General features: G+C 39.6%; 1 protein-coding gene across 1 annotated transcript in view; it reads left to right on the forward strand.

Moving 5' to 3' along the window:
* LOC148036286 (uncharacterized) overlaps positions 1-1,018 on the forward strand; it is a 2,176-nt gene extending 1,158 nt beyond the window's left edge. The window contains exon 2 of the mRNA XM_087679125.1: positions 775-1,018. Within this exon, the coding sequence (XP_087535251.1) occupies positions 775-806 (32 nt within the window). The 3' untranslated portion in view covers positions 807-1,018. The remainder of the gene's footprint in view (positions 1-774) is intronic.
* Positions 1,019-144,179: the final 143,161 nt, after the last annotated feature.

A 144,179-nucleotide genomic window follows, 5' to 3' on the forward strand; every position in this document is an offset into this window, starting at 1 on the left:
TATAAATTATATTCTGTTAATTTGTGATGATTAAATGTTATGTGAATGTAACAGATATGATCTAATAATATATCAATTATTATCTCTTAACTATAGTTTAAGTTGATTTAAAATACTGCTAGAGTCAATTTAAAATACGATTTGTCAGAATCATGGTTAGATTCAAATCTATAGCTACTATTAGTTTTTTGAGAATATTTTGTCCTTGTTGGGTACCTCAACCTACATTTGACAATAGTTTGTGTGTCAGTGTATTTGTCTTCGAGTACCTAAATTGGAAGTTTTGAAGTATTGGTTGTATAGATATTGTGTGATCAAATGCAAACCTTGTTGTATAGATACTGTGTGATCGAATGTAGATCTGGACCTAATATATAGTGCTACAAAACATGTCCGCTAGCTTGAATCGAACTTGTTGATCATTCAACATAATATTACTGCTATATTGTCAGTGAGCTTGAATTGAACTGTTTGATCCAATGCAAGTATAACCTAATATATATTGAATGCAAGTTTAATCGAATGTATATATTGCTACTAAATATAATATTATTGTTATATTGTCAGCTAGCTTGTTATATATCTTTGGGATTGTTGAAGTCCTACAACATCATGTCATGCAATATCATATGGTCAAAATGCAAATTAGGTTGCATACCATTGAAATCCAATGTGAAACCTAACCTTCGTATACTGTGATTTTATCTTCGAGTTATATTTTGGGCAATATGTTGGATTACTAATTCTTAATGCACTGCTTGTATTTGTTCCCAGAAGTGCTGATGGACAATTCTTATTGGTGGTAGAGAGAAGTGGGCCACCTTTGTGGTAGAGAGAAGTGGGCCACCTTTGTCGCAACATGCGCAACTAGGATCATTGCCGCTACTTAGTGCTCTCCCATTGATCGGTCGGTGTGCCATCCTAGACGAATAAACACCCCATGTAGGGTGTACTTTTGTCCCATAAGAAAAATGTATGGATGAAGAGGGGTTTGTGTGTGTGTATATAGGTTATACCAAACATGCGTAAATATACAAGAAAGGATTTTGCTAAAAGGTTGTTAAAAGGTTTTTGTTATTTTTATCAACAGCTTCTTTTATCTGCAACTTCTACTCTCTATAGACTTTATAATATAAAGTTGTATCAATCGTGTTTGTGTCTAGTAATATTGGCTCTCCTGTCTGCAGTTCAATGCATAAACATAATGAGGATGAGTTCTAATTGCAATGACCAACGTTTTGTTATATCCAAGTCTCATTACATTAAGCCAGCTCAAGTTGCATGACCGATGTGCTTTTTTAAGGGCGTCCTAAAGCACAAATTTTTTCAGGTGCTATGACAATCTAAAATTTTCTGTCATTGTGTTGGCTATATTATTCAAAGCCCATATGCATTTTGTGTGATTATGACCAACTCAGCAAATTTTCATAATCACGTTGTGAGTTATAAATTTTCATAACTGTGTGGTTGAGTTTGTTGACTCAACAAATTCATAACCCCATGATTGAGACTGATGTATACCATCATGACAAACGATACTGCCCATCACAAACCCACAAAAATTCTTGAATAAACTAAGCTTGCAACATGGACCTTATTGTGTGCCACCTAATTACAAACATGCAAAAATGCTTGAATAAACTAAGCTTGCAACATGGACCCTATTGTGTGCCACCTAGTAATTAATTCATTTATTCGGGGATGAATGTTTGATGTGTGGAGTGGTTTTTAAATTGTTGGAATGTATGGAGAGACCTATTGAACCCTCCACTCCGCTAGCCTATGAACCCTCTTTATTCTCAAGTCCTAAGTGTGTGTTTTATGTTCTTATCAACAATGGAGGGGTTTGATCACTTGATTTACTCTAGCGGAGGGAAATAGTTTAAATATTCAGAGGACGATTTTCAAGGGGCCGTGTGAATCATCCGAAGCATAGAAGACAATAGTCTCTCTCTCTCTTAGTTGGAAGAAAAAAGTCAATATTAGACCTCAAAAATCTTTTTGTAGTTTTGGCCATTTTTGTGGTGGTTTGGAAAAATTGTCGCTGCATAATGAGCCTCTCCATTATGGGGAAGGGAAAGAAGAGTGATATTGTAGGTAGTGATGTGTTGGTTTTGAAAAATTCTTGAAGCATAATGAGCCTCTCCATTATGGGGGAGGCAAAGAAGAGTACCATTCTAGGTAGTGATACAAAGGGGGTTTGGAGCTACTTCTACATGAATCCCTAGAGAATCACTCACGCTTGAGTTTCATCCCACCCCTAGGATACAAAGGGGGTTTGTAGCTACTTCTACATGAGTCCCGAGAGAATCACTCACGCTTGAGTTTCATCCCACCCCTAGAAAACCAGTCACACTTTGTTAAGAAGCATGTCCATTGGCCAAGGCCAATGAACTGACCCAAAGGAGTAGTGGCACATGTATAGGGCAACTAAATGCTTGAATCTCTCATTGGCTACTTCGTGAACCCCTAGAGAATCACTCATGCATGCTAAATTTGGAAAGTACTTGATCATCCCATTTTTAAGAAGCATGTCCGTTCACCAAGGCCAATGAATTGAACCCAAGAAGTAGTGGCACATGTATAGGGAACTTAGTGCTTGAAGATCTCACTAGATCTCACTTCTCGAGGATGTGCTAAATGCCAAGGCTAATAGTGGCACACGAGTGTTACATATAGGGTTGCTTCTTCAAGCTCTCACTTCTTGAGGATGTGCTAAACTTACAATTCATGAGGATGTGCTAAACCTACAATGACACTTCTATGTGAACCCCTAGAGAATCACTCGCACTCAAATTTCAGAAAGTAGTAGTTGATTATCCCATTGTTAAGAAGCATATCCCCTTTGTTAAGGCCAATGAATTGACCCAAGGAGTAGTGGCACACGAATGTCATATATAGGGCAACTCAAATTCTCACTTCTCAAGGATGTGCTAAAGCTACTGGATGGACTATCTTAGGTAAAAAGATCTCGGTGCTTGAAGCTCTCAATATTAAGCTCTCCCTTTTCTCACGGATGTGTTGAAGCTATTGGATGGACTTTATCTCAAGCGTGTGCTTAAGGCTAGATGTAGATGGAGTTTGGTTAAATTTTGGTGATTTGATAACATCTCATTGTAATGTGTGCCAAAGATGATTGTTAAGTCTTTCTCTTAAACCGTCAAAGTTGTTATGCTAAGTCACATCTAGGGGAAGTGGGTGGAGTGGAATAGCGCACTAGATGTAGATGGAATTTGATAAATAGTGCATTCTAATGTGTCCCAAAGATGATTGTTAGTCAACTCTTTGGAGTTGTCAAATTTGTTACGGTGAAGCCACATTTAGGAGAAGTGGATGGAATGGAACAATTCCACTCCATTGGTAGTCACAGCAAGATCCTTTTTAGGGTTGGGTCACACCATGAGTGGATGGGAAGGTAGACTTATAGTTTGATCACACACCAGCAATAGAGGTTTAGGGAAAGGATTTGATCACACACTAGTAGCAGAGGTTTAGGGAAATAATGTCTTATGTGTAAGCATGTCAAAGCTGTGTCAAAATATTTGATGTCTTATGTGTGAGCCATGTTAGAGCCTTGTGTGCTCGATTGGATTAGACTTCTTTGTCAGATGAGATGGAAGATCTTGTTCATTAGCGAATGGGAATCCTTAACCTTGCTAAAACAATCTTAGAACCCCCTTTTGAAGAGGTTCTTGTAAGGGTTTTTCAGGATTTATGATGCCCCTACTCAACCCACCCCTTATAGTGCAACCATGTAGTTACACAGGGTGAGAGGGATGAGCTTTCTCCCACTAGTGCCAAGCAAGCATGACCTGGTCCATATTGTAGGGATAGTGGGGGATCTCAAAAATTTGGATCTCCACTAGCCGCCCCTGCCCCTCCCCCCCCCCCCCCCCCCAATCCAAATATGTATTTAGCATGAAAAGGCTTATACTTCAATATGCTCTTCTTTGATAAACACTATAAAGCTTAAGAACTTACTTCAGAGTGGTGAGTATTGCTATGGAGACGGCAAGAAGCATGCGTGTAACAAATTGTCTTTTTTATTCCAGATTTGTATTCCAATGTGGAAAAGCATGTATTTCATCATACTCTTCTTTGATAGAATGCTACAAGGCTTCAAGACCTGTTAGGGCTACTGCTACAAAATTGTGAGTATCACTATGAAAACTATGGGGTTGGAGCAACAAACTCTCACTTTTAATTCTAGAACTGTATCCCAATACAAGAATGCATATATTTCAATATATTTTTCCCTAATACAGCACCAAAAGCTTCATAATCTTGCTTCAAGAGCTACACATTTTTTGACTATGCAAGTATTCAACAAGGCTATGCAAGAAAAGACTTTCCATTCCCAAATAAATGTGTAATTTTATTACATCGCCATGAATTATTCATTGACTTGAGTATCATATTTAGCCTTTATTAATAGTACCTAGCCTTTGTAATACAAAAATCCCTCAAACACTGAAATTGTAGTTTCCCTTTTCTCACTAATGAGAGACCTCTAACATGTGGCACACACCATCATCAACATAGACAGAAGTAGCCTTCCTGTTGTCCCTCTCGCCAACAATAACATGTCGAATAACAGACCACACTCACCATACTTCCTATAGTAGGAGAAAGGAAAAGAGAAGTTGAAACCAAACCTTGTTGTCGTAGTTAGAGAATAGAGCAATTATAGTAGCAAATTGTATTCGACGACTCCATTCTTCAACAAATTTCCAACAAGATTCAAATTCATGAAATCTTCAATCACTTATTGTAGGTCTTGTTAAAATGTGTGTGTAGTGCTAGAGGCACATGTAACTGAATCCCATAAGCAAAGTGTGAGGCATGTATCAAAGCTAAAAAGTTATTAAAGAATGTACTTTTCACAACTATCAATCAAGCATGTCTCTTTCATACTATCACCTACTTGTTCTTCTTCTTTCCCCTATAATTTACTCTTCCACTCTTGCTCAATCATATTTTCTAACATGGAATCAGAGCCTCTTTCCTTGACATTGTGAGATAGAGAGGCATTCATTGTCACACACAATGGTGTGAAGAAGCTCAAGTGAAAGAGATGCTACTCAAGAGGTTGAAGCCTTGAGATTGAAGGATTGCAAGCTTGTGAAACTCAATATGTTTTTGTGAAGAGGATGTTGTTCAAATAAGATATTAAGGTATATCTTATCTATCTATCAATTCTTCTATTTTGATTCAATTAAGGGGTGGCCATTGCCCAAAGTATAGGTTAAGTCAACAATAGAGAAGAGAGAGTTATTTGAGCCTTCTTTGAAGAGCTTGAACCTCATCACTTGCTGCTTAAAAGGCCATCTTGAAGGATAGGATTTCAACATAAGTTGGGGGGCTACGCTCTTTGTTGTAGTCAAAGAAACAAAAGAAAAGAAGAATAAAGAGAGATTGGAAGAACATAAAGCCACATAGAATTCATTGTCTAGTAACTCTCGTTATGTCCAAATCAAAGACAACAAACACACCTTGAAGACATGACCACATTCACCGATTTGAAATGGCCACAACAATATGTGGAGAATAAGTCATCATTGTCCTCTCTATCAAGGTTGTTAAACCTTAATACTTCAATCACTTTCACACTTAATCCTCCTGCAAACTAGTTTTTCTAAGCCCTTGCTCACATTTGTTCTCATCAAAGTGGTTTGAAACTAAGCGCTATTCACACTAAGAATCCATAAAGTGGTTCTATTTAGACTTGATTTAGATTGAATACTTCAAATTTTTGCATTCACACTACTTGGTGTCATGAATTAGTAAGGAATTAGTCTATGCAAGCATTCTAAAAGGCAATTCATAATGTAAGAAATCAAACATTGATATTGTATGCGAAATCTCTTCTTTTCCCAAGAATTGCCATTAAAAAAATGCAACTCATCATTAAAATCTTATAAAATTCCTTCTAACTCTCACATAAATATCTTGTGGTAAATTGGAGTTAAGGCATTGCCATATGAGTGACCTATAAGACTTCTCCATCCACAAAATGTTTGAAATCAAAGTTGTGGAAAAGTTCAATGGCAAGGGTTTTCACCCTTGGAAAATGGAAACCATGTATCACCTAATGCGAAAATACCTTTGGAAAAACTTCTCCATCCACAAAATATTTGAAATCAAAGTTGTGGAAAAGTTCAATGGCAAGGGTTTTCACCCTTGGAAAATGGAAACCATGTATCACCTAATGCGAAAAGACCTTTGGAAAATATTCGAGAAACCTGAGGAGCTTGACGATCCGAATTAAAAAAGAAAAAGAAAGTAAAAGCACTCAAGATAATAGCATGGGACTTGTCGCGCGATGTTCTTCATCACATATCAGTTATCACTAAAGCAAAAGAAGCCTAGAAAGAATTGAATAAAACCTTTGTGTCACAAGCAAAGAACTCAAAAATAAATCTTCTAATAGAAATTTTAAGGCTAGATTTGAACATATATGACTCCCTAACTTCAATGATTAACAAATTCAAAAGCTTGAAAGTGCAAATATCTTCCATTGCTAAAGATATTAAAGAAAATGAAGCCATTTCGGTGCTACTCAATAGTGTGGATAAACCTAACAAAGGATTTGAGCAGGTGGTGGTAACCTTGAGGAATGTGCTAAATAGAAAACTCAACTCAATGGAAGCTTATTTTTATGAGCAAGAGAGGAAAATCAAAGAGACGACCTAAGAGACTACACCAAACTTCATAATCTCTACACTTTACAAGTTCCTCTTCAAGAATTATTTGTAGAATCTGTGGGAAAAATGGACATAAGGAGCAAGAATATTGGAAAAAAGGAAAGTCAAAGTGTAAGAACTGCAAAAAAAGTAAATTCTATCAAGGAAAAAAATTTGAAGAATTTCCTAAAACTCTCTTCTAAATAGTAAATTGTCTACACTTTATTTGACACTACATGAGCTAGAGGCCTTGCAAGCATTAGGGGGGAGGGGGGAATGTACATCCTTAGGTGTAGTTATCTAGAAGATAAGCTAGCACCAAGGGAGGGGGTGTTAAAATGTGTTGGTGCTGTGCTATATACACATGTAACTAAATCTCATAAGCAAAGTGTGAGGTGTGTATCCAAGCTAGAAATCTATAAAAAAATGTACTTGGTACAACTCTGAATTAAGTCTCTTTCATGTTATCATGATTGCCTACTTATTACTCTTCGTTCCCCCATAATTTACTCTTCCACTCTTGCTCACCATATTTTCCAACAAGTCTTTCTCTCCTCACATTGTTTTTTTCTCCCCTTTTAATATCTCTCGCATTTTTCCTTTTTACTAAGGTTTTTGTCCGTAGCAAACATGCTCCTAAACGCTTAAAAATTCCACTTGGGGTTGTGTCACTTAATGAGAGAAGTACTTAATGATCATGCTAAAATGCTAAATGGTATTCATATCTTTGACTTAACATTCAAATTCTAATTATCATTAGCAAGCAATGATTGAGAAATGTAGCATTAGTGTTTACAAGCACTCATCTTATAGTTTATGCCTCACTTGAGATGTGAAATGTCGGGGTCTTTTGATGGACTTAATAATGTCCACCAAGTGTTTTTAGCCCTAAGATGGAGCTTCCAAATCTAGAATAAAATCAAGAGAAGAGTAATTAGTCATTGCAGGCAGGGTTTCACTTAGTGTGAGCAACAGAGAAGGAATTTTTGCAAACCCTTTTAGATAAGGATAGGTCACAAATACCCTGTGATAGCGGATAAGATTGCACCTTTTATAGCCTCTGAGCAATAGAGAAGGAACATGCTATTTCAGATTGTGCCAGATCAGCAATTCTCACAATGACAGGCTCCTGCATGGCCAATGTCAAGGTTTTAAGTGATAGGATGTTGTGTCTTGAGGTGAGGAAGAAATCTCCAAAATAAACCATGAGAGCCGAAATGCCCTTCTTTGGCCACACCAACTCCTCCAAGGTCAGCAAGTCCAGAACTAATCATGGAGGTTGACAGGATAAGATGATAAATGAAACTTTCTTATGCATTCAATTGAGATAGGATTAGCAAAAGCTTAATAGATCAAATCTGGCTCTAATACCATGTTGCAATATCAGAGTTGTAGCATGGAAGAGTGTGCACAAGAGGGAGAAGAGAGCACACAAAGTACAAGAAAAAGATCTTGCTTAGTCAATTGCTCATGAAAGTACAACTGGTACTCTCTCTCATCTGCTAAGAATTACCTTTGGCCATGTTTATATAGCCTTTGAGTGAGCTAGGGTTAGGGTTTCTCTTGTCCTCTAGTTTATTCACACCACACTTCCCTCATGCACCCTTACATAGGGTTCTCATGCTATATTTCTAACAGTAAAGGAGTAACAAACCTATACTTCAAATCTAACTTCCTTGTGAATTTCCAAACTAGCTTATTCTTGAAATTGAGACCCTAGTTTGTCACTATTTTCAATGGTATCCCAAACCTATAGTATATATACTCCATAAAAAATTAGGTTACATCCTCTTTCTTACATTTTCGAGTGGCTTTTGCTTCAAGCCATTTGGTCATGTAATCAACTGCAATAAGGATATAAAACTTTCCTATCTTAGTATCAAGAAAAGGTCTAATGAAATCAAAAACCCATTCTAAAAATGGCCTATAGGTAACAATAGCTTAAGCAAGTTTTGGAATCAATACCCTCTTAGTGAATGACTGATAGGCATGGAAACTTTTACACCACTGAGTAACCTCATTACTCAAACTAGGCCAAGCAAGTCTTGCTAACAAGATTTTTCTTTTGGTAAGCTTAAATCCAAAGTGACCTCCACATCCTTCTTTATGACAAGAAGATGAACAAGTAGGAATTTCAAAATTATCCAATACTCTTCTGAGTACATTATCAATCCCTGCCATATACAACTGGTCATCTATGAGTATGCATGACTTGGACTTCTTAACAATTGCATACCTTTTACACTTATTAGCTGACCATTTCAGCTCGCTAGTTCTTAGGAATCCTTCAATCAAATCAAGGCTTTCCTTGCCTTCATATATAGGATTGTCTATTCTCATGGTAGCAACATAATTTGAAGCAACATTTTCAACCAACTCATGAGTTTTAATGTTAGTTTCCCTCCCAATATGCCAAATTTCAAATTTGTGCAGCTACTTAACCAACCCCTTTATCTTCAACAATCAATTCCTTAAGACTTATTTGTTAGCTTTCCAAACATTTTGAACTTGCATGACAACTAATATAGCATCCCCCTCTGCCATTAGCTTTCTATATCCCAATTGAGTACATTGTTTTGAACTAGCATGTAAGCTTGTATATTCATCCTCATTATTGCTTTGTATATCCTTTCTTTCTTGACTTCTTGACCTTCACCACTCAAAATGGCAAATCCCAAATTTCCATTTTTCAACATTCTTCTATAGTTGCCATACAAAAAACAAAGTGGCATCTTTATCCTTGATTTTCTCATGAGTTCAAGGATCTTTATTTCATAACAACTGCACTTTTAACAATATCTTTATAAATCCATATGCTAGCTAAATGAGCTCTTATAGTATCCTCTTTCGGATAAGTAAATTCAAAATATTCTCAAACCCAGAGGAATTTTGAGAAAATGGAAAAACTTGTGGTAGTAATTGGAAACTAGTAAATACTATGAATGGCTTTTGAATTAGATCTGATTTTCATATTTTAACTACATAAACCAGTCCCCATAGTTAGAGCTCTTCTTTCATCCAAGTGTTTTTGGTTGCTTCAATAGGTCTATGTAGTAAAACACAAGTTGCATATAAGACATTCCCTTCCCTTTTTGCATCAAAATATCTCAGATAGAATATGAAAAGATCTTGACAAATACCTTAGTTTCTGAATAAAGTTCATTAACTCTTTTATAGTCTATAGAGAATCCATAAGAAGAAAAGCCTCAACTTAACCAGGTGCAGGTGAAATGCCATCAACAGATACTTTGTTATCCAAGAGTATCACTTTACCCCTTGCTAACTTGTAGTGATTAGGATCTAGCTATCCCCCATCTTTATTTGGTTTGCAAAAAACCTCATCTAGCTTCTCAGCATGAAAATCTCTAGAGTTGTATATGTAAAAGTCATCCATAAACACTCACAAGGATTTTCCAAATGAATGGAGAAGATACTCAAATAACCCATCTTTGAAAGCTAGCATATGAATTCATCAAACTAAAAGGCACTACCCTATAATAGAAACATCCCCAAGGAGTAATGAATCCTATATTTTTCTAATCCTTCTCTTTGAAAGTATGCATAATACCCATCACATACACTGTAAAGCTCATGACTTGCTATTTGATCCAAAATCTCATCTTGAAATGGAAGAGGATAGTAATTCCTTTTGGTCACAACATTAAGAGGCTTAAAATCTATTCATACTCTCCATTTTTCATTGTTCTTTTGGTTTGATTACAATAGGATATATCCATTCTATATCATGAGTGGGGTAAATAAACTCTACATCCAATAGTTTTTGAACTTTAGCTCCACACAATGGTATTGGTAACCCTCAGCTGATAATATTCAATAGTAAATAGCTTTGGATATATTTGAAAGATTGCTAAATATTTAGCCCTTTAACAATTGCCCAAGTTATTTCCCAGTGTGTTCATCACACCATAGGAAACCCAACATTCATTTCATGCTTTTGGTTATGCATTTTCTATTCTAGGTTGTGCATTTTTTGCTGTAGGTTATGCATTTCCTACATAGGATTTATAGTTTTGTGCTCTTCTTTTGGACCCTGAATTAACAACCCAAAAATGTCAATGTCCCTAGAAAGTAAACTAGCTTCCCGTCCTCTATCTCCTTCTCATCAATGATAGAACTTCCTAAATTACTTCTCATCTTTTTTAGCATCACTTTCATATCCACTTTGAATAATAGACCCTATTTTTAGATTTAAAAATCACCCTCTTGTGGGTAGGCTTGTCCAAATAAACTTCCAATTAGCCTCTATACCAACCCTGTTCGGATCTCATACCAATTAGCCATGGTCACCCCAAAATGAGAGAACATGTCCCTCGCTTTGTAGGCATAACATGAAAGTCCAAGCATGCCCTCTGGCCTCTAATATTAATCTCCAAATTTCAATAACTCCCAAACACTTTAACTTTGATTTGTTAGCCATTTTAACTTTCATGTCATTTTAAGATGCATTTGGAGTATTGTCTCTTCTATGATTACATAAACTTGTGCACTGCCATCTACATAAACTTGATCAACTTTCCTTCCATATATCCATGCATCTGTAACATTTATAATGCCCTTCACACTTGATAGGCATACAACCCCCACATGCTGAGTACCTATTATATGCCTTTCTCTCATGCTTTTTTTTTCTCCCCTCCTAACATCTCTCACATTTTTTATTTTTTATTTCCCAGCATAGAGGTGCTATTTAATTACATAAACAATCTAAATATCATATTGGAAATGCTAGTTAGTGTACTAAATATGTTACATATCATTAGAGATATGTTATAGCTAACATGCTAGATATGTTTGTTAGCCTACAACAAATGCTAGTTAACAAAGTGGATAGCTAGCTAGTATACTCGATATGTTGGCGAGCAAATTAGATATGCTACTGAGCACTTTGGATAGGCTAGTTGACATCAATGATTGAATATTTACATAATTACTTAAAATGTTCTATAATTAGGCTGCTTGATTACTATGTTAACATATTTACATTGAGCTTTGATCAATTTTGAGCAAGTAAAAGCTAACTTGGAAATCAGCCAAAAACCTTGAGAAGCTTTTTTATTTTCTAGATGGGCTTGTTGGCACTTTAACATAGGTGGGAGAGCCCCAAAAAATCTTGAGGAGCTTCAAAATCTATAGAAACAAAGCTCCATGAGGGACCCACAAGGCTTCATTCTACTCTTTCTCTCCGAGTAATCTACGTGTGTGTACAAAATCATGTCTCTATAGGAAGCTTTAGCATGCATGATATCCGAGCCTTGTGCATGTCAACAGAACTTGGCTTCTCTTAAGAACAAACTTGACAATTCTCTTGCAATCACCAACAATGTTAGCAAACCAAGATGTATCCTCTTTTTCATACTAGTATTTCAATATTAAATTAAGTGAGTGTGTGTTGCAACCATTACATGTAATCTTTGGATATTGCTCTTATACAAGCCTAACTACATTTTTACAATTCTTTGCATTATTCATAATAACTTGCACCACATGATGATACGCTATCTCTTCAATATTCTTGCATAAAATGTCCATGATGTACTCGCCTAACTTTTTTTTTTCGTGTGCTATCTATGGCATTTAAGAATGTGTCACCCCTTGGTGAATGGGTATCATTGAACATTGGACCAACCATATGATAGAATGGTGTACCCAATAAGTCCCAAGTTGCATAAAATGACCCTTTCAGCCTACTCCTTCCCCTCTAAGTGGCATTTATCAAGACCATCATGCCATATTGAGTCATAAGATGGTGGGGAAAAGCCAACCCCAAACTCCCCAATTCCTCCATGCATGTTTCTAGTGATCGTTGTCCACAATTGTATGGCTAGAAAAGAAAATAGCCCTAGCCAAGGCCATTTGCACTTCATTTAATTGTGTCATGCAAAAACTCTCATGGCGAGAGGCTTGAGGGACACTTGCTTTGTTCTTGGACTGATAACTTCTCCCACCAAGTCATCATGATTGAAGCTCTCCACAGTTAGAAGCATGGGGTGTTCCAGATTGAGATATGTTTAATTAATTGACAAAGTCAGTGTTGAATGGCCTTAGCCTACTTGTTTGGTAGCTAGTGTTGAGAGAGAGAGAGTACGAGAGAGATACACAAGACATGCTCCCAAAGAATGATTCATATCGATGTAGAGTTAGTATATATAGGTGAGACCCAAGTCAAGTGAGAGATGATATATATAGTTGTAACATCCCCACTCAAACAAAGGTCTTTGGGTGGCTGCGAGTGAAAAAACCCTTGGGGAGAACAAGGGAAAAACCCGAGCCCCTACACATACCTATGATACAAAAATGATTTACTATAATGTTGAGAGAGAGAAAGTACGAGAGAGATACACAAGAACATCATATACCAATTATTAAGCACAATTATCCCTACAATATTTAATTTATAATACACCATAATTATTATGCTATGAAGCATAAAGTAGCTCTTTAACATTCTCAGAATGCCTATATAGCTTATCTAGACTATAACGAGCATATGCACCATACCAAGAGCATATTTAGTGTTCTAATTAGCATACTAATACATCTAATTAGCAGGCCAACAAGAATTTCTAGTTGTTGCTAGCTAGCATATCCAAGTTTCTAGCTAACATTTCTAGTTTGATAACTAGGTACCTAGTATTCTAGCATTTCCAATAGGCTAACTAATATACCTAGTATATGCAAGTTGGCATATCTTGTATGCCAATTGGCACTTCTAGCATGCCAATTAGCATATCCAATTGCTATCAAGTTATATTGTCAATTGCATCATTATGCCTTTAAGGAGTACAATCAGATCCAAAGTATGCACTGGCACTCTAGTTTTAGGTGATCATTTTTGTACACATAGTGTACTACCACAAAGTGGGGTAGGTAGTTAAAACAATCCACTTCTTTATATTCAATGATAAAAGGCATGACACATTGTTTGTCCAACATTTCTTCATGTTGCATTGTTATTGGTTACAAAAAGAGGGTGTTGCTCCAACATAACATTGGGTCTATTCAAATGGTGTGGCCTCAGAATTCAAGGCATCCATGCCTTTCTATTATGTGTGACATGCAAGGTTGATAGGAATGTAGATTAGCCGGTTCTTATTTGGAATAGGGAATGACAAGGGAGAGCATGATGATGCTGATGTAGTTGTAAAGAGGACATTGGCATTTGAGAAATTGAAACACTTCAAGGTTTGTAGAAGCTGTGGTTACTTACCACCAAACTAACTTGTCAAGGGGAACAATTGCAGCATATCCTTCAAAGGAAAGGGAATGTACTAGTTTGTTCAAGGAAGTTCTATGAATAGGGAGGTTGAATGGAATTGTGATCCTATCCAAAAATCTTATTTCTTGCATGCATTTTGAGCTTGCATTATTCCCATTGGAGCCCATGTGCTACCTTGGGATTATCATCACTTGGTGTCATTGTTGCTTAATGATGTTGAGGATGAAGCTAAGTTTGTAGAAGATAATGTCCTTGTAGTTGAATTAAGTGGCTATGACAAGGTTGTGTATAAAGGGTATCATGACGCACTAAGTAGTGCTCTATGCGTAAGTGATACCTTTGCAATAAATATAGATTCTAAACCAATGTGGAGGATGAATATTTTTACTTAGTCAAATGCATTGCAACATAAAAAGGAAGGTTGGAAAAAGGGGTACATCAATGAATGGGGCAATGTGATTGACCAAGGTTCTTATATTCTGGAACAATTGTATATAAGTAGGAAGATGCATGTAGCTTTAAACAAGATAACAAGTGGCCCCCTATCCATGTACCCTCACATCCTCTATGTTGTATTGAAATACCTATGGTGCTCGTCCCAAAAAAAGTTGAATGTACACAATTACCCCAAAGAGTCATGAGGAAATCTACAAGAACATGCCCTATGGCATTTGAAATGTCACCATGTGGGATGGTGTCTCTGCCTTGAACTTTGAATCAATCACATGGGATTGAAGACATTCCAAATTGAGGTCTCTTGCTTTGATTTCATAATTGAAACTTAGTTCTATTTCAATTCACTTTGAAAGATATAAATTAAGACTTCTTGCAATCTCTACTTTTTCCCTCCAAGTTTCTATATGACCTTCACGCTTGGTAATTTATTCCATGTCTCTTGTCAACCTCATTTTACAGGTCTATTTCATTCCATCTTAAAGTTTGAATGTATTTGGTGGAAACACGTTGTTCTTTTTCTTCCCATTCAACCAACTAAAAATGGGATGCTTCCTTTTTCTTAATCTACCTCCTTTTTTTTTAGATCAATTCAAAAAGCCTCTAGTAGGTCAACTTAGGATATCAAGATAGAAGCAAACATGGTTTATCAAGGTACAGGAACACCAACTAAGGTGAGATGTTATATATGTACTCTACCACATATTTATCATATTGTACAAAATGCATTTTAAAATACTTAAATTCCAACTATGATTTAGACATTGGCTTGGATCATACATTGCCCCAATTAAAGGTCGTATCTATACTCTAAAAGCTACACCAAATTACCATGTATTTGTATGAAATGAATTTAACAATACCTTAATTACCAACTATGATTCAAAATTCCTTGGGGTTGGATCATACATTGCCCTAAGTTTTTATTCTAAATATTAAGGAATCTGTAAGTAAATGTAGTCATCCATACAAGACTAAGCACTTTGATCAACAACCCAAGTAAACTACTTAATTCAACTTTTTCTAAATAAAAATTATCTAAACTGTTCACGTTCCATAATAAAAAAATCACCATCATTAACATGTCAACTATTCAACTTTTTAAGATTTAAAGACTCACATATCCAAACCAATAAGACTACAGTGATTTCCTCAAATCCAAAAAGCAAAACATGTTATCTTTTGACCCAAAAAAGATCAAGCATGAAATATTTTTCCATGTGTTTTTCATAGGAGTATGAATGCAACAACTTTGTACCATATCGTATTGTTTGGAATTCCAATCATATGAATATGAATGCAACTTGTTGTGTTGTACAATAAATTATCATACGTGTTTGCCGTAACAACTATGATTTCAATCAAATACCAATTGAAGAATCATAGAGAGTTCTGAGACTGCAATAATGCTAAACAATAACATCCCCATTAGAAGAGGACTTCTTTCATCACAAAGGATTTAGCCTTCCAAAAGATCTTCCACCAAAAAAGTGTGGATGCATGAAGTTTTACATATTTTCTTTACTAATGAGCAATAAAGAGCTTTATAAACTTCTTTGTTGTTACAAATACTGTACTATCATCAGCAAAATGTGTAATTTATGTTATCAACAAAAAAGTGTATTCTCAAATGAGCAACCACGGTTTTTGTTTCAAAATGCTTTCAGCTAGATCTGTATTCTCTAATCAACTCACCACATTGCTTATTTATCCCTAAACCTACTAAATATTTTCCATGTGCTCCTTGTATATATTGTTCATATGTTGATATACCTACAGCATAAGGAAACTATGCTAATTGACTTTGCGAAGCATGTTTGTGCTCCATACGTTGTCGTGCCACTATGTGGACATTGTGTGAAAAACTCTAGAGTACATTGTCATCTAACTTTCTTATTGATCTAGAGAGTCAATGCCATATTATTCATTAGTTCCGGTGTCCATATTAGTCATTAGTGCCAGAGAAGAAGCTACTGTTTTGATGCACATTTTTGGTCTACAAGGGATCTCTAGGAGATCTAATGCTTGGAGATTGTTTCTGAGTAGTGCCAGAAAAGGAATTTGTTTATCTTCTCAGGTTCTATCAATACATTGTGCTTTAATTCATTGTGCTTTTTCTTTATCTTGTGTACTTCTTGTCTATTCTTTTTCTTCTTTTATGTCTCTCTCCTATTCTCTACTTCCTTCTATCTCTAATCCCCACTGGATATGACCTTTTGACTAAAACCCCTCTGATATTGGTAAACTCAACGTGGAAGGTCGTCAAAAGGAAAAATAGGATGGGAGAGGGTCCTGTGGCTATACAGAGTTATTAAGAGAATTTGAAAGTCGTTTTTTTGAACAATGAGATTTTGCAGAACAACAAGCTCTTGCAAGTTAGAAGATTGAATTGTTTCTACAAGTAGTAGATCCTGAGCTTCAAGAGAAACTTGATGATTTGCTTGAGGATTAGACTATAGAGACATGGCTTAAAATAGAGTTGAGGCATGTTAAGGAAGATGTGATTGCACTAGTGAAAAAGCATAGAAGAAGATAAAGATTACATGTATCTAGCTTGCCCACTGTTATAGGCCAAATAGTTGATATATCTAGTAAGCCACCTACTTCTGTGGTTAACCATATGGTTGCACCTGTTGTTCCTATTTATTAGAGAAGATGTATTAGATGAATTGGTCAAAGGCATGTGGGATCTTTAGTTGAAGGTCACAAAATTGGATGAGAAAGGACAAGAGGAAAGGGGATGGGCAGTAGACCCTAAACTAGAGAAAAGATATATGTGGTGTGATATCATGAAAGGAAGGATTCTGCTGCTTATCAAGAGGCCTTGGCATGATAGTCCATCTTTTGGAAAGATGGAAAGATCCATGCAAAAGAAATGGGATGGCCTCTTGCTTTGAATTTTGGAAAGGGATGTATGCAAAAGTTATTGGAAGACTTGGCTATCTGAAATGCTTATGCAACTGTACATGCTTCTACTTTTGGTCTATAGTTGGATAGAATACCTGGCCAAGTGATCTCCAAAGGCTGCAATATGGACACATGCCTCACATCAGCTAATCAGAGAAAGTTATTGATAGTGAAATGTCTCATGCAGGGCAAGGCATTCATGACATAACTAGTTGGGAATCATTGATAGATGCATATTCAGTGTATGCATATTTAGCAAAGGTGCAAAACATGACTGTACTTGTGGAAGAGAAATGAAGATAATGCACGAACATCTAAAAGAGTGACAAGAAGAAGTGTGGATCAACCTAAGGCTACAAATTAGCCATCTACTGAGCATGTTATGGAAGAGGCTAGTTAGGAGCAAAAACATGATAGCAAAATAAGAGGGTAAAAAGAAGGGCAAGCACCACGATATAAGTTGTACTCTGATATTGAGACATCCACTAATCTTAAGAAGGTTCTTGAAGGACAGAGTTAAAACAATCAAGTGGAATTCACCTTGGGAGAGGTGCTTGGCATTGCCAAGCGGGAATTTCATGATGAAATCATTGACATAATTAAGAGGAAGCATCAGTTTCTTGGTGATACCACTAGTGCATTGCTGCAATTGGAAGAGGAAACTGGTTTGTTGGCTATTTCGGCTGAATATGAGCATGCTGTAAGTATTGGTTTATCTGTACAAGATGCTACTAATCAGTGAACAACATGTGGAAAAGAGAAGAAAGTGCATAAAAATGAATTGTCTTTGTAGCAATATGCATGATGGAGTAAGGTAGATGCAACAAAATGGGGAAGAGACTCCAAGATTTATTTCTCAAACTTATCACATAAGAAATCATGAGGCCAGGGCTACGACTGAAACGATAGTGAAAATAGGGGAGTCTAAAACTCCTTAAGTTGTTTTGCTTGACCACGGGTTTGAGATTAATGTCATTGATCGTGGATCATATGAGAATGGTGCATGGCCCGTGGAAAGTGATCATGGTTGGCGTATGAGGGTTGCAGATAATTCTTCCGGGGAGCTATATGCTGCATGTCCTAATGTAAAAGTGACAATTGGTGATGTACAAGAAGAGTAACACTTCTTTTTTCAAGATAATTCTTCATATGCAGTGATTTTGGGATAGCCCTATATTATAGGAGTGCATATGGAAACAAAGGTTCTTGATGATGGTTCTACTTATACACAAGTTTAAAGAAATGATGGGAGGAAAGCAATCCAATTTCTTATTGTTTGTGTTAATCATCTTAGGAATTGAGAGTGTTGTCAGTATGTTTTTTGGACATATATGATGTTATAGCATTGTTTGCTCAGCAGTAAGGATTAGAATGGGCTGGAGCAGTTGTGGAGACAAAGTATAAGATGGTTGACAAAAAGGTGAAACTAGTTGCTTTGCTACTTCCACAAAAAAATATGGGTCTATATGAAAAAGTGTCAAGGCAGCCAAGCTTACGGGATCCTAAAGATATAGATTATCGATTTACATCTAAAACATTATAAGAATTGAAAGTTGGTGCAGAAGGGTTTCTTTTGCCTACTGAAAGAGTCTGTCTTATGCAAATGTTGGCTAGGCATGGAAAAGCATTTGCATTTCAGCCAACTGAAATAGGTTGTGTGGATCTGAATGTTGTCTCTCCTATGGAAGTATTTATTGTGCCACATGTACCATGGAACTTGAGTCCTATTCCAGTGCCCTAAATCTTACTTGTCAAATCTAATGGATTTGCTAAATGAAAAGTTTTTCATGAAGATCTTGGATCCCTCTTCAACCCTATACTCAAATCGTTGGTTTACTGTACCCAAAGAGAATGGGGCTTTGAGATTTATTCAAGACATGCAGCAGGTCAATAAAGTGACCATAAGAAATGTGGGTGTAGGTCCTATGGTTGATGAAATTGTGGAGTCTTTTGTAGGCAAAGCGATCTATTCTTTGGGTGATCTTTACTCAGGGTATGATTAGTTTTATCTTGCAAAATTGAGAGCAAGGATATCACAACCATGAAGATTCCCTTAGGGTTAGTACGGATGTATACTCTCTTACAAGGTGCAACAAACCCAATGGCACACATGACAAATGCTATGAATAGGGTACTCAGGGATTTTATACCACAATTGACAATGCCCTTCTTGGATGATGTTCCAATCAAAGGGTGTCCAGTGGATGAAAAGAATGAAGAGATCGATGCTCATGGGTGTAGATAGTTTGTTGTAGACCATATTGTGGATTGTGAAAGGATTTTGATGGATCTAGAAGAGGTGAATTTAACTATTTTTGGACAAAATTTTGGCAGACATGTTATCTCGGGCACGCTATGAGAATGAAGATGGGATGATGGATGAGGAGAAAGAAGATGACTTTCTTGCAGTTGAAATTGATGTTGTAAGAGTGAATTTAGCAATGCAAGGAGTTGCTATAGCACTAACAAAAGCTTGGATAACAAAGAGAAGACACTTTAGATGTTATGTATCTTGTGTAGAAGTGTTTCTAGAAGAGAAATTCCATAAAAGCCATCCTTTTTTCTCTTTTCCTCCCTCATAAGCATGTAAGTATGCATTGAAGACTTGTTTTACTCCTTCCCTTTCTTCTTCTCCAAGTTAAGCATCATTCATCAATTAAGCATATTTTAGCAATGGTTAACATCCTTTTCCATGTTATCATTCACCACACTTATAGCCACTAAGCTTACATCCATTGGATCATGCATTGAAAAATATAACTTTTAAGTATTATTCATTTTGTCTTTGTTTTTTTAATTACAAAGGTTTATTTTATGCCTTTTTTATGAATGTTATTTACTTTTGTAATTTTTAAAATTTCCACTAACTTTAAAAATCATGCCATCATCCATGAAGACGGAGAGGAGAAGGAAGGAACTCGTGAAGGACAAGAAAAAGTAGGGAAGTAGAAAGGGATTCTTCTTTGAGCTTTGAGGAAAGTGCATTATCTCTTCTCTTTGTTTTTCTCTTTTCTTTACTTCTCTCTTTTTTTTCTTGATGAAGAGATGTATAGAGACAAGAAGGGAGAGAGATCAAAGCAGGGGAGATTGAGAGAGAGGTCGTTACCATCGCCATTCGTTGACAAGAAAAAGTAGGAAAGTACAAATGGATTCTTCTTCGAGCTTTGAGGAAAGTGAATTATCTCTTCTCTCTTTGTTTTTCTCTTTTCTTTAATTCTCTCTTTTTTTGTTGATGAAGAGATGTATAGAGAGAAGAAAGGAGAGAGACCAAAGCAAGGGAGATTGAGAGAGAGGCTGCTGCCATCGCCATCCACCATGAAAAGAGAGGGGACAACTACAAAGGAGAAGGAGGGAACTCGTGAAGGAGACGAAGAAGAAGGAGAGAAATGCAAAAGGATTCTTGTTCAAGCTTTGAGGTAAGTGCATTATCTCTTCTCTCTTTTCTTTGCTTCTCTCTCTCTTATTATTTATGAAGAGATTCACAAAGAGAGAGAGAGAGAGACAAATAAAAACAATAAGAGAAAAAAGAGGGAGAGATAGAGAGAGAGAACATACATACATACATACATACATACATACATACATACATACATATATATATATATATATATATATATGAGGGTGGAAGGGGGAGGGAGGGAAGGAGAGAAATAAAGAAAAGAGGAGAAAATAGAGAGAGAGAGAAAGGCTATGGCAAGTGAAGATGGCTTGAGACCTCGATATGGGTCTACAAGAAGAAATCATATTGAGGTGGACCTAGGAGACTGCCTCTAGATCTGAAGAAGCCACAAAGCAGACTGAATCATAGTTGAAGCAATTGAGAGCCAAAAGAGTCTAAGAGATGAATAATAAAGTGAAGCTAACAAAAAAAGAACTAAGGAGCCAAGAAAAGAAGAAACATGTAAAAAAAGATGAAGAATTCTAGAAAGATGAAGATGATGAAGAAGAAAAGCAAGAGGATAAGCTCAACCCAGATCTTGGAACACCTCCTCCCCAAGAAGGAGTTGATTGCTACTACCTCGACTACTAACCTAAAGACTGCTACCAAGAAGGCCACCCTGAAGACCAATACCTCTATAAAAAGTATCCTGAATATTTTTCCATCAACTATCACACCTAGAAGGAGAATACCTCTAAACCGACCACCCCTATCTCAAAGAATGCCAACCTGATGGAGTCCAAGAAGAGGAAGAAATGATGGAGTATTATGTGAAGGGAGAAGGATGGAGAATGGATGTGTTTTCAAAGGTAGAAAGTATTATGATGGAGGTAGGATACAACAAAGAAGACAAATATATGTGGATATGTTAGAAGGATGAACCCTTGTACCACAAGTTGCAGCTCAAGAAATGGAGTTTGAGAAGGGGGAGGATGAGCTTGACTCTTTTGATCTTGAAACACCTCCATCCATTGAGATTGAGGGTGAGGTCAGGTCGAGGCCCTCTTGTGAGGCACTGATGCCTTTGATGAAGGATGAGGCCAAGAAAGAAGAGATAGAAGATGACTTAGATGTAGGTAAAAACAAGAAGGAAGAAGTAGAGCTTAGAGACGCTACCACTCCCTATATGAGTGTTTTTGGATCCAAGGCCATGGTATAACTCTTACAAATGCCTAAATGCTCCCCCGAAAATAACCTAATAAGCTTGGAATAGCTGGAGTGAGCAGAAGATCAATGGGACTTATTCATACCTTAGGGTCTTGACTACAATGAAAGCTTGAAGTAAAGCTCTTCTTCTTGGGCCTAAGCAAGTAATGAAAAAGCTCCTTGCATAATACCTTTTTAAATTGATTATTTCTATTTTGGAATCAAAGGATTCCTTATTTTTAGAAAATCTGATGCACAATTTTTAGACATTAGGTGTACATGAAATTGGTAAATGAATTATACAAGAATATTTAGTGCATAGAGCTAGAAGGTAGCCCTACCACCTAATTGTTTTCCCCTTTGTAACCGTCACTATTTGTGTCAAAAATTTACTCTACAACTGTCGCTATTAGCATCGCAAAACTAGTTAGCGATGCTAATAGTGATGCATTTACTAATAAATTTATCGTGTCAAAAATAGCAATGCGAATAGTGATGATGAGCAAATTTTTCCATGAATAATTTGTCCCTTTAAACATCACTATTGGGTCTATTTGTTGTAGTGCATGTTGATGAACACCATAGTACTTAACCTTGATGATTTGCCTTGATAACAAACCTTCAATGATCCCCAAAATTTGATGCTATGTCCTTCAACGTCCTTCAAAACAATGCCATCCTTTATTGATATCTCCTCCAACAACAAAAGCTAGCGCCTCTCAGTTATATTGGTCCTTCTTAAATGTCTTGGAGCAACTCTCCTCACTTTTTTTTCCTTCCACAAAATGTTCAATTAGCCCCTCAAGATCGACAACCATCCTACTCTAAATATCTATCCTCAAACACAATTGCTTTCCAAATTTCTTTTAGATTTCAAACGTTTTTTAAAGCCTAAAAACCTGAACAAGTTTCTCATATTAGTCTTTAGCTTTTTCCATGTATTGCATTTTACAATTCTTAAGGTTTGAGTATACACCCATCTCAGTCATCTTTAACATATCCAAGAATGTCTTTATCTTGAAAACAATAAGGATTTTCAACATTCAACATAGACCAAGTAATACCACCACACTATAGAATCAATGTCAAGACTGCTAAAATTCTTCAATAAAGCTGAAAAAATCATTTACCTCCAAATAGTTGGAAAAATGAGTTCCTTGTGTCTGACTTACAAGCTAAATGGTGCTTGCTTCACTTCACTGAGATAACATTTTGAACTTCTTGTCTAAGGTAGATCCAATTTTCATAAGAATTATTGACATATTCATCCCACCCCCTAGTCTGCAAACATTTATGTGTAGCAATCCACCTGGATCAAAGACATAAATAATCTGACCCTCATCATGATAGCCAACAAAGAAGTTTTCTCAAGTACCTTGATCAAAAACAAAGGTAATTCTGCTCTTATCAATTTGATCTATAAAGAAAACTTTTGGAACTCTTGGATCAAACACATAGATAACATCCTCTTCATCCCATGCAAGATTCTCTTGTAGGCCTGAAGATAAAATAGGAACTCCATATAACTCACATGCATAAAATATCTGTAGTCTGGTATCTTGAGCAATATTCTTTATCCAAAACAAATCCATAATAATAACCTCATCATCTCATAAAATCAAATCCTTGCCTCCAAATATCATATTCACTTCCTTAAAACTTGCAAGCTTTACCAACAACCATACATCCAAATAAGAAATCCAAGAAATTCTGAATAATCTTTTGCATCCTTAAAGCCTAAATATAAACCAATCAACACAATCTCTTTCTTTGACTTGGACTCCTCAATGCAATAGGGATGTTTCCTCCTCATATTCCATATAACTTCCTTTACAAGAGGTAATTCCAAAGGCTTGATCAAGTATTCTTCCTTGATACCCTGTAGACCACACATTGCTACATACATCCAGCAATTTCTTTGCCAAAGGCTAGTATTAGCCTCCTCTGTCCACAAACCTTGGTATTCTTTAATAGATACATCTTGCATTGCTTTATCCAATAATAATATTGTACCATCATCTTCATACTCATAAGCATACTTTAGTAGATGACAATCGGAGCTCCACTAGAAATATCCATAGCAAGTTCCTTCCTAGAACTATCATTAGCTCAAAACATACCCTGCAAATACAAGTAATAAAATATATCTACATCTAAAGTAGAGGAAAAGATAACAAGTGGAAATTCTACTCCATGCATATCACTTTTCATCAACTCTTGACATACAACAAACTCATCATCATCATCACTTCCCAAACTATCCAAGAATATCTTCTCAATACTAGAAGCATCAACCAACTCCAAGGAGTACTCTTCAAGACTCCCCTCATCCTCTAGCATACAAGACAAATACCCTTGTCTACTTCCTTCAACAACCAACTCTACACCCAACTCATCCCCTACAATACCAGAAACACCACCACAATCATCATGAAACATCTCAACACGATGACTCTCAACATCACTCAACACTTCACCAAATCCCAAAGAAAAACCATGATCCTCCTTGCAAAAAAAAGAGTCCAAACCAATATCAGTAGACAAAACACCTCTTATATCACCACAAGATGTAGGAGACTCTTGGAAGCCCTCCTCTCCTTCTCTATCACTATCATAAATTGTCACTCTAGCAAAAAAGTGAGCTTTCTCCAAAGTTAAAGAATAATCCACTGATGTGGATCTTTCCCTCTTATCTACACATACAAATGCCTTCTCTTCAACATACTCATCACTACTTTGTGGATATACTCCAAATGCCAAATCCTATACCTTTTGCCAAAGCGGATCCAATACATCCATATAGTCATCATAATAGCATTCCATGTCTCTAATGTCATTAAGTTGAAGCTGGTAAAATCCTTAAAACTTTATATATGATTGGTCACTCATGCTAGAACTTGTAGGATGAATAAAGAAGAAGCTTTGTATAGACCAAACTCGGGTAAGTTACTCATGAATATATGTGTGCATCACTTGGGTTCAAAATAAGGTATTTTTAAAATACAATTTTTATACATTTTTTACATACATAAGGGTGTAATATAAAGGGGTTATTTATAGATTGAATAGAAAAGGGTTATGTTTTATTTAGGAAAAGTTCACGGATAAGGATATTTATAAATAGGCCTTGAACGCACGTGATGTAGAGGATATACATATAGGAACTTCCCCGAGAAACCAAGAGAGACTTTCCCACAATTGCTGAGAATATCATCTAGAACACAACTGATGACTTCCAAGGCATAATCCTTGAATAATTTAAATGAAAAATTCACCTTATCTTCATCACCCACAATATCAAACATACACATACTCTGCTCAACATAATCCACCCAAGCATAAACACCTTTGTCCAATCTCTTGTGAAATGTCGCCATGTCTATAACCAATGACTACAAATAAATAGCACCAAACCACTTTCGGTGCTCCTCAGGGGTGTGGGGGCATAAAAAATATTGTATCATGAGCAATAAGTGAGAATAAGTCTCTCACACAACCCAACATATGCAAGAAAAAGGAGTGTCAGTATAAGTTATAGCTTAGTGGAATGCCTTTAAAACTCTGAAAATTCAATTGCTTCTATCCAAACAACTATTTCTAGAATGCATGAAACTCAATGTTTTGATGTGCATCCCCCTAACTCCTCCACCCATTCAATCAAATAAAATATCACCTCGCAATTAGAGACCTAGTATAATACATGTATCCCATTAAAAAGTGCTAGATGAAAAAAAAGAGATCCTTTTGCTCACATCCTGAAAGTTTTGAATACAACGTGTGCAAGGCAATAAAATCACACATAAAAAAGGTTCCAAGAATATAAGACTTGATAACAAGCACCTCATGTAGCCCCTTGTGAAGTAACTCATAGCATTCCCTTAGGTGTCTAAAGAGGCCTTAAGAAATTGAGCTATGAAACAAGGTCTTTGCAAATGTTTCCACCCTTGTTGGACTCTTCTAATAATTCATCTTTGAAAATTAGAAAATATTGAGCTTAAGCCATTGAGCTACCAAAAAAGGTCTTCACAAATGTTGCCACCCTTGTTGGACTCTTCTAATCCAGCACTTCCACATTGACAACCACCATAGTACTTAACCTTGATGATTTGCATTTATAATGAACCTTCAATACTTCCCCAAAAGCCAACTCCTCTTAGTTATACCGGTTGTTCTTGAACGCCCTTTGATAGCCCTCCTCGTGATTTTTCCTTCGACTAAATATTCAATTAGCCCCTTAGAAATTGACAACCTTTTAGCTTTCAAACATTTTTTAAAGCTTAAAAACCTCAATGAGTTTCTCTTATTAGTTTTTATCTTTTTCCATGTATTGCTCTCTACAGTTCTTAAGGTTTGAGTATACATCCATCTTGGTCACCTTCAACATATCCAAGTATGTCTTTATCTTGAAAAAAATAAGGATTTCCAACATTCAATATAGACCAAGTAATACCACCAAATTATAGAATCACTATCAAGAGTGCTAAATTTCTTCAATCAAGCTGAAAAAATCCTTCACCTCCAAATAGTTGAAAAAAATGAGTTCCTTGTGTATCTGACTTACAAGCTATATGGTGCTTGCTTCACCTCATTGAGATAAATAACATTTCAAACTTGTTTGAGGTAGATCCAGTTTTCACAAAAATGCATGCTAATATTCTTAAGACCTCTAAAACATAAACCATAACTGTAATTATAAAGAAGTGTATCAAAATATTAAATCTCAATCAATGCAAGGTAAAAAGAAATTAAAATTGACTTGTCATATTTTCTATAGCAAACTAGTAATTGTACTAAATAAAATTTTCTATAATTAACAATGTTAACTAGCACACTTGATGGATGCTCGATGGAGATATCAATGTTCAATGTTTTCTACTTCGGTTGCCTCTACACATAAGAAGTTGCCTCCACTTGTATATGCCTTACTAGATAATTTATATCTAGGTTTAAAAGACCTCACACTTGTCTCTTTATTAATCTTTTTCTATCTCCCTTGATTTCTTCTCTATTTAATCTTTTTTTGCCCTAATCTCCTTATCTCTCTCTCTTTCTCTTCTAAAGAAAAAAAAAAGTCAAGAAAGTGATCAAACTATAAGCTTTCATCTCTTTCTCTCTTTTTCTAAAGCAACCAAACCATAATATTATATGTCTTTCTTTTTCTATCTCTTGCTTACGTACAAATTTCATGATAAAGGAACTAAAATTGACAATAACAAAGTACATTGGTATTTTCTTTACTTCTCTTGAGTTCACACACACATTTAAACTCTCTCACTCAAATGTATCACAACAAAGAATAAAATCTGGGTTTTTCGTGTATATATATGCAAAAACAAGAAACTTCATCTTGAAGCCATGGCTTTTCTCAATGATTGTGTGGATAAGAGAAAGTGCTTAGAAATGAAGCAAATAAAGAAACCAAAAAATTGAGAATTATGGAGAGGATGAGCTCTTACCATTGTGTTTTTGGTCAACTTCACTCTAGCTCGCTCTTGGTACATGTACCCTTGTAAATTATAGATATAAAAGAAAAGTTTTGCTTGAAGGGTAAATTTAAAGTGCATTGGTAATTATGTCAGAATGCATGCTACAATATGCGCTAATACTTATGCTAGCATATGTGATGATATCCTCAATTGAATATGTGTCACAATATTCAACCATGTATTATTGATGCATATATTGAGACAATTATTATGGTAATTTTAACATAGGAAATACTAACAGTATCGAGCGTAGTCCTTTTTTTTTTTGCAATTTCGTTAGAAACTCTTGTCAGTATAATTGCGATTTGATGTAGTCCAATAGTTTGCTAGAGTCTACCAATCCTCTTCTCAATGTTTGGAGAGTTGCGATGTGCTTGCAGTGCATTAATTGTAGAGATAAAAGATGTTGTCAAACCCACTCCTTGATTTGTTGGATTCTTGTTATTCTTAAGATTGGATGTCATTAACTAGAGCCTTTTGAGGAGATTGTCATTGTGGTTATTTTACCCAAGCTAGATGGATTGCCAATCTCTCTCTACTCTCTCTACTCTCTCCACTCTCTCTCTCTCACTCTTTCGACTTTTTTCTCTCTCCCCTCTCTACTCTCTACTCTAGCTTTCTACTCTCTCTTTCTCCAAATCACTTTACAATTGATTTACTATTTCTAAAATTATAACTAATTAATTTTATAGTTTTTATTTCATAATTAATCACTATTTTTCACCAAATTATAAATCAACTTTTTCAAATAACGAAGTATCAATTTTCAAGCATGCTTGTACCTAGCATATGTCGAATGAAGAGTGACCATGTTGCCTGATTGCGACACAATCACCCTTATTCCAATGATATTACCAAATTATATGCCCTACACATGCACCCATCCACCCACCCACACATCCATTGACCCCATAAGAACACACAAAAAATGGAAACTTTTTACTTTCTACAATATACAATACACTTAAGTGAGTTAATCTATCTTAAATGACACAAAAAAGAGGAAAACTAAAACAAAAACTGCAATTGGGTTTATGGACTTACCTTTAAGCTTGATCGTATCATCAAAAATAAAGAAAGGAAACCCATGGTTGTAAGTATTTTCTACTAGCGTTGGAATATGTTTTGTCATTTTGGTTAGGCAATATTTTAAATGGGATCAGTATAAGCACTTGTATTTACATGTGGAAATATTGGTGATTATAACGTGCACACCTTTTTCAAAGCTCATATTGGTGCTTCTAGCCACGTCCCTTTTTTTTTTGGAAATGCTTGAGAAACTAGTCTCAAAATTCTCCTCATCTCTTATAATGTTCATTGTCACTAAAAACATTGAATGATATACAAAACTTGGTCTCATAAGTGATACTTGTAGAGTAACACTCTTGTTTGTTGCTTAAATGATGTTGCAATTTTGAATTTGAAATTCATAACAAAATCTACATCAAACATCATGCAAACAACTCCTACACATTTTTCCCAAATTTCAAATGTTGCAACGTGCTTTACAACCTTGTGGTGGACTCCTGATCCATATAGCAAGTGACACCAAGGATGAAGTGGGGACGATTAGCTCATAAGAACCACCATTGTATAGTCACTCATCAAGAGAAGTTACTTCCAACATGGAATAGAAGTGTAAGCCTGTTGTTGCGAAAATGGGGATGATAGTACTATTGATAATATATTTTGGTATAGGAAAGGTACATATATGATATGGGTGTCTAGACAACTAGATTATTATTGCTAAGGGTTCGCATATTAAAGAATTTTGTTTAACTGTTTCTAGACAATGGGAACACTTCTTTAAATAGCTTTGTCCAAGTCTGCATATGAAAGATATCGGGTGTTTATGTGAGAGCATTGCAAGACTGGGATGTTTGGTTGAGTAATGGATGCAGTCTTCACTAATCATTAGCAATGAAGACTTGCATATGTTTGTGGCCTTCTAAACAACAGGACAAGATAGTTGTGTCAAATATTTAGCTAAAATATTTGAATACATATTCTAAGAATTGACTAGGATAGAGGCAAACATATGACTTGACTAACTACGATATTAATAACTCTTTCCTATAGCCCTAAGAAAATCTGCCCTGCCTGGTTTTTCGCCCGTTTAGATTGTATTTACTCGAGTATAGAAGACCATCTTTTAGTAACATTGTCGGATGGGATTTTGCCAATATGGAAGGTGGTGTCAATGACTCTTCTCTATTCACCTCAGAGATTGTCTGGTGTTCTCAAATTTCCACTTGACTACGCTATATTTATTCGATGAAAGAAGCTCATCTTTTAGTAAGATTGGCTGATGGGATCGGGCCAATAAAGGTGCCAATATTGAAGGTGCATGGCAGGAGAGTGGCATGCTTATCGAGAGGGAACGTCGCCCTCGAGGATACTAGGAGACGCGGCGGCAGTGTGGAGTAGAAACGAGAATATCACGCGCGGTCACATCGAGGCCAGGGCAGGGGCCGCTCGCCTTTAAGTATGGTCGAGGCCTCAGGCATTTTGCCAGCATACCGGCTGGTGTGAGGCTTCCCGTACGATAGCTCCTGTTAGCTTGTATGTAGTTGGTGGTGATAATCAATATAGCAGCTCGTGTGTTTTTGTTGGGAGCACTGTTGGTGCTGTTGGTGATAGTGACTGAAGTGTCGGCGACGTCCCGCTATCGAGAGGAGGAGCAACGTCAGGAGGAAGAGGGGAGGGAGAGGGAGAGGAGAAGAGGGGAAGGGTCGAGGGAGGAGTGGCACGCGAGGCTGCAGGCGTGCGACAATTTCTTCAGGCAGCAATGACGAGAGGTGGAGGAGGAAAGAGAGTCGTCGCCGTATTACAATTCGTATTTGTCATGGAGGTCAGTTGAGGGGAAAGGGGTGATGCAGCAGCAGCCGTCCCGCGCGTGGTGCGTCGTTATGAAGAGGAGGACGTCTGGGTGTAACGACGAGAACAGGAGTCGGAGCAGCATCAGAGAACTGCCCAAATGTCCTTGCACCTCCTCCAGCAGTGCAACCTTCGCCCTCGCGAATGCCGTGCGAGGTCGTCCCGATGTATGTCATCTAAATGATGCATTGCCTGCCATTTCATTTTATTTTATATATCAGCCTACTAAAATCTATATCTATTTTAGATGCATTCACCGTCATTTTATATATAAACCTAGTAGATTTTGTCATTTTAATATATATGAAACCTAACATAATCTATACCTATTTTGTCTGTGCCATATGTTCTATCTCATCGGTTGATAATTGTCTATTGTCTCTCTTATAATTGTCTGCATTATTTGCGATGATCGAACGGTACATGAACATAATGGATATGTTTTAATTGATATGCGTCACAGACTCATCGTGGATTCTACCCACCCGCTTCTCTCAATAGGCATTCTTTAGTTATCTAATTAGGTCCTACCACATTTATGTGACATTTAAACCTAGCTTATTTAATTAAGCCTTTTAAGGAACAGGGTTCATTCGCATAACTTATGAAAATGATACAAAAACAGCTCAGACTGGTTCCTTGGGAGTAAACTTTATATTAGCATTTTAACAGAGGTATAAGTCTTGTCCAAAAAGGAGGATTCTTGCAATCCGTGAGGATGCATCTTATTTCCTCCAAGTTTTCACCCTTACACTAGTAACAGGGCCTCGAGAATCCATCTGAGTTACGTAGATCATTTGAGTAGGACTCGGAGACAAGGAATTTATAGCCAAAGCTCCCTTGGTATCCAAGAATCTTTCTACATTCAAACTAACCCACGGAGAGACCTCTTGTGGCAGGTTCCGTCCGTATTCCCATCACCGATTATTTAGAACCCCCTTGGATACGGTTGGCGGCCAATTGGGGGTGGTTTGGTGCGCCCTCCATGAATTTAACCTTTTTCATTACTCCAATTTCTTTTGTGAGTTTGGGATCATACAATCATTTCACAGATGGTGTTTCTAAATTTACAAGCACAAGCAATAATGAAGGTAAGTGCTCGGGACATCTGCTAAGGTGGAGTTCCTATTTTTCAACACTAAGCATTCACCCTTCTTGGGTCTTTCTTGCCTTGGTGCCAATTACCATGTCCTTCCAAGGGATAGAGAATTCTCTCATTCTTATGTGATAGGAGCAAGCAATTACACTATTGGATTTATATCTATTAGTTTTCCGATGGTAGTGTCCTAATTTGCTAGCCTTTAGTCCAGGGTTTGTCTTAGGATCATAGGCCTTAAATAATTCAATCTAGGGTTTTACTTGGTTATTTGGTAATCATTTTTTATCCTTAGAACCTTATCGAGGTTTCTATGTTTACCTTGAGGTTTCACTCCCTTAAGAATTCATGATAAAAACTTTTGTTCATTCCTTCCGCAAGTCAAGCGTAAACTAAGCCCTTTTGCAATCCTTAAAGGCTTGCAAGCATTGAAACTCACGTGGCAAATGGTCGTTCTTTCGTGTGGATACAACATTTGAGTTTCTTGTATTGGCTTCGAGTTGTATTATAATTTAGAATGATATCTCCAAGGGAGTTTTGAACTTATCGCGGCTAGTTGTTAGAATGGAGACCAATGAGCGTGTTTACTTGACTCTAAGTCAACATATGATCTTAACAATAATTTGACTTATTTACAATTCATCCTTCCTAAATGAGTCTAATTAAACCCTAGCCTTACTTATCATATAGGATTTCATTTGCCGAATTTCCTCTTGCAATTAAGTATAGCGATTCACATGTGCATCTTGAATCTATCTTTTAAGATGAATCTCTATTATGTAGTGCAACCGGAACTATCCATGATGCCACGCAAATCTAGATGCAAGTCTTTTCTAAATAATCTAGCAATATCTGAAGCTTTATAGTTTGTCTTGACTAGAATTAAGTGTGCAACCTTGGTGAGCATGTCTACTATAACCATAATTGAATTGTATCCTCCTCGAACTGAGGATAACCCAACAACAAAGTCCATGGTGATAAATTTCCACTTCATTTGGGGAATGCCAAGAGATTGCAATTTCCCATGCATCTTGACATGTTCTACCTTAATGTATTGGCAAGACAAGCATTCCGTGACATATTATAAGTGTGTATTTTATGTTCTAATTGATAGTGAAGGGGTTTGATTGCTTCATTTACTCTAGTCGAGGTAAATAATCAAAATATTCAAAGGATGATTCTCAAGGGGACGTGTGAATCATCTAAAACATAGAAAACAAGAGTTGATCTCTTTGTTAGTTAAAAGAAAAAATTCAATATTAGAAGACCCAAAAAACTCAGGTAAGTTACTCATGAATATATATGTGCATCACGTGGGTTCAAAATAAGGTATTTAGAAAAGGGTTATGTTTTATTTAGAAAAAACTCACAGATAATGATATTTATAAATAGGCCTTGAACGCACGTGATGTAGAGGATATATATATAGTAACTTCTTCAAGCCTAAAAAATATTTCTATAGTTTTGGCCATTTTTGCCAATGGATGTAATTGGTGGTTCTTGATACGCCTTTCAAAGGAATAAAATTTTTTTGAAGCATAATGAGCCTCTCCATTATAGGAAAGGCAAAGAAGAGTGCCATTATAGATAGCAATACGAAGGGGGTTTGCAGCTACTTCTATGTGAATCCCTAGAGAATCACTCACGCTTGAGTTTCATCCCACCCCTAGAGAACCACTCACGATTAAGAGTTTCATCCCATTGTTAAGAAGCATGTCCATTGGCCAATGCCAATGAATTGACCCAACGAGTAGTGGCACATGTATACGGAAACTCAATGCTTGAAGCTCTCATTGGCTACTTCTTGAACCCCTAGAGAGTCACTCATGCTTGAGTTTGGAAATTACTTAGTATTCCCATTGTTAAGAAGATGTCCGTTCACCAAGGCTAATGAATTGAGCCCAAGGAGTAGTGGAACATGTATAGGGCAACTTAGTGCTTGAAGATCTCACTTCTCGAGGATGCACTAAATGCCAAGGCTAATAGTGGCACACGAATATTATATATAGGGCTACTTCTTCAAGGTCTCACTTCTTGAGGATGTGCTAAACTTACCATTCATGAGGATGTGCTAAACCTACAAGGCCACTTCTATATGAACCCCTAGAGAGCCACTCACACTCAGATTTCAGGAAGTACTACTTGATTATCCCATTGTTAAGAAGCATATCCCCTTTGTTAAGGCAAATGAATTGACCCAAGGAGTAGTCGCACACGAATGTCATATATAGGGCAAATCGAACTCTTACTTCTCAAGGATGTGCTAAAGCTACTAGATAGACTATCTTAGGTAAAAAAATCTCAGTCCTTGAAGCTCTCACTTCTAACTCGGTGCTTGAAGGCCTCCCTTTTCTAACGGATGTGTTGAAGCTATTGGATGGACTTTATCTTAAGCGTGTGCTTAAGGCTAGATGTAGATGGATTTTGGTTCAATTTTGGTGATTTGATAACATCTCATTGTAATGTGTGCCAAAGATGATTGTGTTAAATCTCTCTTGAACTATCAAAGTTCTCATGGTGAAGTCAAATCTAGGGGAAGTGGGTGGAGTGGAATAGCACACTAGATGTAGATGGAGTTTGATAAAAAGTGCATTCTAATGTGTGCCAAAGATGATTGTTAGTCAACAACTCTCTAGAGTTGTCAAAGTTGTTACAGTGAAGTCACATTTAGGGAAAGTGGATGGAGTAGAACAATTCCACTCTATTGGCACTTACAACAAGATCTTATTTAGAGTTGGCTCACACCAGCATGAGTGGGTGGGAAGGTAGACTTATAGTTCGCGATCACACACCAGCAAAGGTTTAGGGAAAGGTGAATCAAAATAAATATTTAATGTCTTGTGTATGAGCATGTCAAAGCTTTGTCAAAATATTTTATATCTATTATGTAAGCCATGTTAGAGCCTTGTGTGCTTGATTGGATTAGCCTTCTTTGTTAGAGGATCACTACAATAGAAACGAGGCATAGACGCGCAAAGTCGGGCGCGTCTATCACAGCGTCTATAGGCGCGTCTAAATGTGCGTGTAAATAGATGCGATTTTTGCATCTATATATCCGCGCAAATAGACATGCTTATACACGCAAAAATAGATGCACACGTCAAAATTCAAATCATACTTAAATCATTTCTTTTCAAACTACGACTTTCCTTTCCTACGTTTTTTGCAGTTCTGAAGCTTGAGTTTAGCCGATATGCGGTCTCTTCATGCCTCACCTAGTCTTTTCATGCCTCACCTCCTCATGACTCACCTCTTCTTTCATTTCAAACACACAAAAAGGAAAAAAAGAACGCCAAGGAGAGGAAGAAAGAGAGAACAAGAGAGAGGAGAACAAGAAGAAGTACCAAGCAAGGAAGCAAGCATCAAGGGAGGGTAACTTACCAAGAAGAGAAAGAAGGAGAATGAAGAAGCGCTACCACCCGCCATACCAAACACCCATGGTGAGTCTCTCTCTCTCTCTCTCTCTTTCTTTCTATCTTCCTCTCTCTGCTCTGTCTGTGTATTTAGGATTTGTGATTTAATTATGTATTGCATTTTGTAAATCAATAATGGCGGTCGTTTGTTAAAATCATTCGACCAAGCGCGTCTGATAGCGCATCTACATCCCAGTGTAGATGCAGATATAGACGCGTAAAACGTTTCTCTGAGGATGCATCTTTGAGCGTGTGTACGGGCGTGTGTGCTCTGCAGTGTACACGCGAGGATACACGCGCTGACAGACGCCCACAGAGACGCAGGTATAGGCGCATACAGAGACGGAGGTATAGACGCTGTATGTAATATTTTTTATCTACACAGGGTAATATGATTTTTTTTGTGTAGATGTGGAATCCTGGATCCTCCAGCACCCCATTCAACAAGGAGCAATTCATGGGGGAGATGACCAATTATCTTGGTCGCCCTCCCACTGTAGATGAGGTTTTCAGTGTGATGTCTGGGACACCTATCACATCTTTGCCTACACGGGGATCAGCTGAGGTACATGGATCTACCGAAGCACGTACATCTGCAGAGGCACGTGTATCGAGTGAGGTAGAGGGTAGTGCACGTCAAGGGAGGAGGGAGAGTGGTGCGGGAGGACGAGGAGGTCGAGGGCTTTGTGGGGGTTGCCTAGGTGGTGGCTCTCGATCACCCTCACTGGAAAATGAGAGAGGTGAGCCTCCACAAATATACCACTCTATCACTGATGTTGGTGGTATCTTGCATGACTTCGAGGGGAGGGAAGTGATCGCCTACTTGAGGAGTGTCATGCATGCCACATACAAAGATTGCATGATTCTCTTCAAGCACCAAAAAAATGGTTTGTGGCAAGAGGTGCTGCGGGCAGTACATAAAAGGTACCCTAATCCTGAGAATTCACGATTCTCAGATGATTGGGGACGGTCAAAGGTGAGAGACGCGCTTCATAACAAGAGGTCTCACCTTATGACGCGCGCCAAGAAGTCATTGCGGAGACAAGAGTAGGGGCGCCTTGGATATGGCCAACCACCCAATTGCCACCGCAAGGAGTGGAAAGAGGCCAAGAAGAGAGCAATGGAGAAAATGACAAGTCGCCAGCATGCAGAGGCGCGACGTATCCAGATGGCAACCATGGGATCGTCGCATTATGGATCAGGTGGCAGGGAGTCATGGGAGGCTGAGTTTGTAAGTATTATTTGATTTTTAAAAAAAATTAAATTTTATAATTTGTTTCACTTCATTATGTAGTGTGTTTTAATACGTTGTATGTTCAAATTGTTTTGTAGTTCCATATCATTGGTAGGATGCCTACTCCTAGAGAGGTAGGCTACCATCGAGGTCATAACCGAGCATCCACTTGGTAGCATTTCTACGAGGAGGGACTTATCACGGAGGAGCAATATAATCGCAACATGAGGATTCCACCACCAGAAGAGGTATGTTTTATTTTTTACATGAAAAGTATAGATCAATATGATTTATTGTTTGTAATGGTATTTATATACTTTAATCCTTTGTGTAGGTGAACTCTGATGCAGTTGAGGATAGTGAAGGGGGGACTAGCAGTAGCAGTGGCGGCAACGGCAGCGGCACAGGCAGCGGTGGTGGTAGCGATGATGATGCCTCTTCTGAGGAGATATAGAGGAGCTCCATGCATGCATGCCTCCCTTTGGCTTGTAATTTTCATTTTTGATATATATTACTTTCAGCTAGTGCTTGTGATCATAGCGTCACAAGCACTAGAACTCATAATGTAAAAACGTTTCATCTATATATATAAAATTTTGTGTGCTACATACATTGTTTTGTTTTCAATATCCAATCTTCGAAATAATCTTTCTCTGTTTTCCCTAAGTATACAATTTGATGTTGATGGGGGGAAAAAAACCAGAGAGCATGTGGCTTGCCAGGCCATATGCTCTCTGGTTTTTTTTTCATACCTCCGTTTTGCGCGTCTATCAGCGCGTCTAAATTGCAGGATAAATGTATGTCTATTCTCGTAAAAAACTTTCAGAGTAAGCATGGTTTTAGATGCGTAGATACACGCGTGTATAGACTCACAATATGAATATATCCACTTTTTTATAAATATTATTATATATTTACGTAGCGTGTTTATATGCGCGTCTATAGGCGCATCTAAGTGTGCGTCTACTTCTGACTATAAGCGCGCTTTTAGACGCGATTAGACGAGAAAAAAGATACGTTAATAAACGCGTCCGATGTTTTTTTTCACAATTCAAATATTGCGTCTACAAGCGCGTCTATGGAGCCTTTTTGTTGTAGTGGATATAGAAGATCTTGTTCATTAGTGAGTGGGAATCCTTAACCTTGCTAAAACAATCTTATAACCCCCTTTTGAAGACGTCCTTGTAGGAGTTTTTGAGGATTTGTGATGCCCTTACTCAACGCACCCCTTGTAGTGCAACCATATGTACTTACAATGTGAGAGGGGTGAGCTTTCTCCCACTAGTTCCTGTTGGGGGTAAAGGCGCCTCCACCTAGCCGCCCATGTATTACTACACTAATAGTACCCGCCACTGCATAGTGCAAGTGGTGGGAACCCGTCATAGTCACTTATTTTTTATTATTTTAGTGAGTTTGAATAAAGGAAGGCTCGGCCACACATTGTGGTTGTTGGAGTTCTCACTTTGAGTTTTTCTCTCTCTCTCTCTCTTGCTCTTACTCTCCATTCGCCATAGCTCTCACCACCAAGCTTCTTCCTCTTGGGTTCTACTTTCCTTTCAACTGGTATCAGAGCAAAGGAATTGGAGCTTGCCTAGCATTCTCTTCAGCCCGGATTTGAAGAGCTTCAACTCCAGCTTCAATTGCAGCCATGGCACCTTCATTTGTAGGTATGTTTTGATCTCCTGCCTCCTCCCTGATCTTCCAGCCTTCATTCGGAACCTTGCACGGCTACATTGAAACCCCCTAATCATTGCCAAGTTCTCAATAGCACTACTGAAGACTCCCCAACCTCTAGGAGCAGCCAACAAAAAATGCAACGCATTTTTAGGGGACTGGGCTGATCCACTCCTGGCATATCGAGCTCCTTTCCCGACTTCCCGGCATTGTTTGCAACCTTTCTAATCATCTTCAGACTCCTTGGCATTGGTTCTTGGCTCCCTGTGATCAATACAAGTGCTTCCACCTCCATCCATTGTTGTATACATAGTCCCAGGACTGTCAAAAACGGGGCAGTACGTACTTGAAATTTGATGCTTCCGTGCATTGCTTCTTTGATGCCTATTGATGCCTGGATGTTATGGGATGCTATGTCTATGCTTTGAAACTGATTCGGAGCATATTTGAGCACTAATTGAGCTTCATTTGACAGTGAATATACTGCTATAATACAGTGGGTTGAAGATCATTTACTTGGTGTATACATTGGTTCTTGGATACGGGTGCTTACAAGAGATTTGAATGATCGTATCGATGTATTTGGAGATTGTCAAATGCTTCTTTTTGGTTCCAAAATGCTTTTGAGCTTGGATTAGGCTCTATCTTCATCGTCATTCACTGGCATTTGGATTGAGTTGGCATGCTTTGGACCGGTTTATGCCTATTGTCACTACTTGACATTTAGGCCTCTTGCATTTATGCTTTGGTCAGATATGGCTATCACTTGGTTTGCCCATACATGACAACCACTTGGAGCTTTGTCTTTGGATGTATTTGAGCATTTTGGACCTACTGGACATTACATTTGGTTGGCATTTACATATTATTTGAATTCTTTCAGGCTTATGCTTTACGAGTTTGAGATAGCTCAGGATTTATGCTCCAGATGTACTCTACTGGGATTTGGAATGTCTAATGCTATGTATTCAATGTATTTGAGCATTGCTTACTCTATTTGCATTTGACTTTACTTCCAGTGGGAGCCTTTTGGTATATTCGAATATACACAGTGTTTTACTTACACTTGAGCTTGTGGGACAAATATATGCATTTGCTCTCTTGAGAGCTTTATGTTGGCAGTTAGTTTGTAGTGGGCTGATTTGATACGCCTATTGGGACAGACACCTATCTCTGTCACAGGTTTGTCCGTTTTGTATGCATCTTGGATGGTTATGCATTGAGCTTCTTTCTCTATCAATTATGCTTGTCCTTGGTCTCTTCTCTTACCTCGAGACCCATTACATGCATAACTTCTAGACCTATGAGATGTATCTTGCATGACAGGTTATTGGGTTGACAGTTCTTGGTACCTTCTTGCCCTTTGACACTCATTGTTAAATATATCTTGCTACTTGGCAATTGCAGTGACATATGTATCAATGATTGCTTCACTTTCAGACAGTTTTACATATTTATGTAATTTATTCCAACAAGCTGAAATGTATAGATTTCAAGCACTTGTATGAGGGTAATGCTTACTATTTGATGTTATCTTGGTCATATTTGATGGACCAATGGTTCTCTTGGTAATATCAACTCTTTTAGCCAGTTTTAGCAATGATTTTATTGCATTTTTTGCTAATTACAACAACATGCAATTTTGCATGTTTGCTTTGATTTGGGACAATATGGCTAGTCATCTGAAAGACAGAACTCTCTTTAACATTGCTAAGTTGTATGGTACAAACTATGGGTATTGGAAGACTGAGATATGGCAGGGTTTGGTGCAGAAGTTGCAGATTAAACCATTGTGTTTCAAGGGTGCTAAACCCAAGGATATGGATGATGATGTTTGGATGGAAGTTGATGAGCTATGCAAGTCTACCATTATCTTGTCACTCTCAAAAGAGGTCCATCATAATGTTGTTGAAGATGAGAATCAGAGTGCATGGGACTTATGGGAGAAGATTCAGGAGCTTTATGCGCAGCCACCACTACAAGATATAGGCCTTATACTGACGTTAAAAGTGACGAAAATATAAATAACAAAATTTTTCCACGTCATCGCAGAAAGCATCATTATTGGCGATGCCATAGAACAGTCAGTATCAACGTCATTATTAGTCGCATAACGACGCTGATAACGACGCTCTGCGACGCTAATAACGATGCCAATAACGACACATACATGTAAATTTACGATGCTAATAACAACGGTAACAGGGGAAAAAAATTTGTGGCAGGGCAGCTTATAGCACGATATGCTTTATTTGGGCCATACAAAATATTTTCTACACTGTGTACAATGCTCGTGTAGACAAAAACAAAGTGTACTTAAATCATAATACTGATACATGAAATAAATACATGATTGCATAATGAAAGCGACTGGTACAATCATGACAAGATATCACTACTACATAGAAAATGTCTACACAAATCAAGCGACAAAAAAAGAAGGGTGTGTGAGCTCCAGGGATCCAAGGGCGAGCTATATATCCTCACCATTCGAAAGCTTGTTCCGCTTCAAAGGAGAATTGAACAAACTCTGCAAAAAAAGAAATAACTATACATCAATCCACTATACAATAATTAATTCGAATTAAACATGGTAACTACGGACAAGAAAAATGAGTGACTTACAAGGCCCCCGCATCTATACAATCGGTCGATCAATGCAGTGAGACCGTACCTCTCTACATATCGCGTCTCAAGGCCGGTCAGATCGCGATTTGTAATGGACTGCTGCAAAGAAAATAAAATACTAATTTTTAGAAATATGATTATCAGTAAAAAGGATATTGCAAAAAAAAAGCAAGCAAAACAAAGAAAAACTTACAAAGCCTCGCACTGCTGACTCCAACGTCTTGGAGAATCTGTAGCCTCCTCTCTCAATCGGTGCCAGTCGTCCATGTCTAGCAAGTCGGGCTTTGCAGCCCCACTCTTGAGTGCCTTGCGTTCATCCGATCGTCTCTGTGACATATATGCACGCATGCAATCCATCATCCAGCCCGTAGAAAATCTATTTGTTGTGGCTGGAACCGGAAACTCCTCGTGCAAAGATGCTACTATGTAGTCCTTGCTCCCCTCCCGTATGTTTTTCCAATGATCTAAGGCGTGCCGAAAAACTTGTTGGCACAACTCTCTCATGCAAGCCATCACCCTCCTCCCCTCATCATTCATGATGATAGCTCCTGACCTATCATTGACAAGATAGGCATATCCCTCTAGGGTATGCCTAAGATGGGTCCTCTCCCACCTGCGTCCACGCTCCTCGGGATATCCAGGAGACCCCAGTACATCCAGTGTACCGATCGGGGTAGTATCTATCGGTGTAGCACCCATAGGGGTGCCACCTGTGACGGCTGAGCAAAAGCCAGAGTAACTGGAGTAGACATCCCCATAGGTGTGACAAATCCTGGAGGTGACGCAACTCCAGCAGAACAACAAGACAGAGACACTGCGTTCGTGCCTCCACCACAATAACCACCTGAGCCACGCTCCCTGGAACCACCATAAGAGTGAGGAGTCGCACCTGTATCCCGTGCCGGTCGCGGGCTCACTGCCTCCATATCTCTATAGTATCCCCCTGACCCTGAAGCACTCCCTCTCTTTGGCCCAAGTTTGGAGCATTGACCGCGTCTGCTCGAAGTTGAAGCATCTGATTGTGCCGAAGTAGATGTAATAGAGAGGCCTGACGATGTCCGAGATAGCTCCTGGTCCACCATGTCTCTGAATCTCGCCATCTGATCTAGAGACATGCGTATGAAGATATCCTGCAATTCCTCATCGCTCATCCCTAGACTCATCCTGAAAATGTCATCTGTATAGACAAAAAATGATGTTAGCATAATCAATTTAAATCATTCAAAGCACGGTAATATAAATCCTTAAAAAATGGTTTCACTTAAAATGCATATCTTATGTACCCTTATAAGCAATTAGTCAATGAATTGAGTAAGTGGATGCTCCAAGTATAAAATATCCTATGGTCCCATGTCAATCTCTTGACACAAGTCCGCATATACTGGAAGGTCGATAGACATGTCACCACAAAATAATGAGTCCACTCGTTCTTAAAGAATTCTTAGACTCATGTATTTCCATCATTGTTAGCCAATGTTGGCTCCTCTACATGCTCCAAGCTTTTGGTGGCCCCCACTCCTTGCAATATCGACCCCTCTATTTTCATATTGTCCTCATCTATGCTCGGAACATCGCTTTGATCATATACTCTTGCACTTTGGAGAGTTGAATGTATAACATACTACCATTGAGGTTGTTGGGGGTTTGGATAGAAGATTACATGTTCACAAACACGTACAAGAGATATTAAACGATTGTGACATGTACCATGTCGTAATACAATTAACAAACAAATGAGTTCACACACCTGTTCACAATGGGCCGGCAACACAAAGGTGTCGTGCAAATCCGTTCATTTTTTTTGGAATCTATTTCGAGAAATCCAGATGGACCTCGTCAAACTATTACTCCAGCTCCTTCAAGTACCACTTTGAACCATTGTACATCGAATAGTATCATGGAGAAGCTATGGTAATCCACTGTAACAATACTTTGCAAGTTCCCAAAATACTCCATGTCATCTATATCCATGTTTGGATCCGTTGCTCATCGGGTGGCTCTCCTGCTCGAACCTTGCCATGATACCACAGTCCATTGTGGAACACATTTTGTTAATACACTCCACGCGAAAATGTCATCCGCGTGACCACGCTAAACTATATATTTTGTACTGTACATTGAAACACTAATATTAGTTGTCGCATATAAAATATAGATACGACAAATCCTAAACATGTCATCATCTTTGGACTACATCCCCTCGAGAATTCCCACTACTCAATCGAGACCTCCGCTCCTTCGCGAGACACTGCGATCAAAGCTCCATGCAACCATCGTGTTGACATGAACCGCGGCATCTCCTTCATGCCCTCGGGATATCGAATCGGTCGATGCCATGTACTACGTCGAAATTTTGATCACGCTTCCTCTCGATCTTGCCTAGCAATCTGGTACCTGGCGAGCCACGTCTCCATAGAGGCATGGTGCAACATACAAAAGTGATTCACATTCTCCTCCATTGCAATATCCATTCTTTTTTCTACCCCATTTCCAACTACCACATCTCCAGTCAGTCTATCATCGTCCTTCAGTGACCATAGCATTTTGTTGTCTTTCGATCTACCATTGATAGCCATTGTCAAATATACACTAGCGCCTCAAACACCAACCAACCTTCAGCGCTATCTTCTGGCGGAGCTCATTGTCACACAAACCTTTCAGGGTTTTCATGAAGCGCTCCAAGAAGAACATCCATCGCGTATGGACAGGTTTAGCAATCTCCACTTTATCTACAAGATGCACAAGAAGGTGGATTTGTATCATGAGTATGCTAGTAGGCAGGTATTTCTTAAAGAGACAGACCATCTTCACTGCTCCTCCCTACCTTGCGGATTCAATAGAGGATGTCTTAATCTCCTTCTATGAGATCCATTGTACTAAAGTCGACAACTTGTAAATGGCTCCGCATTATGAACAATGGCTACACTCCAAATAGCAAAATGTGCACACCAATTACAATCCATTCGTAGTACAAACCTGACATATCTTATGCGAGTCATGGGATTTTAGCCCTAATAATTGGTCGTCTTTAGAAAATGCAGACGTGAGAGAACGCATCATACCCGTTGGAGTGCGGATAGACTTGAATTCTTGCTTCACAATGCACTCTTCTTTAGTGGACAAAACCCAATGAGCGCGAGGTAGGTGCACGCGACCATCAGCACTTGACTGTGGCCAAAGCGCCTCCATCTTGTCTACCTCCTTCAAATCCTTTTGTGCTCCTATAATGTCTCTCTTTCTTGTGATGTGGTCCCATAGAAAGCTGCCCACATTCTTGAAGATATACATGGGATCCAACAAGTGGTTGATCTGTAAGTGGGTCCAATATGGCAACTCGTAGAAAACTAAGAACTGTCGCATTCCGTTTGGATGTGACTCTGCGTGGACCATTTTCAGCTCATACCAGCTTGCAGCATTCATACGTGTTGGAGGTCATCCAAGAAAACCTTCCCTGAGTTCATGACCCTCTGGCAAGAATGCGGCGTGTCCTTGATATACCATCTTCTTCATGGTTCATGACCTTCAGGAGTCTAACTATGGCCCACACAATGGATATGCATGATAACTTAAGGTAACCAGACTTATTCCAACACCTTTATCCAATGAATACAAACTTGAACGAGATAAAATATAGATATTACCAATGAGAATAGAAGCCTATTTACTTGAGCACTCTCCGAATCCTAGAAAGTCATGCATCATCCACATGAGAATGGCTCAAATATTGGCAGACCGTCGACCATCGCGCTTGCTCATATCTTGTACGGTGACCCCCTCCTCCCACAAAATCTTAAGCTCATTGACTAATGGACGAAGATACACATCTATATTTTTTACTTTGTAGCGGTCGGGGACGAGTAAGCTAAGAATGAGATGTCCTTTCTTCGTAGAAAGCCATGGAGGAATATTGTAGTTGACAAGGACTATAGGCCACACACTGTAAGAAGTTGAGTGCAGACCAAATGGATTTATGCCATCCATTGCAAGACCGAGCCGAAGATTCCTTGGCTCTTGGAAAAAGCCTGGGAAGGTAGAGTCAATGTGGCTCCATGTCCGTGAATCCGCTGATATTCATTGAACTCCGTTTGTGGACCTATTTTGCGCATGCCACGTTGTCAAGCTCGCCATGCCAGACGTACGAAACATGTGGTTTATGCGGGGGATAAGTGAAAAGTATCTAAGAAATTTTTTAGGGATGGTGTGCCTTTGCAAGTCCTGTCGATACCTGTGAGCATCACACTTTGGACATGTCTCCATAGTCTCGTATTCTCCTCAAAATAGTATGTAATTGTTGATACATGCATGGATGTTGTTGTAGTCCATGCCAAGCTTTCGTAAAACATGTCATGCATCATCATGAGACTCGGGTATGGTATTTGCAGGTGGTAATATATGATATTTCAATAACATGAAATAAATCATAAAAAATCTTGAAAAAGTACAAATGTTTTTAATGATAGTGCCAAATAGAAATCAATGAAGCATATGTACAAGGTACCTAAACAACTCGGTGACGCTCGCATCGCTACACCCATATTTTGCTTGCACACTTAGGAGTGCAAGCAGTGTCTTCAGGCGAGATACTCAACACCCATCATATAATGGTATGGATGCTTCCTCTCTAAGCAGATCAAAAGTCTCGACATCCATGGGAATCAATGCATCGATCATTGTCTCCATCTCAGGCTCCAAGATTGTAGGTAGGTCTGGAAGGCTGTCTGTCTCCTCTGGTATTGATGGCATAGATTGGGTAGTACCTTCCAAGTGGTGGATTGGCTCAGCACTCCATCCATCACACGCCCACAAACTCTTCTAATTGACCACAAAGGGTGCACTCCTCCCTTGGACGAGACGTCACCTCCCTGGATAGAAAATTTTCCAGCCACACCCAATCTTTTTGTATATGGTATTCAATTAGCTTGCAAGTACAATACATGATTGATGTTAACTTTTCTTACCGTTTGTTGAGAATCCAAGATCGCCTGATCAATGATCACGGATTGAAACTCGTCGAAGCGTCATACGTGTTCTATAGAAAATTGACGTTTTCGTCTAATTGCCAGCTTGCATTGAGAGCAAGGACATGGGACATGCTGATTAAGATACGCCTTGCGATCTTGAACAACAAGACCTTCATCGTTTTCCATTTTGTCTACATTACGACAAACAATTTGTTTTTATTATCATTCTTTTTTTCTTTCCTAAATTGTTTGACAAGGGATTTCTTATCTTGTAACTCAACAAAAATTAATGTATGTAAAGTCTCCATCTACCCACCCATATATTAACATATATATGTCGGAGTGTTTTCCCTCTCATAGTGTTGTACTCGACCTCGCCACCACGCTCTCTTTGTTTTTTATCCATTCATTATCTCCTCTCCTTCTATCTCTCTCTCTTTTTCTCTTTCTTTATTATGCTGTATGTTTATTCCCTCTCTCTCATTCCTTCTCCTTTTTTCTCTTCCTCCCCCTCTCTCGTTTTCTTTAACGATCACGGCTACAACTACAATGAAGACCACGACCACGACTACGACTACGACCACCACCACCACCACGACTACAACCATGACCATGACCATGACCATGACCATGACCACGACCATGACCATGACCATGACTACGACTATGACGACACGATCACGACTATGGCTACGACCATGATTATGACTACGACCATGATCAGGACTAGGACCAAGACCATGACCATGACCATGACCATGACCACGAGGACGACCACAACCACAACCAAGACCATGACCATGACCACGATTATGACGACTATGACCACAACTATGACTATGACCACGACCACGACCATGACGCGACTACCACTACCACTACCACTACCACTACCACGACTATGACAACCACATCTACCACTACCATGACTATGACCACTATAATAAACAAGAAAAGAAGAATTAAAAAAACAACAACAACAATAACTACTACTACTACTACTACAATAAATAATAAAAGAAAAAAAACTACTACTACTACGACAACAACAAAAAACAAGAAAACTAAATAACAATAAACAAGAAAAGAAAAGAAAAAACTACTACTACTACAAACAACAACAATTAATTTCCTTTTCTCTCTTCCTCTCCCTCTCTCATTTCCTCTCCCTCCCTCACCCTCACCCTCTCTTTCCCTATCAGGTTTAATGTTTTTTTCTTTCTTTTTCTCTCTCCTCTCTTTCTCATTTTTTCTCTCTCCTCTTTCTCTCTCATTTCCTTTTCCCTCTTTCTCTCCTTCTCTCATTTCCTCTTCCTCCCTCACTCTCTCCCTCTCTTTCTCTATTTTCCTATTATGTTTAGTGTTTTTTCTCTCTCCTCTCCCTCTCTCATTTCCTTTTCTCTCTTCCTCTCCCTCTCTCACTTACTCTCCCTGTCTCACCCTCACCCTCTCTTTCTCTCTTTCCCTATTAGGTTTAATGTTTTTTCTCTCTTTTTCTCTCTCCTCTCCCTCTCTTTTTTTTTCTCTCTTCCCCCTCTCTCATTTCCTTTTCTCTCTTTCTCTCCCCCTCTCTCATTTCCTTTTCTCTCTTTCTCTCCCTCTCTCGTTTCCTCTCCCTCCCTCACACTCACTCTCTCTTTCCCTATTAGGTTTAATGTTTTTTCTCTCTTTTTCTCTCTCCTCTCCCTGTCTCATTTTTTCTCTCTCCTCACCCTCTCTCATTTCCTTTTCTCTCTTTCTCTCCCTCTCTTTTCCTCTCCCTCCCTCACCCTCTCCCTCTCTTTCTCTCTTTCCCTATTAGGTATATGGGTTTTTTCTCTATTTTTCTCTCTCCTCCCTCTCTCATTTTTTTTCTCTCTCCTCTCTCTCTCTCTCTCATTTCCTTTTCTCTCTTTATCTCCCTCTCTCGTATACGCTCCCTTCCTCACCCTCTTCCTCTCTTTCTCTATTTTCCTATCATGTATAATGTTTTTTCTCTCTCATCTCTCTCTCATTTTTTTCTCTCTTTCTCTCATTTTTTATCCCTCTCTCATTTTTTTTGTCTCTTTCTCTCATTTTTTTCTCGCTTTCTCTCCCTCTCTCATTTCCTCCCCCTCTCTCACCCTCTTCCTCTCTTTCTCTCTTTCCCTATTATGTTTAATGTTTTTTCTCTCTACTCTCCCACTCTCATTTCCTTTTCTCTCTTTCTCTCCCTCTCTCATTTCCTCTCTCATTTCCCTATTATGTTTAATGTCTCCCTCCCTCTCCCTCTCCCTCTCCCTCTCTCATTTCCTCTCCCTCCCCCTCCCTCTTCCTCTCCCCCTCCCTCTTTCTCTCCCTCCCTCTCCCTTTCCCTCTCTTCTCTCTCATTTCCTCTCCCTCTCTCAATACACACGAATTATACCAAAAACAAGTAAAAGAGAGAGAGAAAACTCACTCTCCCTCTCTCATTTTCTCTCCTTCTCCCTCTCTTTCTCTCTCCCTCCCTCTCCCTCTCCCTCTCTTTCTCTCTCGTTTTCTTTCCCTATCTCAATACACATGAATTATACCTCATTTTCCTCTCCCTCCCTCTGTCTCTCCCTCTCTTTCTCTCTCGTTTTCTTTCCCTATCTCAATACACACGAATTATACCTCATTTTCCTCTCTCTCCCTCTCCCTCTCCCTCTCTTTCTCTCTCATTTCCTCTCCCTCTCTCAATACACACAAATTATTTCAAAAGCAAGTAAAAGAGAGAGAAAACTCCCTCTCTCATTTTCTCTCCCTCCACCTCTCCCTCTCCCTCTCCCTCTCTTTCTCTCTTCCTCCCTCTCCCTCTCTCTCCCTCTCCCATTTTCTCTCCCTCCCTCTCCCTCTCCCTCTCTTTCTCTCTCATTTCCTCTCCCTCTCTCAATACATATGAATTATACAAAAAACAAGCAATAGAGAGAGAGAAAACACAAAACCAAAGCAAGAATGGACAATGCACGCACCATAAAAACTCAAAGAAGGGTTTGGTGGCTCCTCTTCGTGATGGTGTCAAGTGTTTTTGTGGAAACTGAAAAGACCTAGTCAAATTGTAGTTAGGTTTGATTTTTGCAAGCTTAGTTATTTGCGTGATAGTTTTTTTTGTTGTTTCGTAGTTGGATTTCTTGTATTTGTTTAGCCTACGATTTGCTTCTATCATTTTGTTTGATTTGTTGAGTGTGAAACTTGATAGCCTTGGTCGAGCTTGGTATTTTTTTTAATAGGATGAAGCTTGTGTTTGTCAATAGCTACTGAACATTGAGGAGCAAGGTATGTTTTTTTATCAAGACTTTTGCACATCACGGGGATAATGGGTTCACGAGCACTTCACATTGCACTTGTTGATGCACTGCACTCGGGGGTCGTCTCCTGTTCTTATCAAATACTTCCATGGCATGGGTTGGGATTATGCATGTTTTGCACCATCATTGAGCACTAGCACGGCATGAGGTCCGCTATAGCTAATGCAGTAAATCTTAGATGCAAGCGCACATGAGAGAGCACCTATCATTGAGCACGCACATTTCTTAATCGCACGATATTTGGGATGCTCATCACAAAGTTAGGAACCTCTGGTTGAGTGTGTAAGGAGATTGGGTGAGTTTAGAGGGTCGTGAAGGACGCCGCTAATTGTGAGATGGATTGTTCTTATCTGGTCAGCATCTTGAGGACCATCATTTTCTAGAGTGATTGTGAGATTTTGGATGGGTGGAGCAGAGTATATCATATCTTTTTGAAGAGCGTTGAGAGGTGAGGATAAGGATTTTAAATTAACAAGAAATTTTGTTTGCATTTTGCATGATGCACGATCACATATAGATAGGCTAGGCACAATTCTTTCAGTGCATCCATATTTTTTGTGTGAGCATTGTTTAAAAAGTAACATGTTATGGATTCGATCAATTGCATGTTTTCTCAAATCATGTATGGTTGGGCACATAGTTCATTTCAAAAAACAATATTCCTGCTAGGACACACTACATAAAAAACAGGTTCATATCTAAAGAATATTCATTTTGAAGACTCAAGAATCAAAGAAAAAGATTGTACGTTTCACATCGTCAACGAGTATTTCTTGAAGAAAAGAGGACATTTGTGCTGAAAGTGTATGCAATTACAACAACAATAGTCCAAGGAAGGGAATAAATCGTCCAAGTTAAAAGATGGAGAAAAATTATGCGATTTATGAAAATCAATATTTTTACCCATTTTTTATATATTTTTGTAATTCTGCCCGTGATGGCTTGTCGACGAGATGTATTCCGATCATGTTGAGTAGCGGAACAACTATATTCCGAGTTCAAATGACAAAGTTATGATCCAAACAAGTTGCAAATAGGCATGGAGCAGAAAAACCAAAAATAGAGAAAAGCAGTAGAAAAGCAAAAGCCAAAAGCTGAAAGCAAAAAGCCTAATATTTGTGAGTGTGGATAGAAAACTATATAAGGAGAGGAGATTGAAGAGTTAAGGGGCCTTCCCCCTTGATTACAATTGTATTTTATGTGAGAGAGGAGAGTGGAGGGTCGCATGGTAGAGTGAGCTCTTGTCATGCCAAATTGGAAGTTGGAGCTTTTGGGTGTCAAAGCGCCAAGCATCAGCTCAAGGTTGTTAAGATACAAGAATATATTTCACTTGGTTTATTTTCAAATTGTTGGTATTTTTGTTGTGTTGTGGTTGTGTGATGCTCTACCCGCATACGGGTTTTAAAAATTTTTTGAGTTATAAGAGGCTTTGTTTTGTTTTTGTGTGGCTTGTGGTATATGATCGAATAATTGAATTTTTCAAGTTGTGTTGTACATTAGACAAAGTCAATTACCCCAACTGGCACTCCTTAACGTCTTGTTATCGGGTTGTGAGTGAGGCTTACTCTCGATCACCACTCATATAACATCTCTTTTTTGGTGCCCCCGCTGAGGAGTGCCGAAATTGTTATTGTTGTTATTTTGAATATGAGTTTGTTTTGATTTTTTGTGATTGTTGAAAATGACTAATGATTTGGTTGAGTTCCATGGTACTCATACTGAAGATCCCGAAAGATTTTTAGAAAAAATAGAGATGTGCTATTTGATAGAGAGAGTGACTAATCTTGAGGATAAACTCCAGATTTTTAGATATCAATTGCAGGGAGAAGCACGAAATTGGTTGTTTGACTTTGAGAGAAGCTTTAAATTTAGGAGACAAAATTTGGACTATGAGACCATTAAAAATGCATTTCTATCTAGGTTTAAAAAAAGAGAAAGTCAATGTGAGATATGGGTAAAAATAGAAAGTTGTGTTCAAAAAGATGATCAATGTGTTGAGGATTTTGCGAGGGAGTTTGAAAGATTGTGGAATCGATGGATTTTAGCATTGTTAGAAGGTGAGATAGCCCCAGTTATGTTGAAGATAATGTATTTTGTAAATGGCCGGTTAAAATTAGAAGATTGGAGAGTGAAATTAGAGGTAAAAAACCTTAAGACTTTTGAGGAAGCGGTGAAGATAGCTCAATATCAAGAGAGAAAGACCAAAAGAAAAAAAGAATTAGGGTTTGATGAACGACGGGAAAGGTTGAGTTCAAGGCGAGTTGAGAGAAAAGTTTTTGAGGAGAAGAGAGTTAGTTATGCCTATCCTGAGAGAGGTATACTATATTCTGTATTTAGGAGAGATGAGTTGACTTGTGAGAAATCAATTGAAGTATGTGAGGAGAAACTCCCTAGGGTGATTGAGGAGAAAAATACTTGTTTGATTGATTGGAGTGAAGAGTCTAGGAGTGTGAATCCATACCCATTGACCACGGATACTTCTAGTCCAGTGATTAGAGATTTTACTAAAGAAGAGGGATCGACTGATGATACTTTGGAGCCTAAGGACTTTAGAGATGAGCTAGAGATGGATCTGAGTTGTAAAGAAGAAAATGAGAGACCATATTGTTTTAAGGACCAAGAGTTTTCATGTTCTTTGGAAGAGGATGAGAGTCAAGAAAGTTTTGATATTTCTGATGAGGGAAGGTGTGATGAAAATTCTGATAGTCATGACAGTGTTCAAGAAAGTAAATACAATTTAGAGAGTGAGACTGCTTTCCTTGGCGATAGTATAGATGGATGTAATTGCTTGAAAGATGAAGAGAGATTAGAGTATGAATTTTTGAGTTTGTTAGAAGAGTATGAGGGGAAGGGCTTAGAAACTGTAAGTTTTCAAGATGAAGTTAAGGGTTCAAATTTGTTGCCTAATGAGTTTGTGGAGATTTGTTGTGAGTTTGGTTATGAGTTTGATGATCAAGAGAGTATTGAGGATTTAGATTCTGACTCTTGTGGTGATTTTAGTGTTGGTGTTGCTGACTCTAATGAGTCTTGTCAATTGGTTATTGATGGTTTGAGTAGCCCTGGAGAGGCTTTTGTTTGTGGTGTTGATGATGTTATTTTGAGTAGACCTAATCTCTTACTCCTTGATAGTTGTGTAGATAATTGTTTGGTTGATTTTAGCAACAATATCGAAGAGAAAACTTCATCTGATAGTCTTTTAGTTTCTTTGAGTTCTCTTGAAGGTTTTGATGTTGTTTGTAATGATTCTGATTGGGGTTTTAAGGATCCTAAGAGTGACATTGATGAGGACGTGAGAGAGAATTTGAGTAAGGCTTTAAAAAAGATTGAGAATTTGAGGGAAGAGCGGTTTAAAATCAAGAAAATAGAGTTGGAAGAGGTTTGTGAGGAGGCAATTGGGGATTTGGTAGTTGAGGAGTCTTTGGTTGAGGTTATTGACCCGAAGTTGTTGCATTGTGAAGGTGTTATTTGTAATGATGATGTTTCTTGTGAGGTTGCTTGTAAGGATACTATGGAAGGTGTTTACCACTCTTTGTGTGTGAAAGACTCGATGGAGTCTTGTATTATTGATGAGCTAAGTGATGTGGTTGGGTGTCCTAGAGTGACCCCATTTGTAGATGTTGTTGGTTCTTGTGGTGTTATGAGTTCGGAGTTGACTCCTTTTGATGTTGTGTTTCATTCAGATATTGAGTTGGGAGATCCTTACATAGTATCTTTAGGAGAAGTTGTAGATGAAGCGGTGGATGAATTTGAGATTGGCAACAAAGAAAGGGTCAAAACTTTATTTAGAGACTCTAAAAGTAACATGGTTTTTCCTAGGGAGGATGGATGGGATATGAAGATTTTGGATTATGGTTGGGATTTGAAGAATTTGGAGGATGATGTATTTTTCTTAGATGGAGAGAATTGTCTCAAGGATTTGGATGAGAATTTCATGTATGAGTTTTGTCTACTTATAAAGGAGTCATTTGAGACAAATGTGCCATTTGTGTTTGTTGAGAAGATTGTGGATAGATCATTGGATTTGATTTTTGATTGGCTTATAAATGTTGCATCGTTTTATGAAAACAACTGCTGCACATGAATGTTTGCAGACCAGGGGGAGGGCTAAATATGTCAAGTGTTTTTGTGGAAACTGAAAAGCCCTAGTCAAACTGTAGTTAGGTTTGATTTTTGCAAGCTTAGTTATTTGCGTGACAGTTTTTTTTGTTATTTCGTAGTTGGATTTCTTGTATTTGTTTAGCCTAGGATTTGGTTCTATCATTTTGTTTGATTTGTTCAGTATGAAACTTAATAGCCTTGGTTGAGCTTGGTATTTTTTGAATAAGATGAAGCTTGTTTTTGTTAATAGCTACTGAACATTGAGGAGCAAGGTATGTTTTTTTATCGAGACTTTTGCACATCACGGGGATAATGGGTTCACGAGCACTTCACGTTGCACTTGTTGATGCACTGCACTCGGGGGTCGTCTCTTGTTCTTATCAAATACTTCCATGCCATGGGTTGGGATTATGAACGTTTTGCACCATCATTGAGCACTAGCACGGCATGAGATCCGTTGCAGCTATATGTAGTAAATCTTAGATACGCGCGCACATGAGAGAGCACCTGTCATTGAGCATGCACATTTCTTACACGCACGATATTTGGGATGCTCATCACAAAGTTAGGAACCTCTGGTTGAGTGTGTAAGGAGGTTGGGTTAGTTTAGAGGGTCGTGAAGGACGCCGCCAATTGTGAGATGGATTCTTCTTATCTGGTCAGCATCTTGAAGGCCATCATTTTCTAGAGTGATTGTGAGATTTTGGATGGGTGGAGCGGAGTATATCATATCTTTTTGAAGAGCGTTGAGAGGTGAGGATAAGGATTTTAAATTAACAATGAATTTTTTTTGCATTTTGCATGACGCACGATCACATATAGATAGGCTAGGCACAATTCTTCTAGTGCATCCATATTTTTTGTGTGAGCATTGTTTGAAAAGTAGCATGTTATGGATTCGATCAATTGCATGTTTTCTCAAATCATGTATGGTTGGGCACATAGTTCATTTCAAAAAACCATATTCCTGCTAAGGCACACTGCATAAAAAATAGGTTCATATCCAAAGAATATTCATTTTGAAGACTCAAGGATCAAAGGAAAAGATTGTATATTTTATATCATCAACGAATATTTTTGAAGAAAAAGAGGACATGTGTGCTGAAAGTGTGTGCAATTACAAGAACAATAGGCCAAGGAAGGGAATAAATCATCCAAGTTAAAAGATGGAGAAAAATGATGTGATTTACGAAAAGCAATATTTTTTCCCATTTTTGATAGATTTTTGTGATTCTGCCCTTGCTAGCTTGTCGACCAGATGTGTTCCAATCGTTTTGAGTACCCGAACAACTATATTCAGAGTTCAAATGAGAAAGTTATGATCCAAACAAGTTGCAAACCGGCATGGAGCAGAAAAAACGAAAATAGTGAAAAGCAGTAGAAAAGCAAAAGCCAAAAGCTAAAAGCAAAAAGCCTAATGTTTGTGAGTGTGGAAAGAAAACTATATAAGGAGAGAAGATTGAAGAGTTAAGGGGCCTTCTTCCTTGATTACAATTGTATTTTATGTGAGAGAGGAGAGTGGAGGATCGCATGCTAGAGTGAGCTCTTGTCATGCCAATTTGGAAGTTGGAGCTTTTGGGTTTCAAAGCGCAAAGCATCGGCTCAAGGTTGTTAAGGTACGAGAATATATTTCACTTGGTTTATTTTAGAATTGTTGGTATTTTTGTTGTGTTGTGGTTGTGTGATACTCTACCCGCATACGGGTTTTAAAAAATTTTTGAGTTATAAGAGGCTTTGTTTTGTTTTTGTGTGGCTTGTGGTATATGATCGAATAATTGAATTTTTCAAGTTGTATTGTGCATTCCACAAAGTCAATTATCCCAACCGGCACTCCTTAACGTCTCGTTATCAGGTTGTGAGTAAGGCTTGCTCGCGATCATCGCTCGCGTAACAACGGCGACTCCTCTTCACCCTCCATACACCTCCTCCTCTTCTTAGCGAATGGTAGCGGCGATGGCGGTGGCAATGAGAAGCCTTCTTTCTCCCTCTTTCTCTCTTTCTCTCCCTCTCAGCAAGATGCTCACTCTCCCTCACGCTCTCCCTTTCACTCTCTCTTTCGTGAATGCGTGAAAAATGACGCGCTCGGATTTGGCCCACGTTTTTTTCATTTGGGTACCGTCGCTATATTAGCATCGCAACTGCGACGCTAATAGCGATGCAAATAGTGATGCTGCTATTTCTCGTCGCTAATGGCTATCGCTATATCCTCATATCCTTGTAGTGAGCAGAGTCTTGCATCACAAATGTATTGGCTGAAGCAATTAATTGAACTTCGCATGGAGGGGACATCCCTATCATCTCATTTCTGTCAGTTTCATGCTATCATGAAGAATTTGTTATCACAGGGTATTGAGTTCAAAGACAAGTTGCACCCATTGTTTTGCTTGGCATCTTACCTGAATCATGGGATGTATTCCGTACTACCATATGAATGAACAAGATTGATAGGCTGAAAATCAAAGATATTGAGAGTGCTTTATTGACAGAGGAAATCAACAAGAGAAGTAATGATGCTTCCCGCTGTCAAAGGGTTTTCGAAAGCAAAGTTGCAACCACAAAGGTCCTTGAGAAATTCCAAGATAGAAGATCAATCAAGCAAATAAGCAAGATGAGAAAATGATGTCAAGTCTCTGTTTTTATTTCTATCAATACTGAAGATGAATAGAAAGCCAAATCAGCTTACAGTGGCGGCCTCCACAACGTTCATATTTACATTCCAACAACTCTTCAGAAGACTGATGAGACAAACAGCTTTCTAGTTTAGCATCTCCCTCTTTTACATCAGAGAAGCATAACTCTATTATCACAGCATGTTCTTTTGATTTAAACAGGTAATTATTGTCTATGTTCACATCCACAGCCTTTGAGAATCCTGAATCCAATTTAAGACAACAATTTTGTATGTCTCAACCTTCAGATTAGCTACAGCAGCAATAAAGGACAAGTACGGAGGATCCTCAGAGGTGTATACAAGAGGTTTAGGGAACAGTTTTGGTGCAGATCAAAATAATGTCTAGTACTGTAAAATTCATACAAAATCCAATAACATTGGACCAAAATCAAGGATCTCTTTATTGAATAACAAACTTCTCAATTTGGCAACATAACAGATACATTCAAATCATTCCTGCGTCATCTTTCTTTCTTGAGTAATATCTGATTCATCACTGCCTCACTTTGCTGTCCTTTCATACCTTTGAAAAGTTCTAAACCCTATAGAAAATCTTCCTTGTGATGGAGGGAACTTCACTGCTATATGAAATACACTCTTACAAGAAAGATTTGAAGGTTTACGTAGGTCATAATGTCTGAGTATCAAGCAGAACTCTCCTTGCTCTTAACATGGTTCAAGTAAGAATTTCAAGTGGAAGAGTTGAGCATGACTTCCACTGTAAACTGCTGGCACAGAGCCCCTGTTCAGTCACAGACTCGAGGTCCAGAATGCTGCCTCTCTTTCCCTTTCATGTATAGATGCAAGGTGTAAAAAATGCTTCATTCTATTGCTTCTCCTCTCTGTTGTAGACATTCACCTCAGAAATGGAGGACTTTCTGGTCAATAAAGATCCAATTTTGATAAAATTTCTCAACAGCAGCATCACTTCGTGGAGTCCGAAGCCCATCTAATGCCTCCTTTGCCTCTAATATTGAACAGCTTCTCGGTAAGGATCTTCCGATTGAATGCATAGTGTACGTCTATCCTCCAGAGTGCTGTCGTGAGCAGCAACAAAGCCACAGTGAAGAAGACGAGGCCTCTTTTGCTCAAGGGGTAGGAGCCTTCGTCATCACAGTCGGTCTTTTACAATCATAGAAGCATGGTAGAGAAGAAGAACTCTACAAAAGATAAGAGTGCGTGAATTGTGATGAATAAGAGAAAATTAGTCTTGTCATCTTCACTTCCGTTCCGTTTCCTCTCAGTCGCAGAGATCCCTCCGATTGATCGTCTTCCTTATGATCAACTTTTTCTTCTGCTTCCCTTCGACTCGACACCCTTTGTAGGTTTTTTGGAGCTTAGACCTCCTTCTTCAGCTTTCGTCCTGGTTTTCAGTTTCCAGAAGGTGTCAGAACGGCATGGCTTTGTCCATGAGGTGAAGGCGTTGCGAAGGATAATGTCAGGAAGGTTTCGAGAGGCCGACACATCGATAAGCTCCGAGAGGCATTCCAAAAAGTGACTTGCAAAAAAAGCGATGGCATACCAAGGACCCGAAGTTGACGTAGCGCTCTCTAATTTTCTCTTTCCAGTTGCCGAGATTCCCTCCTTTTCCTTCTGTAGCTCCCCTATTCCGTCCACACTTTTCTCTTTTTCCCACAGTTTTGTCTCTATTCCCTTCTCTGCTTGAAATTCGTAGCTTTCTCCCTTCCTTCTTCTCAATTAAACCTCTTCTCCCCAAAAAGCCCATTTGAAAATAGTCATCCCATCATTGGCTCTAGAAAAGCGGCCCTTAGAAAGGCATACAAGCCCTCATCTTCATATCATAGCTTACAATGGCTCTTTCATATCATATGCTTTCAAACTGCCTCCAAACTTTGGAATTCTTTTCCTTGATCATCACAATACAAGCAAACAAAACCCCTTGTCACCTTCAAGCCAAGATAATGCAGCATTCCATGAGATTACGCTACAAAGTCCATGCTTGTTAAACACTTTCTGTGCTTCCGCAAATAAACCACACATGGCATACATACCAACCAATGCACTGCCAACAACAGTATCATTTTCTAGCCTCTCTTTACTATATTACCACGCAGAATAAAAATGCAAACATAACGACTAAGTATGTACAAAGTATTAAATCCCAGACACACAACTTTTGGGTGGATTTCACACCTCGGATGCGTAGCAACACGACATCCACCCCCTCTAATCATGCGCATCCTCCGGATGGGCCAACTACCCATGATCATTATCATTAAGATCCACAAACAGATCAATCTCTTCATTGTGCATTTTCGGTATATCAACAAGATTATCTGTCATATCATTTGTTTCTTCTATTGAAGTTTCTTCTCGTTGCTCTTCTCTTGTAAATTCTTCCAATGCATAATCCTCATCATCTCTTTTCTTGAAAATTTTGATTCTTTTTCTTGCAATAGGCACTCTAAGCATTGTCCCATCCAATTCTGTCAGCTCATATGTTGCATTGTCAAAGACATGTCTGACTATGTATGGTCCAAACCATCTTTTCACCATCTTCCAAAGTGCAGTATGCTAATTTTCAAGGCTGCTATCAAAGACTAATACCCAGTCTCCCTCTTTTATTGCTCTAGGCCGCAAGCGATGCCTGCTGTCAAATCTGTCCTTATTTCTTAGTCTAGCAACCTTCAACCTATCAATAGCTAGCTGAATATCCTCTGGTCTTCTCTCCAACTGCCGAACCCGAAGAGCTAAGAGCTCCTCTCTCGTCAAATCCTCCTGCCAAGGTAAAGCTGACCAAGTCAAAGCACAAGTCTCAGTTGGCATAACCGGTTTCTGACCATACATCAACTCTGTAGGCATATATCATGTGGTAAAATTGTGAGTCGTACGATCAGCCCACAAAGCAAATGGTAGAAGTTTCGGCCATTCTCCAATCCATCCTCTGCATGCTTTGGCTAATGCTTTCACTATCAGCGGATGCCCTCTTTCACTCTTCCCATTTTCCTCTGGATTGTATGCTGTGGTTAGAGCCAACTTGATTCCTAGTTGAGAGAAAAACTCCCTAGCTTCATCTGCATCCAATTCACCGCGATCTGCAGTGATCTTACCCACACAGCCATACCTGCACAAAATTTCTTCCAATAAGAACTTACACACTGCACTAGTGGTCTTCGTTCTCAAAGATTTGCCCTCAACATGATTGGTAAGATCCTCTCTAGCCAAAACAATATACCTCATTTGCCATAGACCCATAGGCATAGTAACCAAGTCAACTACCCACTTATAATGAATGCATAGCGGATAGGTCGGATGAAGCTCATCTCGATGATGCACTACCGAATACATCTGGCAATCTCTGCAAGTCTCTACAAAGTGAGAAACATCTCTATACATGCCTTTTCCCCAATATTTCTCCTTGATTTTCTCATAAGTAGCCCACACTCCTCTATGACCAGCCCAAGGACTCTCATGAAACTCTCTCATCACCTGTAACTGTGTCTCTCTATCGCAGACAACACGCAAGGGTAATCCACCTCTTTTCTTCGGATGCTTCCAAAGAAATCTGTCCTTGAGAAAATAACCATAGGCTTTTCTTCTTATCTTCTTGAACTCTTCATCTGTCCATTCATCTCTTTTGCTTAGTGTACTAAGGTACTTGCCAATCTGCAACCAATCTCTAACATAGAGTTCTTCTATGAAAGCCACAATATCATAGACATGGCAAACATGATCAACCATAGCGGCTGAAATTTCTCCATCATCCTCTTCTGCAAGTAGAGTGTCCTCATCATCATATTTGGCTCTAGACAGCATATCTGCCCCACTGGATTATTCTTTCCTGCTATGTGTTTAAATTCTAAATTTAATGACTTGATGTATGCAATCCATCTCAGCATATCTATATCGGGAGTAGAGCAACTCGTAATCATACCTATCAATGGAAAGCAATCTGTCTCTACCACAACTGAAGCTCCAATAAAGTACTTCTTGTTACATTTGAGAGCCATAACAATCCCCAGTAACTCTCTCTTGATTTGCGGATATCTCGTCTGTCTCTCGTTTAGGACTTTCGCCCCAAACCGAATAGCATACCTGTTTCCATCTGCATTATCTTGACCCACAGTCCAACCTATGCCAATTGGACTAGTGTCAACTGTCAAAATACAATAGGCCTTCCACAATTATAATCCGCTTTCCTGAGAGTAGGAGCAATCTGCAATAACTTCTTCAATTTCCGTATGGCTCTAGTGTGGCTCTCATCCTAATAGAATTTCTGTCCCTTTCGAAGCAGCTAATATAAACAATCAGCTATGTGTGCAAAATGGGGTATCCAAATAATGTAAAACACACAAGCTCCAATGAATCTCCATACCTCTGAAGTGGTAGAACAATACTCCATAATCTTGCCTATAGCATCCATCTTCTCAGGTGAGGGTTTCCTGCCATAATATCCACACATATGTCCAACAATGACAACCTCATTTACTCCAAAAACAGATTTTTGCCCTCATAGTGTCAAGTTCACTTCTTCTAACCTGGCCAAAATCTTCTCACAAGCTGAAATATGATCAGCCACAAAGTATCTGCATCCCTGCTCATTTAAACTCTCATTCTTCTCTTCTTCTGTACACCCCTTAATGGGCACATCATCCAAGAAAGCAATGGTAAGCTGAGGTATGTAATCACGAAGAACCTTATGCATGGCATTCATCATATGTGCAACAGAATTAGTGGCACCTTGAGGCAAGGTACACATCCTGACAAGCCCAATAGGAGTTCTCATAGTGGTTATATCCCTGCTTTCCAAAGCCAGCTGAAACTGATCATATCCCGAATACAAATCACCTAAAGAATAGATGGCACGTCCAGCAAATGCTTTTGCAAACTCATCCACAACTGGACCTATACCAACATTCCTGATAGTAACTCTGTTTACTGGCTGCATGTCCTGTATAAATTGGAGAGTACCATTCTTCTTTGGAACCGTACACAACCTATTTGAGTATGGTGTAGATGAAGGCTCTAGGATTCCCATCCTGATTTTCTCATTCAACAAGTCAATCAGCTTTGGCAGGTGTGTCTTAGGCACTGGAATAGGTCGGAGGTTCCATGGAATATGAGGAATAGTAAAGATCACCATAGGAGCAACAATATCCGAATTCACACATCCAATCTCATGCGGGAAAAAAGCAAACCCCCTTCCATGTCGCTCAAGCATCTCCTGAAAGCATTGCTTCTCTGTGGGTAGCAAGAAATCACCATTTCCAATTTTTAATTCAGCAAGAGTCTCTGATGAAAATTTATGGCCTATATGCTCTGGATTCCTCAAAATTGGCTGTTGGTAGCCCTCTCTATTTGCTAATCACTGCTAGGTGGAAGCGGTACAACTACCGGCTTTACCTTCTTATCCACAGTTTTGTATTTCGTATCAACCATGGCTTCATTATGATCCTCTGCATTACTCAAATCTTGTTGTAAATCAGCAACTGAATATCCTCAGCCCTCTGCTCTATGGACTGCATAGGAACAGCCTTAAACTCTGGATGCTAAAATATTTCAGCAGTAAACTCTGTTGGCTGAAAGTTTTCAACCCTCTGTGTCTCTGTAAGCTTATCATAATCAGTCGGAAACTCTGTTTGCTGAATTTCTTTAGCACTCAACACTTTTTGCTGAGTCACCTCAGCCTCTGACTTTATCTGTGACACAAAATCTGCAATTTCATGAAACATGTCCAGGGATTGCACTGATACATTACTGTGACAACTCTACATATCAGTTTTTAGCATATTTTCCATCTCTGTCATCGTATCTACACAAATCATACTATCATACATCCCATCTATATGCTCATCATCCTCTAAAATACCTGGATTTTTCAAAATTTTCTCCTTCCTGCATATGTACTGTCTGGCAGCTCTAGGCAACTTAGAAGTCTTCTGATAGCTCATCGAACTGTTTGCTGAAATCCCAACAAAACTGGAGAAGAAAACATTGCTGCCAGGAGGCGAGAACTCCAATCTCCTCTGCTCTGTACCACTGTCGTCTCGCGAAATAGCGGTACCTAATGAAAATCCGAATCCCTCACAGTGGGCAAAGGTGCATCTCTAAGAGTATCCCTGTTTCTAACCTGGTTCACACACATAGTCATAAACTGAACTGCTCTCATGCCATCTTTACTGCGAATCTGTGCATAAGCAGATCCATCATCCATTACCTTTATTTCCATGCGCATCTCTGTGATGAATGGCTATCTAAGAATTATGGGATAAGAGCATGAATCCTGCACAAAGAAATGGAAATCCTCCTCTACATCTCCAATAGAAACCCGGACACTGGGACAGGCAGCATACAAATCACCTGCAATGTTGTTGGCAACTCTCATACGCCACCCATGCTCTACATCCATAGGCCATCTGTTACTTTCATAAATTCCTCGAACTATGAGATTAATATTTGAACCATGATCCACCAAAGCAACATAAGGCACCTGTTTCTCTCCAAATTTTACCATAGTCTCTGTAGTTGCCCTAGCCCAATGACTCCGCGAAAAGTGACTACGCGATATCAAGACAGGCTCATCAGTTTCAGCATAATGATAGGCTGAACCCTCTTCTCTATCTGTGGAAAAACAGAAGCATTCTCAACCAAAAACTTATTCTCATCCTCATCCAACTCACCAATCAAAACTCCCTGTATATCAGTAGTAAGAAATGCATGTCTTTTCCTCTTCAAGACCTCTTGGAACTGATCTTGAAACTCTCTTTGCGAGATGCCCAAAACCTCAGAAATAGTAAAAGTCACCTCACTGCCAAGTATCTTGTCATTAAAGATTTTCTTCATGTCTGTAGATGTCTCAATATCGGACATCAATCTAAACCCTAGCTGCTTTCTCTCTCTAGGCTCTTGCCTCTTTTCTTTCTTCTGAGCATCTTCCATGTGTCGTTCTGGCCCTGGTCTCAAAGACGGTCCTGCAGTAGGTGGAGTAACAAACTCACCCCCTCTAGTCTTTTTAGCTGCACTTGGATTTTCTTCATCCCTCTTACGCTTCTCCTCAACAAGTACATCTGCTCCCTGAGACTTAGCCAAGTAGGCATAAATAGTGTACCTGTCAACAAGTGAATCCCAACCTGTCTCAGATCTGATGCTAGAGCCTGCACTAGTCAAAACAGTTTGCTGAATTTTTCCCTTGTTTGCAGTCTCCATAGCATAAGTCCATAATGTTGACTAATTCTCTGATCCTTTCTCAATCTAAACTCCATATGCAGAAGCATCTCCTCTAGCTGCCACATAAGAAGTACGCGCAGCCATGTCATCCACTAACTTCTTCATTCCGCCTTTCCCAAAGTTGGTAGCAAGCGGAGCTCCTGTTTCAGTCAACCAGATCTTACCATCTTGTCCCCAAAATACCAAATTCTTCCTCCTTGTATCCTGAAAAGATTTACAATCCCTGCAATGCTGATGGTCCGTACTGTCACACCAAATACATCTTTGATCTCTCCTAGGTGCACTAGGAGCACTCCCAGGGCAGTAGGAGCCCTAGAAGAAATAGTAGGCGCAGTCGAAGCAAACTGCTCTTTCAATTTTCCCACCAATTCTACTTTAACTGACTCTAGTGTCAAATCCGTTATGCCTTTGATTATATCATCAAGAGAGGAAGGCACCGACGAAGCGGATGGTTTTGGAGCAGAAGGAGCTGGCATCGGTCGTGGAACAGGAGGAATAGGAGGAGTAGAAACAGTAGGCAGTGGCATAGGCCAAGAAACTGGTTGAGGAAGAGAAGAAATAATAGGGATAGAAGCAGACATAGGAGCAGAAGATGGCGTCAGTGTCATAGATCCATTCTGTAGGCGGGTCTTCCATATCCTCCTCTTGGTCAAAGTCATGACTGCATCCTGGGCATCTTGCCAATCCGTTTTAAGACCCATAGGCTTCGTGCGATCCTCAAGAAGCTCTCCTAATTCTTCCTGAAGAGCAGGATCTGCAGCTTGCAAGAAAAGCTCAACTTTCTCAACATCCAATGCTCTTTGTTCAATGGCATCAAGCTGACTATACCTCTCTTCAAATTCTCGAATCAACTCTGAAGCAGCTAGACCTTTGTTTGGTATGTAGACCCACTCTTCGAATGACCGCCGTGTAGCCATCCCAAAGTCCTCAAGGAAATACTCTTCTTTTAGGGCTTCTTAAAATCTTGCCAATGTGAATTTTGAATAAAAAGATCAGTCACTTTTGCCCTCAAGGCGGGTGTGATAAGACGAAGGAAATACTTACTCATAAGTCCAGCTGGTACTCCAAAAAATCCCATCTTGATCTCATGTGTCTTCAAATATGCTGAAACATTACGGCCATCAAATAGCTTCTTCTCATTCTCAACTACTTCAATCGCCTTAGTCGCGCTAATTGCATTCTCCTGCTCTGAATATAGTTGCCTTTGCTGAGACAACTGTTGTTGATGCAATTGTTGCTGCTACTGCATATACAATTGTGTTTGTTGATTTTGAAGCCGCATATACATAGACATATTCTGCAAAATATGCTTTAGATCATCCATTGAAGTACTTGAAGCAGCAATCAATGATGGAGCTGAAGTAGAGGACACAGCAAGAATTGTAGAAGAGGCTGAAATGGATGTTAAAGTATCTCCCATCTTGAAATTTATGCGACCCTTTCATGTTGGGCTCACCAAAGATGTCGAAGGGTTTTCGAAAGCAAAGTCGCAACCACAGAGGTCCTTGAGCAATTCCAAGATAGAAGATCAATCAAGCAAATAAGCAAGATGAGAAAATGATGTCAAGTCTCTGTTTTTATTTCTACCAATAACTAAAGATGAATAGAAAGCCAAATCAGCTTACAGTGGCGGCCTCCACAACGTTCATGTTTACATTCCAACAACTCTTCAGAAGACTAATGAGACAAACAACTTTCTAGCTTAGCATCTGCCTCTTTTACATCAGAGAAGCTGAACTCTGTTATATCAGCATGTTCTTTTGATTCAGACAGGTAATTATTGTCTATGTTCACATCCACAGCCTTTGAGAATCTTGAATCCAATTTAATACAACAATTTTGTATGTCTCAACCTTCAGATTAGCTACAGCAGCAATAAAGGACAAGTACGGAGGATCCTCAGAGGTGTATACAAGAGGTTTAGGGAACAGTTTTGGTGCAGATCAAAATAATGTCTAGTACTGTAAAGGATTCATACAAAATCCAATAACATTGGACCAAAATCAAGGATCTCTTTACTGAATAACAAACTTCTCAATTTGGCAACATAACAGATACATTCAAATCATTCCTGCATCATCTTTCTTTCTTGAGTAATATCTGATTCATCACTGCCTCACTTTGATGTCCTTTCATACCTTTGAAAAGTTCTGAACCCTATAGAAAATCTTCCTTGTGTGACGGAGGGAACTTCAGTGCTATATGAAATACACTCTTACAAGCAAGATTTGAAGGTTTACGCAGGTTATAATGTCTAAGTATCAAGCAGAACTCTCCTTGCTCGTAACATGGTTCGAGTAAGAATTTCAAGTGGAAGAGTTGAGCATGACTTCCGCTGTAAACTGCTAGCACAGAGCCCCTGTTCAGTCACAGACTCCAGGTCCAGAATGCTGCCCCTCTTTCCCTTTCACGTATAGATGCAAGGTGTCAAAAATGCTTCATTCTATTGCTTCTCCTCTCTGTTGTAGACATTCACCTCAGAAACGGAGGACTTTCTGGTCAATAAAGATCCAATTTTGATAAAATTTCTCAAGAGCAGCATCACTTTGTGGAGTCCGAAGCCCATCTAATGCCTCCTTTGCCTCTAAGATTGAACAACTTCTTGGTAAGGATCTTCCGATCGAATGCATAGTGTACGTCTATCCTCCAGAGTGCTGCCGTGAGCAGCAACAAAGCTACAGTGAAGAAGACGAGGCCTCTTTTGCTCAAGGCATAGGAGCCTTCGTCATCACAGGCGGTCTTTTACAATCATAGAAGCATGGTAGAGAAGAACAACTCTACAGAAGATAAGAGTGCGTGAATTGCGATGAATAAGAGAAAATTAGTCTTGTCATCTTCACTTCCGTTCCGTTTCCTCTTAGTCACAGAGATCCCTCCAATTGATCCTCTTCCTTATGATCAACTTTTTCTTCTGCTTCCCTTCGACTCAACACCCTGTGTAGGTCTTTTGGAGCTTAGACCTCCTTCTTCAACTTTCTTCCTGGTTTTCAGTTTCCAGAAGGTGTCAGAATGGCATGGTTTCGTCCATGAGGTGAAGGCGTTGTGAAGGATGATGCGATCGATCAGTCAATCGATCTTCAGTCCTCACAGCTCAGGTCTCCTGCGTCGTCAGCCTTGAAGCCCCCGAACTCACACTAGACATTACATCTCTCCACCTCTCCGTCTTCCACATAATGATCAGCAATACAGAGAGTAATGTCAGGAAGGTTTCGAGAGGCCGACACATCGATAAGCTCCGAGAGGCATTCCAAAAAGTGACTTGCAAAAAAAGCGATGGCATACCAAGGACCCGAAGTTGACGTAGCGCTCTCTAATTTTCTCTTTCCAGTTGCCGAGATTCCCTCCTTTTCCTTCTGTAGCTCCCCTGTTCCGTCCACACTTTTCTCTTTTTCCCACAGTTTTGTCTCTATTCCCTTCTCTGCTTGAAATTCGTAGCTTTCTCCCTCCCTTCTTCTCAATTAAGCCTCTTCCCCCCAAAAAGCCCATTTGAAAATAGTCATCCCATCATTGGCTCTAGAAAAGCGGCCCTTAGAAAAGCATACAAGCCCTCATCTTCATATCATAGCTTACAATGGTTCTTTCATATCATATGCTTTCAAACTGCCTCCAAAATTTGGAATTCTTTTCCTTGATCATCACAATACAAGAAAGCAAAACCCCTTGTCACCTTCAAGCCAAGATAATGCATCATTCCACGAGATTACGCTACAAAGTCGATGCTTGTCAAACACTTTCTGTGCTTCTGCAAATAAACCACACATGGCATACATACCAACCAATGCACTGCCAACAACAATATCCTTTTCTAGCCCCTCTTTATTATATTACCACGCAGAATAAAGATGCAAACATAACGACTAAGTATGTACAAAGTATCAAATCCCACACACACAACTTTTGGGTGGATTTCACACCTCGGATGCGCAGCAGCACGACACCACTTTTCACATGCATTAACCATTAGAGGTGGTAGACATGGCAGGCATGATAATGATCATAAGGGCAAGGACTCTTAGAAGTCCAGGTCAAAGTCACGTGGCCGCAGTAACTCCCATGGATGGAAGTCTAATCTTAACTGTAATTATTGTGGGAAATCAAGACATATTAGGCCACAATGTCATAAGATGTGCGATGATAAGCACAAGGAAAAGGAAAAAGAGAAAGTGCAGGAAATTAAGTATTTTGAGTGTAGTATTGTATCTGCAAAGTCTAGTGTGAAGATAGAAGAGGTTAATGTCATGCAGGCCACTAACTCAGATGAGGATTACATACTTGCAACTTCTTCATGCGATGCCTTATAGGCTTCTCAAACACATTCTATGTATGCACAGTGTTGGATTTTGGATTTGGGTGCGTCATTTCACATGACACCCTATAGAGATTAGTTTCACACCTATCGTACCATCTCTGGTTCTGTGTGTCTTGGTGATGACAGGTCTCTTGACATTATGGGCATTGGTGATGTTAAATTGCAGTTTTCTTCTAGCATCTCTTTTGTTTTGCATGATGTATGCCATGTACCTACGTTGATTTGTAGCCTTATATTAGCTAGGCAGCTTGATGATGCAGGGTATTTTGTGTCTTTTGGAGACTCGGCATGGAAGATTACTTGTGGTAGGCTTGTGCTTGCAAGAGCTGCCAAGTCTCGCAGCCTCTATTCCTTACTTGTATCTGGAGCTACCTTGAATCATGTTTTGTATGTGGGTTCTATCCCCCATGTATCCCTTTGGCATGCTTGTTTGGGGCATATGTCCCTTTAAGAAATGAAAATACTCCATGCTTTGCAGTATCTTCTATCTTTTTACCCTTTGCATTTTAATTTCTGTGATCATTGTATGTATGGCAGGTAAACTAGAAATACACATAAAAAGTATGGTAAGAAACGCATGGGTGAGCCATTGGCTCTTGTGCACTCAGGTGTATGTGGGCCCATGCCCTGTTAGTAACTAGGTGGGGCCAAGTATTTTGTTACTTTCATAGATGATTACTCACGTAAGGTTTAGGCTTATCCCATAAAGAGAAAATCTGATGTCTAAGGGTAAGAAGGCTTTGCAATGCAAGTGGATGTACAAGCTGAAAAGTACCCCTGGATACCCCAAGCCGGCATACAAGGCTTGATTGGTTGATAAGAGCTTTAAGGACGAGCATGGTGTTCCTGTGGTCAAGATGACCACCCTACGCTTAGTATTGGCTTTGATTGCACAGCCTGACCTGGACTTGTACCAGATGGATTTCAAGATGGCTTTTTTATGTGGGGACTTGTATGATGAGATTTACATGGAGCAGCCTAAGGGCTTTGCAGACCCTAGTAGGGAACACCTAGTGTGCAAGCTAAAGAAGAGTCTATATGGCTTGAAGCAAGCACCCAGGGAATGGTACCATAAGTTTGATGCATTCTTGCAGTCACAGGGCTACAGCCATTGTTGGAGGGGTTTTTGTCGAAAGGTCGAATCCACCGTGGATCAAAAGTAGAAGGAAGTAGAGATAGGAGATGAAAGAGAAGATAGAGAATATAAAAGTGGTAAACACTACAAAGACAAAGCACAATGAATTGAATCAATATGTATTGAAAGAACCTGGAATCTTTGCACTACTCAAAAGCAATCTCCAGGCACTAGATCTCTTGGAGCTTCTTAGTAGAATAAAACATGCATCAAAATTGCAGCTGCTTCTCTGCTACTCGGAACCCAAATCTAATAGCTTTGTTGGCTCCGAAAGGGTGGTAAAACTATAGAATACCTGCTCACGGATCTCCTAGATCACTCCTTCTTCTTTCAGTTCAATCTACAGTTTTCAGCCTATCTACAGTGATCGCGACGCACACAATTTCGTCAATTTGTCCCTCTTGTGAAAATCCCATAATTGGCTAAAAAATGGTATAGGCCTCAAGTTCCATGGTACATGTGGCACTGTAAATATGACCATAGGAGAGACAACATTTGGATCTACACAACTTATCTCACTTGACTGAAATGCAAATGCATTTTCATGTCTAGCTAAGATCTGCATAAGACAGTCTCTCTCAACAGGCAAAAGAAACCCTTCTACACCAACTTTCAATTCCTGTAATGTTTCAAATGTAAACTGATGACTTATATCTTTAGGATCCCGTAAGCTTGGCTGCCTTGACACTTTTTTTATACATAGCCTCACTCTCTGGTGGAAGTGGCAAAGCAATTGGTTTCACCTTTCTGTCAACTGTCTTATACTTTGTTTCCACAAGTGCTTCAACCCATTGTAATCCTTCCTGCTGAGCAAACAATGCTATAACATCATACATATCCAAATAGCAAACTGGCAACACTCTGTTTTCAGCCTCATTTTTTGCATGTATAGTTGCTAAAATTTCAATCATACCCGTTTCATAGATATGCATTTAGCCCTGCACATAGCCGCCATAATCTTAAACTAACATGAAATATTTTCTCTAAACTAAGAATTACCAATAGTAAATACATGCTTCATTTCATCAAGAGGCAAGTACACCCTTTTAACAACACTATTGTAGCCCTACATTATAGCAGTGCTTAATGAAAATCCAAGTCTTTGAGTTTCCTTGCATTTGGAACCAAAGAAGACTCTCAAAGTGTATCTCAATTTCTAGGATGATTAACACAAACAGTAAGAAATTGGATTGCTTTCCTCCCATCCTTGCTTCTAACTCTTGCATAAGCAGAACCATCATCAAGCACTTTGTTTCCATATGCACTCCTGTAATATAGGGCTGCCCCAAAATCACTACATATGAGGAATTATCTTGGACAAAGAAGTGTCGCTCTTCCTGTACATCACTAATCGTCACTTTTACATTAGGACATGTAGCATAGAGCTCCCTGAAGAATTATTTGCAGCCCTCATTCGCCAACCATGATTAGTGTCTACAGTCCATGCACCATTTTCATACAATCCACGCTCTATGACATTTATCTAAGAACCATGGTCAAGTAAAGCAACAAAAGGAGTTTCACATTCCCCTATTTTCACTACCGTTTTAGTGGTAGCTCTAGGCCAATGATTCCTTGTGTAATGACTTTGAGGAATAAATCCTAGAGTATCTTCTCCATATTGTTGCATTTGCCTTACTCAACCATGAATATTGCTACAAGACAATGCATTTTCAGTCACATTCTTCTCTTTTCCACATGATGTCCACTAATTAGTAGCATCCTGCATAGACAATCCTATACTTCATGCTCATTTTCAGCCTGAAAACCCAACAACCTATTTTCTCTTCAAATTGCAGCAATGCACTAGTGGTATCACCAAGAAACTGATGCTTCCTTTTAATTATGTCAGTGATCTCATCATAAAATTCTTGCTTGGCAATGCCAAGCACCTCTCCCAAGGTGAATTCCATCCACTGGTTCTTCAAGAACCTTCTTAAGATCTGTGGTTGTCTCAATGTCAGATTGCAACTTATATCCTAGCTACTTGCCCTTCTTTTTGCCCTCTTATTTGTTATCCTGTTTTTGCTCCTAACTGACCTCTTCCATAACATGCTCGAGAGGTGGTTGATTTGCATCTTTAGGCTGATCCACACTTCTTCTTGTCATTTTTTAAGATGTCCCCACAATATCTTTATCTCTTTTTTGTTTTTCTTTCACAAGTACATTCATTTTTTGTACCTTTGCTAAATATGCATACACTAAATATGCATCTATCGGTGATTCCCAACGAGTTATGCCACGAATGTCTTGCCCTGCATGAGACATTTCACTATCAATGACCTTTCTCTTTTCCACTGCATGTAAAGCATGTATCCATATTTTAACCTTTGGACCATCACTTGGCCATACATTCTATCCAACTGTATACCAAAAGTAGAAGGATGTACTCCTACATAAGCATTTCGAACAGCCAAGTCTTCCAACAACTTCTGCATATCTCCCTTTCCAAAATTCAAAGCAAGAGAAAATCCTAGTTCTTGTCCATGGATCTTGCCATCTTTCCAAAAATGAGTTGTCGTGCCAAGGCCTCCTGATAGGCAGCACAACCCTTTCTCTCATGTTGCAAACTGTCATACCACATACATCTTTTTCCAGGCTTCGGGGTTGTTGCCATCCCCTTTCCTCTTGTCCTTTTTTATCCAATTTTGCAACCTTCAGTTGAAGATCCTGCATGCCTTTAGCCAATTTATCCAAGACATCTTTCTTAACAGAGGGAACAATAGTAGGTACAGCCATAGGGTTAGCCACAGAAGTAGGTAGCTTAGTGGATACATCAACTATCTTACCCATAAGAGTGGGCAAGCTAGAGACATGCAATCTTTCTCTTCTTCTATGCTTCTTCACAAGTGCAGTAACAGCTTTCTTGACATGTCTCAACTCTGTTTTCAAACCTATCTCTGTAGTCTAATCCTCCAGCAAATCATCAAGCTTCTCTTGAAGCTCAGGATTAACTGTCTATAGAAACAATTCAATTTTCTGACTTGCAAGACCTTGCTGTTTTGCAAGATTGAATTGCTCAAATCGACTTTAAAATTCTCTTAACAATTCTGTAGCCACAAGACCCTTATTGGGTTGTAAAACTCACTCTTGAAAAGTCTTGTGCGTAATGAAACTGGTGTCCTCAATTTAAAATTCTTCCCTGAGTGTCTTCTTGAAGGCTACCTAGTCAGCATCCTGCAAGTATAATTTAGTAATCCGTGCTTTCAATTCATGAACAGTAACACATACAAAATACCGGCTCCATGTACATTGAGCCACCCCAAAGAATTCCATCTCTGAGCATAGGTATGTACATATGCAGATATATTCCTGCCATTGAATAACTTCACCTCATGCTCAACTGCTTGCAAAGCATTCATCCCAATACTTTCTGTTTGAGCTAAAGCTTGCATCACCTGTTGTTGTTGTGGTACCTACATAAGCATATTCGTATTTTGCACCAACTGCTGCAAAACATCACTAGAGATTATGTTCGAAGATTCTCCCATCTTGTCTTTCCTTCTTCGGACGACCTTTCACATCGGATTCACCAATATCGAAGGGGTTTTTGTCGAAAGGTTGAATCCACTGGGGATCAGAAGTAGAAGGAAGTAGAGATAGGAGATGGAAGAGAAGATAGAGAATATACAAGTGGTAAACACTACAAAGAGAAAGCAAAATGAATTGAATCAATATGTATTGAAAGAATCTAAAATATTCGCACTACTTAAAAGCAATCTCCAGGCATTAGATCTCCTAGAGCTTCTTTGTAGAACAAAATGTAAATCAAAATTATAGCTCCTTCTCTGCTGCTCGGAACCTAAATCTAATGGCTCCGTTGGCTCCGAAACTGTGCCGCATTCTTGGTCTGGGTCGTATGAATTGAGGAACTCCACACACTTCAGGTGGTTTGGCTCCTGTGAGAATTTTTCAAGGTACTTAGTGAGGTTACATTGCTCGACCACCCTCTTACTTGCTTCCTCCCTAGCCACCACAACTTCTGTGTTGCGGATGGTTCGAAACTTAAGCTGGTTGAAGGCGCGGTTTTCTAGGTAGATGCAATATTGCTCTCTTTCCTCGTCTGTGAACGGGAGTCGGTGGGCGCGGTCTTGCTGCGACATCTTTTGTTCCTGTCATAAACCGTAATTTTCATTAGTGCTTGCGACATAATAATTTGCTGAAAAAAAAACTCTATGCTTTTGAATGAATTCATTAAGATCCAATGTAGATTCTCCTTTTCAGACTTTGACTTTTTGACCTTTACTTCAAAATTTTCATGCCCTTTTCGCTGAACTGTCGATTCTCAGTGATCCAAACACCATCAAAGTACCAATGCAAGAAATTCAAAACCCTGATTACCAGTGGTAGCATTCATTCTTTCATTTCACTAGCTTGTGCAAGAAGGTAAGGGATAGCCACTATAGCTGCACCTACTTTACTTGTTGAACTAGAAAATGGGTAAGAAATCACTTACACTAGACAAACTGCTAAGATGGAATTCCTACTTGAAAACAAGCCCACATTTGTTAAGTTAGGGTAATGAATCTAAGAGTCCATGAGTGCCTGCTCAGGATGGATTGAACAACAATCACATCCATTATGGGAAAGGACAAGTCTCCTTTTAGAATCCTAAGGGTGAGCAGGTTACAACTCAAGGAGAAGCATTTAAACCAAAGGTCTAGCTAGCTAAGGCAACACGAATAGCTTAGGGAATAAGAAAAGGATTACACATTTATATGATCAAGCTAAACAAACTAGAACATGTAGAGGACTCTAATGAAGAACCATCATGGCTAAAAAAGTATGCGGATATGTTCGTAGAAGAATTGACAAAATTATCACCATGCAAGGAAGTGGATCATGAGATTAAGCTAATACTAAGAGTTGCACCAGTCACAAAAACGCCCTACAAGATGTCCATTCCTAAAGCTATTGAGTTAAAGGAACAACTCAAACAGCTATCGGACCAAGGGTACATATTCCCCAACAGTTCTCCTTGGGGGGCTCCAGTCTCGTTCCAAAAGAAGAAGGATGGTACACTTCACCTTTGCATCGATTATAGAGGCCTGAACCAAGTAATCAGGATCTTTGGTTAGGCCATTTGATTGCAGACCTTGGTATGACAGATGTTATGCCTACACTGCATTCGGATTCTATGAGTGCCATTCAGTTGGCCAAGAATCTGTTCTTCCATGCGAAGATGAAACATATTCAGATGAGGTATTACTTCATTCGTGAGGTCATTGAGGATAGGTCTATTGACCTTGTCAAGATTCTGACTGAGTAGAATCTTGCAGACTTGCTCACGAAGAGCCTCACTACAGAGCGCTTTGCCTTCCTCAGGAGATTAATAGGCGTTGGATGAGATTACGATTTTTTTCTCATCTTGTTGTACATGTGTACATGCTGTACTTTCTTTTTTTCTCTCTCTCACTCGGGAAGATTCACCTTTCAGTGGGAGGTTGTTGGGGGTAAACATGCATCCGCCTAACTGCCCATGTATTACTACACTGACAAGTACCTGCCACCGCACACTATAGGTGGTGGGTGTCTATCACATTCACTTATTATTTATTCTTTTAGTGACAGTTTGAATAAAGGAAGGCCCGGCCACACATTGTGCTTGTTGGAGTTCTCAATTTGAGTTTCTCTCTCTCTCTTGCTCTTGCTCTCCATCTGCCATAGCTCTCACCGCCAAGCTTCTTCCTCCTGGGTTCTACTTCCCTTTCAATTCCCAAGCAAGCACAACCCAGCCCATAGTGTAGGGATAGTGGACGATCTTGAAAATTTGGATCCCCACTAGGTCCTTGCACTGCAAGGTAGTGCTAGCAAACCAAACTTGCTATTTCCAATTGAATAAAAATCAAATGCCCGTGGGGAGTCCACCTAATAGAACATGTAAGATACAACGTGGGTTCAAAAGAAAGGGAATGTGATTTTAGAAAAATCCATAAGTTCAGTAAAGTAAAAGGGGTCATTTAAAGGACTTATAGCATGTAAGAAAATGGTATTTCTTAATATCCTTTGAACACACATTATATAGATGATTTCTTATAGGTGGATCCCCCCGGTGCCAACTCCCTCATTTTCCTTATTGTCGTGGATCAATTCAATGCTGGGCATTGGTGCACACAAATCTCAAATGACCTCGCCCTCCACTTGAAACATGTACTTTCACTATCTTATGTCACTCCTAACTTGTGCCCCTTGCCATTAGTTCAAGCTATATAATTTGCAAGGTTTGAAGAGCAGGTGTGTTTTTTCTTCTTCAAAATTTCCCCGCCCCCCCAAAAAAAAAGAGGTATGTCTATCTCCCTCAATACTAGTTGTCATTTTTTGTGTTATGAAATGCTATTGGGCTCTACCATGCATACTCAAATGGCATTTGTGATTGGGGTCTTTGTAAAATAACCTTCTCTTCATACCAAAGTTGGACATCATGTTGATTGCTCTTGTTTTAGTATGTAATTTCTTTGATATGGTGTTGTCTATTGAACTTGCCCTTCATTTTTAACATGCATACAAAAATAGGGGTTGTGGAAGAGACAATAGCCTCTCCCTTCATGGTGGTAGACCTAAACACATGTGGAGTGCACAATTATGTGATTGCATGTGAGCGTAACCTACCATGATGTCGAGATTAAGCTCCCTTCATGCTAGGACCAAATGGGGGCTTCATTATCAAATTAGTATGCACTTGAAAATTTTTTAATTCTCTAAATTGCGATGTTGATTGATTGTGTTTGCACTAATCTAAATTTGAAGAAATTTACCTCCCCTCCCCCTCCCCAATGGTGTGCTACTATACTTGGTAAATGTCTAGAATGGAGGGCTACCAACATTTGAAGGCCTCGATTTTTAAATACATGGTTTCTTATGTTTTAAGATTGGTCAAAATTAAGATTTGAACATTAGCATGCCTCTTTCCCTTTTCCCTGCTCATTAAAATCTGTGTGTAAGGTGCATATTGGCTTGCATGTTGGTTTGCATGTAACTAGCTTGTTGCATGCACGTATGTGACATCAAGGAATTTCCCTTTATACCCACAATACCTTGAATTCTCAGGCTATTCTTGGAGTGATCAAACCATGTAGTATAAGTTTCTTTTGGTAGTAAAATCATGCTAATATGGGTGTAATCTATAGCATCAAAGCAGTTGGGAAGACTCTAATGGGATAGGAATCAATCCTTCACCTTGTCTAACTTTGATTGGGTGGAGACCATTGGATGAAGTGAGTTCCATGCTTTCATAATTGCATTCACTACCTCATGGAGAAACTTAGTCTAATTGAGTGATTGCAATATCAATAAGGCTTATAAAAGCCAAAATTCCATGCTAATGACACTACCACTAAGCAATCTAACTCCTGCCCCCAAAACAGCAACATGAGTTATAATGTAATATTTTTGTTGAAAAATATTATGAGCCATGTGAGTCTCATGCAATGACAATTCTGGCATTGAAGATACGGACGGTGCGATCTTTATGTTGTACACAACATGACCCTCCACTGGCAAAAATCAAGACTAAGGTTTGAAGAAACCCGCATATCTACATGTGAACCTCCTCTTGGGAGGAGGTCAAGAGGATAATTGATAAGATTTATGGCAATTTTTTTTAAAAAAAATTAACCGTTCTTTCCCCCCATCCGAAGGCTATGTTAGAGGAGAGGGAGTAAGGTGCGGGTGCGTCAACTATAGCTGGAAGACGTGGGGGGAATCGGGCCATGCATCAGGCCACGTGGGGGGGGGAGGTCCCCCTCCCTTCACCTATAAAAAGGGGAGTTGTAAGAAAAAAGGAGGGACTCATGAAGTACAGCGCATCAGGCTACCGCGATCGTGTGAGGAGGGGAGCTAAGGTAGTCATGAGGAGTTGAGGTAGTCGTGAGGAGGAGGAAGCTACCGCATGGGCTCGTGAAGCAGCCACCTGAAGCCGGACGCCGCCACCTGCCAAATCGGCCGCCTTCCTCTACTTGCCCACGTGGTTGTGCATCACATCCACAAGCTTCCTAGAAGCTTCTTGGAAGCTTTTAAGAGGGCTCTCTAAGCCCCCTTTTCTATTTCCTTCTCAAGCAGGTTTTTTATACCCCCCACGGGAATTAGGCCTTTCCCCCCTTACATCCCCCATAAATCTCACACTAGCCAGGTTTTTAAGCTCCATTCCATAGCATTTCCACAAAGCCTTTTAACCCCCCTGGTTTCCTTTTAAAGTCTCCCATTGCAATCCCCACACAAGTTCATTTTAAACCCCCGAGTTTCCTTTTAAAACCCTTTCCACACAAGTCTTTTGATCCATTGTATCCCTTTTCGTGAAGGCCCTATTATATCTGGAATTTCCAAGTTCCCTTTCCCTTACATTCCCCAAAAGCCATTTTGTCGGTTGTAAAGTCCTTCCCATGGACTCACATAAGCCCATTATAGCCGGGATTTAAAACATTTCCCATTGTACCCGTTACAAGCCCAAACTCTTTGCCGGGTTTAAGGGCTCTCCCATTGAACCCTCCTAAAGTTAACTTCTCTTTCCTCCGAGCTTCAAGGAGGAAGCCTATAAGGCCTTCCAAAGCCCAATTCCACAAGACGGTGCATCAATCAAGGAAACCGAATCTCAAAAGGAATTGCGCATGCGAGGGAGATGGGCCAAGATCATAAGTCTGCGGCCAAGAAAAGAAGGTCAAATTCTCGATGACCCCTAAAAAGGCACAAGGCGCAATTGCCAAAGGATCATCTCCTAACACTCATGTGGACATTTCACTGAATCCACAAGTCCAGGTTTTCTTCCTAATTTTGGTTTACGTCGAAATATTGCAATTGTGTATGGATAATTTATGGAATTAGGATGCACTTTTGGCTATTTTAAAGGAAATAACTCACAATCGAAGAATCGGTCATTTATATTTTTCAAAGAAACGAATGAAAGAAGGACATAAGACATCTATGCATTCCTAGCAAGTTGTTTTTATGCATTGCAAAGTAACAAATTTAGATCAACTAATGATCATCTTTACAAGTCGAAATTATTGTTGTACACTTCGATTATACATGGAAAGATAAAATCGCATGTTGCATTATTAGACATCTCTTTCTTCGCAAGGATTCATTAAAGAAGATTGTTAACAACCGTAGGAATTTGCAAGGCTTGGAAATGATTCTAGGGCTACATGAAGTAGATTAAACTATAGTCAATTGGCATAAATCTCAATCAACTACGTAAGTAGTTACGAAAGGTTGTGTAATGCTCATTCAGCGTACGAATAATTCATTCAGAAATGAAATTAGGAAAAGGCTACATGGTTCGTTTTAACATAAAACCCTAAAAGCCTAGCGACATAAATCGTGAATGCATGTCCTAGTAAGATCAATGGGAATTGTGTCATAACTTAACATGTGCTTGGAGCTTAGCCAGAAAAGCTAGGGTTTGTAAATCTGATCATTCGTAGACAATGAAGTGTGTGCTTATTAGAATGGTATCATAATGCAACTAGTTTTTCCCTCTTTGATCAAGAAAATATCTTTAGGAATAGATAAGTACATTGTTTTACCCTAAACACCTAAACCACAAAGGACTTGCTTAGGAATGGTTAAATCGATGCAACATATCCCAAGTGCTAACTAGGGTTTAGCACGTTGAGGACGTGACCTAGTCGCACTTATTGCCAAGTTGAAACTCTCATACCCTAAAGACTTGCCTACATTCACAGAATGTAGGGACAATGGGACATACTTGCAAGAAACGATCTAGGGTTTCTATCCTAAAGATCGCTCGTTAAAAAAATGAAACTCCGATTGAGTCGGAACCCTAGGACTGACGGAATCGGCCTAGTGCAATCAGGAACGGATTGGATATGAAGACACCCTAACCTGTTTCCTATCTAATCATGATGTCATGATTAGAAGTCGTCATTCGATGGGTAAAATAGTCCCATGGATTTGATGCGACACTTGTGCAACAAGTTGCAGAGTTGCATGATCTTGTGGTTTGATCACAACAGAATGGCCAATTCCTCGGAATGAAATTGGCAGATTCTTGCGCAAGTTTATCTTGCAAGAGGACGAGTAGTCAGCCTAATATAGTACCTTTCTTGGGAAAAGTGACCAAGATAAGGGGATTAGATATGTGCTTGGAAGCAAAGGACCAATCAATAATTTGGAGCAACATATTTTCTGTTAATAGAACTTAAGGTATTGGTTAAGTTGGGTTAATAGGGTATGGCCCTAACCCAATGACATAAGGGTTAACAAACAAACACTTGGGGAGCTTGCCAAGTCACAATTGATCCCGGATCGAATGCTGGATGCATTCGGGGAGAAGGATTTACTCCTTAGCAGTTGGCCAAATACGACCACTGGATATGTTTGTGCTTGTAACATTTTAGAGAGCACTGTTTGATTTGTTTGCACAAGGAACTAAAGGATGAAAAGATATCTAATGCTTTAGGTTGAAGGCCTGAAGGGAGAGGTAATTTCAGTTACCCCCGACTGTCTGCCTAACCCTAACCAAGGGGGTTGTTAGCCACGCCGAGAAGGTGGCCCAAACCCGTCGTGTGAGGTCTTTCTGTTGAGTTCTAATTGGAGCAAGAGAACGCTTGGGTGCTAGGGGGCTATGGCCGTAAATCCCTCACCTTGTAGGCCCTGCATAAGAGGCCAACGTGACTCGGGATTGGATCTCGAGGCCCGCATACTAGTCTACGGGCGGAATCTTGGATTAGTAATCCCTATGGATTGCTGGATAGCCTTCAGACGTAGCCTTCGGGTGGATTATGGATTAGCCTATGGGCTAGACTTTATAAATGTATTCCAAAGATAAATATGATAATTTGTTGAAAAGGAACTTGTTTGACATTGTTTTTCTATGTCAGGTGCTATGGTTACGTGAAGAAATCGGTGCCTAATGGGCTAATTAAGGAAGTTGCTTGATACATGTCCAACAAAATGTGGTAGGTAATTAGACAACTAAAATAGCCTTAGGAAAGTGCGGTGGATGTGGCCATGGGTTGTCCTACGGATGGGTGGTCCCGGTTGGCCGGGAACTTTTCTCCATCATAATGGATAGCAAGAAGATCGTTTCAAGGGAAAGGAATAGCAAGGGCGCTGACCTAGAGTCTAAGTTATAATAATCTCGGTTTATGTTGTTTTAGGGGAACAGAATGGAACTATGCCTTATGGCACAGAGGTCGAGCCTTGCATCCCTCTCGTTTCCCATTCTCCTTGAACCAAGTGTAGCGTGAATCCGCTTCGGCCTTGGCGTTTTTGCATAAAGTAGTTCGCTTGTGGTTCGACGTAGTTGCCGTTTAGGAAATGACCAGTAGGGGAAACCCTGATTTAGATCGATCCTAAGTGGGAACAGCCAGAATACTTCCACTACGTGGCAGACGCGGAAAGTCTTGGATCGCAAACCTTGTAACATTTCATGGGAGTGCCGGGCGGAGCTTTCTAGATATCCTTTGCGATGGACTGCTAAGATGCATCCTGAAGAGGACAGGTGGACACATTATAGTTGGTATCAGAGTGAGCCAATGAAGGATTTGTTTTTTAAAGAAATCTTAATAAGAACAAGTAAAGCAAATGTTGCTATTCAGAACATTTCCTTACTTTCAATGCTTTCTTGCAGAATTATAAAGCATGGAACAGGTTCTTAGTGTTTCGAATCATGTTTATGACCGCAATGCATTCCCCGGATTATCGACAAAGGGTTGAGATGATAAACATCCTAGATCGTATTTATAATCCATCACCTTTGTACATGGAATGGAGATGGATGGGTGTTTCAGGGATCTAGTACATTGCTGCCCACTGACATTTTTGTACCTTCGAATCAACTTGAAAAGAATCAAGTGGATGGAGGACTTAAAGATTGTGAAGCTATTCGTCTTTGTTGAGGCTCACACAAACGCGACCCTACAAGTCGGAGGTCAAAGGGTTAATCAGAATAAGTATGTGTACGGGGAAGTGACTCGAGTAATCCCTGCTGACCGAATCAAGGTGTTGGGACATCATGAGAAGAACGGATATCAAAGGAAAAGATACCCTAATCTTCCAATGACCTATTGATTCCTGAAAATTGATGACCCCAATCTGTACTATTACTCAGTTCCAGTAGCTGAATGCAACAACATCTTATTCTCCTTGAATTAATGTAATAGCTTGTTCCATCACCCCAAGAATAATTGAACTTCGAAAGGGCTATGCCCATATGAATGAAATAAGACTTCTTTTTATCAATGACTATGAATATTGATAAAGAAGTAAAGTGACTTGGTCACTTGGCTAAAAGCTGAAGTAGATATGTAATGTAATGTGGAATTCTTACTAGGAGGGAAAGACGAGTTCGGTCAAATTCAGAGTCATAAACCTAGGTATCCATGAGTGTTTACTCGAAATGGATTGGCTTAAACCTAATGACGCCCACATTCATTGTGGAAAGGGCCAAATTTCCTTTCAGAACTCTAAAGGGGAATTGGTCACAACTCAAGGTGAGGCTGGAAAGCAAAAAATTCAATTGGCCAAAGCATCTCGGATTATAAAGGGAGTCAGAAAGGGACCACCTGTCTACTTGATTAAGCTCAATAAGCTAGATCAGAAGCAGGAGTCTAGTGAAGAATCTTCTTGGCTAAAGGAATACACGGACGTATTTCCTGAAGAGTTGACAAAACTCCTGCCTCAAAGAGAAGTGGATCATGAGATCAAGCTAGTACCAGGAGCTACGCCAATTGCAAAGAGACCTTATACAATGTCCATCCCATAAGAAATTGAGATGAAGGAACAACTTAAGCAACTACTAGATCAGGGCTACATCCATCCTAGCAGTTCACCATGGGGAGCTCTAGTATTGTTCCATAAAAAGAAAGATGGAACGCTTCGACTATTTATTGATTACAGAGGGTTGAATCAATCAACTGTCAAGAACAAGTACCCTATTCCTAGAATAGATGAGCTTCTTGATCGTCTTCAAGGTGGGAAGATCTTCTCCAAGATTGATCTCAGGTGTGGTTACTATCAGATAAGGATCAAGGATGAAGATATCCCAAAGATGGCATTCAACACAAGATATGGACAGTTTGAGTTCCTAGTTATGTCATTTGGACTCACGAAGGCGCCTACCACCTTCAACAGGTTAATACAGGATATTTTTAGGCCATATCTTAATGACTTCGTACTCGTCTTCTTCGACGATACCTTAGTCTATTCCAAACAGGAAGAAGATCATGAACCCCAACTTCGGATTGTCCTTGAGACAATGAGGTCACACAAGTTGTATACTAAGATGAAGAAATGTGCATTCTTCAAATGTCAGATTGAATATCTGGGATTCATCGTATCAGCGGAAGGAATCTCAGTGGATCAGGCCAAATTTAGAGATGTTCTAGAATGGCCAATACCAACAACTGTCAAAGAAATACAAAGTTTTCTTGGATTGATAGGATGATATAGGATTCATAAAAAACTATGCTTTGATTGCAGCACCTCTGATGGACTTATTGAAGAAACAAACATCCATTGCATGGTCAGCTGCCGAAAAAACCAGCTTTGATAGATTGAAGCAAAGTTTGGTATCAGCGCCTATCCTAAAACTTCTAGACCTCAGTAAGGAGTTTGAGGTAGTAACTAATGCTAGCACGCTTGCCTTAGGATGTGTGCTCATGCAGGAAGGTCATCCTGTAGCATACTCTTCAAGGAAACTGAAGAGCCATGAGAAGAATTATGCTACCCATGATCTAGAATTGTTAGCTATCATCCATGCTCTAAAGCTTTGGAGACATTACCTGTTAGGTAACAAGTTTTCTCTAGTCACTGATCATAAAAGTCTCAAGTGGATCTTTACCCAGAACGAGCTCAACATGAGGCAACGTCAGTGGATTGAAGTGCTGGAGGAGTATGATTTTGAAATCAAATATCGACTTGGAAAGGACAATGTAGTTGCCGATGCACTCAGCCACCACAAGGCATTCCTTAATCCTCTAATCTTGCAAAACCCATCGACAGCTAGATCTCTAGCCACAAAGGTGTCCATGCCAAACAACCCAATACTTGAGCTAGCTAGAGAGGAAGCATTCCATGATCCAACCTATCAAAAGATACTAAGGGAGATCTCTATCAAGGACCAGGACCAAAAGCTACAGGCTAAGTATCATGAATTCTCTATCAATAGTGGACTTGTCTACTATAGAACCAGATTATGTATACCGGCAAGCCAGTCACTTAAGCAGAAAATACTGTGGGAAGATCATGATTCCCCCTTCTCAGGACATCCTGGCTATGCTAAGACTCTCAATGTAGTTAGGAACAGCTACCATTGGGAGAGGCTTAAAGGTGACGTTCTCAAACATGTCACTAAGTGTTTGACTTGTCAATGTATCAAAGACGAACATGTCAAAATGCCAGGAAAGTTACAACTACTTGACATTCCCCAAATGAAATGGGAATTCATCAGTATGGACTTTGTTGTTGGCTTACCCCAAGTTCAGGGAGGATACAACTCCATCATGGTTGTGGTTGACATTCTTACTAAGGTTGCACATCTTATTCCAGTAAAGACAAACTATAAAGCCTCAGACATTGCAAACTTGTTTATCAAGGAGATATTCAAGCTACATGGGCTACCCAAGATAATCATTAGTGATCGTGATTCTCTCTTCACATCACATTTCTGGAGAGCTATCTTTGAAGCCATTGGGACTGAACTTTGTTTTAGTATGGCTTACCATCCCCAAACTGATGGCCAAATGGAGCGAATTAATCAAGTCATCGAGGATATTCTAAGGGCACATTGCTGTCATGAACCAAAAAGGTGGATTCAATACTTGCCTTTGGTTGAGTTTGCCTACAATGCTTCTTACCAACAAAGCATTCAGATGACCCCTTTTCAAGCATTGTATGGTCACGACTGTCGAAGTCCCCTAAACTTTTCAGATCCAACCTTGAGAGTTGAAGCTTCAAGGCAGATGTTGGAAGAGATGGATGACCATGTAAAGTCAATAAGACAGGACATCCAAGCAGCCAAGGATAGACAAAAGGCATACGCAGATTTGAAGCATCAAGATAGAATCTTCGAGGAAGGAGACATGATCTTCATTCACATACGACCAAAGAAGAGTTCCCTATCCTTAGGAGAAGCTAAGTCCAAGGTATTGTGGACCATACAAGATCCTCAAGTGCCTAGGACCTAATGCTTATAGACTGCAACTCCCTGAGAACCTAAAGGTTCATAATGTATTCCATATCAGCCTATTGAAGAAGTATGTACCTAATCATAGCCATGTACTTGATGACCAACAAGTTCTAATGCCTAGCCAAGGAGTCCTTGAGCTACGGCCTGACAGGATCTTAGATGTTAGGGAGAGACAACTGAGATCTAGAACCTTGAGAGAATGCCTCATCCAGTGGAAAGATTATCCCGAGGAGGATGCCACTTGGATAGATGAAAGCACTTTCAACCATCAATATCCCCAGTTTATCTCGAGATGAGGACATCTCAATTCCTCCAAGGGGGAGAGAATGTAATATTTCTGCTAAAAAAATATTACGAGCCGCATGAGTCTCATGCAATGACAATTCTAGCATTGAAGATACGCACGGTGTGATCTTTATGTTGTACACAACATGACCCTTCACTGGCAAAAATAAAGACTAAGGTTTAAAGAAACCCACATATCTACATGTGAACCTCCTCTTGGGAGGAGGTCAAGAGGATAGTTGATAAGATTTATGGCAATTTTATTTATTTTTTAACCCTTATTTCCCCCCAGCCGAAGGCTATGCTGGAGGAGAGGGAGTAAGGCGTGCGTGCATCATCTATAGCTGAAAGACGTGGGGGGGGGGGATTGGGCCATGCACCAGGCCGCGTGGGGGGGGAGGGAGGGGGAGGTCCCCCTCCCTTCACCTATAAAAACCCTTGTGGGGAGGGAGTTGTAATAAAAAAGAAGGGAGTCCTGAAGTACAGCGCGACAGGCTGTCGCAATCGTGTGAGGAGGGGAGTTGAGGTAGTTGTGAGGAGGAGGAAGCCACCGCCTAGGCTTGTGAAGCAGCCACCTGAAGCCAGACGCCACCAGCTGCTGCCAAATTGGCCACCTTCCTCTACTCGCCCACGTGGTTGTGCATCATGTCCAGAAGCTTCCTGGAAGCTTCTTGGAAGCTTCTAAGGGGGCTCTCCAAGCCCCCTTTTCTATTGCCTTCTCAAGCAGTTTTTTTATACCCCCCATGGGAATTAGGACTTTCCCCCCTTATATCCCCCATAAAGCTCACACTAGTTGGGTTTTTAAGCTCCATTCCATAGCATTTCCACAAAGCCTTTTAACCCCCCCGGTTTACTTTTAAAGCCTCCCATTGCAATCCCCACACAAGTTCATTTTAAACCCCCGAGTTTCCTTTTAAAACCCTTTCCACACAAGTCTTTTAATCCATTGTATCCCTTTTCATGAAGGCCCTATTATATCCGGAATTTCCAAGTCCCCTTTCCCTTACATTCCCCAAAAGCCATTTTGCCAGTTGTAAAGTCCTTCCCATGGACTCACATAAGCCCACTATAACCGGTATTTAAAGCCTTTCCCATTGTACCCGCCATCACAAGCCCAAACTCTTTGTTGGGTTTAAGGGCTCTCCCATTGAACCCTCCTAAAGTTAACTTCTCTTTCCTCCGAGCTTCAAGGAGGAAGCCTATAAGGTCTTCCAAATCCCAATTCCACAAGACGGTGCATCGATCATGGAAGCGGAATCTCAAAAGGAATTGCGTGTGCGAGGGAGACGGGCCAAGATCATAAGTCTATGGCCAAGGCAAGAAGGTCAAATTCTCGATGGCCCATAAAAAGGCACAAGGCGCAACTGCCGGATGATCATCTCCTAACATTCATGTGGACATTTCACCGAATCCACAAGTCCAGGTTTTCTTCCTAATTTTGGTTTACGTCGAAATATTGCAATTGTGCATGGATAATTTATGGAATTAGGATGCACTTTTGGCTATTTTAAAGGAAATAACTCACAATCGAAGAATCGATCATTTGTATTTTTCAAAGAAACGAATGAAAGAAGGACAAAAGACGTCTATGCATTCTTAGCAAGTTGTTTTTATGCATTGCAAAGTAACGAATTTAGATCAACTAATGATCATCTTTACAAGTTGAAATTATTGTTGTACACTTCGATTATGCATGGAAAGATAAAATCACATGTTGCATTATTAGACATCTCTTTCTTCGCAAGGATTCATCAAAGAAGATTGTTAAAAATCGTAGGAATTTGCAAATAAATCTCAATCAAATATGTAAGTAGTTACGAAAGATTGTGTAATGCTCATTCAACGTACGAATAATTCATTCAGAAATGAAGTTAGGAAAAGGCTGCATGTTTCGTTTTAACATAAACCCCTGAAAGCTTAGTGGCATAAATCGTGAATGCATGTCCTAGTAAGATCAATGGGAATTGTGTCATACCTTAACATGCGCTTGGAGCTTAGCTAGAAAAGCTAGGGTTTGTAAATCTAATCATTCGTAGCCAATGAATCGTGTTCTTACGAGAATGGTATCGTAATGCAACTAGCTTTTCCCTCTTTTATCAAGACAATATCTTTAGGAATAGACAAGTACATTGTTTTACCCTAGACACCTAAACCACAAAGGACTCGCTTAGGAATGGTTAAATCGATGCAACATATCCCAAGTGCTAACTAGGGTTTAGCATGTTGAGGATGTGACCTAGTTGCACTTATTTCCAAGTTGAAACTCTTATACCCTAAAGACTTGCCCACATTCATAGAATGTAGGGACAATGGGACATACTTGCAAGAAACGATCTAGGGTTTCTACCCTAAAGATCACTCGTTAAAAAAATGAAACTTGGATTGAGTTGGAACCCTAGGACCGACGGAATCGGCCTAGTGCAATCAGGAACGGATTGGATATGAAGACACCCTAACCCTGTTTCATATCTAATCATGATGCTGTGATTAGAAGACGTCGTTCGATGGGTACAATAGTCCCATAGATTTGATGCAACACTTGTGCAACAAGTTGCAGAGTCACATGATCTTGTGGTTTAATCACAAGAGAATGGCCAATTCCTCGCAATGAGATTGGCAGATTCTTGCGCAAGTTTATCTTGCAAGAGGACGAGTAGTCGGCCTGATATACTACCTTTCTTGGGAAAAGTGACTAAGATAAGGGGATGAGATATTTGCTTGGAAGTAAAGGACCAATCAATAATTTGGAGCAACATATTTTTTGTTAATAGAACTTAAGGTATTGGTTAAGTTGGGTTAATAGGGTACGGCCCTAACCCAAGGACATAAGGGTTAACAAACAAACCCTTGGGGATCTTGCCAAGTCGCAATTGATCCTGGATCGAATGCTAGATGCATTCAGAGAGAAGGATTCACTCCTTAGCAGTTGGCCAAATACGACCATTGGATATGTTTGTGCTTGTAACAGTTTAGAGAGCACTGTTTGATTTGTTTGCACAAGGAACTAAAGGATGAAAAGATATCTAATGCTTCAGGTTGAAGGCCTGAAGGGAGAGGCAGCCTCAGCTTCCCTCGACTGTCTGCCTGACCCTAACCAAGGGGGTTTTTAGCCACGCCGGGAAGGTGGACTGAACCCGCCGCGTGAGGTCTTTCCGTTGAGTTCTACTTGGAGCAGCAGGACACTTGGGTGCCAGGGGGGCTCTAGCTGTAAATCCCTCGCCTTTTGGGCCCTGCACAAGAGGCCAATGTGACTCCGGATTGTATCTCGAGGCCCGCATACTAGTCTAGGGCAGAATCTTGGATTAGTGATCCCCATGGATTGCTGGATAGCCTTCGGGCGGATTATGGATAAGCCTACGGGTTGGACTTTATAAATGTATTCCAAAGATAAATATGATAAACTGTTGAAAGGGAACTTGTTTGACATTGTTTTTCTATGTCAGGTGCTATGGTTACGTGAAGGAATCAGTGCCTAATGGGCTAATTAAGGAAGCTGATTGATGCATGTCCAACTAAATGTGGTAGGTAATTAGACAACTAAAACAACCTGAGGAAAGTGCGGTGGATGTGGCCATGGGTCCGTCCTACGGATGGGTGGTCCTGGTTGGCTAGGAACTTTTCTCAATCATAATGGACAGCAAGGAGATCATTTGAAGGGAAATGAATAGCAAGGGCGCTGACCTAGAGTCTAAGTTATAATAATCTCGATTTACGCTGTTTTAGGGGAACAGAATGGAACTATGCCTTATGGCAGAGAGGTCGAGCCTTGCATCCCTCTCGTTTCCCATTCTCCTTGAACCAAGTGCAGCATGAATCCGCTTCGCCCCTGGTGTTTCTGCGTAAAGTAGTTCGCTTGGGGTTCGATGCTATTTTCCGTTTAGGAAATGACCAGTAGGGGAAACCCTGATTCAGGTCCGTCCTAAGTGGGAATGGCCAGAATACTTCTGCTACATGGGAGAAAGTCCTAGATCGCAAAACCCCGTAACATTCCATGGGAGTGCCGGGCGGAGCTTTCTAGATCTCCTTTCCGATGGACTGCTAAGACATGTCCCGAAGAGGACAGGTGGGCATCTTACATATAATGGGGTGATAATTTTTTCCACCTCTAATTAGTCAAATGAAGATATTATTGTTGATATCAAATTATACAAGTTCAAAAAAGACCAGCATGAAACATTGTAGAAGCACATTGGTAGGTCAATTGGGTGGTTACTCTCTTATCGCCTCCCAAAACACCACCACAAGATAAAAACCAAGAATCTCTCTTAACAAAATTATTCAAATCAGCACCATAGAAAGTAAAACAAGGTCACTTAGATCTGGCCTTTTAATAGTCGAAATTTAAATCAAATTTATAGATTCTTCATTTTTAGGAGCTGCAAATCCACTATGGGGTTGCAAGCACCGCTATGGACACTACATAGTTGGACAAAGCTAACTGCATCTTTTAATTTCAAATATATGTTTAGCGTGAAAAGGATTACATTGAGTATGCTCTTTCTTGATAAACACTATAAAGCTTAAGAACTTACTTCGGAGTGGTGAGTATTGCTACAGAGATTGCAAGATCTTGGGTAGCAAATTGTCTTTTTTATTCCATATCTGTATTCCAATGTGGAAAAGCATGTATTTCATCATACTCTTTTTTGATAGAACACTACAAGGCTTCAAGACCTGTTGTAGGGCTATTGCTACGAAATTGTGAGTATCACTGTTAAAATTATGGGGTTGGGCTAATAGACTATCACTTTTGATTCTTGAATTATATCCGAGTACGAAAATGCATATATTTTAGTATATTTTTCCCTATTAAAGTACCACAAGGTTCAAAATATGGCTTCAAGAGCTGCACATTTTTAGACTATGCGAGTGTTAAACAAAGCCATGCAAGAAATACTTTCCATTCCTAAAGAAATGTGTAATTTTATTATGTTGCCGTAAATCCTTCAAATTCCTCATTGACTTGAGTAGCATATTTAGCCTTTGTCAATAGTACCTAGCCTTTGTAATACACAAATCCCTCAAACACAGAAGTTCTAGTTTCCCTTTTCTCACTAATGAGAAACCTCTAACATGTGACACACACCATCGACAACATAGAGCAAAGTAGCCTTCCTGTTCTCCTTCTCACCAACAATAATATGTTGAATAAAAGATTGCACTCACTGTACTTCCTAAAGTAGGAGAAAGAAAAAGAGAAGTTGAAAGAAAACCTTGTTGTCGTAGTTAGAGAATAGAGGATTTACAGTAGCAAATTGTATTCCATGACTCCATTCTTCAGCACGTTGCCAACAAGCTTCAAATTCATGAAAGCCTCAATCACTTATATGTAGGTCTTGTTAAAATGTGTGTGTAGTGCTAGAGGCACATGTAACTAAATCCCATAAGAAAAGTGTGAGGCATTTATTGAAGCTAAAAAGCTATTAAAGAATGTACTTCCCAGAATTATCAATCAAGCAAGTCCCTTTCATGGGTTACGAACAAGATTGCAAAGAGAGGCTAATAATAACCAAGAAAATATCCAACGAAGGGAGACTAATCAAAATTTAGATCTCAAAAAAGGAGCCTATAAAAGAAAATTCTGAAGAGAAACTAGGAGAAATCCAAGAAGCTAAGAATAGGACCAATTTGGAAAGATTTTCTACTAAGTTAAGATCTTGCCTTGATTGTCTCCTTATTTTTGTAGAAATACTATTTGAGGAAGAATTGCTTGTGCTTGTAATGAAGCATATAAGTTAAACTAGATGCGCTTAGGAAATTGATTGAATTGAATAAAAATCATGTACTAATTTGTAGTAGGATAAAAAGGAAAAGTGTGTTAGACCTCCCCCTAAGGCTAGCTGTGGATCCCTTTTCCAAGGGGGATTAGCTTCGCCTCTTTGGAAATGTACGCTTAGCGCTTTGGTGACATAGGGGGTTTGGCCTTGCAAGTTGATGTGCCATCCATTTCCCACTTATCCCCCATATCTATGCTCTCTTCCTCCTCTTTTGAAGCCTAATAATATTGGTCATGGATCCTCCACTTGTTGAGGCAGCCATCCAAGTAACTCTTCTCTTGAAGGTCTTGCAAATGTTGAGATGCAAATTATGTATAACTAGAATTCATGCCAATCCCATTTGAAAGCACTACATGAGTAAACTCCTTGACAAAGCCTTTAGCAAAGACTAATATAATCTCCATATTGGTGGCCGGTTTCTAGTAGATATTTTAGTGAGTTTCTCTCAATTTGAGAAGAGAATTAATGAATATCCAATAGGACCTCAAAAGTAGAGTGGTAGGAGTTAGAAATAGAAAATAGAAAACTAGCAATGAAAAACTCAACTTAGCTATCAATTCTCTGAGAAAGAAGCTAAAGGAATATAAGGAGGTGTTATTGTTCTTTGACATAGAGCATCACTCTAGAGATAAGGCAATATGTGGAGCTTGAGTTGAAGATTGAAATATACAAGTAGGCTTTGAAAATTGTAGGTTTCTTGCAAACTAGAGATCCATTTCTTGATGATGATAGCATTGTTTGTCGACATTACCTATTGTCTAGTAAGTTTCTATAGATATCTCTTATGGAGTTCACCTATAGTTTTCACCAATATAGCTACTTATTAGGATTGATTATTCCTAAAAGGTGAGAAGGATCGAAGCTTGCACTCAAGAGCTATGGCGGGAGAGCAAGAGCAAGAAAGAGAGAGGCAAGAAATGGGAACTCCAACAGTCACAATGTCTAACCGGGCCTACCTTTATTCAAACTGTCTCTAAAAGAATAAAGAATAAAGTGATGGTGATAGGTGCCCGCCACCAGGAGTGTGCAGTGGCGGTGACTGTCAGTGTAGTAATACTACATGAGCGGCTAGGCGGAGGTGCCTTTACCTCCAATAACCTCCCACTTAAAGGCGAATCTGCCCTAGTGAGGAGTGAAAAGAAAAAGAAAAAAGACAGTACAACATGGACACATGTACAACAGGATGAGGAAAGATGTCATCTCATCCCAAGCCCAGCAACCTCCTGAGAAAAGCAAAGTGCTCTATAGAGAGGCTTTTCGTGAGCAGATCTGCAAGATTCTAGTCAGTCGAGATCTTGACAAGATCAACAAACTTGTCCTCAACAACCCCACATATGAAGTGATACCTCACCTCAATGTGTTTCATCTTTGCATGGAAGACCGGATTCTTGGCTAACTAAATAGCACTCATAGAATCCGAATGCAGTGTAGGGATAGCATCAATACCAAGGTCAATAACCAAATGACCCAACCAAATGGTCTCCTTGCAAGCCTCAATTGGCTGCAACATACTCGGCCTTTGTAGTAGAAAAAGGGCTGTGCATTTTTGCACCTTGGACATCCAAGAAACAGCACCTCCAACATATGTGAATACATAGCCCAAAGTGGACTTCCTACTATCTGCATCTCTTGCATAATCAGAGTCAGTGTACCCCACGACTCTTGTATCCTAGCTGCCATAGCATATGCACATATCTGTAGTGCCCTTCAGGTACCTCATGATACCCTTCACGGCATCCCAATGCTTCTTGCCAGGTGTAGCCATATAGCGTGCCACAACACCAACTACAAAGGCAATATATAGACAAGTGGCTATCATGGCATACATAAGACTGCCCACTGCAGATGCATAGGGAATCTTGGCCATCTTGGCCCTCTGCTCATCTATCATCGAATAATCAGCTTGTGATACCTTCACATAAGAAGGCAATAGATAGCTAATAAGCTTTACGTCTTGCATGCGGAAGCGCTCAAGGACTTTATGAATGTACTTCCTCTATGACAAGTAGAGGAGTCCCTGATGCTTGTCCCGTCTAATGCGCATACCAAGTATGTGAGTGGCGTATCCCAGATCTTTCATCTCAAAGCTCTTCTTGAGCTGAGACTTAAGAGCATCTAGCTCATCATGAGCTTTCCCTACTACTATCAGCATATCATCCACATAGAGTACCGAAATCATTAAAGAACCATCATGGGCTTTCTTCGTGTAAAGACATGGATCCATCGCACTCCTGCTGTAGCCCTGTGATTGCATAAAGGAATCAAACTTATGATACCACTCCCTAGGTGTGTGTTTCAAGCCATAAATACTTTTCTTCAATTTGCATACTAGGTGCTCCCTACCAGGTTCTGCAAAGCCCTTAGGCTGATCCATATAAATCTCATCATGCAAGTCCCCATGTAAGAAAGCCATCTTGATATCCATCTGGTATAAATCCAACTCAAGCTGAGAAATTAAAGCCAAGACTAAGCGCAGGGTGGACATCTTAACCACAGGAGAAAAGACCTCATCAAAGTCCACACCATGCTCTTGCTTAAAACCCTTTGCTACCAATCTAGCCTTGTATTCCAACTTGGGGTGTCCAGGGGTACTTTTTAGCTTGTACACCCACTTGCATGGCAAAGCCTTCTTGCCCATAGGCAAGGAAACCAAATCCCAAGTGTCATTCTTATGCAAGGAGTCTATCTCAAACTGCATAGTCCTCTTCCAGGAGTGACTGTCACGCCTGTGCATAGCCTCATCATAAGTGAAAGGCTTTCCTAGATCTGTAACCAAGACATAATGCATTGAGGGCTAAAATCTATCAAGTGGACGTCTGTCTCTAGTAGACCGTCTCACGGCAGGCTCTGCTGCCTGCCGAGCTGCCTGTCCAATGCTGTGACCATGAGCATCTGCTGTAGCTGTAGGCTGTCCAAATGGCTGTGCGGAAGCTCTCGGCTCCTCCTAAAATATGACCCTGCGGATCTCCATAACTCTCTTAGGCTGCCTATGCATCTTTTCTTCATGGAAAACTACATCATGACTGCGGATGACTTTTCACGCCTGCAGATCCTAGAGACGGTAACCCATCTTTCCTGCATCCCCATAACCAAGGAAAATGCATCTAACACTCTTAGGATCCATCTTACTTCTCTTGTCCTTGGGCACATGGAAAAATGCCTCATATCCAAAGACACGGAGATGCGCATAAGAGGGAGCTTTTCCAGTCCATACCTCCTCGGCAACCTAGAAATCCAAACCACTAGAAGGTGATCTGTTTATGATATGCACAGTTCTACTAATTTTCTCAGCCCAAAAGCTCTATGGTAGGCCTGCGTGGCTAAGCATACTATGTACACGCTCCTAGATGGTTCTATTCATCCGCTCAGCCAAACCATTCTGGGGGGGTGTAGGGAGCGGTCAACTGACGCTTAATACCCCTCTTATCACATAACTGCTCAAAAGCACATGAGACATACTCACCCCAATTATCTGTCCTTAGGAATTTTAGCCTATACCTAGACTGGTTCTCAACCAATGCAAGCCATCTCTGAAACATAGCCAAGACATCGGATTTCAGCTTAATGGGATAAGCCCAAACTTTCTATGAAAAATCATCTATGAAAGTAGCAAAATACTTGGCACCACCCATAGACTGAAAAGGCATGGGCCCACAGACATCCGAATGTACCAATGTTAAGGGCTTATTCATGCGTGGCCTACCAGACTTCTTATGCGTAGACCTAGTCTGCCTGCCATAAAGACAATGCTCACATGAATCAAAACATGCATAATCAAGGGGCGGTAAGTACTGCAAACCAAAAAGATTTTTTATTCCCTTCAAAGACATATGGCCCAAATGGGCATGCCAAAGAGATATATGTGGGATAGAACCCACAGACAAAACATGATCAAGGGAAGAAGCTGATACAATCAAGGGATAGAGGCTGCCACCCTTGGCACCTCTCACAATCACAAGTATGCCATGAGTGATCTTCCATGCTGAGTCTCCAAAAGATACATGATAACCTGCATCATCAAGTTGTCCAGCTGAAAGGAGATTACATGTCAAAGCAGGTACATGACTTACACCCTGCATAACAAAACTGCTGTCAGAAGGAAACTGCAGCCTAATATCACCAATGCCCACAATATCAAGAGAGCTGTCATCACCCAAGCGCACAGGACTCGAAACAATACGATATGAATGAAATCACTCTCAGCAAGGTATCACATGAAAGGACGCACTTGAATCCAAGAGCCAACACTCTGCATACATAGAGTGTATCTCTGTCATCTGTGAAGCACTAGAAGAGGCTGCAAGGATATAATCATCATCAACATCCTCAGGTTGCATAACATTGATCTCTTCAATTTTAACACTGGACTTTGCAGGCACTATGCTGTGATCAGAAAACTTATTCTGCACTTTGTCTTTCCCCTTATCTTTGCGCCTTTCATTGCACAGTTCATCGCATTGGGGCCTAATATGGCCCTTTTTCCCACAATGGTGACAAGTAATATCTGCATTCTTGCCACGCGATTTGCTACGTGACTTTCCACGAGGCTTGGACCGAGATTTCTGAGAATCTCGTCCATGGCCACTGCCAGTGCCATGCTTTCCATACCCATCATTCCTGCCTCTAACAATAATAGCATGAGACACACGAGAGGCATCCAAATTCTTATGATTGACCTCTTCCTGTAGAAGAATGCTCTCAACATAAGATAATTTCAAGGTTTCAGTAGAGGCATATAATGTAGTGCGGAATACATCCCATGACTCATTAAGAGTACCAAGCAAGAAAAGAGGAGTGACATTCTCTGCAAAAGTGATGTCCTACGAAGTCAAGTTCTTGAGTATAGCATGGAACTGGCTCAAGTGAGTAGACATGGTCACATTCTCCTTCATGCGCAGATCCATAAGCTGCTTCAGCGAATACATCTGACTCGCTACACTTTTCTTATCATAGAGATTCTTGATTTTATCCCACAACTGCCATGCACTCTGTTCTTTCTCAAATACATTGTAATGAACCTGTTCTGTGAGAGATAATACAATAGTAGATTTGCATAACTCATCAAGCTTAAGCCATTCCTCATCTAGCATAGTTGTAGGCGGATGCTCGCTCAACCTCAAAGGTTTGATCTGTGATTTCTGCACCAACACCTCCCAAATCTGGCTCTTCCAATAAGAGTAATTCGTACCATCAAGCTTAGTGATGTTGAAAATAGCATGTTCACTGGATGAACTCGCCATAATTCAGGCTGGAAGATTGTAGACAGTTCAAAAGTGCTTGCTATTTACTGCAGAAAATGACAAAAAAATCACCAAAATCAAGAGGAAATGGTGAGAAAAGTGTAGCCAAAGCTGCTGCCCACCAAGTACTAGTAAAAGCACATCATTTCATAATATTTCAACATGAAAAATCCATGTCAGTCCATACATAGATGCTTGCTATAATAAATTACAGATTTCAGTAAATGAGAGCTAACAGTGCCAAAATCGAATCCCAAGTCAATCAGATACTGCGAAGACCAAAGCCAGCATCATGCGGGCATAACATAGGAATATGACAGTTGATAAGCATGAATCGAATACCCAAACATGTCATACAAACATCTATCAGTGAGTAGGCGCACCCCCCAGTCAACAGGGCAAAGTGTTCCTATCACTACCAAGGCTTGACACGAGTAGATATCAGCTCACAAAGAGAGGGACCCAAAGCAAAGAATCAGCTCATAAGCATCATCGTGAAGGGTAAAATATCCCAAATAGTCTCAAAAGTTCAAAGAGCATAGATTGCCTGCTCAATGGCTATCAAGCATCCAAAGACGCTCCCACTGGCACAAAAGCTGTAAATATCCAGCAACAAAGCTCGAACAAATCATGTACAAGCACCAGTGTCAAGTGTCCAAGATCAAGCATCAATGGTACATCCCAGACATGTAGGCGGTAGAGCATCCGTATGTAGCATCCATAAGCATGTAAGACATCAAGTACGTCCCAAGATACAACTCTGGCAAGTCAATAAATAGTTGAAGTAAGCCCCAGGAATCCAAGATCAAGCCAGGACCGAGCTCCAGTAGCAATAGGCTCCAAACAATGTAACTAGCATGTAGTAATGGCATAGGCTAAGCATGTCAAGACTGGTCAGACATAATCAACATACATGCCATAAGTCAATCCAATACAGAGCATCCAAATGTTTTGCAAAGCAAGCTCAAGCTCAACCAATGATCCCAAATCAAAACCAAGCTCTATGTTGAGCCCCAAGTTTTAATACATCACCATATATGCCCGAAACATAGCCTAAAAAAGGCATAAGCATGCATGAGTGAAATGGCTTCAGGCCAACTATGTATAGCAGTGATTTACTGTTCAAAACTGAGAATTTCAGCACCAAAATCAGCTCCAAATGGTTTCCAAACAATATACATACATTCCCCTAACATCCGGGCATCAAATGGGACCAACCGAGCATCAAATGACAATGCCAAACAAGCTGTAGCATCAAATGTCAGTGTAACACTGCTATGTAATGTCTATGAGATACTATAAATAGTCATGGGACTGTGTAAATTAGACCCAAAACATCACCCAAGTCAAATGCAAGTGTCAATGCTCAATGCCAAGTGCCCGAGGGCTCCAAATGAGCCAAAATCAAGTGCCAAAGGAGAGGGAGAGCTATTGTTGTGACTGTCAATGCTGAAGACACATATGCGAGGGCTGTGTTATTGTGCCAACCGTAAATGCTGGTCCTTGGGCTGTAAAAAATGGTGGTCAAGATTTAGAGGGGTCTCGTTAAAGCCAAGGAAGGCCTCAAACAAGCTCCAGGGGGAGAGCAGTCCATATATGAAATGAGAGCTGGGAGTATAATGGCTACCCTGTGTTCTTCCTGATCTGAAAATTGAGGTAAACCCTATAAAGAGTGAAGTAATACCTCTGTGTGAATGCCTTGAGGATACCCAAAGGGGTCGGAAAGGTGGTCGGGAAGCCGGGGAGTGACGGGAGCTCGAAGGAGTCAGATATGGCTGCCGGGAAGGAGACCCAATGCGAGTGGGGAGTCGATGGGAACCTGAGAATGCCACGAACCAAGATCAAGAGTCGGGAAGCCGAGCTCTGATACCAGTTGAAAGGTGAGAAGAATAAAATCTTGCACTCGAGAGCTATGGCGGGAGAGCAAGAGCAAGAAAGAGAGAGGCAAGAAATGGGAACTCCAATAGTCCCAATGTGTGACTGGGCCTACCTTTATTCAAAATGTCACTAAAAGAATAAAGAATAAAGTGACGGTTGTTAAGACTTCAAGCTCGATCTACTATCTTTGGTATGACCATACCCAACACTTAAGTTGTCCAGCTGTACCACACTATGCGGACATTAAATAAGTCAGTGCTTTACGTCTTAACTGCTTTGGTGTGAATGGTCCTTTGTGACCTTAGGTTGTACATTCACTAAGTAGTGTATGGAATGATAATGAAAGAGAGAGAGCACTTTACTCTGACTGTTGCTTCTTCACTCTTGTCTCTGTCTTTGATTGTTAATATGGTATCAGAGCACCCATGACTGGGCTCTGTGGAGTGCATACAGGAAGAAGACCTGAAGATTGAACTGTCAGGGTTGAAGAGAACAAAGGACTGACTGTCATTTTCCTATGCTACAAGGTAGACATTATCATTGTGACTTGTCATTGCTTGGAGGAGGACCTGTGACTTGTTTGGAGCCTTGTAAAGGCTTGGTTGATCATCATTGAGTGGATATACATCGAAGTGATCATTAGCGTGAAGAAGGAGAAGCCCAGATCTGTCTATGTAAACGGCGCCAGGTTGCTGATCTGCATATGCTGGCTAGATAAGCATATTGGAAGGGAATGGAGCACTTAAATGCTTGCTCAATCATCATTGGAAGATGGGTTATTGTCCTAGAATGCTAACCCTTGATGTAGAGCTCATCTATGAGCTGTGACAGTTGACCACAGATCTAAAAACAGTGAAGACCTGCTATAATCAGGGTGTATACATCATACACTTGATTCTACTCAAGAGCTTTGAGCTTCTTGGCATGCTCATGAGTAATTGTTGAAGAATATACATGCTTTGGGAACCATATGTATTGACTGACATGGTTGTGGATTGAAGTTATTGACTGAAATGCTCAATTTTGGGAAGTCATTGATAGGCTGAAATCTGTCATGAGCCTTGTGGGCTGCATGCATCACTACACTCTGAAGTGTATCAGTCACTCTAGTTAGGTCCAGGTACACAATGACTTGCATATGTCTCTCAAATGTTGTGAGCATTGAAAAGGGAGTTGAAGAAAATGTATGGAGCTGAAGCAAGATGCTTTGACATGGTTCTTGAATGTCATGAATAGTAAATAACCAATAAATGCCTTCATTGCTACTAACTCTTGGAGACAAATCATTCTTGGATGAGGTCAAGATCATGTATTGAGTTCTATGCATGGTAGCATAAGGTTATGGCATTTTGCAAAGTCTTTGGGACTGAAATACCTTGACAGTGACTGTTTTTTTTAATGGCTAAAATATACAGCAGGTATATCTTGTTTTATACTTGCAATAAATGCCATACTCTATGTCAGAGTGACTTGACTAGGAACTCATATGTAGAGATAGATCTCTGAACTGCTGTAAGCGTTATGGGACATGTATGACATGTATACTCAATGTTTTTGTCCTTAAAATTACAATTGGTTACTCATAATTTACAGTTTTCAGGCTGTATGCATTTACCCTGGCAGTGAGGTTGCAGGAGTTTAAGCTGAAGCAACTACATAATATATGTATTGACTGCTATACCTACGGGTTAGACCACTTGTTTGTGGACTGTTTTGAGCTGTCATTGGACTGAAATACCTTGGTTTTTTATTATAATCAATTGCAAAAAATTGTCATAAACAGTTGAGGATTGAACTTGGTCAGTCATACTTGTAGACGTCCTTTGCGTTGTGATTGCATGACCTAGCATAATTGAACACAAGGACACCGCACTTTCGGTAAGCTGGGAGCTATTGAACTTGCTTGATGAGGACGGTGTACTTTTCATGGCCATTCATGCGGTGCTTACCACAATTGATTGCAATGGTATTAAGGTAGAGTGCAAGAGAGAATCGTGCGAATGGGTCAGGGTGACAGGTCTAACCATAGGTGAGACAAGCTCCCTAGGTATGTCCTGCCCTTGATGTGCCCTGAACAATTGTGGGTGATGCTAAAGGGCTAGGGGACTAGGGACGGAGCCAGCCAACCAAGGTCACTGGACATACCTAATTTGCGGACCCCTAGGTGATGTGCTGTGATCATGGGTGCTTCTTATCTTTTCATTCTTTTCTTTTATTTTTTCCTTTTCTGTTTTCTTTTTTGTTTCTTTTTCTTGTGCTTTTTTCTTTCTCTTCTTTTTTCTTTTTTTTTGTGACTTGCTTGAGTATAACCATTGCAATATGTTGAGGCTATCAGCCTTTCAATGGGTTGGGAAATGTCAAGCTTCAAAGGCTCAGGAAATGGAAATTACAGTGATGATTATGCCCTAGCCTCGTTGTTAGAGAAGCAGTTGTTGAGATGGAGAGATACACTTGAGATATTACAAACCTCTTTGCGACACGCGATGTCGGTACAATTGAGGTAACAACTGCCATGAGCCAACTGTAGAGCTTAATCCACAAAGAGAGCGTAGCCCATGACTATGCTTTGGGCCATGCGATGTGGGCGGTCGGCAAGGGTGTTTCTCTTTCGGCAGCGTGGCTTTGTTACAGCTCTTTGTGGGGTCGGTTGGTGCACAGATCAGATGCCGTAAGCACGCGTAGTGAGCGTCAGAAGGTCCCCAAGAACAAAAAAACTCTACTTTTTGCACACAAATCAATGTAAAAAGCTTGCACGACATGAACAAGAGATGAATTGGGTGCAATCTCCCCCCATGCCTTGTGTGAGCGCTCCATAAAGCATGTATTTTATATATTAATCATCTTCAAGCTCAAATAATAGCCCAAATTACAAAATAGCACGCTTTTGGCTTTTCAGTTTGCTTTTGTGCCAAATAGAAATAAAGCTAATGGGTGTCCAAGAAGTCAGGCGTACCCAAATACACTGTCCAAATACAAATATCTAAATCGTGTGTCCATGTGCATACAAAAATAATAAATCAATATCAAACACCTTGATAAATAGGCGCGACAAAATATAGGCGCCATGCCTAAGGTATGCGCCCATCAAAATATTGACGATAATTTGAATACATGCTATTCTCCAATGCTTTCCACTGCCACCGCTACTATCTCTACACATCAACTGAAGCATTCACAATCGTTAGTAAAATAATACAATTAAGCCGATAAAAGTGAATACCTAGCAGTCTTCAGTTACATAAATAAATTAATTGGTTAGAAATCAATCCTAACCTTAATTTATCACGAGTGCGCACTCTAAACTCATAAATGTTTATTAATTTAAATATGTATTTTGTGGAATCACCCGCTATGGAATCACCCATGTACACATCAAATTAACAAAATGCCGGAAAAGGATAGGCGTCCCCATCAACTTCTCGCACAAAGAATCCACTTTGTGTATGAGCCCTGGTAATAAAAGTTTACGCAATCCACCGTAAAACCTCACGGAATCCACCGTGAAATATGCCTCCTGGCATCATACCCCCGGGGTGAGATAGCAATTGTCCTCAATTGCTATTAGCTCAATGTGGAGCTAACAGAGTGGAGAAAGCATTTAAGTCTCTAGCGTGTATCCATTGGGCCTCTTCAACAGGATGGTTTTTAAACTTGAACAAATATCTAGAATATCTACGGCCAGTTCTAGTGGTCATAAAGTCAGTATCTATAATAGTTTCAGGCTCAAGGATTTCAGTCTCTTCATCTAGCAAAGGTGGGTTTTCATAGATAGGGTGTACAAGTAATTGGCCTCTAAAGGGTCGTAGTAAACTAATATGGAAGGTGTTGTGGATTTTCCAATGTGGTGGTAGTTCTAATTTAAATGCATTGTCATTGATTTTGTGTATGATCTTGAATGGTCCATAGAATCTAGGTGCTAATTTCACAACTGGGTGTTTATCTACACTTTGTAATCTACGTTTTTCTATTCGTAACCAAACATAGTCATCAACTTTAAAATTCATAGCCTGTCTTTTCTTATTTGGTTGCTGTGTATATGATTGCTGGGCTTTGGCAATCATATCTTTAACTTCATCAAAAATAGTAGCATGTATGTTAGCAATATCATCAGCAGTCTGAATTTTATTTGATAATGATGCAACAGGTATAGGCAATCTATATCCATAAATAACTTCAAATGGTGCTTTGTTTGTAGTTTTGTGTGGTATATTATTATATGCAAATTGAAGTAAATGTAGTATCCCATGTGTGTGGTTTTAAAATAGTGTAAGCACGTAAAAGATCTAAAATAGTAATGTTAGTAGCTTCTGTTTGACCGTTAGTTTCAGGATGAAATGCAGATGAAAAATCAATCTTTGTTCCTAAATTAGCAAACAAAGTAATCCAAAAATTATTACAGAATCTAGAATCATGATCAGAAATAATAACTTTTAGTAAACCATGATTAGTAAACACAGTTTTCAAAACAATTGAGCTGCTTGAGATGCAGTTAAAGTTTTCTTGCATGGAATGAAATATGCTTGTTTGCTAAATCTGTCTACAACAGTCCAAATCATATCATGGTTAGCTTTAGTGTTAGGTAATCCAGTGATAAAATCCATAGAAATCTGTTCCCATGGTCATGATGGAATAGATAATGGCATTAGTAAACCATATTGTTTACCATGGTGTCTTTTAACTCTTTGACAAACTAAACATTCAGAAGCAAAGTTAGATACATCAGTGTCCATATGTGGCCAATAAAAATCTTCAGTCAATGTACGCAAAGTAGATATAATACCTCTATGACCTTGATATGGAGGACAATGAGGCTCATGCAAAACAAAATATCTAAATGGAACTGTAACACATAATCTTTTTTCATAAAACATGAATCCATTATTGTAAGACAGTGAATCAATAGGAATCCAATTACCTGCAACTAATTTATTCCAATCAGCTTGAAAAGTAATATCCTAATGATAAGTATCTTTCATAGGGATAAGGAAATCAAATGATATGACAGAAATATTATGAATTGTGGGTCTTCTACTTAAAGCGTTTGCTATAACATTCTCTTTTCCTGGTTGATATTGGATAAGGGGATGAAAAATTTGAATGAAAGCTACCCATTTAATATGTCGGTCAGAGATTTGGGGTTGACTAAGGAGATGTCTAATGCTTTGTTGGTCATTTTTAATCATAAATTCAAAACCCATTAAATAATGTTTCCATTAAGGCTTGTACTACAGCTAGCAATTCTTTATCATATGTAGAATATTTAAGTTTGGATGGTTTCAATTTACAGCTAGAGTAGGCTATAGGATGATTTTCTTGCATAAGGACACCTCCTATTCCAGATCCACTAGCATCAGTAACTACTAAAAAGAATGGTCTATTGAAATTGGGTAGTTGTAATACAGGAGCATGGGTTAATGCATGTTTCAATAAATCAAAAGATTTTTGTTGATTATCAGTCCAGTTATAAACAATACCCTTCTTTAAAAGTTTAGTCAAAGGTAATGCAAGTAATGAGAAATTTCTCACAAACTTTCTGTAAAAACTAGCAAGACCTAGAAAAGAACGTAACTCATGCATATTTTTTGGGTATGGACCAATTTAAAATTGCTTCTATCTTTTTAGGGTCAACCTTAATACCTTCTGATGAAACAATGTGTCCTAGATATTCAATTTTTGTTTGAAAGAATTCACTCTTTTCCGGATTAGCATACAATTGATTATCTTTTAACAACTTGAAAACTAAAGGCAGATGTTCATAATGCTCATTCTCATTTTTACTAAATACCAATATATCATCAAAGAATACTATAACACAATGCTGATATTTCAAAAATATGTGATTCATCATTCGACTACATGTAGCAAGTGCATTAGTTACACCGAAAGGCATGACTAGAAATTCATAATGTCCAAATTGTGTTCTAAATGCAGTTTTAAATATATCAAATTTATCCAATCTCACTTGATGATAACCAAATTTAAGATCTATCTTAATGAATATGGCAGAACCTTGTAGTTTATTCATAAGATCATCTACCCTAGGAATCAGATATCTATTCTTAACAGTAATTTTATTCAGGGCACGATAATCAATGCACATACAATAAGTATTCTTCTTCTTCTTTACTAATAAAACAAGTGCACCAAATGGAGAACTACTAGGTCTAATTAATCCTCTGTTAAGTAGTTTCTCTATTTAATTTTGAATTTCTTTTTGTTCAATTTGGTTATGCCTATATGGTGCTTTACATGGTGGTTGTGTTCCAGAAATTAAATCTATTTTGTGGTCTTCAGGTCGTGAAGGTGGTAGTCCAGGTGGCTCTTTGTTCTTCATCAAGCTGCATCATAATTAAATCCAATTTTTATTCCATCGTTGGTTCGGGTAAATCACCTTCAGCCATTAAATTGTCCATGTTTTGTTCCGTTATCCTGTAAAATCCAAAAGACCTCACACTCTCGAAATTTGATTAGCGGGATGAGCGTAGCTCAAAGTCGGGTATACAAGGCTTATAAAATTTTGTTTGCTTTTTATAGTCTTTGTCTTTTGCAGTTGCGGTGTTCGTTGTCTTCGTAGAAACTACGTATGAACTGCGTATGACCTTCTGTATTTGCTGAAACTAGTTCAGCAAGTCTGCAAATAGGAACAGGGTCTTCCAGAGAGCAATAAACGGCTTCTGTGCTTCTGCGTATGAACAATCTTTATGGGAATAGTTGGATAAGTCTGTTTTGAACTCTGTGACTTACAGAACTTGCAGGAGTAAGAGAACTTGGTGAACTTGAGTGATTAAGCTTTTTCTTAAAAGCTTAAGTAATTTAGGATTTAGAAAAAAAAAACTGATCAGCATTGCCGTTGGGTTTTTTAGGGGGGCGTTTTTCACACCGCCGTTGCTGACGAATGCATGCCGCATTACTAGTCGGAAAGAATTCGTTTAAATAAACTTTGTAAAGCTTACTATTAAGCTTACTAAGCTTTATTTTAAAGCTTTTAAACTTTTGGATATGGAAGAAGAGCTTACTGTTAACTGTTTCAAAACGACTTGAAGAAGGAGATGTACAAGTGGTCCTCCGCCTCCTCAGGCCAGTCCTTCACGATCAAGGATGCAGATAGGGGTTCTTAACCGCCAGGAAGTCACCCGTATCGACCGTTCGCGATGAAACTGATTATAGAGCTCGATCATTCCAGGTGCTCCGCCTTCGTGTAAGATGGTAAGTGATTGGAAGCTCTCGATCTCAGCTTCGCTCTGACACCACTGATGCACAGATCGGATGCCGTAAGCGCACGTAGTGAGCGTCAGAAGGTCCCCAAGAACAAAAGAACTCTACTTTTTGCACACAAATCAATGTAGAAAGCTTGTACAACATGAACAAGAGACCCATTGGGTGCAATATCCCCCCATGCCTTATGTGAGCGCTCCACAAAGCATGCATTTTGTATATTAATCATCTTCAAGCTCAAATAATAGCCCAAATTACAAAATAGCACGCTTTTGGCTTTTGAGTTTGCTTTTGTGCCAAATAGAAATAAAGCTAATGGGCACCCAAGAAGTTAGGCATACCCAAATACAATGTCCAAATACAAATATCTAAATCGTGCGCCCATGTGCATACAAAAATAATAAATAAATATTAAACGCCTTGATAAATAGGTGCGACAAAATATAGGCGCCATGCCTAAGGTATGCGCCCATCAAAATATTGACGATAATTTGAATACACGCTATCCTCCAATGCTTTCCACTACCACCGCTGCTATCTCTGCACATCAACTGAAGCATTCACAATCATTAGTAATATAATACAATTAAACCAACAAAAGTGAATACCTAGCAGTCTTCAGCTACATAAATAAATTAATTGGTTAGAAATCAATCCTAACCTTAATTTATCATGAGTGTGCACTCTAAACTCATTAATGTTTATTAATTTAAATATGTATTTCGTGGAATCACCTGCTATGGAATCACCCATGTACACATCAAATTAACAAAAGCCCGAAAAGGATACGCGTCCCCATCAATTTCTCGCACAAAGAATCCACTTTGTGTATGAGCCCCGATAATAAAAGTTTACGGAATCCACCATGGCACAGAATCCACCGTGAAATATACCTCCTGGCATCATCGATGGTCTTGCGGTGACTTGGGCATTGAACACTTTCGCACAAAGACATGTATCATCCTACATCCACTTGTCACTTCATGAGAGTACATGCACAATATATGCCGCAACTATAATAAACCAATGCAATGCAAGGAGACATCACTTATCTGAATTCCATGGTGTTGACTTAGATACTTATCACCTGCGCTTGATTAGGTTTTTCCTTTGCTAAAGATATGAAATATATTAAACGCAGATATGAAAAGTTTGTGCAATGGGGGCACATGTCAACACTTAACCATTTAAAGATAAAAAATCATGGCTAAGTAGCATTTGATAAGCCTTTTATACAACATGGGGCTACTCTATTTGTACGAGGCGGGGCGATTTTGGGTGGTCAGGCGACTGAGACTGTGCTGGTGAGGGGCTCCTGTGAGGCTAGGCGGGAAAAATGTCGGCTGGGACTCGAATGGTGTAGTCCCTGGCCGCAACTGTTTCCAGAATGCTTTTGAACAATGCATCAAATTCTTGCTTGTCTCGAGCTGCCCTCTCCTCTTTCGAGCACCTGGTGCCTGAGCATCTGGTGGGGGCCCGCACAACCGGTGTTTCCACGCCTCGTGTGCTACCTTGAGCTTCTGTTTCCTTGGCCTAGGGATCTTTTGGCCTAAGTCCGGTCCTATGTCACTCGGGGCCTCGTTTCTTTGCATACCTCTTAAGGGTAGGTATGTAGCGTTTCGGCAGAGGTACTTTTGCTACATGCTTCCTTCGACGGCGAATAGCATCCTTACAAGCCAACTGCACTAGGTGCTCCATGTCGGCTACCGTAGGGGGACTTGCAAAATGCGAACCAAGGATAAGGCCTTGAGGCAGGATAAAACTATTTGCATGGAAGGGATTATACAGTGGGTTATCAAGGGCATATGATGAGGAGGGGAGAGGTGAGGCATGCAGTGTTTGTTGTAGAGGGATGGCCCCCATGATGATGTTCATTTTTCCTCCAGCCATTAGCAGATCTTGGCTTATGCTAAGTTGTGTGGACTGGTTGTCATGGAGTGGGGCAGGGCTCATCCTCGGAAGGATAGACGGGAAAGCGGGAAAGGTGTATAGAAAGTGACGGTACCCCGTCTACACCATCAGAGTTGTTGGTCAAGGCTTCCTATGGCGGTAATGAGGGTTGCATGCCCTTTACTTGGAGGTGGGAATGGTCACATGACTTCTAAATGTGTGATGAGAGGAGGACCTGAGGAGCTTAGCCTGTCAAACACAACTCTTCTCCTTGTGCTTGACTATCATTGCTTGTGTGTGTTGATATTGTCTATACAGAGTCACACAAAAATCATTGTTTATTTATATACATATTTACAAATCCATGTCACTTCACGAGGATAAAAGCCAATTGTAGAACTTTGGATTGTACTCGAGTGTGGCACAGGCATCCAGTACTCGTGGCAGCCTTCTTAATAACATCAGGTATTTTGCAATGTCAAGTATCATGGTACCTTGTCCAAGTCTACTTGCAACATGTAACTCCTCCTCAGCGAGAACCTTATTAGCCAAAGAGTTCTCTTGGCTAGTTCCAGCTAAGTTCGTACCCCGAATGGTAGTTAGCACTCGAAAAGAAGTTGGCGCCATAGGTTGGGTCTCTTTGAGACCGCTATTTGGCCAATCGCTTCTCTGAGACTGTCATAATTTGGGCTCCTAGTTCGGCCATTGCAATGCGGTTTTCAAACCAACATTTTTCAAATTGACTTTGACCCTCTGATTGTCGCTTTAGCTACTCTATCTCTAAGAGATTTGGTTGGTAGAGCACATCATTGAATGTTACAGTTAAGCGTAGTTCATCGGCTTCCTCGTCAAAGGTGAGTCACATACATTCATGCAAAAGCCGATCATAGTGCTCGTTAAGATGTTCTTGCTCTTCCCAGGATAAGGGAAATGACAAGTATTCTTCAAGCTGCTCTTTAGGGAATGCGCCCATGTCTACCAAGACATACACACGTGCGAACACTTTGAGCTTAGCATCCAACTCAGTTAAGCATTCTGCGACACTTCTATGTTCAACGAGGGCTTGCTCGGTTGCTATCTCATGCAAGGTTCTAAGAGGTTCCCTCGGCTTTAGCATAGCTGGGGGCTCAAGCCTAGATAAGCAAGATTGGTCAACGCTAGGGTTGCTTATACTCTCGGGGTTTGTGCATTTTTCTTGAGGCTTTGTTATTGTATCACGGTTCTCCTTAGATATGACTAGTATAAATTTGTCATCCTGTTGTGACAGTGTTGTATCCACTCTTGATTGGTCAATGCGAGTTCTATTTGTCGGTGGATTGAGTGTTGCAAGTAACTGTTGATGGTAACGGTTGCTTTGATTTTCCAGAACACATGGATGTGTCTGAGGTTTCACTGCTATTAGGAGAGACATCAATGGGTTCATTGGTGGATGGACTCGATGCTCTATTTCTCAGCTCTCCAGTGCTCTTGGTCTTAATGTTCTTGGGGTCCACAACCACATGTAACTGCTGTTTTTTTCGTTGTTTTCTCCTCTTTTTCTTAGTTAGTGAAGGTACATCTCTTAATGACTCAGGACCTTGGACTAGGTCAACCGTTGATGTGCTTGGTTGGGCCTCAACATTCTCTTTCTCTAATGTTTTCTTATGGGACCTAGCCGTGGCCTGCTGAATAGCCTCGCTAGGTTGTGAGGGTACAACTGCCTCCCTTTTTGGAGCGTCTAGCTCTTCAGCCAATTTCTTTCTGTTTAACTCCTCTAACCTAGGCTTTAGGCGCTTTGGAAGTGCTCGAGTTGTCAAGGAAGTTGGTTGCGACACCTCCTTCATAGGTAAACTACTAAGGATATGTTCCGCAAGGGGCATTGTCACGGCTAAGGCTGTGACTGCTGTGATCCCTAATTGGAAGTAGTAGCAGCTAGTCCAGTGGGCTGGCTACTCTTGGTGGATTGTGGTGTCAAGTCCTTAGGTCAATTGGAAGTGGTCGTATCTTTTGTCGCCCTTAGAGCATTCACTTGAGCATCAGTTGAGCTAGCCACAGTGGATTGCATAGGCATATCCTTAGGTTGAGAGCTAAGGGTGGTGTCATGTCCTATCTCTTGGACATTTGGAAGCTCAGATGTAGGTAGAGATTGGGAGTGAGTAGCCACACTTGATGACTGTTGTACTTCCTGTGTCCGTTTTGGGGGAAGAGAGTGTAGGAGACTTAGGACTCCTAAGTGGTTTTGACACTGGTTGGGAAATTTGCTCGTGGTTGTTAGATGATTTTGCTATTTTCTTTGTTGAGCATTTAACCTTGCTATGAGCAATGTTGTGCCTATGATGCCTGTTATCCTCTTGGGAAATCAAAGGCTTTTTGGACACTAATGGCTTTTTCACATCCTCAAGGATTACCTCTGATATCTACTTGTCAAGTACGCTAGGCTGAGAATCTACCCTTTGAGTGGTCCCATTTGGTTTCTCGATGATGCTAGGAGGCATATTTCACAGTGGATTCCGTACCACGGTGGATTCCGTGAGGTTTTACGGTGGATTCCGTAAGCTTTGATGACCGGGGCTCATACACAAAGTGGATTCTTTTTGTGAGAAGTTGATGGGGACGCCTATCCTTTTCGGGCATTTCATTAATTTAGTGTGTACATGGGTGATTCCATAGCGGGTGATTCCGCAAAATGCATATTAAATTAATAAACGTTTATGAGTTTAGAGTGCGCACTCATAATAAATTAAGGTTAGGATTGATTTCTAACTAGTTGATTTATTTATGTAGCTTAAGACTGCTAGGTATTCACTTTTGTCGGTTTAATTGTATTATTTTACTAATGATTGTGAATGCTTTAGTTGATGTGTAGAGATAGCAGCAATGGCGGAGGATAGCGAGTATTCGATTTATCACTTATATTTTGATGGGCGCATACCTTAGGCATGGCGCCTATATTTTGTCGCGCCTATTTATTGAGGCGTTGGATATTTATTTATTATTTTGTATGCGCATGGACACACGATTATGTTATTTGTACTTGGACATTGTATTGGGTACGCCTGACTCTTTGGGCACCGTCGATTAGCTTTATTTCTATTTTGTGCTAAAGCAAACTCAAAAGCTAAAAGCTTTCTATTTTGTAATTTGGGCTTTTATTTGAGCTTGAAGATGATTAATACATAAAATACATGCTTTGTGGAGCGCTCACACAAGGCATGGGGGGAGATTGTACCCAATTGGTCTCTTGTTCATGTCGTGCATGCTTTTTACCTTGAGTTTTGTGCAAAAAGTAGAGTTCTTTTGTTCTTGGGGACCTTTCGGCATTCACTACGCAAGCATACAGCATCCAATCTGCGCACTAGTGATATCAGAGCGAAGTTGAGATCGAGAGCTTCCAATTGCTACCCATCTTTTGCAAAGGCGGAGCTCCTGGAATGATCGAGCTCTACGGTCAATCTCGTCGTGAACGGTCGATACGGGTGGATTCCTGGCGATCAAGAACCTATGTTTCTATCTTCAGATCGTGAAGGACCAGCCTGTAGTAGCGGAGGACCACTCCTACATCCTCTTCTCCAAGTCGTGGTTATACAGAGATAAATCTCGATTTTTATAAGCTTAAAAGCTTAAAACTAAAGACTAAAAAGCTTAGTATTAAGCTTTAATAAGCTTAATACCACAAATTTCATCTCGGGCAGCGTCAGTATCTTTCCGCCGTGTTCAAACCTGTCGACAGCATGCCGCGTTACTTGAAAATCAAATAGGCTTATTAAAGCCTTAAACTACACTACTAAGCTAAGTCACTTAAGCCACAAGTCACACAAAAGCTTCCAAGTTCTGCAAGTATTCCAAGTCTAAATCCTGCAAGTCTGCTAAATCAACCAAGTTCTGCAAGTCCTAGTACTCTGCAAGTCACATAAGTTTGCAACTCTGCAAGTCAGACAAGTCACCTGAAGTCAAAACTGACTTCTATTCAAAACTCATAGAAGGGCTGTTCCTGCACAGAAACTTGGAACTGCAAAGTTATTCATTGGAAGGTACTCTTCGCATACGCAGGTTTGTTGAACCATTTTCAGCATACGCAGAAGATTAAAACACAGATTTTTCAAAGCTTACAAATCCCAAAATAGCCAAAGATGAAGATTGTGAAAGCCACACACAAAAATATATAAGCCTTGTACACCCGATCTTGAGCTATGCTCATCCCGCTAATTTGATTTTGAGAGTGTGAGGTTTTTTTTTTTAAAGTTTTGCAGGATGACGGAACCACATATGGATGATTTAATGGCTGAAGGCGATCTACCTGAACCTACGATGGAGCAAAAGTTGGATTGAATTATGATGCAGTTGGATGAAGAACGACGAGCTAGGCAAGCATTGCAAGTTCAATTGGCTAATTTACAAAGAGCGACTACTGACAAAGAGGAACGTCAATCTGAAGACCTTATTCGACGTACCATCGACGCGACTCTCGAAGCTCAATTCATCCGCAAGGAAACAAAGATAAGTAAAAGAAATTTCAAATTCCATACTTTCAATGGCACTCGAGAGGGAAAAACTGTTCTTGCATTCATCAGTCAGTTTGATGACTACTTTCATGAGGAAACATATGCAGAAAAAGATAAAATCAAGTGTGTCACTAATCATTTAGTGGATAGAGCATCTCTTTGGTGAACCGCGGTTCGTAAGAGTGTAGATTGTCCCACTACATGGGAGAATTTCAAGAAGAAGTTTATGCAGAATTTCCTTCCTCCACAATTCCATGAAAAAGCCATAAAGCAATGGGACCTTCTTCAGCAATGAAATCGTGAGCCTATTCCTCAGTACACCGAATGCTTTTGGAATGCATTACTCCAGTTACAAGTCAATATGTTCAAGCCTACAACTCTTGAAGACGCAATTTCTTTAGCTCATGACACTGAAGACAAGCTTCGAGGAAGAGACAAGCATCCACAGAAATTCCAAGCCAATGGTAACTATGGATCTAAGCAATTCAACTCAAATTTTAGAAGATTTAATCAAGGTCGTTTTCCTTCATCATCTTTCCATAAAACTTGGGCAAAACCACCTGCTTTACCATCCAATACCAATCACAATCTTAAGCCCATTCCACAGCCAAATCCTAATATCCCTAGACTTCCTGCCATTGCAAACAATGTAACGAAAGCCAAACCTATAGTATGTTATAAATGCCACCAACCTGGACATCTAGCAGCAAATTGCCATTCAAAGAAGCCACCTGTCCATATCAACTACCTTGGAGCAATGAAAGATGACGAACATGAAGAAATGCTTGATTTCACGGAAGATGAAGACGACATTACCACTCCTTCGGATACTTTACCAGGTATGCCAACTCCACATTCTTTATTGACAATGAAATGTTTAGTGCATGGAAAGAAAAGTATTATTTTGCATGATTATGGTAGAACTCATGATTTCATTTCTGTAAAGCTAGTGAAAGAATTGAAGTTACAAACTGTTCCTACGCATTATCGCATTAAAGCAGCATTCTTAGGCACTAGGTATAATGGAACACTGGAAGTGCATGATTTAGAAATTCAAATTGGTGAATATACTGAAAGAAGGAATTTTCTTGTTGTACCATTATAGTCCAGTGATATTATTTTAGGTATGCCTTGGCGTCATCAGCATAACCCTGATATAGATTATTCCACGCATTCAATTAATATTCAATTTCAAGGAAAACATATTACATTGTATGGTATGCATGCATCTAATGCTTTTCCATTGCTTTCGCATACTCAAGCTAAACATGCATTACGCAAAAGTAGTAAATCTTATCTCATTTGGGTGAATGAACTACAAGTTAAAGAAAATCATATGCATCCTAGGCATAAAGAATTTCTTGCATACTTTAAAGACTGTTTTGCAGAAGATCTACCACTTGGTTTACCTCCTTCACGTCCAAAAGACCATAAAATAGATTTGATTCCTAGTACACAACCACCTTGTAAAGCACCATATAGGCATAACCAGATAGAGCAAAAAGAAATTCAAAATCAAGTTTAGGAATTACTAAATAGAGGATTGATTAGACCTAGTAGTTCTCCATTTGGTGCATCTGTTTTGTTAGTAAAGAATAAAAATAATACCTATTGTATGTGCATTGACTATCGAGCTTTAAATAAGATCACAGTACAGAATAGGTATCCAATTCCTAGAGTCGATGACCTTATGGATAAACTGCAAGGTTCTGCCATATTTAGCAAAATAGACCTTAAATCTGGTTATCATCAGGTAAGACTAGATAAGTCTGACATATTCAAGACTGCATTTAGGACACAATTTGGTCATTATGAATTTTTAGTGATGCCTTTCGGATTGACTAATGCACCTGCTACATTTAGTAGAATGATGAATCGTATATTTTTGAAATATCAACATTGTGTTATTGTCTTCTTTGATGATATTTTGGTGTTTAGTCAAAATGAGAAAGAACACTATGAACATTTGTCCTTGGTTTTCAAGTTATTAAAAGATAATCAACTATATGCTAATCCGGAAAAGAGTGAGTTCTTTAAAACAGAAATTGAGTATTTAGGTCATATCGTATCATTAGATGGTATTAAGGTTGACCCTAAGAAAATAGAAGCAATATTGAATTGGCCTATACCTAAAAATGTGCATGAGTTACGATCATTCCTAGGTCTTGCTAGTTTCTACAGGAAATTTGTGCGTAATTTTTCATTACTTGCTTTACCATTGACTAAACTTTTGAAGAAAGGTGTTGTTTATCATTGGTCCGATAATCAACAGAAATCCTTTGACTTATTGAAACATGCATTAACCCATGCTCTTGTATTACAACTACTGACTTTAATAGACCATTCTTTTTAGTAGTGACTGATGCTAGCAGATCTTGAATAGGAGCTGTACTTATGCAGGACAATCATCCTATAGCCTATTCTAGTTGTAAACTGAAACCCTCTGAACTCAAATATTCCACATATGATAAAGAATTATTAGCTATAGTACAAGCTCTAAGACAACGGAAACACTACTTAATGGGTTCTGAATTTATGATTAAGACCGATCAACAAAGTATTAGACATTTACTTAGCCAACCCCAAATATCTGACCGACATATCAAATGGGTAGCCTTTATTTAGAGTTTTCATCCTATCATTCAATATCAACCCGGTAAAGAAAATGTAGTGGCTGATGCATTAAGTAGAACACCCACCATTCATAATATTTCTGTTATATCATTTGATTCTTTAACTCCTATGAAAGATACTTATCATCAGGACATTACTTTTCATGCTGATTAGAATAAATTAGTTGGAAATAACTGGATTCCTATTGATTCACTGTCTTATAATGATGGATTCATGTTTTATGAAAAGAGATTATGTATTACAGTTCCATTCAGATCTTTTGTTTTGAATGAGATTCATTGTCCTCCATATCAAGGTCATAGAGGTATCATATCTACTTTACGTACATTAACTGAAGATTTTTATTGGCCGCATATGGACACTGATGTATCTAACTTTGTTTCTGAATGTTTGATTTGTCAAAGAGTTAAGAGACATCATGGTAAACAGTATGGATTACTTATGTCTTTATCTATTCCATCAAGACCATGGGAACAAATTTCTATGGATTTTATTACTGGTTTACCTAATACTAAAGCTAACCACGATATGATTTGGACTGTAGTAGACAGGTTTAGTAAACAAGCATATTTCATTCCATGTAAGAAAACTTTAACAGCATCACAGGCAGCACAATTGTTTTTGAAAACTGTTTTCACTAACCATGGATTACCAAAAGTTATTATTTCTGACCGTGATTCTAGATTTTGTAACAACTTTTGGATTACTTTGTTTGCTAACCTAGGAACAAAGATTGATTTCTCATCTGCATTTCATCCTGAAACTAATGGACAAACAGAAGCCACTAACAATACTATTCTAGATCTTTTAAGTGCTTACACTATTTCTAAACCACAAACATGGGACACACATTTGCATTTATTACAGTTTGCATATAACATACACCACACACATCTACAAAGAAAGCACAGTTTGAAGTGATTTATGGTTATAGATTGTCTATACCTATTGCATCTTTATCAAATAGAATTAAAAGTGCTAATGATATTGCTAGTATGCACGCTACTATTTTTGATGAGGTTAAAGACATGATTGCCAAAGCCCAACAATCATATACCAAACAAGCCAATAAGAAAAGACAAGCAATGAATTTCAAAGTTGATGACTATGTTTGGTTGAGAATAGAAAAACGTAGATTACAAAGTGTAGATAGACATCCAGTTGTCAAATTAGCCCCTTGATTCTATGGACCATTTAAGATAATTCATAAAATTAATGACAATGCATTCAAGTTAGAATTACCACCTCACTCGAAAATTCACAATCCATTTCACATTAGTTTATTATGACCCTTTAGAGGCCCATTACCTGTACACCCTGTTTATGAAAACCCACCTTTGTTAGAGGAAGAGACTGAAATACTTGAACCAGAAGCTATCATAGATACTGACTTTATGACCACTAGAACTGGCCGAAGATATTCTAGATATCTAGTCAAATTTAAGAACCATCCTGTAGAAGAAGCCCAATGGATGCACGCTAGAGACTTAAATGCTTTCCCCACTCTGCTAGCTCCACATTCAGCTAATAGCAATTGAGGTCAATTGCTATCCCACCCCGGGGGTATGATGCCAGGAGGCATATTTCACGGTGGATTCCGTGCCACAGTGGATTTCGTGAGGTTTTACGGTGGATTCCGTAAACTTTGATGACCGGGGCTCATACACAAAGTGGATTCTTTGTGCGAGAAGTTGATGGGGACGCCTATCCTTTTCGGGCATTTCATTAATTTAGTGTGTACATGGGTGATTCCATAGCGGGTGATTCCACAAAATGCATATTAAATTAATAAACATTTATGAGTTTAGAGTGCGCACTCGGAATAAATTAAGTTTAGGATTGATTTCTAACCAGTTGATTTATTTATGTAGCTGAAGACTGCTAGGTATTCACTTTTGTCGGTTTAATTGTATTATTTTACTAACGATTGTGAATACTTCAGTTGATGTGTAAAGATAGCAGTAGTGGCGGAGGAAAGCATTGGAGGATAGCGAGTATTTGATTTATCACTTATATTTTGATGGGCGCATACCTTAGGCATGGCGCCTATATTTTTTCACGCCTATTTATTGAGGCATTGGATATTTATTTATTATTTTGTATGCACATGGGCACACGATTATGTTATTTGTACTTGGACATTGTATTGGGTACGCCTGACTCTTTGGGCATCGCCCATTAGCTTTATTTCTATTTTGTGCTAAAACAAACTCAAAAGCTAAAAGCTTGCTATTTTGTAATTTGGGCTTTTATTTGAGCTTGAAGATGATTAATACATAAAATACATGCTTTGTGGAACGCTCACACAAGGCATGGGGGGAGATTGCACCCAATTGGTCTCTTGTTCATGTCGTGCATGCTTTTTACCTTGAGTTTTGTGCAAAAAGTAGAGTTCTTTTATTCTTGGGGACCTTCAGGCATTCACTACGCAAGCGTACAGCATCCGATTTGCGCACCACTCGATTTCAATCGTGAGGGGCTCGGTCACTCTACTACTTTTGACTCGAGACTTGGTTTTTTGTTTTGATCTCCTCCTACACTTCTTTACTCTTGATACGATCTGGCATTCAGTCTCGACAAAGGAGGTTTAGCAGGGGGTTTTGGCACCCAAATCCATCGGTTACTTGCGTAATATCCTTCAGCACGTAGCAACGCTTTGGATATCCATCCCGGCATTGTGCTGACCCTCCATTGATGCCTTCGTCTTTAAGGCTTGGGCTTCTTTTGGGGTCTTCTACAATATGTGTAAGTCCAAAGCCCGTCCTTGGCATTGTCTCTTGACCTTCTTATTTCAGGCGTGGCCTCACTCACTGGTTCTCATTGTTTGACTTGTGTTTGTATCAACTCTTCCAACAAGTTCTTGCTCTCGTTAGCAGACTTGACTGTTATGTCAGCACCTTCCTTGCCTTTCCCCCGAGGTTCGATGAGGTTACCCTTGCTAAAGGTTGTGACTATCCTCACTCCTGGTAGTGTCAGGTGTATCCTCTATGCTACATAGTCTGCCTCACACTTGGTTGCCCTTTTGAAGGGTCTTCCAAGGAGGGTTCCCTTTCCGTATTTAGCACTATTTGGAGGAACGTGAAATAGGATAGGAAAGCTTTCAGTTTCAATTGTCACAAGGATTTTGCACTTCCCTATGAGTGCTTGTGGGTGTCCCCCTATAAGGGCTAAGAGTTTCATTAGTCGGTGTGAGCTATGGTTGGTCTAGTAGGGTCCATGCTTCATAGGTCAAGATATTGAAATCTACTCCTTCATCAATCAGAGCATCGATAGTATGCTCTCTTTTCGCGGTGAGTTTGACCCTAAGATAAGCAGGTGGTACCATGTCTTCATCTTCCGGGTCTTGGCTTGTAAATTTAAGCCTTCTGACAAATGCCCTTGGGTCCCCAATTGCACGACCAAATGTGGATTCTCCACTGATGTCTTGGATCGTCAGTGCAGTGCTATTCAAGGAGCATCTATCCTCAGGACTATCATATGCAGCCATTCTTACTGTTGTAGCTTGATGTTATTGCTTTCTGCTTTGACTAGATGCAGTCCAAATGCAACACGTATGTGTTTTTGCAGTGTGGCCTTTTTGCCCTTATTCGCTAGATTGGCCCATTGATGTTCTAGGGTCTCTGTTTCTCTCTGTTCGGGTATGGGCTTTTGGTTGCTCTTTTGCAAGTGAGAATCCATGCTTGTGTAGAGCCATTACTACACTAGGGTCTAATTTGGAGGACCTATCACGGCACGTGTTTTCTCTCCAACCTACTCGGGGGAGGTGCGAAGGGGCCAGAGCCCCCTTTGCGGGGGTCCGGGGGGTAGTCCCCCTAGCCCGCACCAGGACCATTATGGAAAATGCCATGCGTGATCTGAAAGATCGTTCATAGCAAAATTTTGAGCTACTTGCTCTAGATTTTAGCCCAGTGATGATCGATGTATGATATGGTCTCGGGTCTATATGGTCTCTCAGTCAGTTTCAAGGGCTACAGGTTAAAATTTGAAAAAATCCAAATTCGGCCCAACAGGTCCGAATTGCAGGGGCTGAATGCCCGATTCGGCCCGTCCGAGGACCCAGTAGAAGGGCCGAATGTAGCTGGTTCAAATGTCAAATTCGGCCAGTCCGAGTTTGATTGTATGAGGGCCGAGTGGGCCGAGGGCTGAGTCAGGTGGGCCGAGTCCAGTGGGCCGAGGCCGAATTTCGAAGGTGGTCCGAATGATCAGACTGGCCGAGTGGTGGGTGTCTGAGTTGAGTGGGCCGAGTCAAGTGGTCCGAGTGGTAGTGGGCCGACGGCCGAATGGCCGAGCGGTCCAGAATCGCCGTCACTCGGACATATTGAGCGCGGTGCGTTTTTCTATCAAACTTCACGAGATTCACCGCGCCGATCGTTAGAGACCTTCCCCATGGTCGAGCAGCTCCAAATCCAACCTACTCATGTAGGGGAAGGTGTAGAATTACCTGGGCTGGGAAAATAACTCCCGGATGGCCAGATCGAAGCGAATCCATGCGAATGAGCTTTCTCCCTCTCTCTTGCTCTCTTGAAACCCTGCAATGCATAATGTGGTCTTTCTTGCCACTCCTGGCCCCTTATCACCCTGCCCAAGCATGTACTCACCTTAGTCTTGCCTCCCTTACTAACATTTAACCCAAAATTTCATTTTTTGCCCTTCTTTTCTCTCTTTCAGCCTGTTATACAGCAACAAAAAACCCTACTGTTTGCTCCAATGTTTTGCTTCTATCCTTCCTAAATGTAAGAAAAAATCATAAGGAAAATACCTACACTACTCCATCATACTTTCCCAAGTCCAAAACAACAAAAACCTACTTGCTAAGGAGATTTAATACCTCTTCAAACTCCCTCACTTCCTACCTATCTATCTCAAGCACCGGTTTGGGGAAAACCATACTCCAATGCTCGATTCGAAGCAAGCAAGTGTTCAAGGCTTGAATCCATTTGTCTCGGCAACGAAACCAAAATGTGGAAGCTTTCTCTCAACCGCCAAGACCCAAAGACCGCTTATTGTTTCAAGCATTTCAAGCCGAGCACTAATTACTACCTATCACATAGCCGATGCACCATCCATATCTACGGGTGTAGTGAGCTTACCTCCATGCCGATTGAGTTACCTCCTCTTCCACACACTCCGGTAGCTCCGCGATCTAAGTGCAAGCTTCAAGCAAGCTCCATCCTCAAGCTCCATGCTCCAAGCTCCATAGTCGCGAGCAAGAGAAGAGAAGAGAAGAGAAGAGAAGAAGAGAGGGGAAGATGGAGAGCTTCTCCTCCCCGGTCCCTCACCGTCACACACTCACTCCCTCACACTCTCACACTCCCTCTCTCAAGCACAAGCTCAAGCAAGCAAGAAGAGGAAGAAGAAGAAGAGGAGACCCACTTTTGGCCACACACGAGAATGAGCTTCTCATTCACTTTTGAACTATATAAACAAAACCCTAAATCCCCTTATCCCCTTTTTTACATGGCTGAGCGTGGCCTAGGCCATTTTTCCCATTGTCCTTCTATCTTTCTAGCTTCCTTTCCACCACCCGTCTAGATTTACAAATTGCATAGGTGAGATCTCGACGCTCCTTAAATTAAATCATGATGCGCTTGCACTCTTTTACCAAAGTATTGACTTGCGCTTTTCCTTGTGCGCCTTTTTCCCTTATTTAGGACTTTTTTGTGCTTCTTGTGTTTCCATGCACTATCGATCGCCTTAAGTACATCTTCAAGCATTCAAAGTTGTAATAAGGCCTTCCAAAAACACTCAGTATATTGTGAAATAGGCTCATAATCTCTTTGTTTTATAGAAGATCCCATTGCTTGATTACTTTTTTGTGGAATTGAGGTGGAAGAAAATTCTGCAAAAATTTCTTTTGAAAAGCCTCCCAAGTAGTAGGACAATCAATACTTTTGTGGACAACAGTCCACCATAACGATGCTTTGTCCACTAAATGGTTAGTGACATACTTGAGTTTTTGTTTTTCGGCATACTGTTCTTCATGGAAATAATCATCAAACTGACTGATAAAAGCGATAACAGTCTTTCCATCACGTAGCCCATTAAAAGTACAGAATTTGAAATTTCTTTTACTCATCTTGGCTTTTTTCCTGATAGATTATGCTTCGATTGTTACATCTATCGTACATCGTATAACATCTTCGGGTTGCAGTCCGTCTTTATCGAGTAGATTGTTGAAGAGTAGCCAGTTGAGCTTGCAAAGTTTGACATGCTCTTCGCTCCTCTTGAAGCTGCATCATAATTAGGTCCAATTTTTCCTCCACCGTTGGTTTCAGTAAATCTCCTTCGACCATAAAATCTTCCATGGTATGATCAGACATCTTGCAAAATTTCAAACAACCTCACACACTTGAAATTTTGTTAGTGGGATGAGCATAGCTCAAAGTTGGGTTTACAAGGCTTTCTTTTTTTTTTCTTGTATATCTTTTTGCAATATTTCTTCTTTTTAGTTGAACGAAAATTGACGAAGTCCTTCCAACAAATACTTTGTACGTGTAGACTGCGTATAGCAATTTGTTTGCTGGAAATTGGCTCTGAGAGAGTGCAGGTACGAACAGGGGCTTACTCAAATTAAGGTTGGAAACGAGTTCGGAATAACTCAGTGTGAACTACTATTGAGAAGGAGATTTAAAAAGTAAATTCATAAGCTTTAATCTAAGCTTAAAACCTTAAGCTTAAGCTTTTTAATAAAATTCTTTTACCAAACAAATTTGCTACGATAGGATGTCAAGAGCTTTTTGATGGCGTCCTGCGGTACGTCTTTCCACCGTCGATTGCTGAGATTAAGATGTTTAAGCTTTATTATAAAGCTTATAAGCTTAATAACCTCCAAACTAATGAAATTTTATTGTCTTTTTCTCTGAGAAAAACATATTGATAAAGGATCTTGGAAAGTGGTCCTCCATCACCAGAGAGTGGTCCTTCACGATCCAACTGCATAACAGGGGGTTCTTCACCGCCAGGAATATGCTGGTATTGACGGTTCGACTGTAGAGCATGTTCTTTCAAGGACCTTCACATTTTCATGAGATGGTAAGTCATTGGAAGCCCTTGATCTCAGTTCTCCCATGCATTGTGTGAGCACTTCACAAGGCATGTATTTATAATATTATTCATCTCAAAGCTCAAAAAATAGCCCAATTTGACAATAAGCAAGCTTTAACTTTTGTGTTTGCTTTTGTCCAAATAAAGAATAAAGTGGTTGGGAGGCTCCAAAGTCGAGCTATGCCCAAATACAATGTCCAATAACAAAATATTTAAAGCGTGCATCCATACACATATAAAATAATAAATATTTGTCAAACACTTCAATAACCAAGCCTTTAATATTAAGACGCGTGCCTATTAAAAATGATAATTTCTTCTAGATCATTTGAATACATGCTATCACCCAGTGCTTCCCAACGCCATCACCACTTGCTCTACACATCAACTGAAGCATTCTCAATTGTTAGAAAATAATAAAATTAAATTGATAAAAGTGAATACCTAGCAATCTTCAACTATAAAATAAGTTCAAAGGTTGGAACTTTGTCCTAACCTAAATTTAATACAAGTGTACTCTTAACTCATAAATATCGATTAATTTAAATATGTAATTTGTAGAATCATCCGCTGTGGAGTCACCCACATGCACATTAAATTAACATGACACCCAAAAATAATAGGTGTCCTCATCAACTTCTCACACAAGTAATCCACCTTGTGTACGACCCCGCTAAATAAATATAGTTTTATAGAATCCACTGCAAAACCTCACGGAATTCACCGTGGAATGAAAACTCATCGAATCCATCGTGGTATTACGAAATCTACAGTGGAATATGCCTCCTAGCATCAATTGTTGATATTATCAACTTGAGAATGTGAGCATTAGACATCTGGACACAATTGCATCAAACATGCGATTAGGAAAAAGATTGCAAAGAAGAGTAAATTGATGACCTAGACATAATGGCATGCAAGGGAGAATTCCAAAGTTGACTTAGGGTCTATGTGTGCACTATTGACTCTATGTATGTTCCATGTATAGAAATTACTTTTTATGATTATTATGCATTTGGGATCATACAACACAAATGAATCAAACTTGGCCAAAATGGTGACATACAAAAGGAAATTTTGAATTTATCTAATTGTGAGTGTGCGCATCTTGAGGTCCGCTATCACAATCAAATACTATTTTATGTCTTTACAATTAATTCACATTAAACAAATGACAATTACAAAGAGGAGAAACTTGATGACTCGGACTCAATGATCACGACAAGGAATTCCAAACTTGACTTATAGTCTTTGTGCATGCCATTGGGTCCAAGTATGTTCCTTGTCCAATAGAGAATGCAAACCCAATGATACACAAGGGGGAATTTTAGATCTCTCTCATAATGATTATGTGCAATGTGGGGTCTGATTCCATTAAAGCCATCCTTTTTTCTCTTTTCCTCCCTCATAAGCATGTAAGTATGAATTAAAGACTTGTTTTACTCCTTTCCTTTCTTCTTCTTCAAGTCAAGCATCATTCATCAATCAAGCATATTTTAACAAAGGTCACAATCCTTTTCCATGTTATCATTCACCACACTTAAAGCCACTAAGCTTACATTAATTGGATCATCCATTGAAAAATATAACTTTTAAGTATTATTCATTTTGTATTTTAATTTTTTTTTTACAAAGGTTTATTTTATGCCTTTTTTATGAATATTATTTAGTTTTCTAATTTTTAAAATTTTCACTAACTTTAAAAATCGTGCCACCATCCACGAAGAGGGAGGAGACAAGTGTAAAGGAGAAGGAAGGAACTCACAAAGGACAAGAAAATGTAGGGAAGTACGAAGGGATTCTTCTTCGAGATTTGAGGAAATTGCATTATTTCTTCTCTCTTTGTTTTTCTCTTTGCTTTACTTCTCTTTCTTTTTTGTTGATGAAGAGATGTATAGAGAGAAGAAGGGAGAGAGATCAAAGTAAGGTAGATTGAGAGAGAGGCTGCTGCCACCACCATCCACCATGAAAAGAGAGGGGACAACTGCAGAGGAGAAGGAGGGAAGCCGTGAAGGAGACGAAGAAGAAGGAGAGAAGCATGAAAGGATTCTTCTTCAAACTTTGAGGTAAGCGCATTATCTCTTTTCTTCACTTCTTTGTTTCTTATTGTTTATGAAGAGATTCATAAAGAGAGAGAGAGAGAGAGAGATGAATAGAGTCACGAAGAGATAAATGGAGAGGGAAATACTACAAAGAGAGAAAAATAGAGAGGAGGGATAGAGAGAAAAATAGAGAGAGGAAAGGAAAAAAGAGAAGAGGGGGGAGGGATTCAGAGAAATAGAGGGTGGAGAAGGAGAGAGAAAAATAAATACAATAAGAGAAAATAGAGGGAGAGATAGAGAGAGAGAAATATAAGGGTGCAAGGGGGAGGGAGGGAGGGAGGGAAGGAGATAAATAAAGATAGGGAGGGAGAGAGAGGAAGAGAAATAGATAGAGAAAAGGAGAGAGAGAAATAAAGAAAAGAGGAGAAAATAGAGAGAGAGAACACACACACACACATACACACATATATATATATAGGGAGAGGTAAAAGAAAAGTAGAGAAAACACACGGAGAGAGACAAAGAGGCTATGGCAAGTGAAGATGGCTCAAGACCTTGATATGGGGCTACAAGAAGAAAGCATGCTAAGGTGAAACTAGGAAACAGCCTCTAGATCTAAAGAAGCCAGAGAGCAGACCAAATCATACTTGAAGCAGATGAGAGCCTAAAGAGTCTAAAAGCTGAAAAATGGAGTGAAGCTGACCAAAAAAGAACTAAGGAGCCAAGAAAAGAAGAAACATGTGAACAAAGATGAAGACTTCTGGCAAGATGAAGATGAAGAAGAAGAAAAGGAAGTGGATGAGCTCGACCTAGATCTTGGAACACCTTGTTCCCAAGAAGGAGTTGAATGTTGTTATGTTAACTACTACCCTGAAGACTACTACCAAGAAGGCTACCCTCAAGACCAGTACCTCTATGACCAATATTGTGAATATTTTCCCATCAACTACCACCTAGAAGGAGAATACCTCTATATCGATGTTAGAGAGAGAACCAGGGAGAGAGAAAGAGGAGAGAGAAGAATGCAGAGGAGAGAGAAAGAGTGCAGGAAGAGAGAGAATAAGAGTGACGAGGAGAGAGAAAGACTAGATTTAGAGAGAGAAAGACAAGAAAGAAGGGGAAGCCATAGAAGCTGTGAGCAAGAAGGGAGAGGAAGTCTGTAATTGTATTAATGTGTCAAAAAGATGTGAAAATTTACATCTTCTCTCCTTCTATACCAATGTCAGTGTGACATGGCATAATATCAACATTATTAACACTTATTTGCTATTCCCAGCTTCTTACAATCCATCCCTTCCCAAAAGTTTTTGCCCTAAAAAACAAACCTAGAAACAACTAGAGAAGAAATGGATAGAACAGAGTACTACTCTGTTTTACAGCTTTACAAATGGAAAATGAATGAAGAATTACCATTACAAGAGCTGAATTTGAAGAACGGAAGTAAGGCCCAACTATATACATGATTTGAATTACTTCAAAAGCAAATGGAGCCATAAAGTCTTCAACAAATAGTCCCAGGACAAAGTAGACAGCTTGCTAAATAAACAGTCCCTGCTGGACCAAATCAGCCATAACTTGTGATAGAAGTGTCCAAATGAGATGTACCATATATCAAAATGAAGCTCTTGAAGAGTACTTTAAGCCCATATAGATAGCTTAGTTCTGAAAATTAGGTACGATAAAAACTGTTCTAAAACAGTGTGCTGTCCTAAACCAGTCTGCATCATTACTAGCTCCATAAGCAATAGGCTTCAGCCACCAATGTCTCCCTCAAGTATAGATACTCATCCAATATAGATTCAGGTTTCCAAGAAGCCTCTTCAGAAGGTAAACCTCTCCATTTGATCAAATATTCCACAATAGAACGTGGTCGAAGCTTCTTTTCGCGCTGACTTATAACAGCCTCTAGGATGTATCGAACAAGACCATCTTCATCAATAGGTGGCAGCTCATCAACTATATCCACTGGATCACCATAATAAGGCTTGAGCTGACTAACATGGAAGACATTATGAATCTTTGTAGAAGAGGAAAGCTCTAGTTTGTATGCCAAATCTCCAATCCGCTTAAGGATCCTGTAAGGGCCATAAAACCTGTGGGCAAGCTTATTACTAGATCCATCTTTCAACGTAGAATACTTGGATTTGGGCACCTTCAACAAAACCAGCTCTCCTTCTTGAAACTCTAAAGGCCTCCTCTTCTCATCAGCATACATCTTCATTTGATCTTGAACCTTCCTTAGATTCACCTTACATTGCTGAAGAAGGGTCTGCATTCTTTCCAACTCTTCATTCCCATGAGGATTGATCTTTTCATTAAACATGACTGTGGGTAAGGGCACCTTGTAACCATACAAAGCCTCAAAGGGTGAAACTCCTATGCTCGCATGAGTGGAATTGTTGTAAGCAAACTCAGCCAGGTGTAACCAAGAATCCCATGAAGTTTGGACATCATAGCAAAAATGGCGAAGATAAGTCTCCAACCATTTATTAACTCTCTCCGTCTGCCACCCATCAGTTTGGGTTGATAAGCCGTAGATGGTGCCAGATTAGTGCCCATAGATGTAAATACCGCTTGCCAAAAGTTACTCATAAACTTTGAGTCCCTATCATGGACAATCACCTGCGGTAATCCATGTAGTCTAAAAATATGCTCCATAAACTAGTTGGCCACTTGAGAAGCAGTAAAATGAATTTTTATTGGGATAAATGAATTGCTTTGGTGAGTCTGTCAACCACCACATAAATACTATTCCACCCCTTCTTAGTAGTAGGTAAGCCAGTGATAAAGTCCATAGTAATATGAGTCCATTTGTCTGTAGGAATAGGCAATGGCTATAACAAACCTCTTGGCTTATGGGTGCTATCCTTATTTTGCTAACAATGCATACACTTCATAACAAAGTCCTTGACATCTTTCCACAGTCCTTTCCAATAAAATCTTTTGCTTATCCTTTCATAAGTCTTGAAAACTCCCAACTGTCCAGCTAGAGGCGAAGAATGTAACTCCTCCATAATTTTCCGCTTGAAAGAAGAAGTAGAGGGAATAACAATCTTGCCTTTCCACCAAATAAGATCATTTGTAAGCTGGTAATGCGAGTTTTCTTCCATAAGACCTTGCTGTAATTTCTGAAAGATTTGGCTGAGTTCCTCATCTAAAAGATAGGCCTCTTGTAATTCTTCAATCCAATCATTATGTAGTTCTGTCAGGGCTGACACTTTACAGGCCCACATACGAGAAAGAGAATCAGCCACTATGTTATCTTTGCCCCTTGTATGAGTGATGTCAAAGTCATAATTCTGTAATGTAGCTACCCATCGTCGTTGCTTTGGAGTGAGATTTGACTGAGTAAGGAAATACTTGAGTACCCGATGATCACTATGTACTCTGAATCGGCTGCCATATAAGTAATGGTGCCATTTCTTGATTGCATGCAGGATAGCCAACATTTCCTGGTCATAAACATTCATGGCCATCTCCTTATCTGTAAGCTTACGGCTCTCAAATGCAATTACTCCATGCTCCTGAAGCAAAACAGCCCCAATGCCATGGCCACTAGCATCACACTGTATAGTAAACTCTTTGGAGAAATCCGGGCATACTAGGATAGGAGCAGAAGTAAGTAGTTCCTTTAACTGGTTGAAGCTGCTATCTGCAAGAGCATCCCAAAAGAATGCCTCTTTCTTCAACCTGTCAGTCAAAGGAGCTGCAATTGCCGCATAATGCTTTATAAATCGGCGATAGAATGAAGATAGACCAAGAAATCCTCTAAGAGAGGTAGTAGTAGTAGGTGTTGGCCAATCTCTTATACATTGCACCTTCTTGGGATCAGCCTGTATTCCTTTTTCACTGACTATATGCCCCAAGTATTCCACTTTAGTCTGCATGAAAGAGCACTTTTTCTCCTTAGCAAAAGGTCTATGATGTCTCAACACATCAAAAACCTTCCTCATATGTGACAAATGATCCTGTAAAGTCTTGCTATAGATCAAAATGTCGGCAAAGAACACCAAGACAAACTGAAAGAGGAAAGGTTGCAAGATCTTATTCATTAAGCTTTGAAAAGTAGCTGGAGCGTTTGTAAGCCCAAATGGCATCACCAAGAAATGATAGAGCCCATGATCAGTCCTAAAAGCAATCTTGGCTTTATCACCCTCTCGCATACAAATCTGATGATACCCTGATCTCAAATCAATCTTCGTGAAGAATCGAGCCCCCTTAAGCTCATTAAGCAAATCATCAATCCTGGGTATAGGATACATGTTCTTCACTGTTATCTTATTGAGGTCCCTGTAGTCAATGCACATTCTGAAAGATCCATCTTTCTTTTTGACTAACAGGACTGGAGATGCATTAAGGTGAAGAACTTGGTTCAATGAATCCCATTTCAAGAAGCTCTTTGATTTGCTTGGCTACTTCCTCTTGTTCACATTTTGATAGTCTGTAAGGTGGCTTATTGATTGTATTTGAGTTGGGCTCCAAATCAATGGGGTGATCCACCGCTCTCTTAGGAGGCAATGAAGTAGGTACTTCAAACAAATCTCTATACTCCTCAAGAAGAGCTGTCAAGGCTGGATGGTTTGCTGAATCGTTGGGCTGATCCTGTGTTTCTTTGTTCAAATGCAAAACAAATATCTGTGAGTGCTTCTTGTACTCTCTCTTGAGTTGTTGAATGGTGATAAGCTGAAAATCGGATCTACTAGGAATTCCCTGTAAATGGATGAGCTGTCCATTGGAGATAAACTCCATATATAACTGTGAGAAATCCATAGTGATCCTGCCTAATGTCATCAACCAATCACAACCAAGTACAATATCTATGGGCCCCATTTCCAAATTGATCAGGTTTACTTTGACTTCAAAATTTTCAGCCAACTGCAAAGAAACCTGTGGGCAAATCTGTGTGCTGATTTCCTCTTCACCATTAGCCACTTGTACTCTAATGGGCTGTTGTAAGTCTATGGAAACACATTTCAACTTGTCCATGATGGAATTATTGACAAAACTGTGAGTACTGCCACTATCTATCAGGATGAACACTGGCTTTCCACATATACTTCCCTTCATACGAAGTGTATTAGGGCTCTTAGATCCCGTCCAAGCATCCATAGAGATAGAACAATTAGTGGCAGCAAGCGACTCATCACAAGATCCACTAGGGTCAAACGGAACATCTCCGCCTGGATCAAAAGGAAAAGAGTCGGCTGGATCATAAAAGTACTCCTGTCCACCATCATCCTCAAAATCTTCATTTTCAGCATTGATTGTCACTGTATTAGCTTCATCTATGTCATCTTCAAAGTCCTCAAAAACTAGCATACTCTGAAGCTTTGGCTTGACATTTTTGTATACACACTTTGAAGCATGATCAGGAGTATACTTTTCTCCACACTTGAAGCATAAACCCTTGTCCTTCCTTTCCTTGTAAAGATCCATGGGAATAGATTTGGGATTTGTATTAGCTGAAGTGGACTTAGGCTTGTTGTCACCCTGCTTAAATTCAACCTTTGGATTGTTTGCTGTCTTGAAATTACTTTGAAACCTAGAAGCATTGAACGGAGGATAAGTTGGTACCCGTAAGCTCCCACTAGGCATATGATTGCTGCCATAAATATTACCAACTTGTCCTTGCTTTAAAACAGTCCTTGGCTGTCCATAACTTGGTTGAAATGAAGACTCTTTCCTATGCTTTCTTCCATAGCGCTCCGCAAGCTCAATAGCCTTGAAAAGTGAAGTAGGATTTTGCGCCATAACATCAGCTAACAAAGATGGCTCTAAACCATACATAAACTTGTGAAGCTTGGCCTCATCACTGATGCTTTCCACATACATGGTCAAGTTGAGGAATTGGTTTGTATATTCTCTTACACTTAGGCCCCTTTGTTCCAAACCATACCATCTCTGTGCTAGCTTCTCTTTTTCAAGAGGCGAAATAAAGACTTCAGCCATAAGTGCCTTGAAAGCTTCCCAATTCTCAATAAGTACATTCTCTTTCTTGATATACCTCCACCAAGTATGGGCAAATCCTTCTAGATGCAAGGAAGCAAAGTGAATCTTCATTTCATCAGTTTTAGGGTATATATCAAAGTAAGACTCCATCTTAGAGGTCCATTCCTCTAATTCTGATGGTGAAGATGACTGGCCATTAAATTTGGCTAAAACAATTTTGTCCTTGAATTCTCTTTCATGAAAGGGTTGCTGTCCCAAAATTGGCTGATCAGGATTTCCAAGTACAGAACCTCCAAATTGAGACTGAAATCTTCCAACACGTGGCTGAGAATTACTATGTAATCTTCTTATTGGTAAAGTACCCCTAGAATTTTGATTATGCAGTCCAAAGCTTGAGTATTGGCCCCATTCAAACTGCCCAAATAGTCATCATGCCTTTGTGAAGATTCTCCTACTTCATACTGACTATTTGGAATGCCTCTTCTTCCAATAATCCCATTTCCATGACCATTTTGGTTAGATGGCTCAAGTGGGACTGAAGGGCCACTGTTTGAACAAGCCTTCTCATTAACTTCTTTTGATGCCATTTGCAATTGTATGAATTTAGAGATTTGTGCCATGAGTTGGTCATTGGATTCTACCAACTTATCAATAGAAGGCTTGGTCTGATCAGTAGATTGAACCATCTGCTCCATTTTTTACAAGATGGCCTCATGTCGTTCCCTATGTCTTTGTTCATGGGCACACAAAGTATCAGTGAGTATACTGATTTCTCCTTGTTGTTGAAGCTCTTCAGGGTTCTCTTGAAGTGTGCTATCCATCATGGAATCCCTGATTTGCTGAGGATAATCCTCCTGGACCTTATTTTTGCCTTTATGTCGTGGCATATTAGTGCAGTCCTACAGCACTCCACTAGTCACTGTCTTGTACCATTTTTGTCTAAAGTTGATTTTGAAATAGGAAAATGGGACTGAAAATGGAAGAAAATAATGGATCAAACACTGAAGCTCTGATACCACTTGTCAGAGAGAGAACCAGGGAGAGAGAAAGAGGAGAGAGAAGACTGCAAAGGAGAGAGAAAGACTACAGGAAGAGAGAGAATAAGAGTGACGAGGAGAGAGAAAGACTAGATTTAGAGAAAGAAAGACAAAAAAGAAGGGGAAGCCATAGAAGCTGTGAGTGAGAAGGGAGAGGAAGTTTGTAATTGTATTAATGTGTCAAAAAGATGTGAAAAATTACATCTTCTCTCCTTTTATACCAATGTCAGTGTGACATGGCATAATATCAACATTATTAACACTTATTTGCTATTCCCAGCTTCTTACAATCGACCATCCCTATCCTGAAGAATGCCAACCTCACGGAGTCCAAGAAGAGGAAGAAATGATGGAGTATTATGTGAAGGGAGAAGGATGGAGAATGGATGTGTGCTCAAAGGTAGAAAGTATTATGATGGAGTTAGGATACAACAAAGAAGACAAATATATGTGGATATGTTAGAAGGATGAAATCTTGCACCACAAGTTGCAGCTCAAGAAATGGAGTATGAGAAGCAGGAGGATGAGCTTGACTCTTTTGATCTTGAAACACCTCCATCCATTCAGATTGAGGGTGAGGTCCGGTTGACACCCTCTTATGAGGCATGGGATGCCTTTGATCAAGGATGAGGCCAAGAAAGAGGAGATATAAGATGACTTAGATGTAGGTAAAAACAAGAAGGAAGATGCATAGCTCAGAGACACTACTACGGCCTATATAAGTGTTTGTGGCTCCAACGCCATGGTATAACTCTTAAAAATGCCTAAATGCTGCCCCAAAAAGACCTGAACAATCTTGGAATAAGCTGGAGTGAGCAGAAGATCAATGGGACTTATTCATTCCTTAGGGTCTTAACTACAATAAAAGCTTGAAGTGACGCTCTTTTTCTTCAGTCTAAGCAAGTAATGAAAAAGCTCCTTGCATAATACCTTTTCTAATTGATTATCTCTAGTTTGCAATCAGAGGATTCCTCTTTTTTAGAAAATCTGATGTGTAATTTTTAGACATTAGGTGTAGATGACATTGGTAAATGAATTATACAAGAATATGTAGTGCATAGAGCTAGAGGGGTGGCAAGTTTGCATGCCTTGCCATCTAATTGTTTTCCTCTCTGTAACTGTCATTATTTGCATCAAAAATGTACTCTACAACTGTCGCTATTAGTGTCGCTAATCTAATTAGCAATGCATATAGCGACGCTAATAACAGTGCATATACTAACAAATTTATCGCGTTGCTATTAGCGATGCAAATAGCAATGATGAGTCAATTTTTTCCATTAATAATTTGTCACTTTAAACATCGCTATTGGGTCTATATGTTGTAGTGCATGTTGATGACCACCATAGTACCTAACCTTGATGATGTGCCTTGATAACGAACCTTCAATAATCCCCAAAATTTGACGCTATGTCCTTCAAAACTATGCCATCCTTTATTAATATCTCCTCCAGCAACCCTCCTTGCTTTTTTTTCCTTCGACAAAATGTTCAATTAGCCCCTTAAAATTGACAACCATCCTTCTCTAAATATTTATCCTCAAACACAATTTCTTTCCAAATTATTTTAGATTTCAAATGTTTTTTAAAGCTTAAAAACCTGAACGAGTTTCTCATGTTAGTCTTTAGCTTTTTCCATGTATTGCTTTTTACAATTATTAAGGTTTGAGTATACACCCATCTTAGTCATGTTTAACATATCCAAGAATGTCTTTATCTTGAAAACAATAAGGATTTCCAACATTCAATATAGACCAAGTAATACAACACAGTATGGAATTAATGTCAAGACTGCTAAAATTCTTCAATGAAGCTTAAAAAATCCTTCACCTTCGAATTGTTGGAAAAGCGATCTCCTTGTGTCTGACTTAAAGGCTAAATGGTGCTTGCTTCACTTCACTGAGATAACATTTTGAACTTCTTTTCTAAGGTAGATCTAGTTTTCACAAAAATGCTCGATATATTTAGCCCTCCCTCTAGTCTACAAACTTTTATGTGCAGCGGTCCACATGTATCAAAGACGTAAATAATCTGACCCTCATTGTGATAGCCAATAAAGAAGTTTTTTTGAGTACTTAGATAAAACACAAAGGTAATTCTGCTCTCATAAATATTCTCTATAAAGCAAACTTTTGGAACTCCTGGATCAAACACATAGATAACATCCTCTTCATCCCATGCAAGATACTCCTGTAGGCTTGAAGATAAAATAGGAAATGCATATAACTCATATGCATAAAAGTTATGTAGTATGATATCTCAAGCAATATGCTTTATCCAACGCAAATCCATAATAATAACCTCATCATCTCATAAACTCAAATCCTTGGCTCCAAATATCATATTCACTTTCTCAAAACTTGCAAGTTTTACCAACAACCATACATCCAAATAAGGAAGCCTACATATAAACCAATCAACATGATCTCTTACTTTGACTTGGACTCCTCAATGCAATAGGGATGTTTCCTCCTCATATTCCATATAACTTCCTTTAGAAGAGGTAATTCCAAAGGCTTGATAAAGTATTCTTCCTTGATACCCTATAGACCACACATTGCTACATATATCCAACAATTTCTTTGCCAAAGGCTAGGAATAGCCTCCTCTATCTACAAACCTTGGTCTTCTTTAATAGATACATCTTGCACTGCTTTATCTAATAATAATATTGTACCAACATCTTCATACTCATAAGCAGACTCTACTAGATGAGAGCCTCCACTAGAAATATCCATAGCAAGTTCCTTCCCAGAACTATCATTAGCTGAAAACATACCCTGCAAATACAAGTCATAAAATATATCTACATCCAAAGTAGAGGAAAAGATAACAAGCTGACATTCTACTCCATGCATATCACTTTGCATCGGCTTTTGACATACAACAAACTCATCATCAACATCACTTCCGAAACTATCCAAAAATATCTGCTCAATACTAGAAGCATCAACCAACTACAAGGATTACTCTTCAAGAATCCCCTTATCCTTTAGCATACAAGACAGATGCTCTTGTCTACTTCCTTCAACAACCAAACTCTGCACCCAACTCATCCCCTACAATACCAGAAACATCGCCAGAATCATCATGGAACATGTCAACATGATGACTCTCAACATCACTCAACAGTTCACCAAATCCCAAAGAAACACCATCATCCTCCTTACAAACCAAAGAGTCCAAACCAATATCAGTAGACAAAACACCTCCTATATCACCACAACGTGTAGGAGACTCTTGGAAGCCCTTCTCCTCTTCTCTATCACTATCATAAATTGTCACTCTAGCAAAAAATTGAGTTTTCTCCAAAGCTAAAGAATAATCCATTGATGTGGATATTTCCCTCTCATCCAGACATACAAACGCCTTGTCTTCAATATACTCATCACTGCTTTGTGGATATGCTCCAAATGCCAAATCCTGTACCTTTTGCCAAAGCGGATCTAATACATCCATAGAGTCCTCATAATAGCATTCCATCTCTCTAGTGTCATTGAGTCGAAGCTGGTACAATCCTTAAAACTTTATATATGATTGGTCACTCATGCTATAACCTACAGGACGAATAAAGAAGAAAATGTGTATAATCAAAAGAGACTTTCCCACAACTGCTGAGAATATAATCTAGAACACAATGGATAAATTCGAAGGCATAATCCTTGAACCGTTTCAAGGAAAAAGTCACCATATCTTCATCACCCACAATATCAAACATATACATACACTGCTACATATAATCCACCTAAGTATAAACATCTTTGTCCAATCTCCTGTGAAATGTCGCCATGTTTGTAATCAATAACTGCAAAGAAATAGCACCAAACCACTTTTGGTGCTCCTCAAGGGGGTGGGGGCACCAAAAATAATGTATTGTGAGCAATGAGCAAGAATAAATCTTTCACACACCCCAATACATGCAAGAAAAAGGAATGTTGGTATAAGTTATGTCTTAGTGTGATGTCTTTAATACTCTGAAAATTCAATTACTTCTATCCAAACAACTCTTTCTTTTGAATATGAGCGTTAGTTAGGGGGATGCATGAAACTCAATGTTTTGATGTGCATCCCCCTAACTCCTCCACCCATTCAACCAAATAAAATATCACCTCACAATTAGAGATCTAATAAAATATATGTGTCCCATTATAAAGTGCTTGTTAGATATGATCAATGCCCCACCCTCATTAGGTGCTACCAATGATCCATGGTGCTCAAAGTTGTAAGGCCCCCATTATGAGGAGAAGCCAAATGTGAGCCCGGACATTGGTTGAGTCCTGACTTGTATATCAGATGAGGTCTATGTGACCGGATGGCAAAAAAGGTGACTGTTGTGGGTCTAATCTTTGGGTTAGACGGAGTGGTTAAGCTGGTAGCAACTCGAGGCACATTGCATTGAGTTGCGTGGTAAGGGAGTTAAAAGGGGCCCCTATTGTGGGGTCCGGGGGCCGCGGAAGCGGCCCCTGGCTGGGGGGTCCCAGGGGGGCCAGCGGCCCCCCTGGCGGGGGTCCGGGGGCAGCGCCCCCGGCCCGATGGTAAAGGGAATATTCCCTGGAATATTCCCTGGCCGACTAGTGGAGGCTCATATGGTAGGTCGGTCAGCAGGCCGACCTAACGACCTTCGCGGGCTATAAAAGCTAAACCCCTTCGCAGCCATCTTACACTTATCTTTCACCCAGTCAGAGTTGTTGTTCCAGCTAGCCTTAAGCTCTTCACCTATCTTCTGTCTAGATCGCCATCTAAGCTTCATTCATTGGAAGCGCACGGGTGGACAGAGCCATCTTTGTATCAGTTGTTTGGAGTTAAAGAATTTTACTGATTCTCCTCTTATCTGTTGTGTACTCTCTATCTCTTTCTCAGATTCTGTTCGCTGCGCCGTGTAATATTTTTACATGGTATCAGAGCCCAGGGGGCTCTAGAGATCGGAGAGCGTGCAAGAGGCAAAGGCTTCAACAGCAAAGAGAAACGATGTCGACTCCGGGAAGCAGTTCTGGCGCATCCGGAAGCGGTGCAGGAGGTGGTGCTGCTGTACCGGCTATTCAAACACTGAGGATTCGTCCACCAACCTTCAGCGAAGGCAAGTTAGATGGTACAAACTACACCTTGTGGAAGTTCAAAATTACTACTATCCTTGATTCTTATGAGCTTCTGGAGACTGTGCTGGGGACTGACGCAGAACCACAGCCTACCCCCGACCCATCAAATCCTAGTGTGATGATTCCTCCGAATGCAGATCTTCTACGAGCTTGGAAACGAAGGAATGCAGATGCATTGTGTGCCTTAGTTACAAGCTGTTCTGACAGTGTTTTGACTCTGATTCAGCATACAACCAAAGCGTCGGAGGCTTGGAATGTACTAAGGAGTCAGTATGAAACACGAAACCAAACAAGGATTCAAAACTTGGAGAATCAACTAGCAGCGGAGAAGTTTGCTGAAGGAGAGACGGTTGAAGCATTCATCACTCGGATTAAGAATCTACGCGACCAGATGGCTGGCGCTGGGATACAAAAGACTAGCGAAGAGCTAGCTCGGAGGTGTCTTCGGATTTGTCCACAAAAGTTTGATGGACTAGTAACTGCCCTTAATACTCAGGTGAGACCTCAAGCTTTGACTTTTGAGGAGTTTTGTGCATTATTAATGGAGGAGGAGTTGAGGCTGAAAGCCCGAGAAGGAAGCAACAATGGAGATGCTGCATTCTCTGCCAATGCAAAAGGCAAAGGTGTTTCCTCCACCAAAAATGATGGTGACAAAAAGAAGAAGGGCGGCAAGAAGAAGTTTCAAGGAGAGTGCTTCTACTGTAAGAAGAAAGGACATGCAATTGCAGATTGTCGTGTCAAGAAGGCAGATGAAAAGAATGGTACCCTTAAAAGTAAAGGGAAAGAGACAGCCAATACGGCTGAAGCAGAGTTGGAATTATTCATGGCGACCATTGAGGAAGTGTGCTCCTCGGCGCAAGAAGAATCTACCACTGACTCTTGGGTGTTGGATAGTGGGGCCTCCCGTCACATGACCAACAAGAAAGGTCTATACAGTTCTATGCAGCCTCTACAAGAATCCATCACTGTGACGGTTGGAAATGATGCTAAATGCCCTGCTGCGGGCACAGGTACTATTTCTTTTGTTGCTGCAAATGGTGAAGTCAAAAAGCTTTCAAATGTGTTGTATGTTCCCGAAATCAGGAGAAATCTCTTATCAGTTGCTGCCATAACTGATCTTGGTCATGAAGTGAGGTTCAAGAAGACAGGTGCAGAAATTATTGATAGTGCTGGCACAATTGTTGGCAAAGGAGAAAGAAGGAACAACCTGTATGAGCTAAGTGCTCTTACAGCCACCGCTGGAGTGGGCACAAGTAAGCTTTGGCATGAAAGGTTTGGACACATCGGATTTGCAGTATTGAAGGAGATGCAAAAGCAAGGTATGGTTGCTCACCTACCTACAATAACTGAATTGAAGGAACCATGTGAAGCTTGTATGATGGGCAAGCAACAGAGAAAGGCATTTCCACAAGAAAGCAAGAATAGAGCACATGCTCCTCTAGAGTTGGTGCATGCTGACTTGTGTGGTAAGATGCCTACACAGGCCTTGGGGGGATCTTCTTATTTTATGTTGATTGTCGATGACTACAGTAGGAAGATGTGGGTGTACTTCCTTCGTGATAAGGCTCAAGCTTTTGGTAAGTTTAAAGAATGGCTAATACTTGTTGAGAATGAAACAGGGAAAAGTGTGAAGAAATTTAGAACAGATGGTGGTGGTGAGTTCAACTCAAAGGAGTTTGAAGGCTTTTGCAAGAGCAAAGGGATCAAGCGTCAATTGACGACGCCTCACACACCTCAGCAGAATGGTGTTGTGGAACGCAGGAATCGTACCATTGTGGAGATGGCAAGATGCATGCTAAAGGGCAAGGGATTGCCTAACCATTTTTGGGCTGAAGCTGTTAATACTGCAGTCTACATTCTAAATCGGAGCTACACAAAGGCTCTCAAGGGAAAAACACCTCATGAGGCTTACACTGGTAAGAAACCATCTGTTTCACATTTCAGAATTTTTGGATGTGAATGTTATGCACATGTTCCAGATGAGAAGAGAAACAAGTTACAACCAAAAAGCAGAAAATGTATCTTCTTGGGTTATAGTGATGAGCAGAAGGCTTACAAGTTATATGACCAAGAGGCAAAGAAGATCATCGCGAGCCGTGATGTGGTGTTCAAGGAGGAGCCGCATACAGTGGAGGAGGAGAAGGCAAGGTCTTCCACTTTATCATCAAGCGAAGAAGTAGTCCACTATGAACCTGTCCCGAGAGCTATCCCTATCCTTAAGGAGGAGGAAGCATCATCTTCAGATGATGAGGAAAAAGTTCACCAACCTGACATCACCCCACCGGAAAAGCCATTGCCGCGCTGGGTGAAGCAGCTCTATGACCACAATAATCCTATGCCTGCATCTGTTGAGGAGAAGGCAGACGGACCAAGGAGGTCTCAGAGAATAGAGGAGCAAAGGAGGGCTTCTGCTCACATAGTCAACATGGCCTTGATGGTTGAGATTATGAGAGAAGTAAAGGAGCCAACTGACTTAGAAGAAGCACTTGCAGATCCATCATGGAAGGCTGCTATGCAGGCGGAGTATGACAGCATAATGAAGAATGACACTTGGGAGCTAGTGGATCGGCCAGCAAAGCGGAAGATTATTGGCACCAAGTGGATCTGGAAGGTAAAGTACAAGGCTGATGGTACCTTAGAAAAGTACAAAGCTAGACTGGTTGCCCAAGGATTTTCACAAGTTGAAGGGTTTGATTTTCAAGAGTCATTTGCCCCAACTGCCAGAATGACCACTATTCGCACGGTACTTGCAGTGGCTGCCCACAAGAAGTGGCCAGTGTACCAAATGGATGTTAAGTCAGCGTTCTTAAATGGTGACCTCAAGGAGGAGGTGTACGTGGCTCAGCCACCAGGGTTTGAGGCCCCCCATTCTGAGAACAAAGTGTGTAAACTGAAGAAGGCATTGTATGGGCTGAAACAAGCCCCCAGAGCATGGTACCAACGGATAGATAGGTTCTTTTTAAACCTAAACTTCAAAAGATGTGCCTCAGATGCTAACTTGTATGTTTACAGGGATGGTAAAAAGTCTGTAGTGATTGTCCTATATGTGGACGACCTTCTTATTACAGGTGACTATGAAGATATGATCAACCAAACTCGAAAGGCTTTGAGTTTTGAGTTTGAAATGACAGACTTGGGCTTGCTGCACTATTGTTTGGGGATTGAAGTCTGGCAAGAGCCAGGAAAGATCTTCATCTCTCAGAAGAAGTATGCATGGGAGATCTTGAAGGCATTTGGCATGACCGAGTGCAAGGAGATAGCTACACCTATGGAGGTGAATGTAAAGTTATCCGTTGAGGATACATCAGCACTAGCAGACATTGGGAGGTATAGGAGGTTGGTCGGCAGTCTAATCTACTTGTGTAACACCAGACCAGATATCAGTTTTGCTGTTGGTGTTTTGAGCAGGTTCTCAAACAAACCTCATGAGAGTCATTGGAAAGCTGGGATGCGGGTGCTCAGATACTTGAAGAAAACTCTTGACTATGGTATCACATACAGTTTCGGAACTTCTCTTGTGGGGAACTGTGACTCAGATTGGGCAGGAGACATTGATTCCAGGAAGTCAGTTTCTGGTTATTGTTTCTCTTTGGGTTCAGGAATTTTCTCTTGGATTAGTAAGAAGCAACCAACAGTGGCATTGTCTTCTACCGAAGCAGAGTACAAGGCAGCTTGTTTTGCTGCATGTGAGGCCGTATGGTTGAGAAGGATTCTATGGCATATGGGAGTGCAGGATGAAGAACCAACTGTGCTGAGATGTGACAATCAGAGTTGCATCGCCATTGCCAAAAATCCAGTGTTTCATGCACGCACCAAACATATAGAGATCCAGTATCACTATGTGCGTGATTTGATGGAGGATGGGATAGTGGAATTGGTCTACTGTCCAACAGAGGAGAATGGAGCAGATATCTTCACCAAAGCACTTACGAAGGATCTGCTTCAAGTTCATCTTCAGAGACTCGGCATTGGGCCGAGGAGATAGTTCACCTATGGGTGGACATTGAGGGGGGGTGTTAGATATGATCAATGCCCCACCCTCATTAGGTGCTACCAATGATCCATGGTGCTCAAAGTTGTAAGGCCCCCATTATGAGGAGAAGCCAAATGTGAGCCCGGACATTGGTTGAGTCCTGACTTGTATATCAGATGAGGTCTATGTGACCGGATGGCAAAAAAGGTGACTGTTGTGGGTCTAATCTTTGGGTTAGACGGAGTGGTTAAGCTGGTAGCAACTCGAGGCACATTGCATTGAGTTGCGTGGTAAGGGAGTTAAAAGGGGCCCCTATTGTGGGGTCCGGGGGCCGCGGAAGCGGCCCCTGGCTGGGGGGTCCCAGGGGGGCCAGCGGCCCCCCTGGCGGGGGTCCGGGGGCAGCGCCCCCGGCCCGATGGTAAAGGGAATATTCCCTGGAATATTCCCTGGCCGACTAGTGGAGGCTCATATGGTAGGTCGGTCAGCAGGCCGACCTAACGACCTTCGCGGGCTATAAAAGCTAAACCCCTTCGCAGCCATCTTACACTTATCTTTCACCCAGTCAGAGTTGTTGTTCCAGCTAGCCTTAAGCTCTTCACCTATCTTCTGTCTAGATCGCCATCTAAGCTTCATTCATTGGAAGCGCACGGGTGGACAGAGCCATCTTTGTATCAGTTGTTTGGAGTTAAAGAATTTTACTGATTCTCCTCTTATCTGTTGTGTACTCTCTATCTCTTTCTCAGATTCTGTTCGCTGCGCCGTGTAATATTTTTACAGTGCTCACATTCGTGAAGTTTTGAATACAACATGTGCAAGGCAATAAAATCACACATAAAAAAGGATCCAAGAATATAAGACTTGATAACAAGCACCTCATGGAATCCCTCGTCAAGTAACTCCTAGCATGCCCTTAGGTGTTTGAAGAGGCCCACCATCACAATCCACTTCCACAAACATTAATTGTTGCCCACATTCATCCATAGCTGTAGTCTTCAACACAGTAGCAATTCCAATGACGTTGGCCTATACTCAAATGATATTCTATTATCACACATCAGTTTAATTTCTTTTCAAATGCTCAAATACTTGAAATGTGCAAATTTTAGCGGATTAAACTTCTTCAAGGATGATGTGATCAATTGGCTCTATCGATTTGCACCTTAATCAATCCTTACATCCAATATAGTCTTCTCGGAAACATAGCCGCCCTGAACACTATGAAAATCTACTACACAATTAGATTGTATTTTAAGATTCATCCAATTCTTTGTCCGAATCAATGCTCAGTCTCATAGTTACTCCTTAAGCTTTATTTTTTTTGCTCAATATATCTTATCAACCCCAATTTTCTATCGACCTCCAAATTGCCGAATAGCCACCTTCCATGCAATCATGACGACCATCATTCATATTCAAAAATTAAAAAATATTGATCTTAAGTGATCGAGCTATGAAACAAGGTCTTTGCAAATGCTGCCACCCTTATAGGACTCTTCTAATCATTCATCTTTGAAAATTAGAAAATATTGAGCTTAAGCCATCAAGTTATCAAATAAGGTCTTCGCAAATGTTGCAACCCTTATTGGACTCTTCTAAACCAGCACTTCCATGTGGACGACCTCCATAGTATTTAACCTTGATGATTTACCTTGATAATGAACCTTCAATACTTCCCAAAATTTGATGTTATGTATTTCAAAACAATGCCACCCTTAATTGATATCTCCTCCAACAACAAAAGCCAGCTCCTCTTAGTTACACTGGTTGTTCTTGAACGTCCTTTGGTAGCCCTCCTTGTGATTTTTCCTTCAACCAAATATTCAATCAGCCCATCAAAAATTGACAACCTTTTAGCTTTCAAACATTTTTAAAGCTTAAAAACCTCAACGAGTTTCTCTTATTAGTTTTTAGCTTTTTCCATATATTGCTTTCTACAGCTCTTAAGGTTTGAGTATACATCCATCTTGGTCACCTTCAACATATCCAAGTATGTCTTTATCTTGAAAACAATAAGGATTTCCAACATTCAATATAGACCAAGTAGTACCACCAAATTATAGAATCAATGTCAAAATTACTAAAATTCTTCAATCAAGCTGAAAAAATCCTTCACCTCCAAATAGTTGAAAAAAATGAGTTCCTTATGTATCTAACTTACGAGCTAAATGGTGCTTGCTTCACCTCATTGAGATAACATTTCAAACTTGTTTGAGCTAGATCCAGTTTTCACAAAAATGCTTGACAATGTATTTAAGACCTGTAAAACATAAAGCATAACTCTATTTATAAAGAAGTGTTTCAAAATATTAAGTCTCAGCCAATGTAAGGTTTTTTTTTTAAAAAAATTGAACTGTCATGTTTTCTATAGAAAACCAGTAATTGTACTAACTAAAATTTTCTATAATTAACAAAAATAACTGGCATACTTGATGGATGCTCGATGGAGATATCGATGTTCAATGTTTTTTACTTTGGTTGCCTCTACACATAAGAAGCTTACCTCTACTTGTATATGCCTTACTAGATAATTTATATCTAGGCTTAAAAGGCCTCACACTTGTCTCTTTATTAATCTTTTTCTATCTCCCTTTATTTCTTCTCTATTTAATCTTTTTTTTCCCTAATCTCCTTATCTCTCTCTCTTTCTCTTCTAAAGAAAAAAATAAGACAATAAAATGATCAAACTATAAGCTTTCATCTCTTTCTCTCTTTTTTTGAAGCAACCAAACCATAATATTATTTGTCTTTCTCTTTCTCTCTCTTGCTTACATTGTCGCATGGGTTTACGTGCAGAGTTCGTGAATGTCGCTCGTTGCAGGGACGCTTTGCAAGATGGGAACAAGATGATTTTGAGTACTCAATTCAGGATAATTTTTAATACACTTTCAATAAAGCAACTTCATCCACTTTGTCATCAACTTCTGCTCCTCTTCTCTTCAGCAGAGCTTGTCTTCCTAGTCCCACCGACTTCTCGTCCTTCGTCCTTCTTCGTTTTCGTCATTCGTCACTTCTTCATTTTTGTCCTTCCTCACTTCCAAAAGCTTTTGTTCGTTAGATTAGTGGTGACAATAATAACATTCGGCTTTTGTCTGTTCAATACACTAATCAAAAGCTTCTCATCATCAATTACATCATCTCTGGTATAACTTTATTAAATTAATCAGTCATGCAGCCTCAGCCTTTTCACCCTTAAAAGTTGTCATAATAACCTTTCACCCTTAAAAATTTTCATAATATCCTTTCACCCTTAAAAACTATTATAATAGCCTTTCACCCTTAAAAATTGTCATAATACACTATTGTTTTTAGAGAGGCTATTAACCAAGATTGTTGCACTAAGGGTGTTCAGATTTAATCAGGGTTTAAGTTCCTCGCAAGGCATTTGTGTAATCCGGACATTTTGGTTACAAAGAATGAGCAGCATGTTGATGTTTGTCTAAGGATTATCCAATATGTGTGAAATTTCGATGAACTTTGTCAGTACCGAATGTATCAATGTGGCAAGTTGTTTTACTGTGCAAGGTACATGTTATCGATGCTCATACAACAACATTCTTTTTTTTGTAGAGCTTGTTTTATCCATCTTTTAGTCTTTGTAGGCCAAATTTTCCTTTGAAGAAACCTTTAATCTACAATGGCAACATCCGAATTATAAGCCACATGGAGAAAATCCAAAATGAAGGATTATTACAATCTCTTTCTCAAGACAGAATCCTTTATGTGAATCAATTTTCCATGCATTATGCCCTATCAAAAATATTCTTTGGAAGAGAAAGTCGTGCCCAATCACTCGGGCAGTTTGCAAATTAAAATCCATGCTATGCTGTCAATCAAACGATGCTCCAAAAAAAGTATGAATGCATTGAGGAATTTGTGCCTAGTCTAACTACATGTGCTCGTGCATCATGCAGATGAAAACACAAAAGAAACACATAACGGAAAATAAACTCATAATGACACTGACTAAAGAGTTCAAAAACTTGGCAGAAAATTTCGCCCTCAGGTTTGCAATGGTAGACGCGCAACGTCACGACAACGTACAAATTTCATGATTAAGAAACTAAAATTGACAATAAAAAAGTACATTGTTATTTTCTTTATTTCTCTTGACTTCTCACACACATTTCAACTCTCTCATTCAAATCTATCACAACAAAGCTTAAAATGTGGGTTTTTCATGTATATGTATGCAAAAAACAGCAAACTCCATCTTGAAGCCATGGATTTTCTCAATGATAGTGAGGAGAAGAGAAAGTGCTTAGAAATGAAGCAAATAAAGAAACCAAAAATTTAAGAATCATGGAGAGGATGAGCTCTTACCATTGTGTTATTGGTCACCTTCATTGGTACACGTATCGTTGTAGATTATATTGAGAAAAGAAAAGTTTCACTTGAAGGGTAAATTTAAAGTACATTGGTAACTATGTCAGATTGCATGCTACAATATGCACCAATACTTACGCTAGAATATGTGATGGTATCTTCAATTGAAATATGTCAGAATATTCAACCATGTATTATTGATTGATATACCGATACAATTATTATGGTAATTTTAACATAGGAAATACTGACTGTATCGAGTGTAGTCTTTTTTTTTTGCACTTTTGTCAGAAACTCTTGTTAGTATACTTGCGATTTAATGTAGTCCAATAGTTTGCTAGAGTCTACCAATCCTCTTCTCAATGTTCGGAGAGTTGCAAAGTGCTTGCATTTCATTGATTGCAGAGATAAAAGATGTTGTCATAACCCACTCCTTGATTTACTAGATTCTTGTTATTCTTAAGGCTGGATCTCATTAACTAGAGTCTTTTGAGGAGATTGTCATTGTGGTCCTTTAACTTAAGCTAGATGGATTTCCAATCTCCCTTCACTCTCTCTCTACTCTCTCCACTCTATTTGTCTCTCACTCTTTCGAATTTTTTATAACTCCCCTCTCTACTCTCTACTCTCTACTCTCTCTTTCTCTCTTTCTCCAAATCACTTTACAATTGATTTACTAGTTTTATAATTATAAATAATTAATTTTATAATTTTTATTTCATAATTAATCATTATTTGAAACCAAATTATAAATCAATTTTATAAAATAACGAAGTATTAATTTTCAAGCGCATGCTTGTACGTAGCATATGTCGAATGAAGATTGATTGTGTTGCCTAATTGCAACACAATCACCCTTATTCCAATGATATTACTAAATTATATGCCCCACACATGCACCCATCCACCCACCCACACATCCACCTAGCCCATAAGAACACACAAAAAAGGGAAAATTTTTACTATCTACAATATACAATGCACTTAGGTGAGTGAATCTATCTTAAATGACACAAAGAAGAGGAAAACTAAAACAAAAAATTCAATAAGGTTTATGGACTTCCTTTAAGCTAGATCATATCATCAAAATGAAGAAAGGAAACCCATGGTTGTAAGTATTTGCTACTAGTGTTGGAATATGTTTTGTCATTTTGGTTAGCCAATATTTTAAATGGGATTAGTATAAGCACTTGTATTTACATGTGGAAATATTGGTGATTATAATGTGCACACCTTTTTCAAAGCTCATGTTGGTGCTTATAGCCACGTCCCTTTTTTTTTTTGGAAATGCTTGAGAAACTAGTGTCAAAATTCTCCTCATCTCTTATAGTGTTCATTGTCACTAAAAACATTGAATGATATACAAAACTTGGTCTTATAAGTGATACTTGTAGTAACACTCTTGTTCATTGCTTAAATGATGTTGCAAATTTTAATTTTAATTTAAGTTCATAACAGAATCTACATCAAACATCATTCAAACAACTCCCACACATTTTTTTCCGAATTTCAGATGTTGCAACGTGCTCTACAACCTTGTGGTCGACTCATGATGCATATAGCAAGTGACACCAAGGAGGAAGTGGGGAGGATTAGCTCATAAGAACCACCATTGTATAGTCACTCATCAAGAGAAGCTACTTCCAATAGGGAATAGAAGTGCAAGCCTACTGTTGCAAAAATGGGGATGATAGCACTATTGATAATATGATTTTGGTATAGGAAAGGTACATATATGATATGGGTGTCTAGACAACTAGATTATTATTGCTAAGGGTTTGCATATTAAAAAATTTTGTTTAATTGTTTCTAGACAATGGGAACACTTTTTTAAATAGCTTTGTCCAAGTGTGCATATGAAAGATATCAGGTGTTTATATTATGAGAGCATTGCAAGACTGGGAAGTACACTACAACAAAAACGAGGCATAGACGCGCACGTTAGATGCGCAAAGTCGGGCGTGTCTATCAGAGCGTCTATAAATGTGTGTAAACCTACGTGTAAATAGACGCGAATTTTGCGTCTATATATCCGCGCAAATAGACGCTAATATAGACGCGCCAGCAGACGCACAATTATTTAACCACCTAAAATTAGCAATTCACATAATTGAAAAACCAAAGTTAATAATTATTTAACCACCTAAAATTGATTCTTGAGCATGCACATGTGCGCATGATAAAAACCATAGAGTTAGGAATACACATTGAATCATTGAATTAAAAAAATAGAGTTAATAATTACTTT

The sequence above is a fragment of the Lygodium microphyllum genome, chromosome 5 (assembly GCF_053477565.2).
Source record: "Lygodium microphyllum isolate KBCC chromosome 5, Lygodium_microphyllum_v1.1.10, whole genome shotgun sequence".
Lineage (NCBI taxonomy): Eukaryota > Viridiplantae > Streptophyta > Polypodiopsida > Schizaeales > Lygodiaceae > Lygodium > Lygodium microphyllum.